The sequence below is a fragment of the Arvicanthis niloticus genome, chromosome 5 (assembly GCF_011762505.2).
Source record: "Arvicanthis niloticus isolate mArvNil1 chromosome 5, mArvNil1.pat.X, whole genome shotgun sequence".
Lineage (NCBI taxonomy): Eukaryota > Metazoa > Chordata > Mammalia > Rodentia > Muridae > Arvicanthis > Arvicanthis niloticus.
The window spans coordinates 38831383-38975561 of NC_047662.1; the positions used below are offsets into that span (position 1 = coordinate 38831383).

The following is a 144179-nucleotide window of genomic DNA, read 5'->3' on the forward strand; positions in this document are numbered from 1 at the left end:
GGAATTAACTAAAATCTAAGCTGCTGAGTATACCTGTGAAGGATTTTTTCTGGATTGGATCATTTGAGCATTTGAGGTGGGAAGACCCACTCTAAATCTGGGCTACATATTCTGTTGATTTTAAGATTTGTTTTTTCAAACACTACTTTTGACATAGGTTCTTAAATGCTTTACCCTCTATTCTAGCCCACAACCCACCAGAAGTAGTGGAAAAGAAAGGTTATTAGGAAATGGGGGAAGTGGACCTGTTTAGAAATCATTCTTTGGAGTATTGTCAGGAAATCAGCAGTTCAACTCACAGGAAACAGCAGCAGCAGCTCGATTCACTCACAGTTCATGAACATACCAGCAGTCCAGTGGTGTTGAGATAGCAAACACAAATCAGCAGTGGTAGCATGACATAGCAGAAACAGTCAGGCCTCCACCAAATTGGCATGAGTCAGCAGGAGCAACCAAGACCAGGAGGGAGGCCAGAAGTTCTCTGTGTGCCTCTCTCAGAGAAGATGCAAGAGTAATGAAGCATTGCAAAGCTAGCTATGCAAGGCTCCGTCACTGTCCATTGAGTCCTATTTATGTTCCCCAAAACTCCACAGAAGTCTGTATCAGCTGATATCATTCTGCCAATTGGTTCAAGTCCTTGGAAGGGGCAAGAAGGAGCAGGAACCTCACGAGAAGTTCTTTGGCAAATTTCTCTCTATGACATTACCATAAGAGGAGCTCAGTAAGGCAATGTAAGGCAAACCAATACATGTGTGTTCTCAGAATCCTTCACATGTGTCCTTGTATATGCTTGTTTTAGCAAAACATCCTTTTACTTGTATCTGCTTCAGCAAAACATTCCTTCATGTGTCTGCTTCAGCAGAACATCATTTGGCATAACTGACTTTCACCTTCAATCTCACTGGCAAGTTCACTCCTTCATTGCTATTAGACTTCTTTGTAATCCCAATATATCTATTGAATACTAACTGAGACATCTAGCCTTTTTCCAAACAACTATTGGATTCTTGGATTTTCCATTAGGAGATAGCCATTGCTGGACTACTCAAACCAGAGCTTGTAAGCCACTCAGATAGATAGATAGATAGATAGATAGATAGATAGATATAGATATAATATGTATAATAAATCCCACAATACATATGAATATATATTCACATATATAACAATAAATCACATTTTCATATATATGCACATATATACATATATACATACATATATGTCTTCCCTCTTACAAATCAGAACCTACATGCATTAGGGTTAACAAGCACAATGGTGACAAATTCAGGGGAAACCCTGAGCCTGCTCCTCTCCAGAGGCCATAGTACTGCTATTATGACAGGTGGAATCTCAGACTGTAGTTTCCCTTTCCCAAAGCATCTACACAAGTGAAGCATAAGTACCTAACATGTTAGAATAAGCCCACAAATATTTTACTTTTTACTATTTACTGATTATCATTTACTATTTTACTATTTACTGATACTTCTATGAAAAACTGAAGGTGATATTTATTCATACCCTGGTTCATAAGTAGATAAAAATCAGGTTCAGCAAAGTTGTAAGTGGTTTCCCTACTATTACTGAGGAATTTTTTTCCTTGATGAATTTGTAAGCCTCAAAGGGTATGTGAAGTAGAAACTTAAGGGTTCTTTCAAAAGTCAGTTATATGGTGTTTTGCTGGGGCAAACACATGAGGGAACATTTAGCTGAAATGGACACAGGTGAAAGACTAAGGCAGACTCTTGAAGGAATGTTTAGCTGAAGCAGACACAGGAGAAAGGATGATCTGCTAAAGCAAGTATGTGAAAAAACACGTGATGAAGGATTGTTTGCTAAAAACATGCATGTACTGATCCATCTTACATTACATACTTGAGCTGCATTTCTCAGGACTCCCTAGAAAGAAAAGCACCAAAATATCTTCTGGTGGTGTGCTGCAGTTTCTTGCTGCTTTCTCAGACTTAGACTGATTGGCAGAGTGATGTCAGCTGAAGCAAGACCCATGGAAGGCATGTAACGTTTGAAGACTATAAAAAGAACTTGGCAGACAGTGCCTGAAGCTGTGCTAGGCTTATTTTTAGAGTCAGCTGTGCAATGCTTGTGAGCCTTGAGACTTGCTGACCTTCACTTCCCTAAGAAAGCCATTCCTCCTGGAGTTTCTCCTGTTCCCTCCTGTTGACTCTAGCTGAGGCTGAGGCCTGGCTCTCTCTGCTAGGTGGTGCCACCACTGCTGATTGCTGTTTGCTATTCCTACTCTACAGAACGAGACTGCGGGTATATCCCTGAATTTTTTGCAAATGAATTGAGCTAACCTGTGAATGGAACTGCCAATTTCCAAACAACACAGATGGGAGTTGCTCCAAAGAACCTTTCTAAACAGGTCCACCTCTCTACCCTCACTACCATATCCTTTCTTTCCTACTACCTGTGGTGACTGATGGACTAAAAGGGAGGTTAAAGCATTTAAGAATAATCATTCCGTCATTAAAAATAATGTTTGAGGTTTCTGTCAACATCCAGAGCAGATCCTGTGCCACAACGTTCCATACACAAATACCACTGGGAGAGAGCCGGTCTCTCAGGAGAGACCTGACAAGCCTGTAAGCACAGGTAAGACCTCTGCTCAGAGGGACCCACATGGAGCCTTCAGGACACAGGAACTGAGGAACAGCCTGGAACAGGATCCTTCCAGTTTCTTTCTGCATCCAGAGCTGATCCTGTGCCACAGAGCTCCACACCAATACCATCCAGAGAGAGCAGGTCTTCCAGGAGTGCCAAGACACCTGTGAGCACAGGTAAGACTACTACTACTGCTCAAAGTCCTGGTCCAGGAGGGACCTGCCCAGAGCCATCAGGACACAGGAACCAAAGAATGGCCAGGGAAAGGATCCTTCCGGTTTCCATCTGCACCCCAGAGCCTGGGCCACAACTCTCCATACCCAAAATCCTCCCAGAGAAAACTGGTCTCCCGGAAGTACTGACACACAGGCTAGCAGAAAAGATAAGCCACGGTCAGATACAGTAAGACCAGCTAACGCCAAAGGTAACCAGGTGGTGAGAGGCAAGGGCAAGAACATGAGCAACAGAAACCAAGGCTACTTGGCATCATTAAAACCCAGTTCTCCCACCACAGTGAGCCCAGGATACCCCAACACACCAGAAAAAGGAAGACTATGTTTTAAAATCACATATCATGATGATGATAGAGGACTTTAAGAAGGGCATAAATAACTCCCTTTAAAAAAAAATACAGAACACAGGTAGATAGCTAGAAGCCCTTAAAGAGGAAACAAAACTCCCATAAAGAATTACAGGAAAACACAAACAGGTGAAGAAATTGGACAAAAACATCCAGGATCTAAAAGTAGAAATAGAAACAATAAAAAAAAATCACAAAGGGAGACAACCCTAGAGATAGAAAACCTAGGAAAGAGATCAGGAGTCATAGACACAACCATCACAAACAGAATACAAGAGATAGAAGAGAGAATCTGAGGTATAGAAGATACCATAAAAAATATTGACACAACTGTCAAAGAAAATGCAAAATGCAAAAAGCTAACCCAAAACATCCAGAAAATCCAGGACACGATGAGAAGACCAAACCTAAGGAATAATAGGTATAGAAGAGAGTGAAGATTCTCAACTTAAAGGGCCAGTAAATATCTTCAACCAAGTTATAGAAGAAAATTTCCCTAACCTAAAGAAAGAGATGCCCATAAACATACAAGAGGCCTAGAGAGCTCCAAATAGATTGGACCAGGAAAAAAATTTCCCCCATCACTTAATAGTCAAAACACCAAATACACAAAACAATGAAAGAATATTAAAAGCAGTAAGGGAAAAAGGTCAAGTAACATATAAAGGCAGATCTATCAGAATTACAACAGACTTCTCACCAGAGACTATGAAAGCTAGAAGATCCTAGGCAGATGTTATACAGACCCAGGAAAACACAAAATGCCAGCCCAGGCTACTATACCCAGCAAAACTCTCAATTACCATAGATGGAGAAACCAAGATATTCCATGAAAAAAAGAAACAAATTTACTTTCCACAAATCCAGCCATACAAATGATAATAGATGGAAAATGCCAACACAAGGAGGAAAACTATAACATAGCAAAAGCAAGAAAGTCATCTTCTTCCAACAAACCCAAAAGAAGATAGACACAGGAACATAAAAATAACATAAAAAATAACAGGAAGCAATAATCACTATTCCTTAGTATCTCTTAACATCAATGGACTCAATTCCTCAATAAAAAGACATAGAATAACAGACTGGATACATAAATAGGACCCAGCATTTTGCTGCATACAGGAAATGCACCTCAGTGTCAAAGACAGACACTACCTCAGAGTAAAGGGCTGGAAAACAATTTTCCAAGCAAATGGTCCCAAGAAACAAGCTGGAGTAGCCATTGTAATAGCAAATAAAGTCAACTTCCAACCAAAAGTTATCAGAAAGGATAAAGAAGAATGCTTCATACTCATCAAAGGAAACATATAACAAGAAGAACTTTCAATTCTGGACATCTGTGCTCCAAATGCAAGGGCACCCACAGTCATAAAAGAAACTTTACTAAAGCTCAAAGCACACATTGTACCTCAAACAATAATAGTAGGAGACTTCAACACCCCACTCTCATCAATGGACAGATCCTGGAAACACAAACTAAACAGAGACACTTTGAAATTAACAGAAGTTACAGACCAAATGGATTTAACAGATATTTATAGAACATTTGATCCTAAAACAAAAGAATTTGCATTCTTCTCAGTACCTCATGGTACCTTCTCTAAAATTGAGCATATAATTGGTCACAAAACAGGCCTTGAACAGGTACAAGAAGATTGAAATAATACCATGCATTCTATCAGATTACCTCGGACTAAGGCTGGTCTTCAATAACAACAAAAACAACAGAAAGCCCACATACACACGGAAGCTGAACAATGCCCTACTCAATGATAACTTAGTCAAGGAAAAAATAAAGAAAGAAATTTAAGACTTTTTAGAAGTTAATGAAAATGAAGACACAACATATAAAACCTTATGGGACACAATGAAAGCAGTGCTAAGAGGAAAACATAGCTCTGAGTGCCTCCACAAAGAACCTGGAGAGAGCATACACTAGCAGTTTAGCAGCACACCTGAAAGCTCTAGAACAAAAAGAAGCAAATATACCCAAGAGGTGTAAACAGAAATAATCAAATTCAGGACTGAAATCAACCAAGTAGAAACAAAAGGAACTATACAAAGAATCAACAAAACCAACAGGTGGTTCTTTGAGAAAATCAACAAGATAGATAAACCCTTAGCCAGGCTAACCAGAGTGCACAGAGACAGTATCCAAATTAACAAAATCAGAAATGAAAAGGGAGATATAACAACAAAAACTGAAAAAAATAAAAAAATTACCAGATCCTACTACAAAAAACCTGTACTCAGCAAAACTGGAAAATCTGAATGAAATGGACAATTTTCTAGACAGATACCAAATACCAAAGTTAAATCAGGATCAGATAAATCATTTAAACAGTTCCATAACCCCTAAAGAAATAGCAGCCATCATTGAAAGTCTCAAAAAAAAAAAAAAAAAAAAAAAAAAAAAAAAAAAAAAAAAAAAAAAAAACCAGGACCAGATAGTTTTAGTGCAGAATTCTAGCAGAATTCAAAGAAAACCTAATACCAATACTCTTCAAACTATTCCACAAAATAGAAACAGAAGGAACCCCACACAATTCAGTCTATGAAGTCACAGTTACACTGTGTATTCTCCCTCAGAGATGGAACAGTTTCTGTCTAATCAGGAACTTGTCACAATTTCCTTTCTTAGAGGACTTCATAAGAGATTTTTTTTCTTCTATTATGTTTGATGTTCCAAATAGATTTTTAAAAATGGTTGAGTACATATTACTTTTAGCTTCAGAAAATATCATGTATATTTAAGAGGCATTTAGCTATTATAAATATTTTGATGACTTAAAAAATAAAATATTAGATAAATAGAAAACAAGAAAGACAGGAAAAAATAAAAAACATTTAGAGGGCTCCTGGTTGTGTATTCAGTGACTTTGTTACTGCATGCCCAAAGCCCTGGATTTAAAATGGAAAACAAAAAAGAAGACACTTATTTTCTTTATTCTGTCCTTTCATTCATAGAAGTTTGTGGTAAGTTTATTTCAATAAAGAGTAATATGAAATTACAAAAAACTACAAAAAATAGGTTTTGAAAAAAATTAAAGTTACACAGGTTATCTATTTTCAGTTCCTTAAACCTGTGTTCTATGATACTGTCTTTCATAAAAGGCTTTTCTATTTTTTCTGAAAAATATCAAAGCCATGAAACCCAAACTTTTATAAATTCATATACCAAGAGAAATGTAGCAGTGCTCAACTGTGTGGTTACTCAGCTGAAGAGGAAGCCCGAGTGAGTGTCCCAGGAAATACCCATGTCCTTTATCAGTGATGTTCTCTGTGAACTCTCAGGTCAGTTAAAATATGTCTCTGGTGACATTCCTTATAGACCTTTCTTCTTCCTCAGTTGACGGCATGATCCCCTCTGAGCATTTAGATGTTAGAAATTTGCCCTAGATTTTAACATATTCCTATGAACTCACTTCCATTTAAATCCACTGAAGTTCTTCCTGAAGAGATACTGGCTCTACTATTTGAAGCACAGGAAGGAGAACAAGTCGAAGTTAAAGTTTAAGTTTTGCCATTTAGTGTCTGGACTTATGCTGATGCGTCACAGAAGTCTGATCCTTAATTTATAATCTGTAAGGTTGTGATTACATGTCTCCTTTAACATATAGGTATATAAGAATGTCAGATTATGTATACAAATGCCAAGAACAGAGACCCTCAATATAAATTGAATATTCTTGGTTTCAGAACTTTACATTGTATTCCATGATGTATAAGAAGTATTTAAAAGAATAAAAGAAATAAGCACACACTTCTTTCTTCACCAGACAGCTTCAAATGGACCAAATGAGAATGGGGAAGAAAGAGGGGTGAAGGAGGAAAAATAGAAAGGGACATTTAAAACTAAGAGCAGTTTGAGAGCAATTATGGAAACTTAAAACGGTAGAAACTTCCAGAAATATATACATATATGAAGGCAATCTAAATGAAATTGCCAAAGTAGTGGAGAAAATGGAGCCCCAACTGGACTTCTCTTGTCATCAAATGAAGCTTCCAATACTGAGATTGAGGCTACATCTAATTGAATCATCAGCCATAGGGGTTTCATGCAGACATTCAAACAACCTAGGTTATTGCCAAGGATACTGGTTTCTGTCCGTAAACGAACAGTAAGGCTCTATTGTTGAGGACAATACCTACACAACTCATTGAACACAGAGAAGTTGAGCTATTTGCCTATCTAGAGCCGTTACCTCTACAGACTAGTGTTCATAGTTGTAAAAGGTATTTTGTATGCTACCAGAGGAGAAATGTAAATATTAACCCAGCTATAAACCTTTTTATATGCAATGGTAATAATACCTAATGCAATACTGGCACGAAGCTTGTGGGAGTAACTAACCAATATCTTATTTGACTTAAGGCTCACTCCATGAGATGGAGCCCACCGTGGTGCTGCTTTGGTGGCCAAGAACTTGACATTAGACAGGCCAGGGACCTAGGGGGGAATTAAATACTACTGTTCCGTTAAATGAACATAGCAATAAATGACTCCTAATGGCAGTTTGATATATTCATAGATCATCATCGGTGCCTTGTTCAACCAACATCAGAGAAGCTTCCTCCTCTAGTAGACAGAAACCAATATAGAGACCCACAGACAGACATTATGCAGAAAGTGAGAGAGCTTGGAACACTCAGCCCTAAATGGGATGTCTCTATCAAATTCTGATCTGCCAGGGCCCATTAAACTCTGCAGAAAAGCCAGCATGTAGGAGCAAGAGGATATGGAGGACATAAAGCAAGCAAAACATCTAGATATAACAATGCTAGTGCAAATATAAACTCTCAGGACCTTCACACATCTGTGCCTTCTTCTGATTTCTTCTTCAATATCTTAAAAGTTGTTATCATACAAGTCTTTCACTTGCTTGGTTATAGTTACACAAAGACATTTTACATTATTTGAGGCTATTGTGAATGATGTTATTTTTAAAAGTTTTGTTTTTTCATTCTGCTTGTCATTTTTATGTAGAAGAATACTAATTTTTGTGAGTATCAGCTGTAGGAGTTTACTGGTAGAATTTTTAGGTCACTTGTGTATATAATCATATTATTTGAAAATAAAAGATACTTTGACTTCTTATTTTCAAATTTGTGTTGCCTTGATCTCTTCTAGTTATCTTTCAGTTGAAATAGACTTGAAGTATTACTAGTATGGAGAAAGTGTACAACCTTGTCTTGTTCCTAATTGCTTTGAGTTTCTGTCTATTTAAGCTTATATTGGCTATGGGCTTGCTGCACACTGTCTTTGTTACGTTTAGGTATGTCCCTTGTATACTTAATCTCTCCAGGACTTTTGTCATGAAGGGGTGTTGGATATTTGTGTGAGACCATTTCTCCATCTAAATCATGTTTTTCAGTTTGTTTATATGGTAAATTACATGTATTAATTTACATAAGTTGAACCATCCCTGTATCTCTGGGATGAAGCTTATTTGATCATGATGAATAATATCTTTGATGAGTTCTTGGATTTAGTTTGCAAGTATTTTATTGAGAATCTTTACATCTATGTTCATAAGGGAATTTGGATTGTTATTCTCTGTTGGGTCTTTATTTGCTTTGAGTATCAGGGTAATTGTGGCTTCATAAAATGAAGTGGACAATGTTTTTTTGCTTCTATTTATAGAATAATTTGAAAATATTAGCATTAACTCTTCTTTGAAAGTCTGATGAAAAAACATCTGTACTTGGCACTGATTTTTTATTGATAGACTTTTAATTGCTGTTTCTATTTTACTAGGAGTTATAGTTCTATTTAAATTGTTTATATTGTGATCTGTGATAAGTTGTATGTGTTGAGAAAATTATTTCTTTAATGTTTTTCAATTTAGTAGCATGAGGGTTTTTAAAGTATACCCTTATGATTCTCTGAATTTATTTCATTGTCAGTTGTTGTGCCCTCCAACCCCCTTTCACCTCTAATTTTGTTTATTTGGATCTTCTCTCTGCCTTTTAGTTTATTTGGAATAAGGTATATCAATCTTCTTAATTTTCTCAAAGAACCAACTCCTTGTTTCATTCATTATTTGCTTGTATTTCATTAATTTCAGCACTGTGTTTATTTCTGTTCATTTATTGCTGTCTACTCCTTTTAGATGTGATTTCTTCTACAAATTTCAGTTTTGATATTAAGTTGCTAATATGAGATCTCTCCTTTTTTTAAATGTAGGCACTTAGTGCTATAAACTTGCATTTAATAACTACCTCCACTGTGTCCCATAAGCTTGGGTATCCTGTGTATTCATTTTCATTGAATTCTAGAAAGTCTTTAATTACCTTCTTGAGCAATTTTCATTCAATAGTGATTTGTTCAGTCTGCATGAACAGCACGTAAGCTTTCTGTTTCTGTTATTAATATCCAGCTTTAATTTGTGGTGGTCAGAAAGGATGCAAGGTGTTATCTAAAGTTTTTGTATCTGTTGAGCCTTGTTTTTGTGTCTGAGTATGTGGTCACTTTTGTAGAAAGTTGCATTATCGGCTGAAAAGAAGGCATGTTCTTTTGTGTTCTGGTGAAATGTTTTAAAAATATGCTAAATCCATTTGAGTTATAATGTATACTAACACCAGCATTTTTCTGCTTATTTTTGCCTGAATGGCCTGTCTATTGGTGAGAGTGAGGCATGTAAGTCTCCTATTATCAGTGTGTGAGGATCAATATATGAATTTTAACTATAATAATACTTCTTTTATGAGCATGAGTGGCTTTCTGTTTGGTGTATAGATGTTAAGAATTACAATGCCCTCTTGGTGTGTTTTTTTTCTTTAATTCATATGCAATATTCTTCCCTACCCTGATAAGTTTTGTTTTGAAGTCTATCACATATTAAAATGGCTGCACCAGTTTGCCTCTTAGGTCCATTTCATTGGAATATATTTTTCCATTCTTTTACCCTGAGGTGATGTCTACCCTTGATATGATGATGTGTCACTTGTATGCAGTAGAAAGATGGATCATGTGTTCACATTTATTTTGTTCATCTGTATCATTTAATAGAAGAATTGAAACCATTGATGTTGGGAGATCATCAATATGCAGTATTTGTTGGTTACTAGTTTATTATTGCTGGTCTGGGATTATTCACTTTGTTTTCTTGGGTGTCTCTAACCTCTCTAGGTTTGAGTTTTCCTTCTAGCACTTTCTGTAGGGCTAGATTTGTAGATAGACATTATTTAAATTTTGTTTTATCATAGAATATCTTATTTTCTCGATCTATTGTGATTGATAGTTTTGCTGGGATGACATCTTTGGTCTCTGTGAGTCTGTATAACATCTATCTGGCCTTTCTATATTTTTAGAGTCTCCATTGAAAAGTCAAGTGTTATTCTAACAGTTCTGGACTTTTCCCTCTTGCATCTTTTAATAATCTTTCTCAGTTCTGTGTGTTTAGTGTTTGACTATTATGTGCCAATAGTTCTTTATTTTCTGGAAGAGTTATAGAAGAAAATATTTTCTGTGCCCTTGACCATTCTTTTCCTTCCTCTATTTCTATTATTCTTAGATTTGGTCTTTTCATGGTGCCCCAGATTTCCTGAATGTTTTGTGTTACAGTATTTTTAGATTTAATGTTTTCTTTAACAAGGGTGTCCATTTCTTCTATTGTGTTTTCAATGCCTAAAATTCTTTCATCTCCTGTGTTTTGTTGGTGAGGCTATTCTCTGAGATTCCTGTTCGAGCATCCAAATTTTTCATTCCAGATTTCCCTCAGTCTAAGTTTTCGTTATTGATTCTATTTCTACTCTCAAGTCTTGAACTGTTTTATGCATTTTCTTCCACTGTTTGTGTTTCATAGATTTCTTGAAGTGATTTATTCATATTCTCTTTAAGGACGTCTAGCATATTCATAAAGGATATTTTAAGGTCTTTTATGCCTCAGCTATGTTGGAACTCTCCCAGCCTACTGTAGTAGGGTGTCTGTGCTCTAGTGGAGACATTGTCCTGACTGTTTTGATTCTGTTTTCATGCTGGATCTAAGCATCTGGGTTTGAGAAAGTTCTAGGTTCTGCTATCTGATCTTTGCCTTTGTTGAGTGGTTATTTTGCTCCTTTATTTCTGTTGCCTTCTCTCATTCTTAGGAGACCACGGTAGCTGTGTGTTGCCTGCTAGGGAATTCTTCTGGGAATCTGAAAGGTGTGACCACTAGAGGTTCCAGGTAAAATGTGTTTCTAGGCATTGGGAGCTGATCCTTAAGGATAAGGATGAGGAAGGAGCTAAGGATATTCATAGGATTCAAAGCAGGATGCTCCACCAGGATCTGCTCAGTTCCCTGGGAATGGGGACAGAGAGTGGGGAGGAACCACAACAGGTAGTCTGCTACAGAGCTGAGATTGAGACTTGGGGGTTGGATTTGGAGGAGAGGAGGAAAATGAAAATTTGAAGCTTGCCTACATGGCTACTTGCTTCTTTTGCAGAGTTGACTGCTGGACTCCCAGGGAATATTTGCCAGAGTTGGGTCTTCATTTGGAGTGCCTGGTTTGCTCCCTCCCCCATATGGTCCAGAAAATTTCCTTTCCTCCCTCTCCCTCCAATCCCAACTACTCAGAAAGCCTCTGAGCAGAAAAGGTGCAAAATAGACAAGTCCTGCATTCTTGACATTCCTTACAGATGTCCCAACCCCCTCACCTGAAGCCAGAAGCAACCCAAGAGTTCCCCCTCCCCACAGTCTAGAAAAGGCTCCCAAGTCATAATCTTCCTGCGGATTTTTTTCATTTTCATCTCCTGAGACTGATGAACTCAGGCAGGAGCCCATTCCCAAATAAACCTGTCTTTTTTTAGACTCTTAATTTGGCCAAATTGGCTTATTTATTTGTCAGAGAAAACCTATCATCAGTGGCTGGAATGGGGGGGGGGGGTTGGGAACAAGGTTAGAGGAGAAGATATTCCTGATCTACTAGAGAATGGGGCACAGAGAGGGAGGTTGCAGCAGGTGATCTGCTATAAAGTAGTTGAAACTGGGGGATTGGATTTGGAGAAGTAGAGGGTAAAGATACACAGTTACCCATTTCTCTGATCTGAGTGGCCAGTGAGTTCCAAGAGAATGTCTGCTGAGTTGAGAACTGGGACAAGAGGAAGAGTTGGGGAAAGTTTTGAGGTAAAGATCTGTGTGATCCACTAGAGATGGGGGTCAGGAGGTGTTGGGAGCCGACTTTTAGCAGAAAGCAGCTATCAGCTTTGCAGCCATCTTGAGCCATATACCCTGACATGAGACTTGTTTTTCAACAGCCTACAACAGCTGAAGCACACTCTGATATCCAACATATTTTGTTTTGCTGTTTACTGCCCCCAGCTGCAAGGCGCACGTGGTAGCCATGCCTGCAAGGCATGCAGTTCACGTGCTATCCACGTGCTATCCATGCCATACATGCCTGTAAGGTGCATGTGATATTCACGCCTATAAGGTTTACGTCATATCAACACCTACAAGGTACGTGACAAAAGCATATAAATACCCCAGAGTTCCCTTCAATAAACGAGACTTGAGACTTGATCAGAACCTCTGTCTTATCTCCATTCTTCGAGTCTCTTCCCCTTTATTCCCACTCTCTCTCTCTCACTAGACCCTGACCTGAAGACTGGAGTAGCAGCTTGGGCCGGGAAACAGTGGCCGCCAAGCGTGGAGTGAAGAGGGCCACAACAAGGAGGAGGGACATCTGCGGCAGGTGATCTGTTACAGAAATGGGGTTGAAACTGAGGAAATGGATTTGAGGAAAGAAGAAATAAAGGTGAGCTTTTAGACTGCTTACTTCCATGGTTAGAGTGGCCTGAATTCCCAGTGAATCAAAATTATCTATTTTCAATAAAAGGGGGAAAATGAACTGTATTGTAAGTAAACAAACGATAAACTATCACTCTGGGGAAGGAAGTTATTTTCAGTTTCATTCCAGGAACTAAAAAATTTACATTTTATGAAAGTATAAGACTCTGGCATGCCTTAACTTACTCTAGGATTCCCCTCCTGCCCCTCTCCTCCCCCAGTGAACAGTGCAGAGCTGGGGATCGATGTAAAAGCAGGAGGAATTTTATTTTTCCAGCATGCTGGGGTCATCCTGCATTCAAAAGGAGAGGTGACAGCTCGTTTGGTGAAATTTTATACAATTTCCAGGGGGCAAAATAGAGAAACAGCAACTAGGTACAATATGAATGGTAGAACAGTGTGACTTTTAAACTTTGTCTTTAGAGAATGAGATGGAAAGGACTTCCTATGTCTGTAGGTGGCCAATGGTTGGTTCATCCTGCAGAATGTGTCCATGTGCTCTGGGACTTCCCCACCCACAGGTGGCTGATGGTTGGTCCTCCCACCCTGTGGTCTGAGGAATGTTTTGTTTTTGCTTGTTTGTTTTTTGGTTTTTCAAGACAGGGTTTCTCTGTGTAGCTCTGGCTGTCCTGGAACTCACTCTGTAGACCAGGCTGGCCTCGAACTCAGAAATCCGCCTACCTCTGCTTCCCAAGTGCTGGGATTAAAGGCGTGCACCACCACTGCCTGGCCTGAGGAATGTTAATTAGCCTATTAGTTCCAGAGGGACAGGGTGCCTGAGTGTTTTATGACCTTTCTCTTCCAGGAGGAGAGGGGCCTGGTGGGATTTTCTAAAGGTCCTGAACTGACCTCTTCTCCCCCCCCCCCCCCACCTTTTCTTTGTGCATGCTTCAATCCTGAATCTATTGTGGATAGTTGTGCAGCTCATATCCTTGGTACTCTGTACTTAGCTCTTAATATCTTTGTCTCAGGACCATCAACTGTACTGTACCCATTCGATATTTAATAAAAACAACTAAGCAGATCAAAATGCAGGGGCCAAAAGTCAGAGGCAGGAACAAAATTATCAGGGGTTCTAACAATGTAGAAATCAAGGTAGTAAACCAAGGGGAGTTGTTAAATCAAGATTCAAACCATCCTTGAGCTTGTTCCCTCTCTCTTTTTCTCTTGGCTAGTCCCTCTCATACCTTTGCCATTGAATCCTTAACTATCCTCCCTCAACCCCTTGAATGGTCTCCAGTATGTACTTCCCAGTGTTCCACACCCTTAGGTAGAACAGAAAAGTAGTTGCTCCACACACACTGATGGGTCTGCTGCCAACTTCTCCCATCTTGGGGGCACACATATATAGGGGTCTCTTGCAAGACACTCCTCAACTTCAGGTGTCTGAACCCTAAGCCCCACCCTCCAAGGCCACTTCTGGGACATGGTTTAGATTCAAAAATCCCTCGTTCCCTACATTAGGGTAATCCATGCCCCTGCAGCTCTAGGGTGGTGATATCCCAGGAGTCAAGGCCTGCTGTTAATTTATAGAGATCAAAGACAAGGTCTGGCCACCAGGCACAAGGGAGGTATTCCACTGTAGTGGACCAAGCCACATACCCAGTGGCTGAGAATACTTGCCAAGTCACTTTGGTAGGGTTTTGGGGGGTGCTGAGACTCAGTGCAGGAAGGAAGATACACCATAGCCATCTAATGGTTTCTCTGGCCTTACAGAAGGGCAGGTGATCTTGAGCTTGAGGGAGTTGCTCAGTTGTCTGGCTGCTCTCAAGTTGGCATCAGGTGCAGGTGCGGGTTTGATGTGAGTTATGTGAACCCAGGAAGCTATTCCATTGACTTTAACAGAGGTCAGGGTGGTCAACAACACCAGGAATGGCCCTTTCCACTTTCCTTATTCGCGTGGAACCTCTGGGGTACCTGCGTTATACAGGGCACTAAGTGTAGACCACAGTTTCTGGTTGCTGATCTGGAAAACTTGCAATCAAGCCTGGAAAGTCACTTCTGGGCAAGGCCAAGAGCCAGGGTCAAGGGAGTGGGGGGTCCTGCACAGGAGGGGGTGTTCTGGGCTCAGAACAGAGCCAGGGCAAGGGGCACCACCCAGTCAACACCCGTTTCCTAGAGCAATTTAGTTAAGGTCTCTTTTAGGGTTCTGTTCATTCTCTCTATCTGCCTTGAACTCTGAAGACAGTATGCACAATAGAGCTTCCAATTAGTCCCCAATATCTCCGCTAATCCCTGATTTACCTTAGAAACAAAAGCAAGACCGTTATCTGATCCAATTACCTTGGACACTGAAATCCTTGGGAAGCTTATTGATTATCTTCTTGGCTACCACAGTAGCTGTTTCCTGCTGGGTGGGGAAAGCCCCAACCCATATATCTACAAATACTAGAAGGTATTTGTAACTATATTTTCCTGGCTTAACTTCTGTAAAAATCGGCCTCCCAATATACTCTAAGCTGTTCTTCCCTAGGTCTTTTGCCCTGTTTACTCTTGGCTGCATAAACATTCATTTGCTGGCATACTTTATACTGTTCTACTATCTCTCTGGCCCAAAACCTGAGATCCATTATAAATACCTTAGATCCCTGACTGCTTGGATGAGCTTATCCCCTAAAAGAGTCCATCTGTGCATTTGGCTTAGTAAGTCTTTTGCTTGTTTTCTTGGGAGTATAGTTCTCCCTTCTTGTGTGCACCATTGTCCTTTCTTCTCTAGGTAATAGTTGGTAGGGTAGCTGGCAATCTGAGTCCTTTCTTCTTCCGTGTGTTTTAAGTGAAGCCATCCCTTAATCCAGTCCCATTCCCCAGTGGGTGTCTCTTGCAGGCCCATAATTGGGATAGGCTCCTGCATAGCCACTTCTTGAGCCACTTGATCTGCCTGTTTATTGCCTCAGGCCACTGATTCTCTTCCCTTCTGGTGTCCTGGGAAATTAATAGTACTTACAGTTTCTGGCTTCATCAGGACATACAAGAGATCCAAGATTTCCTGTGATGTGAGCAGTCCTCTCTCTTAGTATATAGCCCTGTGAACCTGGGCTGTGGCAAAGGCATATCTGCTATCTATGTAGTTAATTTTCTTGCCAGCCCCAAGCTCCAAGGCCACTTTCTATGCCAATGTGTGAGGGGGAGGGGAGGTTGAGATTCAGCCCAGATGACATTCATGCAGTTCATCACAGCAGCACCCACTCATTTCTGGCCAGCATAAATAAAACTGCTACCATTTGTAAAGCAGGTAGCCTCGACTCCCAGCAGGGGTCAGTCAAAAAGGTCTTTTCTCCACCTTTTGGGCCAGCAGCCTGTCAAGTGGGAAGTGTATCTGGGCCCCTACCCCAGCCAGTGGGGCAGTGAACTGGCATCAGAGAATCTGGAAGAGAGAACTGGGGGACAAGGGCATGTAAGAAGTGGACAGCAAGTCTGGAAGTCTGATCAAGCTGTCGAATTTTTATTTTTCCCACACGGGGTTATATACACATAGAAGCAGGATGTGAGGAGGGGGATGATGTAGGGTCTTCTTTGTTTCTGTGGAGTGCAGATGTTCTCAGGAACAGGATATTGGTTGGGTGAAGAGTTTACAGAAGAAGCAGGGTGGAACAAGTCACTATGTACCTGTCCATAAGATCTACTGGTTATTTGTTCTTATCTAAGTTAGTACTTTCCCACCAAAGGCTACATGTCTACAAGATCTATGATTATTTGTTCTTAGTGCTTTCCCACAGAGGCCAAGACTTTGTAAGGAGTTAATGATTAAGCAGGTTCACTCCCAACAGGCCCCCATCTTGGAGATTAAGTCTCACTCCAACAGAGGGTAGGGACAGTCTGGGATGACCATAAATGAATGGGATACCCATCCCATCCCTAGGTCCACTGTTCTTTGGGTAGTCCATGAATACATTTTGGTGCCAGTGGCTCCTTGGACCCAAGATCTTTTCTTGGAAACAGAGCCATCATCTTGGAGGAGGACTGAGGGACTGAGTGTTGAGCCCCTGTGTACACCAAGAATTATGTGGGTTTCCCCTCCACTTTCAAGGTTACCCTGGGCTTAGGGAGGGGGTCTGAACCCTGTCCACCCCAATCACTGTCTTCACCCAGGGCTAACACCTTCGCTGTTTGGGGGTGTTTTATCCAAGGCCTGGGATTTCCCATCCCCAGCTTCTGTTTGTTAGGACACTCTAGGGCCCAGCAGCCCCTCTCCTTGCAATGTGTGCACTGGTCCTTTTCAAGGAGTTTTCTGTCTCTCTTTGATTGGAATCTCCCTTCTCTGCTTTCCCTAACTACTGTAGCCAGGATTCTCTGTAAATTCCTTTCTTGTCACCTTTCTTTTTCTCATCTCCCTTTTATCTTCTTCCTTTCTCTTTCTCTGCTCTTTCTCTTTCTCCCTGTGATGGTAGACTTTCTTAGCAATGTACACTGAATCCTTTAATGACTTATCCTGTAGTCCCTCTAGCCTCTGAAGCTTTTTCCTGATATCTACTCACCTGGCCTATAAAGGCCATAGTGTGTACTGACAGAATGCCTCCATGAGCTACTCTAGAAAGGCTGTGGGCGACTCATCTGATCCCTACTTAACCTCACATGCCTTAATCAAAATTGTTGGGGCCTCGTGTGGCCCCCTTGAGATTTGCCAGTGGAGTCTAGCAGTAGACTTTAGGGGCCCCTTACCTTCTGCTATATCAAAGTCCCAATTAGATCTAGTCAGAGGAAACCCACTGTTGATGACAGCCTGGTCAATTGATGGTGCCCCCGTGTCTTAGGGGACATTCTTTTTGGCTTCTTGCATTATCCTTTCTGCTCCTTGTTCCTGAAGAGCACTCTCATGACTTGTTAGATATCATCACAGGTGGGCTGATGAATAATAAAACAGTCTCAAAGAGATTAATGAATCAGCCTCTTGGGGTTATCTGAAAGGGGGTGTTAGGCCATCCAGTAGTACAAGTCGACCAAAGAGAAGGGCCAATATTGCATAGCCTGATAGCCTTCAGCGGGTGGGAGAGGTGGTATCAGAGGAGGTGGCTCTCAGACTTCAGGTCCCCATGGCTGGACTGGGAAGTTGGGGGGTCTTCTCCTGCTCCTCCCTATGGTAAAGTGGGGTACAATGGCCTTGAAGCCATATGGGCTGAGAACCCCAGTGATGGTGCTGAGTAGGGGTATACAGAGGAGGGGGGTCTTGGAAGATTGACTTCTCAAATCCAGATTCCTCCTCCCATGTTTCCTTTTTCCTGATGACCAGAACCTACTAAGGGGGTCTTGAGGAAGAAAGTTTTTTATCTGAGGGGGTTGGGGGGGGTCCTCCACTAGATTCTTCCAGATAATAATATAGGGCATTTGGTCTGGGTACCTGAGGGATCCTGGTCTAAAGATTCTTTTCTCTAGAGCTTTGATCACCTGTAAGTCGAAGGTTCCTACCGGTGGCCACTATACTTCAAAGGTGGGTCATTCAGAGAAGCAGAGAGTAACTAACTTGTCTTTCTTTACTACTACTGACAAGTTTTCTCTAGTGGTTAACTAGGATGTTTAACAGGTAGATTCAGTCTGTCCAATGTCCAAAAATCATGGTCAGTCTAAGTCCAAGAACACAGAATGAGATACTAACAAACACAGAGAAAAACAATCAGCACACAGACAGCTTGACCCTGCCATGGGTGGGCATCCAGGTTCAAGAACACAGAGAAAGACAATCAACACATAGTTCACTCCTTTCATGGGCCCAGTTACAGTTAGTCCATTCCATGGACACAGAACAGAGTTGCTTGGCCAACTCCAGCTTCAACTAGACAAACCAGGTGCCCCTGCCAATATGGCAGCAGCTAGATAAACCAAGTTATAGCAAGACTTGGCTCCTGCCATTACTGTCTTGCCATTTCCAAAACGAGCAGAGTCCTCTTGACACTCTCTGGGGAGCTTGAAGCATCCTTTAGGCTCCCACTCTGAGCCCCACCCCACCCCCACCCCCCATGCTTGCAAGCAAACTGAAAATTCAAACAGACTTACAGACTCAGACTTGGACAAACAGCAAGACAAACAAGAACTGTGGTACCTGCTCAAGACCTGCGATTCACCACTCCAGTGTGTCCCCACAGGGGTTCTGATTCCCTGCTCTAAAGCACCAGATGTAAGACTCTGACAAGTCTTAACTTAGACCTGAGACCCCCCACCCCACCCTGAGAGAACAATGTGGAGCTGGGGATCGATGCAAAAGCAAGAGTAATTTTATTGTTCCAGCATGCTGGGGTCATCCTGCATCCAAAAGGAGAGGCAACCCCAGGCAGCTCATTCAGTGAACCTTTATTCAGTTTCTAGGGGACAAAATAGAGAAACAGCAACTAGGCACAATATGATAACAGAATAGTGTGACTTTTAAACTGATTGGTCTTTAGGGAATGAAGTGGCAAGGACTTCCCTTATCTGTAGGTGGCTAATGGTTAGTCCATCCTGTGGAATGTGCCCATGCGCTCTGGGTCTCCCCCACCCACAGGTGGACGATGGTCAAGTCCCCACCCCCATCCGCGTGGTCTGAGTAATGTTAATTAGCCTCTCCCTTCTGGGGGGAAGGGGTGCCTAAAGTGTTCTATGACCTTTCTCTTCCAGGAGGGGAGGGGTCTGATGGAATTTTCCAAAGGTCCTGAACTGACCTCATCAGAAGGGAGTTAAATTCCATTGGGATATAAAGTCCTTCAAACAATCCCAAGCCCCTGTTCCTTGGTCTGCTGCCTACCACTGGACTTACTTTACCATCCCTTGCAACAAAGGTTTAGCGGTTGGTCTTCCTTAAATGAGCTCTGAGAATCTTGGTTTGCCAAGAAATGAGCAGAAAAGTAAAAACTCAAGGCATACTAGGAAACTTCAATAAAAGAATGGAAGCTTATCCTTCTGAAAACAACAAAACAGTAGAAAAATCTTTCTGAAAAAGAGGAACTATTGGTTTCTTGTTTGGTAATATGGTCTTCAACCAAGATTTTTCCCTTCATCTTGTCTATTTCTCTCTTGGAATAGAACTATACAAGCATAGATGTACTTTATGATAGCTTTTGTCAGGATTTCTCATCTCAAATTCAGATGGAATTAGGCTTTGCAGAGCTATTATTGGCCCTTCATATATTTTTGTCTTTTATGTAGTCATTTTACTGAAGGGGTAAAAGGCCTAACAAAATTGACCAGTTAGGAAGAGATGAGTTCATAATTCAGTTTGTATATATTAAGATATGACCAGTTTGTAGAATTGGGAATACAGAGATGAAGAAAATTGCCAATGAGAGAAGAGTCCATAAAGAATATGTAAATCACAGGTCAATTCTTAGATATATTACCATTTTACGTTTTCTGTCCCACATTAATATGTAGACTAAGTTTCTTAATCTCACAGATTCTAACCTACTACACTGAGGCTCATGTTTAGCACTTTTATTGAAGTAATCTATTAATATAGCGACATGTACTTTATTATTCTTGTTAAATGAAATCAGTTAACATAAAATTATATGTATTTTAGATGTATAGGCATATACCACAAATGATCATATAAATCGTTAAATAATGAACTATCTCTATGTTATTACCATATGTGTGTTGAGCTTTATAATTTCTTAGCAAATATTCAATAACAGATTATCATCACCAGGCTGTGTATTAATGTCCAAAATGTACTCACTTGTATGGCTGAAACATTGTACCCTTTGATCTCTTAATAGAGATCAAATAGGTTAATATAGGTGGGTAATCCCACCTCTTCTAGCCTATGTCAATCACTCTCCTACTTTCTCCTCTTGAGTTTAATTATTTTGGATGCCCATATGTGAGATCATACAGCATTTTTCTCTCTTATTTCTCATCATCTATGACGTCAGAAATGGCAAGGCTTCTTGTTAAAGGTTAAATACTATAAAATACATCCAGTTTTATACAAATAAATGTATTTGTTATGTTTTATATATGTATTTCTATATTGGATATATAATACATATTGAAATAATATAAAGAATTATAATTTAAAGAATATATTACTTCACATATTAATAAGTGTAAAACATATATTAAACATATATTGCATATATACTAATATGTAGAATATATTAAAATAACATTAATATATGTATTAATGCATTAAGATATGTATTTCATCTATTGACACATATGGTAGTGACCTCATCCCTTTGCTATCATAATATAGTGAAGGATATAGGAAGCAGAACTCATTGTGTCGCTGATTTATTCTGCATATATATAAAACCCAAGTGGTGACTATTAGATTATAAGATAGTTTAGATGTTTTGTGCTTTTAGATGATTCATATTTTTCATTGTGCTGACTTTTCATCTTTATTTTTGCTCTTATTGCTTGTGTGTTGAGTGCATCAATCTGTTGCAAAGCAGCTCAATTTCAAGGAACTTTATATTTTCTTCTGAAACTCTTAGTTTTGAATTGATTTCTGTACATAGAATAGGATATAATATTATTTTGTATCTGAATTTAATACAGCTTGCCAAATTCTAATTTTCAAAGAGCTGATTCTCCATTTTCAATTCTTGACATCTTTGCTGAAGGCTAACCAATTCTGTGTGGTTTACTTTTGAGCTCTCCACTCTGTTCTTTTTGTCAGTGTTTGATTTTGTGCCAATGCATGGTGTTATAACTTTCAAATGTAATTCAAATCTGAAAGTCTAAGTACTTCCAGCTTTCTTCTTTCTTTCTATTTCTCAAATAGCTAGTTGCTTTGGGTATTTGAAGATATTAATGGTTCCATATGATAACTGTATTTAGACATTGCCATTAGAGTTCTGAGAAAACCTGTTTTGACTATGGAGGTTGCTTAGGGTGGTACAATTATTTAACAATGTAAATTCCCCCAACCCTTGAATTTATATCTTTGGATCCCCGTCTTTAAATTGATCAGTTTCATAATTTTCTTGTAATTTTTCATCTCTTTAATATCTGCATGTTTATTCTCATTACAAATATAAGTGGTATTACTTCTTTAAAATTTCCTGTTTAGGTCACTGTCATATCTAAAATGACACCTTGAACTTAATAGTACCATCTAAAACTTTGTGAATAGATCTTTATTTCCTATCTTACGTTGAGGATCCTTAAATTGAAGATCCCATCACCTCAACGTAATTTTACATTTCACTCTAACATTGAGCACCTTTAAGTTTTACTAGGACTTTCAGGAGTATGCTGATCCTAACAGAGGAGAGCAGCCATTTTGCCTCAATCCAGATCTTATTGAAAATGTTTTCAGCGTTCTCCCCCGGATTGCATCATAATTACACTTTGCATCCAAGACAGCTCCAAAAGGGCTAAGCATTTTAACATATTGTTTCCCAGAGTTCAATTCTTGAGTAGTGGGAACAAGAATTCAGATCTAATATGATGTGTGAGATCCTTAAAGGGGCTGTGGGACACTTATCTCTTCCTCTGTCTTTCTCACATAGACAGGAGGTTAATCAGCTTTGCTCTGCCACATGCTGCCTCACACAGTATGCTGTCTCATCATAGGCCCAGAAACAAGGATCTCCCATAGGCTGGAACCTTTAAAAATGAACCTTTGCTGTTCTAAAGTTGTTGCCTATATATTTTGTTATAGAAATGGGAGACAAGGTTTATCATGGACACAAGTCCCTTGTATCTAAATTTTATTATGAAAAGCTGCTGAAGTTTGACAAATACTTTACATCTATTGAGTGATCACTTTTGCATTTCATTCTGATTCTGTGATCCATCATAGTGGCTGATTTTTTTTCATACTGAACTATCATTATATCCAAAGGATGGATGGATATATATATATGTATATATGTATATACATATATATATATATCAAACACACTATATATATATATATATATATATATATCAATCACTTGGTTGCAATGTGTGATTCTTTTAATGTCTCCATGCACAAAGCCATGAGAGTTTGCCACAGGCATAACAAGGTTAGAAAACTGGGATAGTGGTGGACATTCTCCAACTGCAGGCACACATGCAGATAGTGAGAGTTGTTTTCCTTAAAAACCTAGTTATGTTATATGAATATTTGTTTTAATTCCACATGTGAGATATGGAGCTGCTTCAGTTTGTCCACAGCTGTTAACTGTGATTGTCTTGTGCTCTAGGAGGAACATGATTTTTGCAAGCTGCAGATAGTTTCTGGGGACTCTGAAGAGAGTATAAATGGGAGAGTACTGGCTCTCACTGTTGCTGATTGATGCTGTTCCAGTTTCTCAAGTGGTCATGAACAAAGAAACAAGAAGAAATTGGATACCCTGGTGATTAAGATTGGACTTGCCCCAAGGAACCCAAGATCCCTAATCAGCAGGAAGTAATCTAAAGAGGTCTATGACTCATTTTACCTCTAACCTTTCTCTCCTACCTAGTGTTGTTGGGTGATTGATTGGAAAGAATTAGGGCAGAAAAAGGGTTGGAAAGGTGGTAGATATAAAAACTCAATAAAATATCTTTTTTTAAAAAGGACATGACCAGAGTAATTCTAGTGAGAGATACAGGGGCCAAGGCACCTGGGGTCCGTAATGGTTAATACCAAAACCACAGGAACTCACAGCAATTGGGAGAAATTTCAAGGGTTTCTCTGGAAAAGACTAATAGAGTCCTCTAAAGAGGAGGTAGGTGATTGTATAACATGGTGGCACTGATGTCCATATGACAGCAGTTCAAATCCTAAGGATATAACTAACAAAAATATATGAAACCACATACCTACAGAAACATATACATATTCAAAATACATCAAAAGTGGAAAAACTTAGCTGTCAATCAACAAAAGGGACAAATAAAAATCAGGCCATTACAGATCTGGCAAATGGATGTTACTCACATCCCATCCTTTGGCAAATTACAATATTTGCATGTCTCTATTGATACCTGTTCTGGAGTTATGTTCACCTCTCCATTGACCGGAGAAAAGGCGGCCCATGTTATTCAACATTGCCTCGAGGCTTGGAGTGCCTGGGGAAAGCCTAAAATCCTTAAAACTGACAATGCACCAGCCTACACTTCTCAAAAATTTCAACAATTTTGTCACCATATGGAGGTGACACACCTGACGGGTCTTCCTTACAACCCTCAGGGACAGGGCATCATTGAGCGTGCTCATCGTACCCTTAAAACTTATTTGATAAAACAAAAAGAAGTTGAGGAAGCTCTGCCCACGGTGCCAAGAGCTACTGTTTCTCTGGCACTTTTTACCCTCAACTTTTTGAATTTGGACAGTCAGGGCAATACAGCGGCTGATCGCCATTGCCTGGAACCAACTAGGCCAAAAGAAATGATAAAATGGAAAGATGTTTTGACTGGTCAATGGAAAGGCCTGGATCCTATTTTAATAAGATCCAGGGGAGCGGTTTGTGTTTTTCCACAGGAAGAAGACAACCCATTCTGGCTGCCAGAACGACTGACGCGGCGACTCGCAGTTCCTGAAAATGACCCCCCCCCCCCCCGAAGGATTCATCTACAGACGCTCTCAGTTCTCATTTGGACTCTCCTAAATCGGGTTCCTAGGAAGTGGACTAGGGAGCTGGACCAGATGCAGTAGCAATTGCAGATCCGGATTTCGAGCCTTGATGGAACACGAGTGGACCCTGTTACCCCTGGCGATTTTACTTCTTGGCCTACCTCCGCCTTTTCCTTCTTTCTTTCTTTTCTTTCTTTCTTTCTTTCTTTCTTTCTTTTCTTTCTTTCTTTCTTTCTTTCTTTCTTTCTTTCTTTCTTTCTTTCTTTCTTAAAGGTGGGAATAGGCCTGCTTGGTGCAGCCCTATGTTGTGGATTAGTGTTCATGATGGTTGGTCTGTAAGCTCAGAGCCCAACAAAAACATGACAAGGTCGCTATCGCCCAAGTACTCGTAGCCTTGGAGCAAGCATCTCCCCCTGAAATTTGGCTATCTAGGCCAAGAAAGTAGCTGATGACTGAGACCCTCAGTCGATGCACCCCAAGGGTTCAGCCCATTGCACTGGGTCGATGAGAGGTCTAAGTCCAGCCAGCCCTTGCCTGAATAACTGGTACCTGAATATTTAGAGGTGTTTGCGAGTGGGTACTTGACAGGGAATGTTCCACGAGTGTGGATAGATTTCCCAAAAGTATGCCTGATTGCACAAAGGTTTGATGCCAAGAAACCTCCCCTGGTGGCACCCCAGGGTAGAGGCTCCCTTTCCCCGTCAAAAGGCATCAAGATGGGTATGGGAAGTAAACCCATTACAATATCTCATTTTGCACAGGGGATCAGGCCTCTGCTTTCCCTCACTGAGTTGGTGCCGCGCTTGATAGGCAATAGGCTGTTCCATCTTATATATATAGATAGGGGGAGATGTTGGGAGCCGCAGTGATTCGCCATTCCAAGATGGCGCGGGCATCCTGTCCTCCCACTAGTAAACAATTGACTGCGCAGTTGTAAAAGGCAGAAAGCGCGCCAAAGTCATTGCCCATCCCGGGGCGTAATATGGGGTGATGGGTGAACAGCCAATCAGAAGTGAACACGCCACTCTACAATATATATAGCAGTGCCTTTCCCGGGCTTTGGGCCTTTTCTGCTTCTGCTGTTACAAGAAGTAAAGCCTCGTCTGTAGTGATACCCGATTACTGCCTTCGTGTCCTTTTTTGCGGGCGAAGGGGACACAAAAGAGGTGCGCACAACAATCAAACTTTTTTTTTCATGTTTAAGACAAAGTATCACTGTGTAGGCCTGGATGGCCTGACACTCACAATATAGACCAGGCTGTCATTGAACTTACAGCCATCCTCCTGCTTCTGTCTACTAAGTACAGGGGTTATAAGTATGTGTCACCATGCTTGGCCAAAGAGTAATTTTAAATGAATTAGATTTTAGCTTTTTTCCCCTAAAGTACAATACATCAATTTCCACCCAGATTATGGATTGTATAGGTGCATGTTTGTGTATGTTTGTTCATGTGTGTCAAGGTCAGAGGTCACCATTCATTAAGTATTTTCTATAGTTACTATCCAACCTATCTTTTGAGCCACAGTGTTTCACTGAACCTATAGCTTACTGATTCAGCTGTATTACCTGGCCAATGAGCTTGAGGGGTCTTCCCTCCCCAGCACTGGGATTACAGAGGACCACTGCTGCACCCAGCTTTTGCATCATGTCAGGGATCTGAACTCTGTCCTCATGCTCGCATGGCAAGCACTCTACCAACTGATCTCTCCAGTCCCCCAACTTGGATTTTAAAAAGATCATTATTCATGTTAACCTTTAGAAGCATGTGCAAATCATAATATAACCTATGACAGGGAACTCAGTGCTCACACACTGCAACATTTTGTTAGCCTATGTCCAAACACATCTGAGAATGGCATTTGGAAATGTGGTACAGAACAGTGGAGTAAGGAGTGGTGGCTACAATAACAAATGTTCTTAGGTTAGAAAATGCTGAGTTAACTCACTCAATGTTTAAGGAACATCAACTGAGCATTCGAATTTCTGCTAGAGCACACCATGGCCACTAAGGCTTCTAACGTCTAAGGCTCCCTGTAAATGTGGGAACCTATTCCAAGGGTGAGTTTACAAGTGTTATTCCCACATCTGCAGCACCCTCTATTTCCAATGGCTGTGTGTGTGTGTGTGTGTGTGTGTGTGTGTGTGTGTGTAGCAAGCAGACATGAGCAATAAAATAGATCTATGTTCCTCTACCCATTTCATAGAATTTTGGTTCTCACCCACAGGACATGGTTTGGGAGTTACTCCATATTCTTCCTACAGCAGCTAGGGAAACTAAGAACAGAATTCAAGAGACTCAGCTAGGAAAGGGCAGAGGTGGGGTGGAAGCCTAGATGCATGTGCTTGCCCATGATACTCTTTTTGATATAGTACAGATTGCCAAACTGAGATGCCTTGACATGTTTAAGAGGTATATTATGACATAACATAAAGGTATGTCATACTTTAATCTCAGGTTTAAACAAAGTGTGAGTCCAAGTTTTTATTTTCTTTTTAAATAAAAAAAAAAAAAGTTGAATTAACAAGTGGTAGCGTCAAGGAGAAAAGACTGCCTCATAGTCAGCTCCAGTGGAGCCCTTCTTCTCTCATTCCCACCTTACCTCCCTTCACTCTGGTTCAATGCTAATCCCTTTATTTGCACTTTCAAAGTACTACTGGCTTCATGGGAACAGGTAGGGAAAGAAACCTGCATTTTATCAATCTATCACTAGGTTTATGAGTGTTTACTAAAAGACACCTGATGAGTTATTTTCATCCCTTCAGGTTCCTTTTAAAGTGTGGATGCTAGTTTCCTGGGTTATGTGATACCTATGAAAATACCAGAGGTAAAGTTACAATATAATTCTTTTATTTCCAATTATTTATTTTTAGTTTCTACATGCTTACTAACACAGGCTGCTTCATTTATTCTGTTTGCATCAAAGTGTATTTTCCTAGAAGAAAATATTGCAAATAATTCAACACTAAAATATTAGCTGCATTTGGGGTCCATTCATGGTCTCTCTTAGGGAATGAATCTAGCTGTTAGTCATTCAGGTAACTCAGTGGGTCTTCTACAGGAGGGAGTGCATATGTGAGCTTCACAAAGAAAGCTAGCTTTAGGATCTAAAAAATACAATAGCCTCTTCTAAGGGGAAAAAGTAAATAATATTTGTTAGAACAGGTTTAAACTCTTAAAATTTGTTTCTGCAGAGAACATCTTTTTGCTCATTACTGAGAACAGGAAGCTGATATTAATTAAATATTACCCAGATAAGATAACCAGCCAAGAAGGTGGAAAATTAAAAGGGAATAAAAATGAAAGAACATTCTAAAAAGAACCTATTCTTTTTTGTTTGTCAATGGTGATAGGAACACATGTGGCAGGATAGCCTTGTCATAAATTGGAAGTTGTGACTATTTTGTAGAGTTTTGACATTGGAAACAGCACATTCTTCTGTAATAAAGGCTTGACTGTGATAATTTACCACTTGAAGAAATATGCTGGGTTCAAGTCTGTTATTCAGTGAACATCTGTTTTAAAGAAAGGCATACAAATACAGATCACATCAAACGCTTTCATTGAGAAGTTGACATGGACGCTTATACAGTTTATGGTAGATGGTCTCAGAAGCTTTCCTGTGTATGAGAAACAGAACTACAGGCTTTTTTGTATAAGTTCCTGTACATCTTGTCCATGCTGTTCTCAAAGACGGGTCGGTGGGATTTCCCTTTATAAGAGGCTGCTCTGTTGGACCAGCATTCGCCATCATCCAAATGGAAGGAGCCACGCGGCCGTTGGAAGGAGCTGAGAAAAGATTGTTTTTGAAAAAGGTTAAAATGGTGAAATGAAGTTAGAGACACTACTATGAGCTCAAACATTTACTGAGTATTTATGGCTATGGGATACTCTGTTGGGGCTGTGAGAAACAAAACACATTGAGGCTTTGCTTTTCAAGATTGGCTTTCTATAAGGGAAAGCTAAACTGTTAATATCAAACTATATAGAATAAAATAAAAAATCTGTGTTAAGAGATAAAAGCAAGGTAAAAATAACACAGAACCCAGTCGTAGCAGCACACATTTTAATCCCAGAACTTGGAAGATAGAGGCAGGCAGGTTTCTAAATTCAAGACCAGCCTGATCTATATGGAGAAACCTTGTAGTAAAAACAAAAATGAAAACAGCACAGATAAAGTAGCATGGTCAGTATAAGGACAGGACTTCTAAAGCCAGAATTCTCTGTATGCTCAGAAACCTTCAGGTATTAACTTTTTAATTTCTTCCCCCTTAATTATGTTTTTACATAATTGTTTGTACAATTCAAGAGAATACATATAAAATACATGGTACAGTATTTACTTGGAACAAAGAAGTGATATGATGCATTGAGTTATATATACTATAATACTTTCTATATGCCCAGCAATCTCACAATACCATAACAACATAGTAAGATTCAGGGTATCAATAAACCCATCTCAGCTGACTAAGAAACTCACTAATGGCTAGCATGCATACATAAGGTACTATGCAGGATGCTGGGGGAGAAGACACCAAGGCCTCACCCAGCACTGGACACTGAATTCTACAATACCAACCTGCATGCTAAGATGTACTCACTGGTACAAAGGGGCATGATGGTTATAGAGGCAACTCACTGCTTTCTGATTAGATGTGAGGTCCCCTTCCATGGGACTAATTTCACGCCTGGTACTGAAAATCTAGTAAAAGTTCTTAACCATGAAGGCCACAGGCCATAGGGGACCCTACCGTTACTGTCTTGCTATCTAGTTGCATTGTCAAACTGCCTTCCAAATGTTGTTCTAAGCAAAACAAAGTTCCTTTTGCAGTGCATACTGGTTAATGCAGAGTGATAACTGGTCAAAGTACTGAGTATAAGTAACTTTGAGTGCTTAGCTGTGCATGGCAATTATATCAGGCAACCCCATCCCCAACTCCACCATTCAAGGCACAGTGAATATCACAGGTGTCAAAGCAGGAAGAATATAAGAGTTGGAGCCCAGGGAGGAGAGCTGATTTGGGGACAGGATATGGCTGTTACCTCAACTCTAAGTAACTATGATTACCTAACAAAAAGGTTCATATATATTATATAATTTTTATTGCAGGTGGGGGAAAGGGAACGGGAGGGAAAAGAATGATGGTAGATTTGTCCAAAACACATTATATATAGAGAGATATAGATATAGATATAGATATAGATATAGATATAGAGATAGAGATAGAGATAGAGATAGAGATATATAGATATATGAATAAAATTCTCAAAAATTTAAAACAAAAACAATAGTCCTAATTGTGAAATATAGCTCTGATCAAAATGAGTCTTGATATGAAGTCTATGAAGAGGTGCAATCACAAAATCACGATCCTAAACATAATATTGTTTACTTTGAGGCAATCTCTAATTGTGAACTGAATTAATTTTTAAAAACATTTTGGTGCAAAATTCAGCTAGAAAGAAATTAATTATATTTCATGGAGCACAGTCCCTAAGGAATTTCACGATGAAAAACTCAGACAGTATTCCATGGTATAGCAGCAATGATGAATGCAACTACCCATGATTCATAGTTTTTTTAATTCTGCATCTTATAACCATTGGCATAGAACTTTCGCAATAAAAATTTCTAGTATAATCTTTCAAAAATATTTCTAATATCCCTGAAAATTTAAAAGAGCAGATTTTTCTACTTTTTTTGAAAAGATTTACTTGTCTAAAATTATAAAAAATCTTTTTTAGTTTATGATAAATGTATCATAAAATATATGAATTTGGTTGTCAGTCAAATAAATCCTAAACAGGAGGAACTGAATCATCACAAGTTGGGTATTTGAGTGTTCGTGTGTGTGTGTGTATACATGTATGCAAATGGATGAACATGTATGTATAGAGGCAGAAGTCAATGTGTGGAATCTTTCTCAATTATTTTCTACTTTATTTTTGGAGAAAAGATCTGTCACTGAATCTGGAGTTCATCAGTTCAGCCACACTGCCAAGTCAACAAGCCCTAGGGATCATCTGCCTCTGCCTCCACCTCTACAGTGCTGGGATAGCAAACACAAGTGTACAGCTGCTTCTGTCTTCTGCCCTCAACATGGGTACCAAGGAGTGAAAACACAGGTCCTCATGCCTGCACTGCACACATTTTACCATGCTGTCTCCCCACCCCTTAAATTTATTTGTATTGGAAAGCTTCGGTAGTGAAAAGATAGAACTGGGCTGGAGAGATGGCTCAACAGTTAAGAGTGAATACTGCTCTTGCAGGAGCCAAGCTTAGTTCTCAGAACCAATGTTGGGTGCCTCACAGCCACCTGAAACTACAGCTCCAGAGAGATCCCATGTTTCCAAACTCCAAAGGCATCTGCACTCACTTACACATATCCACATACAGACATATATACTTTTAATTAAGAAAATAAAATTTAAATCTAGAAATAGGAGAAATGGGTCATTTTTATGCTAGCTATGAAAAATCTCCACACAGAGAAGCAAGTCCATACCTATATTCAGGGTCACTGTCATAGGCAGAGTCTCTATATAAAAGACTTCTTTTCAGTTCCAGTTCGTCTTCTTTCTCTGGGTCTCTCTCATCCTGAAAAGTTACAAGATGTCTATTAATTTTCTCATTACTTCCAACATAGTAGTAATGAATCTGTGGTAAATGTGTCTCTCCTGCCTCTCTATAAGAGACTGAATCAAGTGTTTGGACATCTGAGGAAAGAAACAAACTCTGAAGAATGTATTAGCTTCCAACAACATTTTAAGATTATAATAAAATAACATTTCTCCTTTTTCCTTCCTCCACATTCTCCCACGTACATATACTTGTTCTCTTTCAAAACCACGGCCTCTTTTTGATTAATAATTGTTACATGCATGTATGTATATGCACACATAATCCTAAACATAACCTGTTCAATCTGTATAGTTGTTGATATACATGTTTCAAAAGGGCACATTATGATTTGGTTAGTGCTAGTTAGCAAAGACTGGGCATTCAGTAAATACTTTATGAACATAGAATAAATGGTAGTGGATGTAACAAGATATGTAAATTAATAAAGCAATATATATTTTATATAAACTTTTACCTTCTGAGACATAAAAACTACTACTTGAGAAAACTACACATATGCAAACATGCATCCATGACTTGCAAAAGAAATGATTTACTGATAATAAACCAAAATAATAAACCAGAAAAGGAAAAACTGAAATGTGAGTTAATTGGAATAAACATATATAGCCAAAGTTCACATTCTTAACTCAAGGATGTAGAAAACAAGGTCATCGGAGCTAGTTTTGCAAGCTGCACTGTCGCAGTAAATTCACATGTGTGTTTCCTATACTTTCTTAGTGAGTATTGGTCTAACCTTAGCCATCACCTGTCACTCCTTGGTCAATATGAACAACAGTAAAGAAAGCAGTTAATAGAAACCCACAGGGAACAGCACTGATAGAAGAGGGGCCTATCCACTTCAGGTAAGAAAACACACTGTCTAAAAACTAGTGGGCGTGGGAGAGAAACAAAAACAAACAAACAAACAAAAAAACCCAATGAATAATAAACAAGCAAGTTAAAACATTTTGGAAAATCTACATATAATGTTGGTTGTCAAGAGTTTTAGGTCTTGCCATTATGACCCTTTAACATTTTTGTCTACTATTAAAATAGTTAAGTTAGTACCTAAATGATAAATATTTAATCATTTATATTCAAGCTTTCCATTGGGTCTTTTTCTTAACTGCCATGAATATAGAATAAATGTTAGAAATACAGACAGGAGAAGAAATAAGTGGGAGGGCTGTTCTGAGTGGAGTAAGCACACCTCACTAACACCACTGATGCAGAGCACCGCCCATCGGGATCAAGGATGGCATGATGGGGAATTCTGGCCCAAGAAACAAAACAGAGTGTATTACTGATCAGAATGCAAATAGAAATAATCATTTCATGTATATATGCACATCCAGAGGTTTATTTTACTGTTTATATTTAAAGTAAGGTAGCAATGGCATTCTCAGGTGGTGATGTACTCTCTGGCCCACCATCACATCTGCAGGACAACATGAAACATCGCCATGGAAATAACTTCTTAGCATGAGATGTAAAGAGCTAAGCCTTCTGTTCTTCAGAGTCAAGTATCCCCTGGGTCCATAGTTCTCTCAAATGGTCAAATGTCAATTTACCACCTCCCACAAACAGGAAAGAAAGGCCTAATGATTGTAATTTAAAGTGGGGGCTAATGCCATAAGTGAGAGATGTACTGGGATTGATCAGGACCCTAAGGATAAACTGGAATTAATCAAAACTCTAGAGCCTGAAACCAAGTCCTTTTTGGATCATAAGTATTAGCTCTTAATGCTACCTGCCTAAAAGAGAAAACAAAACCCCTTCTTCATGAAGAAAATCAAAAGCGTTTTAAACATATCCAGAACTAAAAATAAACAGGACACCTAGGGCCAAGATATCATTACTCCTAAAAAAAAGTACAACCCCCCCCCACAAAGATGCAAATACAAACACATCCTAAATACTAATTTATAGAAGACAGGCATTTTAAATTATTATTTGTGATTAATATAATCAAGAAAATAGATGGGATGTTGAAAATGACAAGCATTTTTAAGAATTTCAAATATGAAATCCAGGAAGATGAATAAAAGGATTTAGAATTAAAAACATAGTTACTGAAATAATCAACTTAGCAGGGAAGGGAACAGCACACTGGAATTAGCAAAAGTCAGAATTACGTTTCAAAATAAATAGCTATAATAAAAGCAAGCAGAATGAGAAATACAAAAAGTCCAGAGCTCAAGATGGCTCAGCTTGACCAAGGTTCAGTTCCCAGGATGCACAGGTGGCTCACATATGTCTGAAACTCCAGTTCCTGGGAGTCTGACACCCCATTCTGGCCACAGCAGGCACCAGGCACACAGTGGTACACAAACAGATATGAAGGCAAAATACTAAAATAACACTAAAACTTTAAAAAAAATATTAAGAAGCCTATAAGACAGAATCAAATGATCTAAAAATATAGTTCAACATCCAAAAAGTAAGAAGTGATGGTGTTAATTTACAAGGCTGCGTGAAGAACTAATGGGTTAGAATCCTAAATGAGCCCTGGCCAAGCATGCTGAGCTGGCTTAGTGCCTAATCTCAGCTTTTACAAGACGAATAAGAAATCAAGAATTCAGAATCAAAAGGCATACTCCTAATCCAAAATTCAAAATGCTTCAAGATTCAAATTATTTGAGTGTCAGCAAAGACTTCACAAACAGAAACTTCCACACTGTCCTCATAAAATGGGTCAAATCAAAATAGGGGTCAAGATTTTAAAAGTACTTAAATTCTTTTATACAATAATCTTTAGATGTTAGGTATATTAGGTGTTTGTGAAACATAAATGAGGTTCATGTAAAGTTCTTCTCATTCCCAAGATCCCTCCTTCCCTCCTCTCCTCTCCTCTGCTTTTTCTCATTTCTCCATATATAAAGATGTGTGTATACATATGAATGTACATTATATACAAATATATATATATATATACTCTGTATTTAACACATGAATATCCAAATATCTTGTCCCTCAACAACTCCTTTTTAGTTATATTTCAATCTAGTGTGTGCACATCAAAACACTGTATGTAACAGTACATAAGCATTAGGGTCAAATTACAAATACAGTAGACTTACTGGGGTATCCTTTGTAAAAGGTCAGTTATTAATTCTCCTATTGTGCCCATAAATGGCATATAAATGAACGAACATAGCTAGATCTTAATAATTTGCTTAGGGAGCATATCTTGCTGCATCTATGAACATTGAAAAGAAGTGTAGACATGCATAGTATACACACAATGATCAGCTAAAGAAACTAGACATAAAATCATAATTTTGAATGTTCTAAAAGCCATATCAAACTAACCTAGATACTGTCATATATTAGAATATTTTGGTGTTTGGTGGAAAGGGCCCTAAGGTACTACCCAGGGTAACTGGGGGTACCAATAATGTTGCAACTAATCTGGATGCTGTTTTACACATTGTACATTTTGTTAATATTCATTCCATCGCACAAAGGAGTAAAATACATACTAAGGAGGTAAAAAATTTAAGCTACCCAATAGCAGTGCCAAAAATCCATGGAAAACACATACAATGACAAGACAATCTGTTAGCACAGCACCTTAATTAACAAAAGAGGCTAGTGCAGACACATGTGAAGGAGCAGGCAGGGGAAAACAACGTGGCATTCACCTGATTACTTCAAACATCTCAGAAGCTCAGCGCATCAGCTTCTGGGCAGCCACCAAAAGCAGATGTTTGCAACTCCTCCAGCAGTGAGCACAGAGAGTCACAGGAAATTCCACAGGAGCTAAAGCCACCTGGGATCTATTAACTCTCAAAACGAACAGGCAAAATTTCCTTTCTTCATAAAACCACACAGTAAAATAACACCTGGGAACAAAATCCAAATTAAACAGAGAAATAGGAGAAAAGAAAACTAAAAATTCTATGTAAATGGGAAGAGAAAGAAAACCAAGATATCCCAGAAACTATGCTGTGTATTTTGGGAGAAAAAAATGATTAAAAAAATTACAGGCCTCACATTTTACAAATTACATTAAGTTATATTTTGTTTCTGAAACTTCAGAAAAGTATTGATAAAAATATAAGTGGTAGAGTGGCTACCTAGTATGCATGAGGTACAAAAAGGTTAGAAAAAATAATTTCATAAAGAAAGACCATGAGTTGTTAAGAGAGGAAAAGACAGCAAACAAAAAACTAGACATCCTTCCAATCCGAGGTCGGCATTGCAGCTGCACTGCATCTTCATCATGGCCTTCTGGCCTCTCAGCAGGGGCACTGACCCTGCCAAGAGTGTCAAGGCCCAGATCCCTTCTTGCTTTCAAAACCTGTAGCATGTGGGAGACTCTTACAAATTATGTGCCAAGTTCAACTGTCAGTTTGAGATGCAGCCTAAATCCCCTCTGGACCACAAGTTCTGTGTGCTGAATTCTGGGGGAAACTTCCTAGAAATTTCACATTGGTGGTGCTGTTCCCTTATTAATTAGTCACAGCTGATTACTTTTTAGCCCAAGCTAAGTAGCATCAATTGTCCCGGTGGAACAAAGATTTTTAGTTCTTCAGATTCATGGTCAAAAACATCACATGAACAGCCCAAAAGATTCTCTCTTAAAGATCACAAACCAAGCCTCCAGTTCCCTCTGCATTATCTTCCACATAATCTAACAGCTGACTATGCTTGTGGCACTGACTGGATTTTTGAGTCTAACTCGTCAAAATCCTCTACCTTCCTCCCACAAAACATTCTACGGCAAAAGCACCACACGAGCACCATCCATTACAGCAAAATCCCGTTCTCAGTTTGTTACAGTTTGCTTCTCTTCTGCTATGATAAAATGCTGACTGCAAACAACTTGGGGAAGAAAGAGTTTATTTGGTGTCCATGTTACAGTCTATCATTGACGGAAGCCAAAAAGCTCACATGCCCACATTAGGCTGGGCCTTCTTACATCAGACATCAAGAAAATGCCTCACAGACATGTCCAGGCCAAACTGATGGAGGCAATATCTCTGCTGAGATTCTCCCTTCCCGGATAACTCTAGGTTTTGTGTTAAGTTGGCAAAAACTACGTAGCATATGTGAAAATGACCCAACATATATGTCACAAAGTTCCCAAAAAATAATTGAAAGGGCAGGAAGCAGAAAAAATTACAAAGAATTATAAACATGTTCACAAAAATTTAAAATATATAATAAAACCATAGAACAAGCCTCAATAAGAAACAGCACAATATAAGATCACAAAGTTTGAGAATGCTTTCTTGGCTCATGTTATCAGCCAGCACCAGTCCCTCTTGGGCAATATCAAGGCTGATGGGAAAATATCATAACAGTAAGATGTAAAGCTGAAAGAGATTGTAACAAATTCTTGGCTGGGTTTGAACCATAAAGCCCTGTCACTGTCACCAGATACTGCTTTGGTTTTGTCATTTATTCTGGTAAAACCAGCTTCATTTGTAGAGGGTTACTCTTGGACTCCTGATGCACAGAAATCACATGTATAAAAGTTCCATATTGTATGCTAAAAAGAAACAGTACAATGTCTTTGAGTATGATGAATAAGCTTCAAACACACACTCTCCCCCCTCTCTCTTCCTACCCCCTGAACACCTGAAATAAAGAAATTTACAAAGAGGTCAAAATATCTTCAGTGAATTCAATAGAAATTCTTTGTGGAGACAATCATGTATTTTAAAAGTAGCCTAGGAATTGTATATGCACCTAAATTAATGACATAAAAGCTACAGATAAAATACCAAAACTCACAAACACTGCCCAATGAGTCCATCTATAGCAATCTGTTAAAACACGTTAGGCAAATAAAATCACTGGAGAAGACACCAAAATAAAAATCAACTGTGAACCAAATATATACACTCAGCACCCTAAGTGAAGATTATAAAGGGGAGTGTCTAAGGATCTTGTAGATCATACTCTGAAAAATATAGACTATCAAAAGTGTGGGCAAGTGGAGCACGGAAAAATGTGGAAAGCATGTGTAAGAAAACGAATTATTCTCAACAATTTGATCTTTGGTGATAGCTTGGTATTTTGCCCTGAGAACATTTTAATAACAAAATTATGAGGACTTAGGTGTCACACCACAGTTCCAACCATCTGTTGTGCCCTTGAGAAATGAGTAAGGAAATGGCTCAGATGAGCTTTTTGGGTCAATGCTAAAAGACTTGAGAGACAACCTGACGAGGTTCCTACCTTGGCCAGAGGTGCACTCATTTGAACATTAATAGAATCAATAGTTGAAAGACAAAAAATATCTCATCAACAAGTCACACACAGAAAGAAAACTTAGTAGTCAGGTCTGGAGGTGTTAATAGGCAAAATCTGGTCTGTTGGAAGTGTGGGAGAAGGCAAAGGTTGGTTAGTTGTGGGAAGTAGCTCACACAAAATGACTTGTCAGTAATAAGTTGTATTAGGAAGAGAGGCCAACCCTGGACACACGATCACTCCTTGAGATGAGAGAGCTTTAAAAGAGACAGGAAACCATTTTAGAGACAATGTGATGTCTTAAAAGGGAAAGAGGAGGCCCGGCAGTTAAAAAACACCTGCTGCTCTTCTAGAGGACTCAGGTTTGATCCCCACCTCCTACACAGTGGCTCCTAACTGTCTCTAACTCCAGGTCCAGTGGATCCAATGCCCACTTCTGGCATCCAAGAGTACCAGGCATGTGCACAGACTTACATCTAGGCAAAACATCAATAAGCACAAACAAAATAAAACAAAACAAAGACCAAAAACCTGGAAATAGCATCATTAAGAGGAACAATTTTAAGTAAAAAAGATATATGCTGTGGACATAAAGACAGAAGTCCCAGAGAAGTGCCTTTAGTTAATCCCCACCCCCCAAAACCTCAAGTATCTTTTTATATCCATTCACAAAGTGATTGGGATATTCTAATCATGTGATTTAGTCTCGGGTAGCCCATAAGAAGGGCAACAGAGGAGCCAGGTACTAGGTATGAGTGGGTAAGCAGACGGAAGAACTAAAATATGCTAGATTTTCTTATGTATCTAACTCAGAGAGGTAGGGGTGGGGCTTTAGAAAAACTGTTCATGCATTGTCTTCACACTGTGTGATCTGGTCTGCTAGTGATCATCATCTTAAAGGGACAAGCCCATGGTCTAACACTGTGATAACTAGAAAAGCAAATGAAGTGCCATTGAAAATAAACAAAGTACCTCAGCAAACATGTTATGATGCCACTGAAAAGTCCAGAGTGCTTTTGGGAGTCAGGTACAAACAGTGCCCTGTTTTTAAGAGACTTAAATCTATGTTGATAGTAGAAGAGAAAGAGAAAATAAAAATGAATTTGGGCTTTCCCACACAAGGCATTCTGTACCTTGGTAGCTATGTGTGTCACAATGGAGTCCCTTCTGTGAGTCTTCAAAAACAACCAGAGAAAGGCATTTTTCCCCACATTGGGCTGGCTCAAAAGACACTCTCTTAGTGACACATGCATCATCCTCCCCAAACAATGAAGTGTTCTGTGTGCTAAAAGCTTTAAAAAGCCAAATTCTACATCTTTAGATAACTTTGTAAAATGGTATTTCAGTCTGCATTGTGCATGAGTTCAGCTATGAAATCCGACCTTCCCCTTGGCATCTGCACCTCCCAGCTCTCTGTGCCTTTTGTTTTCACATTTCTGTGTTTGGAAGGTTTGTTGCTGTTGTTGCTGTTGTTGTTGTTGTTTTCTTCAGGAACCATTTCTCCCTCCTCTACAGGCCTTTTTAGGCATCAGCTCCTGCTTTGAAGACTCAGGTTTAAGCAGAAAACCCTGTGAATCTTCTGCTGACTTGCCTTTTACTTTAGCTTTTTATCTCATTTAAAATTTTATTTTATCTTGTATGTAAGAGTATGTATGTATGCTATGAATGCCTGGTGCCCTTGGAGGTCAAATGAGAGTGTTGGATTCCCCCGGAGTTACAGACAGTTGTGAGACGTGATGTGGGTGCCAGGACCCGAACCCAGGTCATCTCTAAGGTCAACAAGTGCTCTTAGCCACTGAGCCACCTCTCTAGCCCCAGGTTTATCTCTTTTAGCATCTACTTCAGGCTGTATCGGGGAGAGGGCGAGGGTGCTGGATGAGAGTGCAGAGGTAATGGCAGTGTTCGGTCCACCTGGGGATCATCCTACTTCCCAATGCTTGGACTCTAGAGGGCCTGGGAGTTTACGAAGCACTATAAGCCCAGTTAGGAGTTACATGATTTTAAAGAACAAGATTTATTTATTAAATGCTTACTATATAGTTATCCTTCTAAGCTTGCTAATATACACTCGTAACACCTATGAGAAAATTATACAAATATATTTGACAAAAGTCTGTTCCAAACCCTGCATAAAATGTCACTTAGTTTTGTATCTGTCATAAAGTGGCAATTCAAAAAATTCTAACTAAACAGATTTTACTTTCAAACTATCAAATCCAAACTACAATATTTCCTGGCAAATCACACACACTTTTTGACTGATTCTTCTCCTCCATCACACTACTTTGGTAAGCCTCATTCCAAACTCTTATTCTTGTCCTAAACCAACTTCCCACTCACTATTACAAAGTTAATTTTCGCCGGGCAGTGGTGGTGCACGCCTTTAATCTCAGCACTTGGGAGGCAGAGGCAGGTGGATTTCTGAGTTCCAGGCCAGCCTGGTCTACAGAGTGAGTCCAGGACAGCCAGGACTACACAGAGAAACCCTGTCTCGAAAAAACCAAACCAAACCAAACCAAACCAAACCAAACCAAACCAAAAAACAAACAAACAAACAAACAAACAAACAAAAAACAAAAACAAAGTTAATTTCCTTATATAAAAAAAGTGCTGATACAGCAAGTATGTCAGCAGCCATATCTGGTGTGTTCACACTGGCTTATTTTTGAATATGTACACACCTATGGCTCTTACATGCTTAAGCTTGACCACATCTCTGGGCTTATGTGTATCAGGATGTACTTAGTATTTATCACTGTAGAATGGAGTGGTTAAGGTCAAGGATGTTACCTGGACTCGAATCCTGGTTAAAGGCATCTGTAGTGGCTGTGAAACCTTATAAAACCTTATACGTCACTTAGCCTTTCTCAATGTCATTTCTTCATCTTTGAAATACTACTTTTTTCATAATAATACTTAATTTACAAGATTATTATAAGGAAAAAATAGACTAATATGTACACAGGCCTAACCTCTAATAAATGTTACTGTTCCTATATGCCAGTTTCACATGTTCTCTGAGAGTACGTCATGCTTATGCTTTGTATTCATACACTTAATTGCATGCCGTAGCACACTGTTTTCTTTTTTACTGTTTCATATTCATTCAGTGGTTTATTAAAAACACTGTATATGCTCCTTACAGGGAGAAAATTTGATTTTATTAAAGCCTCTAAGCTTTGCACAGTGCTGGGAAGAGCACACAGCTACTCAGGGAGAGGATGTTATATGAATGAACACAGGCAGGAAATGTTGGGTAATTATTACTTTGTGCCCAGTTTGCTGCTGGACTGTACTGAAATCAGTGCCTAGCATGAGCAGCAGCATCTTATATCCCAGAAAGTCAAACCAGAAGCAAATACAAAACTAAGTTAATTTTAAAAAGTAGAGAAAAAGTCTCCTATTTCTGAACAGGACAGAGTAGAGTGATTACACTAATTCTTCTGCTATTTAAAAGCATCAAAAGGCCGCTCAAGTAACTATAATTGCAGTGATAAGACTCTCCAGAAAAGATAACCCCAAAGAGATGAGCTTATGGACCACCTGGCTTTCTTCTTGGACCATCTGTGGATTTTGAGCACAGAACAAATGCCAAGACTCTATGCCTTGTTTGATAGGTCCACTGCTGGAGGACAGAGAAATCAGCAGGGGTTTGGTAATCCCCTCTGCTAGGCAGACAAAATTAAAGACCTAAGAATCAAGTTCCAGTGAGACTCCATAGGTGCACAGCTAAGCCTTACTGCCCCTTCCAGTGTGAGCACTGGAAACTGCAGAGTGAGAGGAGGCACTAAAGCAGAAGTCCTGCCCAAGTAGAAGAAAGTGTGTTCCATTCTGAGCCAACAAAAACTACACACAGGGCTGTAAGGGGAAGGAAACCTGGAATCGCAGCAACTTCTGTTAAAACTGAGAGGGCTAAAATGAAAATCAATGTTTTACCTTTTAAATTTTGGAAGATAATTGTAATTTTAAAAGTTGCAAAGACAGTACAGAGCAATACACAGAAATACCCCCCTTTCACTGAGAGTCTCTTAACGTGAACATCTGACAAAACCAGGGTACACTAAGCAAAACTGACTCTCCTCAGTACAATACCTTCACATTAGCTGCTAGCTGTATTTGGATCTCTGGTCTTCTCAACAATACCCTTCTGCTGTTAGAGAACAGAATACCATGTAGCATCAATCATCCTCAATCTTCTCTAATCTGTGACCAATAACTTGGTAATTTGGATGAGTGTATATTTTATAGTTTTGCTTGTGAGCCTAGCCTTTAACTGCTGAGCCATCTCTCTAGCCCAGTGCTTGCATGTTTTAAAGACACCCTTTCAGCTCAGACTTGTCCTATGTTTTCTCATTAGACTAAGACAACATCGCAGAGAAGAACCCTTCACATCACATGACACTGAAGAGAACATGATAATCACTTGTGATGTGAACTTTGGCTAGTCCTAACTCTTCCTCTTAACCCCACATTGGAAATATTTTCACCCAGAGTACGGCTTTCCATTCTTTTACCAGTGCCTTTCATGAGGAAAACATATACATTTTATAAGATCCAATTTAATTTGTTTTTGTCTAGTATGGGTTGTGGCATTTCAAAAAAATTCCTCATCAAATTTAAATTGTTCATGTTTTCTTCTGTGCTTCCCTTAAAAATTCTTGTAATACATAAGATTGCTTGTTCTGTTGTGAATTATGGACCAAAAGAATTTTTTTTGTCATTGTTGTTGCTGGGTTTTTTGGTTTGCTTTCATACAGAACCATTTGTTCACAAGACAATAATACAAAGTGTTAGCTGTGTAGACAGTTGAGTCAATGGAGTGTCTGCCTTCAAAGCCAGAGGATCCGATTTTAACCCCTTAGCACCAATCTACGTAATGCCAGGAATGGTAGTACATGTGTAATCTCAACACTGGGGAGAAGAGACAAAAGCTCCCAGGGACTCTGGTTAACTGACTGCACCTCCCTTGCTCACCAGCTATGGCATTTATGTAGGTCAGTCTGTGCAGTCTCTAGTCCATTCTACTCACTTAATAGGTCTGTAGCTTAGAGAATGCTAAACTGTCCTCAACTGTTATGGCTGGTTGGAGAGCTTTCCAGCTTTGTTCCTGTCAGAGTACAGTGGATACTATCCAGAGGCAGTGGATAGTTGTTGGGAAAGGGAGAATCATTGTTTTCTGAAGATGTAGCCACTGGTAGGTTTCCTATGCTCCAGTGCACAGTACACAGATATGTGAACTTAGTGGGGGCGTTTGTTATTATTTTTAGGAGTAGAAATGAGGATAGAGGGAGTTGTATTGGAAACATGTGGGAGGAGTTAGAGGGGGAAATAAGAGATATAGACATGATCACATTTCATTGTATACATGTAGGAGATTCTTAAAAGATATTTTATTTTTTCATTATATTATTTATTTATTGCATTATGTGTGTCTATACATCTGTGTGTACATGTGTGCATGAATACACATGTGATGGAAGTCAAAGAACAACTCTTAGCAGTTTCTTCCCCTCAGCTACATGAGTTCCCAGGGATCGAACTCTGGTTGTCGGGTTTGGCAGCAAGCACCTTTACTTGCTGAGCCATTTCATTAATCCTTCTCATTTTAGAAGTTCCTTTGCTTTCTATGTGACTTTTAGAATCTGTTCTCCAATCTTTGGGTTTTAAAAGTAAGCTGGGGTTTTGATTAAAACAACATCAAAAAGTAGCTGGAGACATGGCTCCACAGGTAAAAGCACTTGCTTCTCCCACAGGGAAGCCTAGTTCAGTTCCCAACACCCAAACTATGGCTTACAACTATCTGTAGCTCTAGCTCCAGGGTATTCAGTGTCTGTTTCTGCTATCCATGGGCACCAGGCATATGCATGACATAAATACATACATTCAGGTGAAATATTCTTACATATAAAATAAAAATATTTTCTAAAAAGGATAACATCAAATGATCTGGGTATACAGCTCACTGGTGGAGTATCTGCTAACATGCACAGGACTCTGGTTTTCATTCTCAGCACTGAGAAGAAGCTAAATCATGACATCATGGGATCTAGAGATCACTGAAGTTTCAAATACTAAATCCTCTGTTGGCCTGACACACTGTTCCTTTTACTAGTCCTCTTTTCATCTGTTTACCCCTTCATACCATGCCCAGCCCATATATATTTTGCTAAGATTATATCTAAGCACTTCAGTTCGATACTGCTGGAACTACTATGGATTCCAATGTAAAAAAATCTTAATTTCTCACTGGTGATATATAAATGAGAATATATGAGCCTAAAGCAGAGAATTGTTATTTTAGGAATGACAAATATATATATATATATATATATATATATATATATATATATATATAAATATATATATATATATTATATATATTATATTTAATATATATATTAAATATATTTGTCATTCCTAAAATAACAATTTATATTATATGGAAATAAAATATGTGATAGTATTATATTATATGGAAATAAAATATGTGATAGTAAACATACAAAAACTTCAGTGTTTTCCTGCCTCAATACTATTAGAAAGGCTATCAGAGAAATAATTTGCAATGTATATATGTTGGAGCAATGGCCCAAGTAATAACAATAGTTTTTAAAATAGAATAGTTAAAATAGTAAAAAGAAAAACAAGTTATAAATTTTAATTTAAACCATTAGAATGCTAAATTTTTCTTTGTGTAAAAGAAGACTAGTATGACTTGAAAGATACAAATTATGACAAGTAATTGTTTTAAATTAATGAATGAAATTTAAAAACCTAATACAAAAAATATACTGTTATGACTCCAAGTTACCATGAACGTAACTGCATTTACTTTATCTCAAAAAATGTTATATATAGCTCTTACATAAAATAAATCTGACCTGCTCTTTTTTCTTTTGTGTATTTATTGACACATAAATCAGCCAGACAACTGACTTCAAAAGAGGCCCTCCACACATCCTCTACCTCATGCCTACCTATAGAACCAAACGCACCTTCACCGAATGCACTAAACAAAGAGCTCACATATTATGAGATCCTAGAAATGATTATTATGAAGTAACTATTTAGTGACTTTTTAAGAAATTATGACTAAAAATTCTTATAGTTTTTTGACCAATGATAAATATCTAATGTTGAAACATGAAACAACAACAAAACCCTAGAACCTCAAAAGAGCTCAGTGAAGGCACTCGCTTCCAGGCTGGATGACCTGATTTTGATCCCCAAAAAACACGTGGTACAATGAAAGAGCTGATAAACTGATCCCAGCAACATTATTCACTGACCTCCACATGTGTCATAGGACATATGTACATGTACACACACACACACACACACACACACACTATATATATATATATATATATATATATATATATATATATATATATATATAAATATAAACAAAATACTTTATATGATTCTGGCCAAGTAACCTATGTTGCTCATAGGAAATCTGGGGACTCCTTCAGAGAATGCATTTTTCTTCTCTGTAATTAAGAATTACAATCTGTAAGCACCTCAGCTGGTTTGGAAAGCTTATTAAAATGTCTTCAATAAAGAGAAAATTTTAGAAACTAACACATAAATGTCTTGCATGAGCTTGATGTGATTTCAAGACATCTTTTACCCGGTCATGGATCTCATCGCAATTTGGAGGTGAACACCAATCAGAGTGGAATCTGCAGGCACAGAAAATATGAAAGAAAGAATAACTGTTAAAGACAGGAGAGAAACAAAAATTTCCTCCAACTTTATGAGCTTAAAATAATGCAATTTTTCCTTTGGCCAAATATTCCAACACTTATTCTCAGCTACACTATTAATTTTCTACAATGTCTCAAAATAGTCTTAATAATTAATTTTGACATGTATCTGGGAACATATCCCTACATATCTGATCACTTTAAGACTTTTGGCACATCACGCTTTAGCACTTATTTTTAAATAAACATGTAAATTTTCATATCAGAACAATAATTCTATGTACAATGTCTTTAAAATTAACATTTATTCTCTAACACTTTAATATACTTTGAAACTATGTGGAAGAAACAGGAAGCTACATTCAACACATAAGCTTTATAATATAAGCAATATCTTATATATAAGAGATGAAAATACTACTTAAAATCTATTCACATTCCTTTGGAATATGAATAAAATGGTTCCTTAACAAAGGTAATGTCACCTCTCTATCCACTATGAGAATCGTATTTTTAAAGGCGAAATATTAAAATATAGATGAGAAAAGTATGACTTTAATTAGAGTCTGCATATTGGGATTTAAAATGTCAGAGAAGAAATAAAGCATCTATTTCTTTTCATTGTGCTTTTCTTTAATTCAAAATTGACATTCATATAATTAAGGTATTTTATTTTATTCAGGTCATCATAAAAATTTCCAGACTCCTTAACTATAGCCTATATTCAAGGTAATATTGATAATTCCCCTATAAAGAAATGGGAAGTATGTTAATATATTACTTAAATTTGGCCCTTTTCATTCTCAGCTTGTTCTAACACAATTAGAATATTACATTATTACAAAAAGTACAAATCATTAAATAAGTGAATGGTTTACAGGATCTACATTAAAGGAATAAATAAACAATCAATTTAATAATCCCAAACAGAAACTGTCACATAGATATAAGGAAGATTAAGTACACCAATGCAAGTGGACTGGCAAAATAATAGTTTCAGTACATGAAGCCCATTGTATAAATATGAGATGCAATTGTGCAACTCCAGGGCCTCCCCAAAGACACTATAAATAGGTCCACTAGTCTGTGCTATGGTATAAGAAATGCTTCCTTCAGAAGCTTTAATATGATTCACAAAAGAAAAATCTTAAGCGTGATTTAAAAGGGTACCAATTCCTTTTTAATTAGGTATGCTAATACTCAAACCTTATTTTAGTAACAATGTAAAGTGTAAAACAAATCTGGAGTTATATTAATATTTATACTTAAAAATATGCTTCTGAAATACTTATACTCAAAATTGAAACCATTTTATGGCATGGGAATTTCTGAATGTAGTTTTTTAAATGGGTGAAAAGAAAACAGCACATTCACTAAAATAAGAATTCATTGGCTAAAACTAATAAAGCTTTTTTAACCTGTTTATTAAAATATATGATCAAAGGGTTACCATCTTATTTCACTTGTAGAGAAAATATAATTTTAATGAATACTATACATAAAAACTTCTGCAACTGTGTCTCTGACATACAACTGCTAGAAAAAATTCCAATTTTTCTGGGATATATAATATACATTTACATCAATTTATACTGTTTCATGACTTCAATGGATTCTGTAAACAACTGCAAATATATTACTAGTGACCTAGGAACATCAAACCCAAGACAACTATCTATTTAAAGAAGGCTACTGAAACCTGAAAAGAATAAAATGTTTTTTCCCCTGATATTATGAGTTGAACACTAGAAGAATGTCCTTCTTTGTTAAATGCATTGAAATAGAGCTGTTACATGTTGGTGGGGAAAAAACTATTATGCTTGCCACAAACAATACATTAATAAAATTTTAATTCATCTTGGTGAGTTCAAATTCATTTACCATTTATTTTAAATGTGTCTTACTTTCATCTAATCATCCAATCAAAAGTAAAACAGGCAACACTGAATATTAAAGACACTCACTCTATTTTAGCAAAAAGCTTAAGCACATTTACTCATCAGAAAATAAGTGTCCTAACCCTCCTGAGGTAGGGGATCAGCACAAGTCGGTCTACATAACAATTTTCAGGTCAGCTGGGTTACTGAGTGAAATCAGGTCTCATAAAACTTGAGGCAAGGTGAAAGAGAGAGAATGCAAATAGTAATATTTACTCTGAAATTATTTCTCCCACTGAAATATAACTGAAAAGTTAACTCTAACTATAATCCATAAATAATTCACAGACATTCAAAATTGTATATACAGATAAAATAGATCCTGTGCTATTGTAGTATACGTAGAATTGGAGAATTGTAAGTACATTTTAAAAGACAAAAGGCCACAAAACAATATTTACAAATATTTACAATATAAGTAAAAGCATTCTTCAAAACATATACACATGAAAAGTATAAGAACAGTAACATATAAGTCATATGAAAGACTTAATAGATACATTAATAAATATGTTAATATATATAATATATGTTAAGATATGTTAAGATATATGTTCACTGTATCTGAACATCTAAGCAAATGTAGAAATCAAGAAAAGCTCCCTGATAGTAAGATTCAAATCATCAGACTTCTTCAGAAACCAACCTCCTTTCAAGAGTTTCTAATAAACTTCTAAAGTGAGGAAGTGTGTGCATGTGTATGCATGTGTGTGCACAAACCACATGAGAGCACTCCTTTATCCCAATACCAATCACTAGGCATGATTCTGTTGGGGGCTGACTTTTAGCAGAAAGCAGCTATCAGCTTTGCAGCCCTTTTGAGCCATATACCCTGACATGAGACTTGGATTACAATAGCCTACAACAGCTGAGCACACTCCAATAATCTTGGTTTAGATACCTTGGGTGTGTGAGATTAAAGATGTGTGAGATTAAAGGTGTGTGACTTAAGAGTGACCTAGAGATCAGATTCAGAGATAAGACCTAAGGGCATGATTATAGGTGTGACCAAAAGGCATGGCTTAGAAGTGAGACATATAAAAGGCAGAGGCAGACAGAGAGAGAGAATCAGACAGAGACAGAGAAGCAGACACTTCAGAGAGTACAACTTGGAACTAGGAATTAGGTTAGAGAGAACAACTTGGAGTTAGTTATTAGACATTAGGCACTTGGCACTTGGAAGAAGAAACTTGGAACTTGGAGGCACTAGGGACTAGGAACTAGGGACTAGGAACTTAGGACTTGGGACTTGGAGAGAGGAAGAGAGACTGAAGAATAAACAGGATTGAAACACACTCTGTCTGGACTCCATTCTTCAAGTCTGTCTTCACTCTTTCTCTTGCTGAACCCCGACCCATGGACCGTGGGGCTAGTGCGGCTCCCAACATTTTTTGGCGCCCAAACAGGGACTCGAGCTTGGGCCTCAACATGATTCTAATGAACTAGAAACGGCATCAATCAAAATTCTGTATCTCACTCTACAACTGGTCAAAATGCAGAAAGTAATGGCAAGGTGTCCAGCTCTAATTGGTACATGCACAACATAACCTTACAATTAAGGCTCAGGGAATATGACAGAAGAGGGAGTGGAAAAAAAATCTTACTAGTCAGAGGACCAGTATGCCTACTGCAAGGTAGTGTCTTGTAGCTAATATGGTTGCAAAATCAAGATCTATATAATGACAGTACCAGGTGACATGCTATATGAATGAGAAAAATTTCCCAAGGCCTCAACCCTACATGAAGAGCTACAGGAAGTCAGTGGCCACTGACAGAAGAATAACTTCTCCAGGGAAGAGACCCCTATAGGTTATATAATAAGTGGTTATCCCAAGCACATGTTCATATGAGCAACACTAAATGCATTTAGTAGGCACACATATATACATGCGTGTGTAACAATAATGATTATAGAAGAGGTCATCAATTTAAGAGGAACATTGGGGGAGTTGTTGATGTTTAGTCCTTTGCTATGTATTGCAATGCTAAATACTGATCCCAAGGCCTGGTTGCCCCTAGTGATAAGAGAATCCTCAAATAGACCCAAGTGATGCTATGTAACCTTGCCCCCCAAGTTATCCCTGACTAATGAATAAAGATGCCTACAGCCTATAGCTGGACAGAAGAAGATAGGCAGAGTTTGAGTTCCCAGGCTTGAGGTCTAAGGATGGGACCACAAGGGGGAGGGGGGAAGAAAGTGGAAGAGAAGGAGGACAATGGAAAGGGGGAAAGATGCTATGGGTTGGGAGAATCATGAAAACATGGCTGTGAGGGTTGGCCAATTGGAGTTAAGAGCAGCTCAAATAGAATATGCCTAGTTATAACTCAGGGTTATTGATGGGGAAATAGAAACTAATAGCCAAGAGGGTAGATACCTGCCCAGCTTTATTGTTGATTAAGGCTTATTATAAATATACAAGTTGTGTGTCTCTTATTTGGGAACTGAATGATCAAAGGTGGAGTAGAAACCCCAATTTAAGATGAAATATTTACTAAAACAGAGACTCAAAGGGAGGGAGGATAGAGGAATGATGTAAATATAGCATTCAAGCATGAAATTCTCAAAAAAAAATTTAAATTAAATTAAAACTATTCTGTATGTTCGTATCAAGTGGCTAGAATCACATACATACTCACATTATCCTCTTTTCCCTTCCCCCTCCCCCAGTCGAAATGCTTATAAAGCTAATGGGGAAACAGATAAACTTATCATTTCAGAGCAGGATTTTTAATATAGCAGCCATAATCTTGTTCAAAGTAGATGTTTTCAGCAGAACTATTAATAGAGTTTCTATGGCCGAGTAAATATTTGTTAATGAATTCACTTAATATGTTTTAAGAATTGAGTGGCTACTGTTTTATGCCATATATAAACATGGGATATGAGAGTCAAGGTGTTAAAATTGTATCTCTTGTGTTTCAAATTTATGTTAAAAAATAGCCTAGATTTTTTAAATGAGACAAAAGCACAGTTTTATGTCAAAAATACCCACAGTTTTATGTGGGTATTTTCCCATGCCCACATATAACAATCCTGATTTGGGACACAGACATTCTTAGTGAGAGAGCTAACCTCTTTCCATGATTTAGGTTCTTCTCGGTTGCTGGCAGGAGGTAAATGAGAAGCCAGATACCACACAATAAAGTGTGTTTTACCCTTGGGACTAATCAGAAAATTCAGTGTAGACTATTTGTATACTTAAAGGCAAACCAATTATAATAAATCACCAGGGGTTTCTACTAAAACAACCTATCACACACTCAGATTTTCACCTTCAATACATTACATTAACTAATTAGAAATAAAGAGCCAGATCTGGCTAACAAGTTTGTGGCAAGTGAATTGTGCTAGGGAGAAATACTAACACAATATATAACATATTTGAAACAATTTAAGTCTCAAAATCAAAATTTCATTTTATAAATAATTGCTCCATATGAATATGCTGTTTTCTGTTTCTAGTGCTGAATATTCAAAAAATGACAGGTGTAGCCCAGGATGGGTTTGAACACGTGGTCTTTCTGCTCAAAATGAAAAGATGAGGAAAAACAGAAACTACACTTACCTTTCCCTGAGAGAGGCTCTATTTAGCACAGGGCTTGCACAATGCTTTGGTGTTGTTGAAGGTGCTGAATGGACTAGTAAGGTCCTTGCAGAATGCTGAGGCTTGCTACATGTCCTTGGGCTCAAATATTCCTCACACCTTTCAAAGGGATCCTCGAAGTCTCTCCCATGTGGTGACCTGATAACCTGTTTAAAAAATATGCATCTATGTATATACATACATGCATGTATACACACACACACATATATATATACTTACTATATAATTTTTAATTATTTATTTAATTATAATTTTAATTATTTCTTTTATTTTTTGGAAATGGTAATTATATCAACCTTCAAACACTTTCCTGCCTCCAAATGTTCCTATATACCCCCTGCTTTGCTATCTTTCAAATCTATGATGTCATTTTCATTAATTGTTGTTACATGTATATTTCTAAATACATAAAAACAACTTGCTCAGTCTGTTGACCACTGGCTAATCAACTGATGTGCTCTTCCTGAGTGAAACTATTTCTCCTACTCTGAGCATTATTTAGTTGCCTGCAGTTCTTTGTGTATGGCTGAGGCCACCTGAACTTCCCTCCATCCACTTAAGCATACCTATTGCTCTTATTCAGGTCAGGTTTAGATAGTCATAACATGATAAAATTTCATTAACTCAAAACACTTTTGAGTAGGGGTGGAACAAGTATATAGATTAGTGTATATAAAATAAAGACCACATATGAATGAACCACACATTGCTTAGTTTGGCTATTGTGGTACTTGTACTCTAGTAGAATTCCAATAAGTAGTTTTAAGAAATAAACATAGAACATGATGCGTACATAAAATATGAAGCATTCCAAGGAGTATTAAGGTTCACCAAAGAAAGTAAAACAAGAAAAGAGATCAGAAATGCTAGTGTGGAATGAAAGCTGATGAAAAGGAATTGTTTTTAAAGGAGCAGTCAGCAGGTGCCTCACAGTAAGGAGGCCATCATACTAAGGATCTGAAGATACAATAGCCACATTAAGGAACTGCCCAAGTAACCATTAACAGCCTGATGGATAAGTAGAGATAATGTGGTACATATACACAATAAAAGCTTCTTTCAGAAATAAGAACACAAAATTACATCATTTGAAGAAAAGGATGCAACTAAAGTTTGTCATGTAGAGTTCAACAAATATAATGATGAGTAACACATAAAGGGAAAAATATATAACTTGGTGAAATAAGAAAACCCAGAACACTTGCATCTATATGGCTTAACTATGTGAAGAAGTAAGGCCCACCTGCATTTCACATGACTTCCCCTGAGAAGGGTACCCTTCTGAAAACAATACTGATTCTTCTCTTTGTGTGAACAAGCAATTCCCGTCTCAGAACAGAAGAATACTTTCTTCACTGCTCCACTATTATGACTTGATAAGCCTCTAGCCTCTGTGTTTATTAACCCTAATCTTTTATATACAAATGTTAATTAGATTCTCATACTAAAAGCCCCCCTATTAAAATGTTCATGATTCCAAACTCTATAAATATCATCTCTTAAACTTTCACTTTCAGAGACACTACTGTCAAGATGGAGCACCCTTTCTGCATTATGCCCTAAAAAGTTTCCCTTAAAATCAACAGAGCATATAGATTGGGGGAGACATCTAGGAATTGGCTGTTGACAGCTCTGAGCCCACTAAAGTATATAGATGCAAAGATCCTAGGCACTGATAAAAACCCTCACTGGGTAAATAGCATCTTCCTCTAAGATCCTCTCAGCTTCCTTTCTCAGGGGTCTCTCTAGCTGCCATGGCAACATAGCTCTTGTAGTGGGTTTGTTAAACCAAGTCCAAAGCTAAGTTCACTGTCTTCCAGGACTGCAAAACCCTCTTAGTGATATTTTCATGTGTTCATCAGACTTGAAAACTAGTAATGCATTTCTAACGGTTCTACACTAGAACTGCCTGGTATTTTGTATGACTTTATAGGAGTAAGTTTCATGTACATGAACAACTGTAAATTGCTAAATTCATCTTTGAGCTGCCTAGGGAATGAGAGCTTTAGCTGTTCTCATTGCAACAGCACCCTAGGTTACTTCTCTGATTGTTGTGTTTTGATTTGCTTTTTGGAATTTGCTGTTGTTTGCCTGCTTGCTTTCTTCACAGGTGAACTGCCTCCTGGAGAGCTCACCTTTGACTTTTAGAATCATAGATTCAAGTTCTAAATTTGAGATAATTGAATTTCCAACATAGTCAGCCAGCATTGACAGACTTTCATAGGCTTTTTTCTCAGTTTGTCATATGCTCCTTCCAAGCCATATTTAAACTTTTCATATGTAATAAGGCTTTTACATAAACTATTTAACAATAATAAGCAATTATCTGCTCTTTTTAAATAACAAAGTTTCACCAATGATTCATTAGAACCACAGACCAAGGTCCTCAAGATGCCATCCAATTCTTGATCATGCTAAATCTTTTGGATTTTAGCTCGTAACAGTCTAATTCTTACACGCTGTGGAAAGGTTCATGTGATAAAAGTTTAATCCTCAGAAAGAATTCATCAGAAGTTGATAGAAGCATTAAGTGTAGAGCCTACTAGAAGGTCTTAGGAGATGGTAGGATCCAGTGTACATTTCTCATGCACTCTGGCTCCTGATGGAAGTAGGTTAGCTCTGCCACATGCTTCCACCATGATATGGTACCTTGCCAAAGCAATGCAGCCAATGAACTGTGATCTAGAGCCTGGAACTCTGTGAGTCAGAATGTTTTTATAAGAAATTATCTCAAGTATCTGCTATGATAATCAAAGCTGTGGCTGGAGGGTTGGTTCAAGAGGTTACAGCATTGCTCTCGTATAGGATCTAACTTTGGTTCCCAGCACCCACGTGGGGGTTTACAAATACCCTTACCTCCAATTCTATAGTATCTGATGCCCTCTTTTGACCTTTATGAGCATAAAGTATGCAAATGGTACACATGCAAGCAAAACACATACCAAATAAAATAAGACCTAAAAAAAAGTTTAAACTAATGGGAAGGTGATGAACATAATGTCAAAGCATCATGTATATCATTCCTGGCATTTCTTACAGCCCAAATACACTGGATGCTATAAACATCCACATTACCATGGAATACCAACAAGAATGGAGATGATTTCTAGTTGTGTAACATTTGTATTTCCAGCATGATAGTTTCAGTCATGAAATCCTTGTCAAGGAACAGGAAAGAAGTTCAAATCTAGAATACCATAGAAACCACTAGACATCACCACAAATTCACAAAGGTGCCTGTGAAGTCAAAGATTAAGAAGAGCCACAAATGGGTTAATGCATAGGATGAAACAGAAGTTGAAAAGCACCTTCTATTTGTTAAATGATTAAATTTTAAATCTCTACTATATTTAGCTTCTGAAGTTAAGAGTCTTATTTGTATAACAAATAGCATTACCCTGAGCAATTTAGAAGTTGATATTTTAATATACTATCCTTAACATAAAGCTAAATATTCATTTATGCATTCCTTGGGAGCAGGCAGCAAGGGAACAGACATTTGGGGATAGAAAAGTTAAGATTCATATAAAACGGCAGCAAAAATTTTTAATAAAATTCTTGCCTAAAATAGGTTGGAAAATAGACCACATAACTTCCAAGCTTATGTCTCTAAGGAAACAGCAGGGAAGAAACATGAGTTGCACTGGCTCTTATCTGCATTTAGCAGCAGCTCTCAAGAAGTAATGAGCTCATATGAAATTAATTTGTGTCCATCAACAGATGAAAACTGGGAAAATGTGGTAAATATAGTGGAATATTATGTGGCCTTAAAAAGTAAGGAAGTCCTGCTATTTGCAATAAAATGCATGATTCCAGAAGTTGTTTTGATAAATAAGCCAGACATAGAAAAGCAAATGACTATGACCTCACTTACCTGTAGAATCTGAAAAACTCTTCATAGAAGGAGAGTGTAAAGCAGAGTCTGTCAAGCGCACAGTGGGGAGGCCTTTGGTATACAGGACAGAGTTTCAGGTAGAAAAGATAAAGGGAATGCAGAGATATATTGTGCAACATGGGGACTACAGTTAAATGTAGAGACTTAATATGTGAAAAGTACTAAGACTTTAAATGTTCTCATCAAGAAGCTATGTAAGAGGGCTAGAAAGATGGCTCAGCAGTTGAGAGTACTGATTGCTCTTCCAGAAGTCCTGAGTTCAATTCCCAGCAACCACATGGTAGCTCACAAACATTTGTAATGGGATCTGATGCCCTCTTTGGGTGTGTCTGAAGAGAGCAACAGTGTACTCACATACATAAAATAAATAAATCAATACAAAAAAAGAAGCTATGTAAGATAACAGATGTTAGGTAGATCTAATCACATGTGTACATAGATATATATGCATGCTCTAATATAAATGTGTATATATGTAAAACAAATTCTGTATGAAAATATAAAATTTTGCCATTTACACATTAGAATACCTGAGGAGTTGTAAGGGAGAAAGTGATGCTCTTAGGACAGAACTGTTTTGAGAACAAAAATTAAGAGATACAGAGTCAGAAAAAGTTTAAAAAACACAAATGGTATAAGGTTAAGATGCAAAAATGATATGAGCATTAAAACAAAAACATTAAGGCTTTTCCAGTAAACAGAGGGACTAAAAGAAAGGTAAGGTTAAGAGGTTGCTCTACAGGAAAATACTTTCTGAGCAGAATACTATTAACACTAGCACTAAGAAGAGCTAATAAATGCAAACTAATAAAAATGGAAAGCAAAGAACACTGTCATTTGGAAAAAGTAGCTACACAATAGTAAAGGAGGATTTTTACCAACTGCACATCTGATAGAGGGCTAATACTGAAAATATATAAAGAATGAAAAAGAAAAACTGGACATCAAAAAAACTGATTTAAAAATGAGGAATAGACCTAAACGGAGAATTCTCAAAAGAGGGAACACAAATGGCTAAGCAGCACTTAAAGAAAGGCTCAACATCCTTAGTCATTGGAAATGCAGATCAAACCTACTTTGAGATTTCACTTTATACTAGGCAGAATGGCCAAGATCAATAAAACAGTTACAGCTCATGCTGGACACGATGTCTAGTAAGGGTAACGCTCACCCACTGCTGCTGGGAGGGTAAGCCTGTGCAGCCACTCTGAAAATCAGTGTGACACTTCCTCAGGAAGATGAGAATCGATCAACCTCAAGATCCAGCTATACCTCTCTTGGGCATGTACCCAAAGAACACTTTCATCCTACCACAGAGAAACTTGCCCAACCATGTTCATTGCTGCTCTACTGATAATAGCCAGAAACTGGAAATAGCCTAGGTGTCTATCAATAAATGAATGGATAAAGAAAACACAGTACATTTACACAATGAAAGATTACTCAGTCATTAAAACAAAAAAATCATAATATTTGCAGGTAAATGGGTGGAACTTGGTAAAAATAACCCTATATGAGGTGACAGAGAAATAAAATTATGGCATATATTCACTTATATGTGGTGGATATTAGTGTTAAGTGTTTGCTTTAATAAGCAAACTACAAGCTATATAACTATAGAGTATATGTAGAGGTAAAGAACTGGGGATGGGGGAACAACAGATCCTAAAAAAGGGAAATAAAATAGATCAGTAGTTCTCAGCCTTCCTAGACCTGTGACTCTTTAATATGATTTTTCATATTGTGGTGACCCCAACCATAAAATTACTTTGTTGCTATATCATAACTTTAATTTTGCTACTCGTAAAAATTATAATGTAACATTCTGATATGCAGGATATCTGATTTGCGACCTATAAAATGGTCATGACCCACAGATTGAAAACCACTGGAACAAATAATTATAGATGGCCAGGGGTTGAGGCCTGGAAATAGAGGATCAATGAGTAACAGGAAGGAAGGAATGAGGAAGAAAATATGGGCAAGGACCACTAAAACTAAGAGCCATTTGAAGGGTCATATGGAAACAATACAGCAATAGTAAAATATAGACATACTCGAAGGTGATCTAAATGGAATCACCAAACAGGGGAGACAGAGTCCCAAAATGAGACTTTTTTCATAACCAAATGAAGCTTCCAGTATTGGGAATGGGTTATATCTAAATGAGTTCTTGGCCAAAGGGGTCCTATGGAAACCCTCAAACAATCCAAGTCATTGCCAAGGTTATTGGTTACTCTCCACAGACTGAGAGTAAAGCTGTATTACTGAAAACAACACTCAAAAACACAGAGAAGTCAAGTTATTGCCTACCTAGAACCTTCAGTGCCATGGACCTATGTTCATAGTACTCATTATGTTACCAGAGAAGAACAGTAAAGACCAAATTAGCCACAAACCCTTCAGTCTACAAAGGTAACCTGTATACTCTCACAAAGCTTGTGAGAGCTCCCAACCAATATCTAACGTCTTAAGGCACACTCTATGAGATGGATCTCATATCTAGCACTGCTTGGGTGGCTAAGTACCTGAGACTAGGTAGGTCAAGGACTAGGGGAAACCCAAATACTACTGTTCTGCCAAAGGAACTTAGCAATAAGATAATTCTAATGCTATTCTGCTACACTCTTAGATCAGTGCCTTGCTCAACCCTCCATCAGAAAAGCTTCCTCTTGAGGTAGATAGGAACAGATAGGAACAGAATCCCCTCCCCTCATGGCTCAGGGAACTCTGCAGAAAGGGAGCATAAGGAAGTGTAGGCACAAGAAGTGATAGAGGACACCAAGGAATCAGGTCTTCTAGATTCAACAAAGCTGGTGCACACATGAAGTCACAGAGCCTGAGGCAGCATACACTGGGCCTGAGTCTTTACCAGATGGGGTTTTAAAATGAAGAAGTGGACACATGACCCCATCCCTAACCCTAAAGCTATCTCTTAATGATAGCCACTTACAAATGGAAGGTTAGTTTTCTCCAAGAGAGTCTTACTGGGAAACAGAACACTCGTAAGGGTAGGTCCATGACTAGCAGTAGATGACCAACATAAAACAAACTCAATAGTATCTTTGGAGATTCTTTCTCTCATAATGTGGAATCATGACAGCTTTCTTTTATTTTCTTCCTTTTTTAAAAAATTGGGATGCTACTCAATTTCAGTAAGTTTGCTTCCTATTTATTTAGAGACATAACTCTTTAGTTTTGAAATTCTTATAGAATTCATTTCCCCTAAATACTTGTAAAGTAATGATAAGGAGGAGAGGCAGCATTCATTTGAATCTGATAGTTAAAGGAATAGAAATGACATGGTGGAGTGTTTGGTGTGTGTGTGTGTGTGTGTGTGTGTGTGTGTGTGTGTGTGTGTGTGTGCATGTTTTGAAACTTGGCAGAATCAACTAAAACAATTTAATTATAAGACATTTAACACACACTTTAGGGAAAAACAATACATTGCACTACCACTAGTTTCAAAAAAACTCATTCTTATGGCCATCTGTCTATCTCCCCTGTCTCTCTCCATACCTAACCCCGAACCCTCCCATTCATCTCTTCATCCCCTCTCCCACCAAGATCCCTCCCTTTGGGGTGGGGGACATCCTGAGGACATACCAGAGACCTGAAATAGGGGAGACTCCCAAGATTCATTGGAGGTGACCTTAGCTGAGACTCACAGCAGTGGGGATATGGAACCTGAAGGTCATTTCCTGTAGCCAGACAGGAACCTCCAGTAGAGCAATAGGGACACCAACCTACCCACAAAACTTTTAACCCAGAATTTATCCTGTCTACAAGAAATGCAGAGACAGGGGATGGAGCAGAGACTGAGGTAATGACCAAGCAATAACCAGCCCAACTAGAGACCTATCTCATGGGCAAGCTCAAAACCCTGACACTATTAATGATACTGTTATGCTTGCAGACAGAAGCCTAGCATGGCTGTCCTCTGAGAGATTTCATCCAGTAGCTGAGTGGACCAGATGCAGAGACCCACCGCATTGAATGGATGAGCAGGGATTGAGGGCCCTGAAGGTGATAGGAACTCTATAGGAGGACAAACAGAGTCAATTAATCTGGACTCTTGGTGGCTCTTAGACTGAACCACCAACCAAAGAGCATACACACAGGCCGAACCTAGCTCCCTCCCCCTATATGTAGCAGATGTGCAGCTTGGTATTCATGTGGGTCCTGAACAGTGGGAGAGGGAGTGATCCCTATCCCTAAAGTTGTTGCCCGTCTGTAAAATACAGAAGAGCTGGGCTTCCTTGTCTGGCCTCAGTGGAAGAGGATGCCTCGAGCTCCACAGAGACTTGATGCACCAGGGAAGGGGATACCCAGGGGGACTTCCACTTACTCAGAGAAAAAGGGGAGAGGGGAGGAACTTTGGGAGGGGGAACCAGGAAGGGAAGACAGTGATCGAGATGTAAAGTAAATAAATAATTTTACATTTAAAGAAAAAATAAAATCACAGTATATGGTTTTAAAGAAACAAATAATTGTATAATATACTTCTATGATATAGTATGTCATAAAATAATGTAAAAAAGATCACTGGGGTTTGTGTAGATGTAAAACTCTAGGTTCTGACAATCTGCTTTTCACCTGTTTAATATTCTGAGTGTCTTGAAAGCCATGTGTGATATGAAATAAATCTTCATTGTTTCAAATCATCTACCCTTTGCAGAGCATCTGTCAGTTCAGCTCAGCATCCATCAAACCACTTTCCCTATGTAGTTGTAACACTAGCACTGTAAATACTCAAAATGTCCTTTGAAGATGTCTTCTCCAATGAGAACCAATATATATATAAGACCCAACTATACATAAGAAGAAAGAAGACACTGGTTAAGGATGGAGTAAACAGTAGAACAAAAATGAAACTAAAAGAATGAGTATTTATTTTTAAAAAGATGATTATTAAGCATCCACATTAAGGAGAATTGAATTTTGTTCAAAAGATCAAATCAAGACTGAAAATTTAAAAACTGTCAAGGAGGAGGCAGAGGCTATACCAGGTGTGCAACAGCCTCAGGATAAGAAGGATGAGGTCATCCCTCAGCACAACCATCATTCAAATCCATCACTAATTTATCTTTTCTCAATGAACATTGCACTCCAACATATCCTCATGTTGCTTTCCTTTTGAAGACTTACTCATCTCTCCCTATATGTCTCCAGAGGCTTCAAAAAAAAAAAAAAAGTGCCCTTTTCTATAAACTCTCAAGCTTCAAAGTTCTTTTCCTGTTGAAATCCTTTATTTTTCTACTACCTGAGTATTTACCAACTAGCTACTATTTGTCTATAAAAAATAATTTTTTATTCTTTCCATAGTCAATGTGACAGATGCAGTTCCATAAAAATCTCCATCCTGGATAAATTATCTTTGAATTTACTCCCCACTCACTGTCTCCAAGGGAAGCTCTAAAAGTAATGACTCTAGAGGAGGGTAGAAGATTAAAGCTGTTTTGAGGTGCAGTTCTTAGTAGAACACACTGGGAAACGTGTCTTCACATCTCTCTCTAAATAAACTAGTCAACAACAATCTACTCACATAATCGGCATTATACATATATATACACATATATTGTACATATATTATATATCAGTATACTAGATAATAGCAATTCTTAAGAAGCAAAATCAGTAAAATGATTGATATCCTAATACTTATTGATTAGGAAGATTATACACAAAGATGAAAATATATAATTATAAACTGTGTAGCATTAATTAAAGGAAGTGAACAAAGAAAGTCTGCTTTAGAATAAGAAATCCTCACTATTCCATGTAAGATATTAGACACAATGCTATTTCTCATGTGTATGCAGGTATGTATGTGTAGATGTTATATACATATATAATATATATATGTATGTGTGTACATATATACAATTTATTACATAAATGCATTAAACACATCCATTACACAGGCAAATACATGTATATGTGTTTGTACATATATTATATTACATATATACATTAAATACACACACTCATATTACACAAGCCAATGTTTTTGTGCACATGCACACGTGCATATGTGGGTCTCTCTCCTCCCAATCTCCCTAACACACACACACACACACACACACACACACACACACACTTTCAACAACTAGTCCAAATAGATAATGAAACCCACAGCATATCTGTAGGAAGACATTCAGAGAAGGCCTATTGCACCTCCTTGGCACAGATACCAAAACCAAGACATTCCATGCTATGAAAATTATTGCTTTCATGTTATTTTATAAAATGAAAATGATCATTTCTGTCAGGATTTGTATAGCAGAAATATACTTATGCTGTCTAAAAACCAGGGAAGTTGTCATAATTGGTTTAACACACCTTGTAGTCCTTGGATCTGCAGCAGCCAAGATGAGGATGATCTGCAAAAGGTACAGAACAAAGAATCAATAAGTCAACATTAGAAAGGCAAAAAATTAGCTTCATTAGAGGAGAAAGTTATTATTATGCAGGGGCACAGAATAATTCTTTTTGGTAAACCAATGAGTCTGCAAAAAAAAAAAAAAGTGCGATTTCAGTCACTAAATCAGTTTACCATGATATGTTCCTTATATCACAGCATAGCATACTGAACAAGCAGATTTTGGTGGTGAACAGCTATCACTGAATACTTCAGGCTCCAAGACTGACTCTATAGTCCCAATCCTTCTCCTTACACTTTTAGGTCAATATTACAAATTTGACTAATGTCCATCTCTTATAACATTGTCTAAAAGTTGTATATTACTGAAATTGCCAATGACTAAAGCAGGATTAAAAGCAAAAGGGGAACTAATTCCAACATCAAATTCTAATTCAAGCAAGCCTGGGTTCAATTTCTAATTCTGTCACTTTAGATATATTTTTCCAATCAAACTACATACTCCATCTCTGATTCAGTCCTCATTTCAAAAGCATGAAAACAATGCTTATCTATGTCACAATCAAAATCCAGAGTTACATTACATAACCTGTGAAAAATGTCCGTATAGTAGTTACCAAATAGTAGCTTTGAAAGCAAATCCTAAATCTCTCCTCAAATAATGATATTATAGAGTAAATGGATATTACTTAAATAATTCACAAAACTTGATTCAAGCTGGAAGTATTATAATCTGTTAGATTATTAGATTTTCAGTAAGCAAGCCAGAGTCCTAATTTGTTATTCTCCATTACATATTCTAATCAAAAGTTTCTATATTTTATTCTCTCAACTTTACCCAGAAAAACAATATCTATAGGTATCAAGACACAAGATAGTTTATATTCAATACATTCTCTGTCTTCTTTTACAGCACAAGATGTTTGTTTCCTTGATGTCTTGAGCCATGCTAGATGTTAGTGAAAATATTAATGTATTTAATACATTAAATATATTAGGTTAATGTCTCAACTTACTATCAACAGAAATCAAATTCTTTCAACTACTCTTTAAAATTAAAAAAAAGTCTAAGTCTAACTCCTCTACAAGAAAATACACATATGACCACAAACAGCAGAAAAAAATCAAAGTCTAACAAGGTCATGGTTTAATACACACACACACACACACACACACACAGAGAGAGAGAGAGAGAGAGAGAGAGAGAGAAGCTAGGTTTAAAGACTAATATGATAATTCTCTGACAACTAGTATATACCAACAGTTTCCATATTAGCACACTGGTATGCCCTCTGCTTTTCACAAAACCATTTATAAAGTCAGCATAATTTGACAGCCTTATTATTTTCTTTTATTTTTTACAAATTAAGCTTATACTCTGATGTTCAGTTTCCCAATGTTCACATTTAATCATTCTCACCAACAACTAAAAACCAACTAAGCTCTAAATGAGGAGACAAAGAAGATAAAAATCATAACCTATGGACATGAAGAACTCAGAATCTATTTTAGTTACCTTGTACAATGTTTAACACCAGAAGCATAAAAGAGCAGGCTAGACATAGGAAAGGTACAGGCAATTAATGATATAAAATGTATCAGAGGGTAATTCCTCAAGGTTGAAGACAGTATAAAAGCTTTGTAAACCTGGAGAAACTTGAGTGGGGCATAATAAATGAGATTCCATTTAGGAAAAGTTTGAAGAAATAGAAAAGAACTAACTCAGATACTATTTGTGACCTTGAACTACTTCAAACATATGGTTTCTTTATCTATAAACTAGAAATAAGTCTCAACTTTTATAAGGTTTCTATGATAATTAATGAAATCTAAGTAGTCAGAATAGCTGCTAGCAGAAAAGATTCTGAAATTTTAGTTATTGCTTCTTATTCAATAGTGGCATGAAACATGTTAAAAACTAAATATCTGTACCTCCTCCTGAAAGATTCCTATGATGAAGCCCTCATTCCCAGTGTAATAATTTTCTGGGAGGTGATCTCATTTAGATGAGGTCATGACAGTGGGCCTCAAGACATAATCATTGTTCTTGGAGAAGAGATGCCAGGGACCTTGTTCTTAGTCATTCTTTCTTGCTCTGTCTTTCCTCTCCCTCTTCCCTAAACAAAGTCAAGGGAGTACTCAGTAACATGGTAGAAGACAAACTATCTTCCCAGCATATTGGTCGTGGCTTTCTGAAGCTCCATAAATGCAGAATATGTCACAGTCATTTGCTTATTAAATGAACCATTCTACAACATTTTGTGCAGCATCATGGGCAGCCTAGTATAATGAATATAGTCAGAAGATTTTTTTTATTAATAAAAAATATGGAATATAAAGGTATATTTAGATATTAAAACCTAACACTAAATTGTGGATTTCTTCACCAACTGGATATGACAGACAACTGAAAGAGTCAAATGCTAAATTGTAACTAACAATCAGAAACCATTTCCTTCTATGCCAGCTGCTATAAGAAAACCAGGCCCATTGAATCTCACAGAATCATTCACAGTGGGATGCCTGTAATAAATCCACCTCAACACCTTTCCTCTTGCCCTAGCTAAACCTTACCCACAGATTCGTATGATTCATTTCCTATGGACCAACTGTGACCTCAAGCAAGGATTTAAGGAGTTTTACTCTAAATTTAAGTATTTCTGTATAAACTCATTCTTTTTGTCAAAGTAATTCTCAAGCTCCAGTCTTACAATTATAGTTGAGTTTCCTATGTGTCAATCTCTATTTGGGCAACTTCCATATGCTCAGTTACAAAGGACACTACAACCTTCCTTTGTCATGACGCCACAGAAATGTACCTTGTTCTGTAAGTTGTTTACTTACTACAGAAATTCCCTGAAGTGACACTGTATCTGCTTGAATATTCAAAGAGCCTGTGCTATGTCCTCCTTTACCATCTCTCACCCATGATCCCTTATCTAATGCCCACTCAGGACATTAAGTTTGGCCTCTGCTGTTCTGTGAATCTTCATCAAACAAAGAGAAATGTGGTTGCCATAACTCACTTTCTCCAACCACATGCAAAGCTAGGATATATGGGTTTAAGAAACAAAACTAGAGTTTGATATCTCTCTGACATGAACCAACAGGCCATTTATTCCCCAGTGACAGGGTCCTGAGAGGACAAGGAGATTGGGAAATAAGGAGAAAGATCAAGTTTGGGATCATGGGGTCTTGCACAATCTGTCTCATGCCAAACAAGCTTATTAAAAACTATAGCATCTTATATACTATTACATGAGAGAAATGTGACAGCAGAAACTATCATTAAATGGGACTAAGTCATAGAGAGGCTAATCAAACAATGTTGCATAAACGGAACACAAGATATCTCAAGAACACTACAGACTAAGCACACAATGGGCTTTGGGCTGATAACCATAACAACTGGGGTAGGAAGAGTTGGGTTCTCAGAATCTGAAACCACAGATTCCCCAAGACCCTGGCTACAGGCCATTAGCAATTCTGCCAAACATATTTCTGGTTTTAAAGAAGGAGCTCTGTGTTTGTGTGTGTGTGTGTGTGTGTGTGTGTGTGTGTGTGTGTGTGTGTTTCAAACCCATAAATGAATTATTTCATTATGAGTTTCTTAAAAATCTACTCTATGAATTAACACATTACAGTAAGAAATATGGTTCATAGTCAAATTAGTGTAGAATATGTTGAGTAGAACATAATCAAGTTATTTTTACTGAAAAGTAGTATAGTGTTCAATAGGATAAGATTAGTTAATATTCACTTTTAATCTCAAAGAATAAAACACTTTTAACAGCACAAATCTTACTCTATCTAGGAAGTACATATATAACTCTCCAACAAGTTGTAAAAGTTTTATCATGATATCCAATAATGCAGCAAAAAATATATTTTCATTAATCAGTGCCATGTAAGACTTGACATTAGCACAGGCAGCTAGAGTAGGAAAAATATAGCTTCCCCTTACCACTGTGCATCCTGACCCATCCATCTCGTTCACAGTCTCTGCCAGGTGATCCAAAAAAATTGTCAGTCCTGGGACTTGGGGGATCAACCTAGAGGAAAAAGGATTTGCAGTGTGAATGAGCACTTCAACCTTCCCTTCCCGTTCTCAATCTTACTGCACTGCTAAGCAACTAGAAACCATCTGTCCCACAGCAGGTGAATGCCACAGTGCTTCTGTGGTCCAAGGCTGGAGTTTAATCGCTTATGTACAATGCATTTTTAACAAAGCTAAAATTAAATGCCTCCAAAAAAAAAAAAACCCAAAAAAACCAAATTTGCAGTCAAGAATATACTATCCTGTTTCATTGTTTTTTTCTACAACATTACACAAAAATAAAAACATCCTATGGTGACCTCCTCTGCCTTCCTCACAAAGAGTCCACCAATTTCCTACCTGTCTCAGCAAACACTGAAACAGTGCCTTTCTTTGTTGAGCACTTTGTAGTTGACCTTATTTGTCAACTACATTTTCTAACTAACAATAAGTATGTCACAGTGAGGTAGCAAATCAAAAAAAATGAGCTACTAACAAAACTAAAACCTTCTGTGAATTAAAGAACAATAAAATGAGTAAAAAGTTAGCTTGGGATAATGAAAATGTAGGTCACATGTGTGTAGTAAGAATTTTGACTTCCTTAAAAACCCAGTTATATAGAATATGTTTTTGTTTTAATACCAGGTGTTGGATATACGGTTCCTTCAGATTGTCCACAGCTGCTAACTGCTAATTATGATTGTCTTTTCCTCTACAAGGGGTATAATTTTTGACAGCTGCAAATAGTTTATGTCTGGAATTTTGTTAACACTAGAGAGGGTATAAATTTGATAGCCTTAAGAGGGCCTAGGGTGGCTGCTGTTCCTCCTCCTGCTGCTTCCTGCTGATGCTTTTGCTGTTGCTGGATTGCTGGGTTACTTTGCTGGAGATATCCTGATGATGGAGATTGGACTGGTCCCAAGGAACCCAAGCCCCCTAATCAGCAGGAAGTAATCTAAAGAGCACTATGTCCCCCTTTCTCCTCCCTTCTCTCCCCTATCTAGTGTTGGGGGATTGGAAGGGATTGGTGTGGAATAAGGGTTGGAAGGGTTGTAGGTAATAGAACCCAATAAAATAGCCCAAAAAGCACTCCAACACTCATGTCTCTGATAAGAAATTATTACCTAAATCATATGAAGAATTCCAACTATAGCAATAAAGAAAAGATTGTAAAATGAGCAGAAGACTTGGGTAGATATTCTAAAAGATATTCAACAATGCATGAAAAGATGATTAACATCATCATTCTCTAGAGAAATGCTAACCAACCGGCAATGAGATGCCACTCATGCTAAGAGGACTGAAGAGAAAATGAAGCAGGCTTGGACTAATGCTTGCCTGTATCCACGAGGCCTTTGCTTCCTTACCATCACAGAAATGGGGGGGGGGGGGGCAAACAGAAAAGAGAAGGTGCTTGTGAGAAGGTGGGAACTGCACCCCCCCCCTTACACAGCTGTTGGGAATGCACATTGTACAGGCACTCGGAGGAACACTTTGGCAAGCCTTCAGGTTAAATTTACAATTGTGATATGACTTAACAGGTCTATTCCTGGGTCTTTACCCAAAAGCACTGAAAACAAGAATTTATTCAAATACTTGTACACACATGGTTCATTAAAGCATTGTTTATAGTAGCCCAAAGGCCCGCCTACTCATACCCATCAATCAAGGGCTGAGTTCAAAGACTGGGGATCCAAAGCTTTCCCAAAGGACTTACTCTCAGAGGACATCTGCTTCCACTATTATTCTTTAAAAGGCTAGAATGGGATCCTTTTTATAGGAAACTTTGTTTTCTCCTTTAAAACCCTACTTTAGCATTTTAGTATCGGTGTCAATTGCATGTTCAACTGTAGAGTTATAACACTGCCCACTGTGTAAGGTGAGAGGGAATGGGGACTCAGAAGAGCTGATATAGCATTCATACTGGAGCTCCATCTGTCAGCATTAAAGGCATAAAGGAGGAACAAAACGCATATTCATTGGTTTTATGTTAGTTTCTATTTCTAGCTGCTGGCTAAGAGTTCAAGAAAGAAAATTATTTATATGAGCTACTTATTGGAATCCGTTTCAGCACAATATTTTAGTGGCGGAGTAGATTTGATAAGTTTCAGATGGAAATGCTCATGAGCACATACATGTCTAATCACAAATGGAGGCTTATCTGTTTCCTTTTTGAATTCATAGGGTCCCAGATTTAAATGGGCCAGCCGCCGCCGGGTGTCTTCGGAGAGCTCACACATTCGTCTCTTTGTGTAGGGAGATGGAGAATGTGACTTTGAAGAGATTGTAGGCTGTTCGTAGTTCTTGGTGTTTATGCAGTATTTACTCCTCTCGGGTGACTTGGACTTTTTCTTCTGTGATCTTGATGTTCTGCATTGCAGTCTGCCGTGGGATTTTTCAACTGGAGCTGAATGGTAAGTAAATTTATCCTAAAGATAAAAAATAAATAATCATGTGGGCAGAAGGTACTTTTTAAAACTCTGCAGATGGAAAAAAAAAATCTTTTAAGAGTAACTCAAAGTATACAAAAGCTACCAAAATCAACTGGATCTATCATTATCTGTGCTGACCCAGAAAAAAAAAATCAAATCCATATTCTCCTAGTTAAAAAAAGCTTATTGTATCAAACTTCTTTCTAAAGTCTAACATGGGCTTAATGTAAATTAAAGGCTAATGCTTAATCACTTGTAAAATTCCAAGAAATACATTTATTTTCAAAATAACTCAAAAGTTTATTTTTCAGCAAGCTAAGAATACAAATAATGTTTATTGTTTATATTTATATATCTAAGTAATAGGCTATAAGGTTTTAAAAAACTAATTTAATTTTTAAAAAGCCCATGGTGAGTATGGTGTGGTCACACATGTCTGAGCCTGGCTAAGATGCTGAGGCAGTACGCTCCTGGGCAACAAAGGAACCTAGTCTAAAAATAAACTTGTCTAGCTAGTTGTAAAATCATGAAGAAAACTACTAAAAATAAGCCTTATTCATTCTTCTGTTATCATGCATAACATATGTACAACACAACAATCAAAAGTACTTAATAGCTATTTCATTGAAGTGTTTTACTTGAATTACATACAATATAGTGCAGCATCAGGTCCATGACATAACTTGACAATCAATAACAGATAAAAAAATCAATCTTTTTCTGGGTCTTTATTTTTTATAAAAGTAAATATGCATAAAACAAAGATTATAAACCTTAATAACTAATACTTGTATTTTCTTATAAATATGGTAGCTGTCTGAAATTTTTTAAATTTAAAATAAATCTGTGCCAGGCTCAGCAACATATAACTACATATCTAGTTAGAAGGCTGAGGCAAGATGGCTTCTGGTACCTCAGAGTTTTAAGTCAAGATGGGCAAAATAAATGAGGTCCTGTCTAAATAAAATATGATATAAATAAAAATGAATCTGATAGCTCCAGCTTTGCTGCTATTCAGGTGATCATTCATTCTGCTACACTCTGCCTTACAAATGCCTACAATTTAGATTGGAAATAAATCATATATTTCTTCAGACACTCTCTAAAGTCATGATTTTTAGCTAGGAAAACATAAACAGCTAAAGATCTTTATCTTCTTGACTTCTGTCCCTTAGAAAACTACCAGTCCAAGTTTCTTCTCTACTTTCTCAATCCCTTCCCTATGTACAAGTACTAAGTGAGAAAAATATATATGAGAATCAAAATAAGAGCCAGTTGTTCCAAGTCAGAAATACAACACACAATAAAAAATTAGAATGTTTCTATTGAGAAGTCTCTGAGTTCTATACAGGCCAGTACATCAGGTCATTTTCTCCTCTGCTTCTTGATGTGCTCCAGGGCTCCAGGACCTTCTCCCACGTTGGTCAGTGGCTCCACTGGGATGGCAGGCCTCTTCTCCCAGTCAGCCACCTCTATGACATCACAGTGACTCTCATAGTGAGACACTCTAGAACCACAAAGGTTTTTTAAGGCTCCCTAAAACATTCATGCAGCACTTCAAACACCTAGAATTTGGCTCAGTGTTAATCAGATGTTAACCACATCTTGAATTTCTCCTCTGTACAGTTCTACTGCATCTGTTGTCTTTCACAAAAATTTCTTTTCCTCAACTTATTTCTTCTACGGAGTGTCTGTTATTAACCCCATGTCGTATCAGTCTCTGGCCTTCTATCTCCTTGTTCTTTATACACTGTTGGCTTCCAGGCACAGCTAAATTCCTAAAGCCATGCTTGAGTTGTTTTGTACATACCTATCTCTGATTATACCCAATCTCAAGATAACATCTTTCTTCAGTAAATTTTTTGACTTATATACATTTTCTTAATGAAGTTGCAAACATCATGGCACCCACTGCCAACTAATAGTGTCCAAACATGCCCATGCCTTAATGCCCCTAGTTTTGACAACTAAAACTTGAGATACTGGCTGTGTATACTCTTACCAAAATGACTTCCATAATTTCCTTTCCTATATCTACACCCATGGTAGTTTTCTTCCCCAGAACTATACAAGGCTTGACTATGAAAACTGTCTTTGATCAATAAATCACTATGTCATAAAGCCAAGTATTAAAAAGGACTGCCAACTCTTCCGAGATATTTCCTACAGCAGGTGAAAGCGATGACCAGGCTGCTAGATGAAGAGCCTTCTGCTCAGCATGTGGCTGAGATCAAGCTCAGTGATGAAGGGGAATGTTCCCACTCCAAATACAACTTCTGCCAAATGCTAAGTTTGAGCTAAACACCCCAAATCAGTCAGGCCTAGCCAGCCAATTGTTTGGCCTTGGACGAGGTAACTCCATTTAACCTGTTAATTTCAGTCACGTAGGACAGGTAGAGGGCGTGATTAACAAGTCTCTACCTCCAGAGATTTAAATATTAATGAATTATCAAAAGGCCAGGGGCGTAGCTAATTAAGTTATTCCCTCCCCTTTCTCCCTTCCCTATAAGACTGGTCTCCCCTGGCCTTTGGCGGGGGAAGCACACAACACCTGCATCCATTCACCATGTCATGAACAATAAAAGCTTTGGAAAACCGGGCTCCACGTGTCCATGGTCTCTCCGCCTGATTCCCAGCTTTTGGAACCCTGGAACCTTGTTGATGCAGCCGCCGGCCCGCCCACCGACAGCTGCATGAATGTGGGATCTTCCGCTGGCAGCTCGGGAAGCCCTGGTGCCGGACCGCCCTGAGACTCTGTCGCCGGACTCCCTCCCTTCCCCCCCGCCTGCGAAATTTCTGGCCCACAGCCAATCTGGACTGAAAAAATCATTCTGTAACCCCCAGACTGAGAAGTGCTTGCTACTTTAAACCACTGAGTTAACAAAGACTGTTTTACAACAAAACTTGAGGGATAAAGTGCTTACCAGCATACTAAAAGTCTGTCAATGTGTCAATATCTGCCTAACAGTAAATTCTAATTTAAAACAGGTAAAAGAATTAGAAAAGTATTTTTCTCCTAGAAATTCACATCAACATACTTAATATCTTGAATCCAGTAATTGCTGACAAACACAAACTGTAAGTTTGAAAATAGTACTTTTCTCCTTTCCCTCCCTCTTCCAGCCTTCTTTCCTTTCCTCCTCTATTTCCTTTCTCTCCCCTCTCCCCTCCCAAGTCCTCTCTTCCCCCATCTCCACCATCCTTGGCTTTGACAGGGAACTAAACCCTGGAACTCAAACATGGTAGGATAAACGGACTACTGAATCGTATTAAGCTGTATCTATAGACCTAAAACATAGTTTTAAATACTGTCTGATATAAAAACCTACTCTCTTATATCTTTGTTTAATAAAGATCAAATAACAATTAAAACAAGTAAAAAGAAAAGAACAGTATTTTTTCCAGAAAATGTTAGTACATTAGTACTTAAAGAGCAATGACCCTAACTGATAGGAAGGCCTTACATTAGACAGGCTCTCCTGCTGAGACATACACTTGGAATATCTAGGCCTTTCTGCATGAATACTTTATGTCACATAAGAATTAAAAAATAAAACTATTTTTTCTATTCATTCATGTTCATGAGGTATACTTCAGTTCAGCAAGAAAAACTGAACCCTAGGCAAAGCCTTTTTAACAATTTACAAATTCATATAGTGAGTATCTCAGAAACAAGTCAGTCATGTTTCCCATACACTGTAAGCACAGCTGGTCAGACTTCCAGCATCTTTGTCCAAATGACAAAAGCTACAGACTGACTATGGAATCCTGACAAATAAACTCTTCCTCCAATACTCTGGGAACTCACTGTACCTGTCTTAGCCAAGGTCACAGTTATCTTCAGAAAATTAACTTTAAGACTGTAATAGAGCAAATTACTATTCCACTCTGTCCACAACTGGCCCAGTTCTGCCCCAAGTGAATCCTCTAAGGTTTGTATGTGGCCAGTCCTTCATCACAGCTAGCTCACTACTACATGATTGTTAGCACTGAAGCGATGACCATGGGCAAGGTCACTTGTCCATCAGAAGACTACCCCATGGCCCAGTAACAATTAGAATATGAAGAATAACAGGTGCCAAAGCTTATTGAAGGAAATCATCAAAAGCAGGAGTTGTTCACGCTAGAACGACCAAGCTTGCTTTGATCTGACAGGACCAGTATTGTCACTCCATTGAACAACAGTCCTCTAAGGAATCAGATACATTCAAGAAGTCACATTCAATAAGCATCAAGTCCCCAGTCTGAAACCTCAGTCACATTTGCTTAAAGCTGTCCTTTGCCCTCTGTGCAGTCACCTGTAACATCTGCAAAATGTATGGAAATCTCCAACCAAGTTTTTTTCTGGCAATTCCTAATCTCAAAATCCTTTACCTGTATTAAAAAGTCTACGAAGTAAGTAAATACCCAAACACACATAGCATGGTGCCCTCTGCCACAGAGCTGAGCCCTGGCCTTCTCCTGTGCCCTCTGCCTCAGGGTTGAGCATGGTCTTCTCCTGTTTACTAAGATGCAATCAAGCTGCTGAGTACTTTGTTAACTGCTTTACTCAAACCAAGGATTGAGGGGGGGAGGTGAAAAGAGATATAGCCAAAACAAAGGGGCTAACTCCTGCCAGACAACATCAACATGAATCAAATGAAGCAGTTAATCATTTTAACCTGAGTGCGGCACTTCCTTGAGCTTATCAAACATTCGGTGATCACTGAAGTTGTAGAAAATTCCAGCTTTGGAGCAATTCCCTGTGAGATTAGAAAATGGTATTATTACATACTGCCATGAAATAGATATAGTTAGTGATGAGAACATGATCTAAAATAACAGATACTTGTCAAGACTGAGCATTTATTAGTTTGATCTGTTTATTATTGTAAAGAACATAATAATGATAAATGTTACTATGCTAATGATTTTGTTAGGAATAATTATATTACATTTATGGGATAATTAAAAAATTGTTTTTATTTGCATTTGTATCTCTTTCAAAGTGTTTGAAGATCTTAAGTTATGATATATTAGTCACAGGTGTAAATATATTTAATTGATTTCAACTCTCTTCATATTTACAATTTAAGGCATTTAACTATATAATCAAGAAATGGTTTATTTAGCTGTTCCATAAATTCTACATACATCAAAATAACCATTGTCTATCATAAATACATAATATTTAACTGTTCATTAATTTTTAATTTTATTATATTTTACTGCATTTTGATTAAAATAGAATTCTATTACTTTTCCCTTCTGTTTCATTTCTCCAGCTCCTTCTATACCTCCTGACTATTAAGTTTTTAATGGAATAATTTGGATGAGTCCCAGTTGTGCAATCTTCAGACAGAGGAGGTCTCTGAAGTTTTTCAATAGCCTTTTTCCTATAATATAATTTATATACAGATGTAGATATTACTGTATATTCTATTTCTATCAACCTTTCAATAATTAGATTAAACACTTTGATATAAGTGGAGAAAAGAAGATAGTTCAAAGAAACAGTTACAAAGCACCTGAAGAAACATCTGGACATCCATGTTATACATACTCCCAAGTGTTAGCCAAGTCAGATATCCCTAGATTAGCTTCTCCCCAAGACAGCAGAAGTCAGACACTGACCAACTCCTCTCCAAACCTGCCTATGATCAACTAAGTTTAGAATTTAAAATACATCCATTACAAAGGGTAAATCTGAGTTGCCTAAGAATCAGTATCAATTATCTACTACTATATATATTTCTTTAAAACTTATTAAGTGTGGTTCATATTCAAAAACTCAGAACTAGACTTTTCAATTAAGATGAAATGTGTGTGTGTGTATTTCATTTCTATAAATTTCATTCCTTTTACACAGAAAATATACTCATGCTCCCAAATTGAAAAGGGCAGCAAGAAGTCATAACCTTTTCTACAACCTTACAAACTCAGTTTAAAATCCAGTGTTGGCATGTAAAGTGAATCCTCAAATAGGTAAGGTGCTTTGGTTATGGGTCAGTATAATTCCTAGAATATAGGTCTTCACAATCAGAAGACCTATGAACTTCTATCTATATGACAAATACCCACTGTACACATGTGCAGCAAGAAATGGGCAGTCACTGTGGACATTCCTGTTCAAAGGGGGCAAAATGAAGATAAGAACCACTGGTGCCTAAAGTATTAAAATCCAGGCAAGGGAATAATGATTTCTAGAAATACAGAACTAATTCCAAGAAGTACTATCACCACCAAGCCTGTGGCCTCCTACTTTAAGCTTCTCTAAGTATTGATCATCACATGTGAGTTCCCAAGAGTTAAGCCAGTATTTTTACCAGCTCTTTGAAGTCTAGCATGTAATAGGACTATTCATATACATAGAGAGATTAGCCTTAGGGAACTAATTCACACCATTCAGAGATGAGAATTCAGAAATTCAAAGGGCAAATTAGTAAGATGGAAACCAAGGAATAAGTTGACACACTATTTTGAGCATGAAAGTCTATAGAGTAGGCTATTCTTCCTTCCTCAGAATGCCTTAGTGTTTGCTGCTGCACTCCAACTTGAGATGAAGGCCACTTGCATTGTCAAGTAGTAATCTTTACAGTAATCTAATTACTTGAATCAATCATTTATGAGTCTTCATCACATCATCCAACTCCTTTACAGTAACATCCAGATTGCTGCATAGGCACTAGAGCCTAGGCAAACTGACAAAATGCAATCACACCATCTCAAATGTGAGTTTCTCCATGAAGTCTTTTGCAAGAACTAATTCACTCCTGAGTTCAATCAAGAAGCATCTGTGAAATACTACTTCATAAGATACTGAGTATGATTATAGTTCAAAGATGAGAGTGCTGTGGAGCTCAAGTCTATGGAGGAAATACCCACAACCACTACCAGTTAAAACACGATCACCTCCATGTTAAATCAATCCAGCCATGAACCCAAGCTATCTACAGGTCACTGTGCTCTGTCCAAGCTTACCAAGAAATCTGTAAGAGTGCCATGATTTAATTCCAAATAAATGAATCCTTGTCACAGTAGTTGGACTTACAAATGGTAACTCAGAATGACAAGAATTCTAAAAACAAGTCACTGTTGCTTGCCAGAATTATAAACCACTGACTAGAGCACTTTTACTTATATGTAAATACAATTATTGATAAGGTCAGATTTATACCTTAATTTTGATGTTCAGTTTACATTCTGTGCCAAGTCGTCTGTATTCTACAGTTGTTGATAGAAGCCACCTTGGATTCCCCACTTTGCTGACTTTCCATAATAGGTGAGAAAATAAATCCATAGCTATGGCTAGTTTCTCAGGGCTTCTTTTCATCTCCCACTGTCTCCCTTGTATATAACTTTTGAAGTGAGAAAAAGAGAGGGAGAGAGAGCTTCTCTCAGCTCCCTGGATCCCTGTCAACCTCCTAGAAGGTGTGTTGTTGACCCTAGTCAGAAGGGCCCTGAACCTCGCACGATGTGAGGTTTCTCCATCTGCTATCAACAGCATCCACCATAGTTAGCTGACAGACCAAAGCATTCACCCCACTTCTCAACCCTTGCTGCCAAAGCTACTGCTCTTTGTGCCCAGTCTCAGCTAGTAAAGATACAGTTGTCACTGAGCAGAAGGAGATGGGAGCATCCCAGCAAAGGAGCCCCGAATTCCTATTATATTACCCAAAACTTGAGCCAATTTTCAAGCATAAAACTGCCATGTGCTTGCTGAATTGGTTAGTCAGCATTCACTGTCCAGTATTGACTATGATAACTTTGTTCAGCTTCACATTTGCTTAATATACACAGAAGACTTGTCAAACTCCTCATGCAGCTGTTACCAGAAGTCCTGGTTTGTATATATCGTTACCTCAGTAATCAAACACCTTCCAAATATATGCAAAAGGAACTTGTTAAGTGATAAAAGGGAAATTCTTGTGAACCATACATGGTTGACTTTCTATTGCTGTCTTTGTATGACAGCACAACTTAAATTACCTTAAAGAGAACATAAACTTAAAACATGATTTATTTTCCTTTGTGGGCTTCCACATGACTCTCAAAATACTCTTTGAAGCATAAAAGCTGACTAATGACATAAAAAATATTCCAGAGAGAAAGAGTTTCCATAGATTATTACAGAGCAAACTGAACTTGCTGTCTCTGTGAACACAGCTCATCATAAACCCAGCCATAGAGGAAAATATGTAATTCACTGTACTGGCTTATATACCACACACTTAATATTATTTTAAGATTCCACAAAATTAGTTTTAAAACTACTTGCCCAAATAACTGCAAGCTCAACAACTTTTCCTTCTCTGCTTCTAAAACAAAGTGGGCATTTCTGAATATATCAAGCAAATTTTCACAAAGATTTTTAAATCCAAGGAGTTACAGGAGAGGATGGGAGAGCCTTGTGTGGCAGCAATATGGATCTAATGATGTTGATGTGTCACACAATTATTGTCACTTTGAAAGAAAGAGGCTCTTATGCAGCATTTAAACTTAGGTGTACAATCTATGAACACTTTATAAGTTATCTAGTGAAGATTTATCCGAGCTGGATGTTTCAGTTATTTCTATTTATCACTATTAACACTACAAGAAAATATCTCAGTCTGAGAGTGTGGCTTAGTGGTCAGTGATGTCTTACACTTGGAAGACCGTGGATCTTCTCTCTGGCACCAGAGGTAAAAACAATGAAAGAGGGCTCTTGGTATCCCAGTAAGAATATACTTAAGACACATATCTAGAAGATAAAGTGCTAGAAAATTTTTGTTCTTTGTTAAATAATTTTGTTTTGATTTTTTGCAGCTTATATGCACACAGCAAGCATACAAAAGTACTCAACTTGTAAATAATATTAATATTTTCCAATAAGTCATCTTTGTCCCCAAAACTATTTTTTAAATTTTGGTTTCCCTAAATGTTAAGAGTGGTTAGTGTTCAACTGTACATTGAACCTTCCCTAAACAAAAACAGAAAAGTGACAGAGACACAAGGGGGTGTGTACATTGTTTGCAGTGGAACTGATGGGGGAGGGGCTAAAATGGGAGGAGCAAAGAGAGGAGAGAGGAGAGGAAGGAGAGAAGCAAGAGAGAAGATGGCTGGGGAAGTCCGAGTGTCTTTAGCAGTCTCAGGTAGTTATTCATATTTAGGTTAGTTAATTGGGTTTACAATTCTAATTGTGTGGGCATCTTGTTAATTGAGCATTTACAAATATATGTACCAACTGGATAGCCATTAAGTATTAAGAGTCTTCATTTTACCGGGGTACTGTGAGATGGCGGGTATTATCTGGGCTTAGTCTAGCATTGTGGACAGCGTGGTGGATTGGCTGATCTAGCCACCACGATGGCGTCTTGTGAGTGCCAGAGCCGGTGCTTCTGGCCACCTGAGCCGCAATCTGAGCTGAGCAGCAGCCGGAGCATGCTACCACTCTTGGCCTCAGGCCTTGTCTAGTCAGGATCATGGTGGCTGCTTAAGAATAAGCCAGATCAGTGCCTCCATTTTAAATATTACCCTCAGGGGGCAGGGGCAGGGTGGGGGGAGGTGAGGATAGACAATGCAGAGGAGAAAAGAGGTGCATTTATCAGCCAACATGAGCTGTGATAGATTTGATAAGTGCCTTAAGTTTTGCTAAATTACTTTCATTAAGGATGCTTAAAATAAGATGATTACATAAAACAAGTTTGAAACCAAGTTAAATCTGAGTTAGTTTTACACATACAAAGTACAGAGGCCTGTATTCTAGTTCTCACCCACGAGCCTGCATTAATAACTTACTTGAAAAATTGGTGTTACTTACTCTTAGGCCAGATATCCTCCTCATGGTAACCTGGCGGTTTGAATCATGGTGTCCAGAAATTTGGTTTGGACCCGGGAACATGAAATCTCGTGTATTTTCATCATAGGTAGACAGTGTTTCTCCCACTATAAGAAAGATATCCTATGATTCAAATTATAACAAAACATTCTATTTAGAAAAAAATTCATCAAGTATAATATATAAATAATGCCTGATGCCTTATTGTATGCCTGCTTGAAGTCAATGTTTATCTTCTATAAAAGGAAAATTAAAATAAGGATGCATTAAGTACTTTAATACATGTTTTAGTTTTCAGAAATACACTATACATTACTAATGATCTGCCTCACACCTTTGGAGAATAGGCATATTCATGAATACTCAGCAAGAACCTAGAAACTCTTAGAAAAGGAAGTTCTTTAAAAATTTAAAGTTGCATTAAATTTACATATCCAAAGCTGATTGCCATCTTTAGCATCTTCCCTGTCTTCTGTCTCTTGTCTGCTATCATGGAGTATAAAATTGAACATTAAAAATGAGACATTTTATAGAGTTTGTGGCTAGTAACTTATGTATGTGTGTAGTACTGAAAATTCTGGGATTAATTATATTTAATAAAAATTATGTATCTGCTCCATAAAATGATTTTACTAAGGTTTCTGATAACCCTAGAAAGCAGTATCAGCAGTAAAACTAGTCTTTACATTTTAATAGACAACCTCTCTCCTCAGTAACTAGTGTTCACCTTGGGCTACCGCCATCTTCATTCCCAGTAATAGTCAACACACAAAAACAAAACCCCTGTTTAATTAACAAAAATATGTAATTTTATTTTTAGAATCTCAAATATTGAAAATTCAATTTACATTACTGTCACAAATTATAAAGATGTTATCTTCTACTTTCAATTATTTTAACTCATTTAATTTCAGAGCAATGCAAATTAGCATTTATATCAACCTTTCTGTATGTACTCTTTTGTCATATACATAGTGAATCAATTATATATAAAATAATCATTGCTGTTAATTTGGTAAGAAGAGGGGAGCAGAGATATTTAGAAGTTTTTCACTGGGATGAGTTGCCATTAAGAGTCATCTTATCAATAAATAATACAATACCTGGTGGAACTAGCTGTATCAACTCAAACACTGCTGTATCATCTGAAAGTTAGAAGAAAAATTTCCTTAAGTTGAAATGTCAGTAAGAATAAGTTGCTGTAAGCTGCTTCATTACAAAGACACAATTATTTCCTTCCTTTCTTTAACTTCTGCTATTGTCCATGAATGGAAGTCTCATTTCAAGCTACCATCCATGTATTCCATCTATGAAGAAATTTTCAACTCTCCATTTATATCATAACTTGAGGCTACAATGAGAAAAATATATATGGCCTTGTAACTTTAAGTTTTTAATCTATTTTTAATGATGGTTTTTAACCTCCCTTTTAGTTCACCATCCACCAGAGGCAGTGGAAAAGAAAGGATACGAAGAAGTAGACCTGTTTTGAAAGGTTCTTTTGAACAACTCTCATCTATATTGTCTAGAAATTGACAATTCAGTTTACAGGTTAGTAGTGACAGCTCGATCCACTCATAAACACTTAACAGATATACCAACAGTCTAGTTTGACAGAGTTGGGATAACAAACAAAAATCAGTAGCAGTGACACTACCTAGCAGAGACAGCCAGGCCTCAGCCTCGACACGAGTCAGTAGAAGGTACCCGGAGGGACGCCAAGAGAAGTTCTCAGCTGTGTCTCTCTCTAGAGAAACAAAGATCAACAAAGATGTGAGACCCACAAGCGTTGCACAGCCAGCTCTATAAACAAGGCAAGCTCCACCTCCATCACTGTCCATTGATTCCTTTTTATACTCTCTCCAACTATCACGTCTTCCATGAGTCTTGCCTCAGCACATACATCTGTTTCAGCTGACATCACTTTGCCAATCAGCCTGCGTCCACAAAAGTGACAAGAAACTATAATCAAAAGTTTTTGGTGCATTTCTCTCTATGGAGTCCAACAACTATAGCTCAACAACACAATATAAGGCAGAACAATACATGTATGTTGTTAGCAAAGAATCCTTCATTACAGGGCCTTCACAAGTCTGTCTTAGTCTATTACCTGTGTCCACTTTAGGAAAACACCCCTTAACATGTCTGTCCCAACAAAACACCTTCCAACACAACTGACTCTCCAAAGAACCCTTAAGTTTTCACTTCATGGTCCCTTTTTTATACCCTTCTTTTTCATTAGCCAAAATATCCCCATCAAGATGGATCTAGTGTGTACAAGCATTTGCTGCCATGCCTGAGGACATGAGTTTGATTCCCTGGACCCACATATGGAATCAGGAAACCAACTGCCCAACATATGCCTCTGACCTCCACATGTGCCCTAATGTACGAACAAGTGCCCCCCCCCATACAATAAATAAATATTAAAAATTAAAAGCCAAAATAATTCCTGCATAGACATGTTTATCTTTTAGTAGACTATACATGTTGATATAAATATTATATCTATGTTTTCATCTGAGTGATAATGACAGTTACATATATTATAAAACATGTTAAACTTTTACTATATTTGAAATAGTTTGTGATAACTTTACCAAAGTAAGAAAAATAAGTGAATGATCTCTTGTGGGAAATATTTAAAAAGAACGTCAAGTTCCTGTGCTATGCCCAGCTACTCTGAGCCCCAGGGGTCTTGCCAGCCTGTTCTTATCTTGTGGAGACTCTCTGTGACTCAGAGCTCCAAAATCTCTCCACTCAGCTCATTAAGTTCCCACTGGCTGGTTGCTACCACACCAGCCTCATACTTCAATACCCCACGGCCTTTGTGGGGCACATCTGGCAAACCCATGCTTTGCCTTTCTCTCAGTAGAACAAGAAGGAAAACTCCACACAAACTTAGTTAAGAAACAATGGTAACTCAATCTATGGGTGCAACAAGTAGAATCCTAATCTTGTATCTATATTAAATCTAAATCCTCTGGTGGTGAATTCTGGCAGATCCGCCATAGAAACCCTGAGACACTAGTAGCTACATCTTGTCCTCACACTATTCCTGTCCAATAAGGCCCCTCTCCTGCTTCCTCTCTTCCCCTATACAACTGGGAAGTCCCGCCTACTTGCTCAGTGATTGGCTCTTTTATTCATTAGGGGATGGTTCATAAGAAGTCACCTGAGTACATGACCCATTCCTTGTCTGGAGCCCCTCCCAGGAGAGCGAAATTAGCATCAAAATACAAGCAACCCCAGAGCTATCTACAACAATGACCTCTGTCCTCTGAGACCTCATTAAAGGGCATAGCTGCTTCCTTCCTTTAACTTCTACCATCTGGCCCTGGACTTTTTTTAGTAGAGAGATGTTTAATGAGTGCTTCTATTTCTTTAGGGGTTATGCGACTGCTTAGATGGTTTATCTGCTCCTTGTTTAACTTTGGTACCAGATATCTATCTAGAAAATTGTCCATTTCATCCAGATTTTCCAATTTTGTTGAGTATAGTAGGATCTGACAATTTTTTTAATTTCCTCTGTTTCTGTTGTTATGTCTCCCTTTTCAGTTCTGATTTTACTAATTTGAGTACTGTCTCTGTGCCCTTTGGTTAGTCTGGCTAAAGGTTTGTCTATCTTTGTTGATTTTCTCAAAGAACCAGCTCCTGGCTTTGTTGATATTTTGTATAGTTCTTTCTGTTTCAACTTGCTTGATTTCAGCCCTGAGTTTGATTATTTCCTGCTGTACTCCTCTTGGGTATATTAGCTTCTTCTTGTTCTAACGCTTTCAGGTGTGCTGTCAAGTTGTTAGTGTATGCTCTTTCCATTTTCTTTTTGTGGGCACTTAGAGCTATGAGTTTTCCTCTAGGGTACAGAAGATTATTTCAATCTTTTTGTATCTGTTGAGGCCTGTTTTGTGACCAATTATATGGTCTATTTTGGAGAAGGTACCATGAGGTGCTGAGAAGAAGGTATATTCTTTTGTTTTAGGATGAAATGTTCTATAGATGTCAGGTAAGTCCAATTGGTTCATAACTTCTGTTAGTTTCATTGTGTCTCGGTTTAATTTCTGTTTCCATGATCTGTCCATTGCTGAGAGTGAGGTGTTGAATTCTCCCACTATTATTGTGTGAAGTGGAATGTATGCTTTAAGCTTTAGTAAAGTTTCTTTTATATATGTGGGTGCCCTTGCATTTGGGGCATAGATGTTCAGAATTGCGATACATTTTTCCTTTGATGAATATGAAGTGTCCTTCTTTATCTTTTTTGATTACTTTTGGTTGAAAACGATTTTATTTGATATTAGAATCTCTACTCTCGCTTGTTTCTTGGGGCCATTTGCTTGGAAGATTGTTTTCCAACCTTTTACTCTGAGGTAGTGTCTGTCTTTTTCACAAAAATGCGTTTCCTGTATGCAGCAAAATGTTGGGTCCTGTTTATGCATCCAGTCTGATAGTCTATGTCTTTTTATTGGAGAATTGAGTCCATTGATATTAAGAGATATTAAGGAAAAATGAATGTTGTTTCCTGTTATTTTTGTTATTGTCAGTAGAGTTATGTTTGTATAACTACCTTCTTTTAGGGTTGTTGGAAGATTACTTTCTTGCTTTTTCTAGGTTGTAGTTTCCCTCCTTATGTTGGAGTTTTCCACCAATTATCCTTGGAAGTGCTGGATTTGTGGTAAGATATTGTGTAAATTTGGTTTTGTCATGGAATATTTTGGTTTCTCCATCAATATTGATTGAGAGTTTTGCTGGGTATAGTAGTCTGGGCTGGAATTTGTGTTCTCTTGGGGTCTGTATGATATCAGTCCAGGATCTTCTGGCTTTTATAGTCTCTGGTGAGAAGTCTGGTGTAATTCTTATAAGTCTGCCTTTATATGTTACTTTACCTTTTTCCCTTACTGCTTTTAGTATCTTTTCTTTGTTTTGTACATTTGATGTTTGATTATTATGTGGCGGGAAGTATTTCTTTTCTGGTCTAAACTATTTGGAGTTCTGTAGGCTTCTTGTATATTTATGGACATCTCTTTCTTTAGGTTAGGGAAGTTTTCCTCCATAATTTTGTTGAAGATATTTACTGGTCCTTTAAGTTGGGAGTCTTCCCCCTCATCTATACCTATTATCCTTAGGTTTGGCCTTCTCCTTGTGTCTTGGATTTCCTGTATATTTTGGGTTAGGAGCTTTTTGTATTTTGTATTTTCTTGACAGTTGTGTCAATGTTTTCCATGGTATCTTCTGCACATGAGATTCTCTCTTCTATCTCTTGTATTCTGTTGGTGATACTTGTGTCTATGACTCCTGATCTTTTTTTTAGGTTTTCTAACTCCAGGGTAGTCTCCCTTTGTGATTTCTTTATTGTTTCTACTTCCATTTTAAGATCTTGGATGGTTTTGTTTAATTCCTTCACCTGTTTGGTTGTGTTTTCTTTCAATTCATTAAAGAATTTTTGTGTTTCTCTTTAAGGGCTTCTATCTGTCTACCAGTGTTCTCCTTAAATTCTTTGAGAGTGTTATTTATGTCCTTCTTAAAGTCCTCTATCATCATCATGAGAAGTGATTTTAATTCTGAATCCTGCTTTTCCGGTGTGATGGAGTGTTCAGGGCTTGCTATGATGGGGGAACTGGGTTCTGATGATGTCATGTAACTTTGGATTCTGTTGCTTACGTTCTTGCGCATGGCATGCCTTTCGCCATCTGGTTAACTCTAGTGCTGCCTGTACTAGCTGTCTCTGACTGAAGCCTGCCTTTCCAGTTATCTTGCTTGTGTCTGATCTCCTCGGGGTCCAGATGTCTCTGTGATCTTCTCCAGCTGCTCTGAATATAGTGGTACCTCTAGGATGCCTCAGGATATCGTGCCTCCAAGGTAGCAGACCAGCTAGGTGTCTGCTGTTCTGTGTGCAGTGTCTCCTCTAGGATGTCTCAGGATAAGGTGCCCACTGCTCCGAGTGCAGTGTCTCCTCTAGGATGTCTCAAAATAAGGTGTCCACTGCTCCAAGTGCAGTGGTTCCTCTAGGATGTCTCAGTATATGTTGTCTGTCGCTCTGAGTTCAGTTGTTCCTCTGCCACTCTGGGTTCAGTGGTACCTCTGCCGCTCTAGGTTCAGTGGACCCTGTGCTATTAGAATTTATAGTCTGGGATCTAATGTGTTTGGAAGGATTTATTCCAGCCTAAGACTCAGAGATGAGCAACCCCTCTAATACACCTAAATAAGGTGACCCCATAGGAGGACAAAGCAAGTGAATGAGAGGAATCACAACAGAGCAGAAAAACATAAGCAGAGGCCTCTATGGCAGCTTCAGAGGGAGGAGTTTTGAATTTTGCCTTGGGATCCTCACCGTGAATGTTGGAGAAAAGTTCTCTGTAACTTCCAGGGGGAAAAAACATTTGGAAGTATGCCAGAGCAGTCTACTCTTTGTAACAAGGCCTTCTCTCTGGAAAGATTGCCTTTCCTCAGGTTCTATCTTCCAGATTCTTTAAAAGGAGCCTAATCAACCTGGTGTGAGGGAAGTCCCAATTCTGGCCAACTCCAGGCTTCTAGCAGGAACCGGTGGGACACTCAAGCACAACACCACCTCTTAAGTGCATGGGAGAGATACCAAACTATCCAACCATCCTTTCCCAGGGACAGATAAGGCCTGAAAACACTGGCAGAGTTCGCCAGCAGGGACACGGGCTCATCAAAGAGAAGCTACACTTATAGAAGACAGAAGGCCTTCTCAAAAATACAACTGAAATGAGTGCTGTTGTGAGCTGATTGGTATCTGGCACATGGCTAGAAAAAAAAAATCTCAAAGGTTTCAGGATATGACAATAACAACTTTCAAATAATCAAAGAGAACAAGACAAAGCGAAGAACAATATCTAAGAATTGTGGGACAACTATAACAAATGTAATGTATAATAATAGGAACACACCAGAAGAGGAAGAAATAGAAGAAACCTTAAAAGGATGGAAGGGCCAGGACAGGATGGATTACTAGAATCACCAACACTTTAGTGAGGCAAATAGAAACATAAAGACTATTTTGCAGAAGACAACTACTAGAGGATATGCAAAAGGAGGCAGTGAGAATATTACAAGCTCACAAATTTCATGAATGACATTAATATAAATGCCTAAGAAGCTCAATGAAATAGAAGAAAAAGTCTTTGAAGCAGCATGAGAAAAGCAACTAAGCATTTTGAAAGCATCTTTTAAATATCCTTGCAGCAGAAGGAGTTACTACGAAGTCTGAGGGCCAGGTGGCCAGATACTAATACTTACAAAATGCTAAAAGAAATGCTCACGTAAGGATGTCATATCCAGTTTTTAAAAAATGTCTTTCAAAACCATTAGAGAAATTAACATATCACAGGCATACACAGTCATGAATATAAAAAGAGATCTGTAGAGAGGAAGGGAGCACATTGGCCTGAGTGGTATGAAGATGGGAGAGTGTGGGAGTGAGAGTCACTGATCTACATTGGGTACAAGTGTGAAACTGTCAAAGAATACATTAAGAAAAATGTCCCCAGACAAACAAAAGCTAAGGGATTTTGTTACCATTAAATATGCCATGCAAGAAACACTTACAAGCATCTATGCTAACCTCAAACAAAATACTTTAAATGAAAAAATTTAAGACAAAGCAGGACATACAAGAATTAAAGGTTTGCAACAAGGAAAAGGAAGTTATTAACATTTACACACCCAATGGCAGACCATTAAATTATATAAAACAAAAAACATTAGTAGAAGTTGGAAATCAGCAAAGTAATTGAAGACTAAATGAACTACTCTTAATAGTTGATAAAACAATGAAACTAAAGATAAAAATTCTTAGAACTAAACCACAATAAACCTGAGATTTAACAGACATATATAAAACACTCTACAGGCTATGCGTGATGGCACACTCCTAATATCTCAGCACTCAGAGGGCTGAGCTGGAAAGTTATAAGTTCAATAACAGGTTGGGTTCCAAACTAGCCTAGGCTATAGAGTAGATAGAGTCTCAACAAAAACAATAAAAAGCAGAAGAAAAGAGCAAGCTGTCAAATAGCCATGTAAGACTCTACAACAGCACATATGTTCTTCTCAAAGGCACACAGGACATTTTCCTGGATAGATCATATATTAGGGTACAAATTAAACATCAGTAAATTTAGAAGGACAGCTGCAGTTAACAAAAGTTACACTGGAAAATACCATCCTTGGACAATCAATTAGTTAAAAAAGAACTCATAAGGGAAGGTTGAAAATACATTGAGATGAATGAAAAAAATACAGTATATCAAAACTTATAAGACTCAGAGTAAACAATACTATAGTACAAATTTCTAACTTATGAATGTGTAAATTAAAAATTAAAAGTGATCTCAAATGAACAGCTTTAAAGCCTAAGAAACCATAAAATAAGGAATAAGTTAAACTCAAACCTAGAGCAAAAATAAAGTCAAATATTAGAACAAATATAAAGTAACAGAAAAATAATAGAAACATGAATAGAATCAAAAGCAGTTTTTCTAAATAATAACAATTTTCAGACATTTTCATATTAAAAAGTAAGTGTTATTACTGGTTTTATATATGAGCACTTGTTAAAAACTGTATTACCTAGATGGAATTGACAAATCTTAAAAACAGATAAATAAAAACTATTCTTTGAAAGCAGGAAATCTGTTTCTGACTAATAATAAGACTTCACAGCGGTCAGAAATCCCCCAAGATATAAATTGTTAGACCTAATTTTCACAAGGGAATACTGAATTAATACCTATCTTTGTCAAATTTGTTAGAATAAGTCGAAGGGGAGGTGATATTTTGTAACTCATTACATAAGGAATGTATTTCCTTAAAACCAGAGTCAAATGAACAAGATAGCTATAGAAAAAAAAAAAAATCCTGTTAAAACTCCAAATACTAGCAAGCTGAATTCAGTAACATTTTAGAAGTATTATACACAGTGAATGATGTGGTATGAATGAGAAATGTCCTCCCTAGGTTCGTGCATTTGAATACTTGGTCCTCTTTGGGAAAGGCTGTGGAACCTGTAGGAGATGGGTTCTTGCTGGAGGAAGTATATCACTGGGAATAGGCTTCAGTGATGTATAACCTGAACTCACTTCCTGTTCTACCTCTCTGCTCCCTGACAGTCAGCCTAGCCTCAAGCTCCTACTGAAAGCTTTCATTGCCATGGTGGACTGTGTCCCCTTGTAGACCCATAAGACAAAACAAACCTTTGTCTCATAATTTGCTTTTTGTCAGGGTATTCTTCTATCATAGCAACAGGAGAATGACTGATACAATAAGAAAATGAGATGTATCACTTGAATACAAGGATAGTTCAATATATGAAACATGACTGATACAACATACTTCATGAAGAAAATAAGAAAATGTGATCATCTCACTTGAAACAGAAATCATAATAAAATTTAACAAACTTTCATAAGGAAAACTGAAAGTACTAGGAATACAGGTAAACTAACTCACCATAATAAAAGGCACTAATGGAAAACCAGTAATAAATATTGCTCAATGGTGAACTGCATGCTCCTCTTCTAAACAAACAAAGCAAGAACAATGTAAGGATGTTCATTACATCTATTCAACTAGAAGTACTAGCTAGAGCAAGGCAGCAAGAAAAATATACAAAAGGCTTCAACTTGCAAAATAAAATCAGCTGTGCTCACATAGCATGAGCCTTAGACTAAATCTAAGCCTCAAAACTTTAAAAATCATAAAAGAAAAGAGCTTCGTGACTTTGTGTCTGGGATGATTTCTTGGATAAGATTCCAAAGAAACAGTAATAACAAAAGCTAGTAACTATAAAATTTTCTGTATGCCTAAATATAACAACAACAGGAAAGGCAATGCTAGCAAATTAAATCTTTTAAGGGAGCTTACTCTCCAGGATAAATAGAAATCATCTTTAATTTAAAAATTAAAGGCAAACTACCCAATTAAAACATCACCAAGAGGTTAAAGAGCTAGCTCAATGGTTACAAGCCCTGGCTACTCTTCCTGAGAATCTTGGTTGATACCCAGCACCCAAACAGCAACTTAGCTCTCAGTAGTTCAAGTCCCAAGTGATCCAATCTCTATTTGGCCTCCATAGGTACTACATACATGTAGTTCACAGACATAGGCACACGCAAAACTCACACAGACAAAAAATAATAACTTTAAATGGTCATAAGATTTAAATAAACACTGTTCCAGAAGAGATATATGTGTCATTGATACATACATAAAAAGTTTTACCTCATCACTAGCAATTAGGAAAATTTAAATCAAAACTAACATGCTCTCACACCCATTAGGACACTTGTGCAGTAGGTGAGGATATAAAATAGTATACCTGCTATGGAAACACTGATTCCTCCAAAAATGCTAAAGCAATATACAAAGAACAACTGAGAGTACTAAGTTCATAGCAACATTATTCACAATATTAAAATGCTAGAAACAAACCAAGTGCCCATCAACAAAGAAACAGGTAGATGTTTTATAAACACATAATAGAATATCACTCATCCTTAGAAAGAGACTTCTGAGGTTCTATTTCATGATCCTTGAAGTTATTCCATGTAAGTCAGTCCCCAAAAAAGAACCAATACCAATTTCCTTTTGATAAAAGACTTTTTTTCATGATCAGAAAAAAAAAAGTAGAATAAGTATAGAAGGGAAATAAAGTTATTGTTTAATGCTACAGTTTTGAAAGATAAATTAGGGAATTAGAGAAATGCATGGTAGTGATTTTCACACAAAATTATAAATGCATTGAATACCACCAAACTGTACACTTGGAATGATTAAGGTGGTAAATTTTATGTTATGTATATTTTACTACATTTAAAAATACTTTGGGGAGAAAGACATTAAATTATTAAAGGAAAGTTTTATATAGAACTGATCAGCTGGAGGCCCAACAGCAAGTTAATGTAAACATATCTCCTGGAACATACAGGACAATTAATCTGATTTTACTGCATCCTTTTATTGCATAACTAAGAACTATAATCCTACTTCCTCTCTAAAAATTCTCATTTACACATGTATTGTTGTGTGAGTTACAAATTAAATATATTACAATACTGGAGAAACTCTAGTCACATGCAGCAAATTAAAAACCTGCAGTAACTACACCAAGCAGAAGTGTCGAAATTTTTAAAATGTACTTGTGGACTTCAAATATAGTGGACTTAAAAAAAATTTAAGCCTGAGTCCCACAGGCCTCCTGGGATAATTTGGGACACTCCCATTCACAGACTGAAGGATTTATTCCCAGCCCTTAAATACTGACCTAAAATCACTTTCAAGTTCCCAGACACCAGATAAGTGTTAGTTCCCACAAACTGAAAAGTATCAGCTCTAATGAACATGCTACTTTTCTCTACAGGCAACAGAACTCAGTGAGTTCTAGTAATCCACTGAAATATAAATATAAATTATGCCTTCTCTTCATCCAGTGTTAAGAGAGACTGACATTGAAACAGATCATCTATTTTAAGCTCTCAAACACAAAATATTCTCCTAAAGGATCATAGCACACAAATATGTCAACAGGATAGTTCCAGAAGTTATAAAGTAGTGAAAAAGAGAAATTTTGTATTTATATTATGTTTAATACCTTAAGTATCAAATATCTAGTATGTTTTGAATATAGTTATATTCACTAGTTATAGAGTGAATAAAAGAGAAAAAATTACTGCTGTTGTATTAAAAAATTTAAAAAAAAACTATATATTAGTGCTAGAGAGAAACAGTCCATTGTTTTTTGTTTCTACAGTAGTATCCTTTTTACATTTTTTGTTTTGGCATTAATATCAACAAATTTGTGTTAGCTTCCCATTACTGTAACAAAATAACTGAGACAATTGAGGTAATTAAATGAAAAAAAATAAAGAGAAAGGCTTTCTTTGGGTTCCTAATTCTGGAGTTTCCAGCCCAAGGTCAGCAGTTTTGTTAGCTTGGACAACTGGAAAAGAAAGTGTATCATGGCAGAACAAAAACAATGGCCTCAGGCGCTGAGAAGCAAAAGAACAAGGAAAGAGACCAAGTTCCTACAACTCCTTTCAAGACCATACCACTAGTGACCTAAGGACTTCCTGTAGGACCCTCCTTTTAAACATTGCATGCCTGTTGATGGTGCTACACTGGAAATCAAGCCTTTAACACAGACCTAGAGAGGCACTTGATGTATGGCATTAAGGGTACAAACCATTTCCATGACCTTTCATTCTTAATATATTCCAGTGTAGAGGAATTTGCCTTAAAGGTGTCCTAGTTAGGGTTGTGATAAAACATCATGACCTAAGCAGCTAGGGGAGGAAAGTGTTTATGTGGCTTACTCTTCAATGGTACTGTTCATCATCAAAGGAAGTCAGCATGAGAACTCAAACACAGCAGGAACCCAATGGCAGGAGCTGATGCACAGGGGTGCTCCTTTCTGGCTTGCCCATCCTGCTTTCTTGCTTATTCAGTCGGCTTTCTCATAAAACTTAGGACTGCCAACACAAGAATGGCATCTCTCTCAATGGGCTGGGCCCTCCCAGTCACTAATTAAGAAAATGCTGTACAGGCTTGGCTACAGACTTTTCACAATTGAGATTCCCATCTCTGAAGTGACCCTAGCTTGCGTTAACATCAACCCAGCCAGCACAAAAGATCACAGAGCAAAGACTTCAGTACTGAAAAATGTTGGGAGCCTCTTCTATAGGCTGGGAAAGACATGTCTGATTCTAATGACAAATTCAAGCTGTGACCAGAAACGAGTGAGGAAGCAATTTTCATGCAGTACAATTGTCATAGTCATGTGTCTGTGTAGCTGTGTGCTTGTGCCTGCATGCCCATGGGCCTGTGGTGTGTGTGTGTGTGTGCGTGTGCGTGTGTGTGTGTGTGTGTGTGTGTGTCTTTGTGTGTGTGTCTGTGTGTGTGTGTCTTTGTGTGTGTGTTGTGTGTGTATGTATAAACAGAAATAAATGTGTACACTTCAGAAAGAAGAGTAGACAGTTATGAAAGAATTTTAAAACAAGTTGATGCCTAAATTAGTTCCACTTTCAGCTCTGTAAAACTGTCAAACTAACACTGATTCACATCACATGCAAAAAAAACCACAGAAATAGCCAAAATAAGTCAAAAGACTTATACAGCCTGGCTTCAAAGTTTCTGTAAGGCTAGAGTGAGGGAGTAATACTCAAGGAACGTAGCAGGAACCCATCCGAACTTAAGGACAAATATGTAGATGAATGGAACAGACTAGAGAGTTCAAAGGACTCTTCATATCCATGATCAACTGGCTTTTAAGTAAGGGTCAATAATCAGTTTGGTGTAGGAAAGGATAATCTCCTAACCAGTGAGGCAACTGGATATTCAACATAGAAAGAAAAGGGGAGCGGGTACACTCTGACTCCATCATACCATAGCTCAAAACTCAGAATGTATCATGGCTCTAAAAGTCAGGACTTAAAACTATATAATTTCAAGAGGTTAGGGAAAAAGTTTGTGTGATGCTAGGTTGACCAAAATTTCATAATCACAATACCAAAAGCATAAAAACAAAAGAAAAAACTGACACAATAGACTTACTACATTCTTCAAAAGATATAATTATGACAGTGAAAAAAATCACAGACTTTCTAGATTTAAAGACTATTCACTTAATATAGGGAATATTTGGACATTTGGAATTTGAAATATTAAAAATTAAAACCTATATAATTTAATTTGAAAACAATTCAAAAACAAGAAAAATATTTGAATAAGTATTTTATAAGAAAAATATGAATGGCTAATAAGCATATAAAATGATGTTAAAAAATCAATAGTATTTAAGTGCAAATTTGGAATACAATTGGATATGTCTATACAACTTATGTCCCAAAATGCTAACAATATTGAGGGTTGGGAACAATATGGAAAAGCGAACCTTCATGAGCTTGAGGGCATGTAAACTGGTGTGATAACTTTTAATATATGTTGACTACATATTCAAATTTTAAACATATACTTAGCCTAAAATTGAACAGATACTCATAGATTTGTTATTTATTTACAATAGCCAAACAGTACAAATGTTCATTATAACAGAATACAGGTTGTCAATAAAAAGGAATAAATAACTTGTATGTGGAAAAATATGAATACGCCTCAAAAACATTATTCTAAATTAAGAGGCTAGAAGAGAAAGAAAGACAAAAAAGAGAGCACAAATCTATAGAGAAATAGACAAGTGGTTACTGGAAAGTGGGGGCAGACATAGGGGTTGACTGTAAATATACCTCAGGAATTGTTTGAGGGTGACAAAAATATACTAAATCAAATAGTGGTGATGTCTCACATTTGCATAAATACTCTGAAAATTGCTGAACTGCAGTTACAAGGGATGAAATTTATAATGTGTGAGTTTTGCTGAAGCTATTTAACAAGAAAAAACAGGAGACATTGCCCTGCCTCTACTATAGGGACTGTATCTCAAAATTGCTGATAAGAAAATATTACAGGAGTCCCAGAGTATGTGTGCTTCTCCTGTTTTTTCTTTTTGTTTTTATTTTGTTTGTTGTTGTTGTTGCTGCTGGTGGTGGTGGTAATGGTTGTTTGCTTTGCTTTGCTTTGCTTTGCTTTGCTTTGCTTTGCTTTGCTTTGCTTTGCTTTGCTTTGGTTTTTGGAGGCTAGGTACCTACTTAAATGCTTAGAGTTCGGTGGGTGAGAAGGTGGGGAAGTGCTGGAAGGAGTTGGAGAGGAAACTATGATCAGAATATATTGGATAGAAAAAATGTTTTCAATTAAAAAAGAAAAAGAAAAAAGTTACAGGCTCTGGAGAGATGGTTCACCAGGCAAAGTACTTTTCACACAAGCTAAAGACCAGTTAACCCAGAACCCAGAAAAATGCCTGTGGGAATGGTGGTGTCCACCTATAATCCCAGCATGCAAGCAGCATATACATGAAATCCCCAGAGCAAGCTGGCTAGCAGATCAGCCTAAAGGGCAAGTTCTAGGTTCAATATAGTGAGGGACCCTGTCTCAAAATATAAGGTGGAGAGTGGTCTAAGAGATCACCACATATCTACTTTTAGCCTATATTCATTCATTCACTCACTCATTCATTCATATTCTCTCTCTCTCTCTCTCTCTCTCTCTCTCTCTCTCTCTCTCTCTCTCTCTCTCTCTGGCTCTCTCTGTTGGGAGTCGACTCCCAACAGAGCAAAAAGCAGGGGCTATCATCTTTGCAGCCATCTCAAGCCATATACCCTGACAAGAAACTTGTTTTCAACCGTCTACAACAGCTGAGCACACACTGATAAATATCTTGTTTATCCTACATATCTTGTTTTGCTGTTTAGTGCCCCTTCCCAGCTGCAAGGCACGTGGCAAAGCATATAAATACCCAGACTTCCCTTCAATAAAGGGATCAGAACCTCTGTATTGTCTCCATTCTTCGCGTCTCTTCCCCTTCATCCCCACTCTCTCTCTTGCTAGACCCTGACCTGCGGACCGGAGCAGCAGCTCGGGTGGGACACAGTAGCCCCCAAGCCAAGCAGTGTGGGCCTCAACATCTCTCCAATTAATAAATAGAAAAGAATGACATATTATAACAATAACTATTTGGTAACCCCTAGTGAAAAAGATGGTCCTCGGTGGATGCTAAAGCTAGTAGATCAAAAGCTGATCAGAGAGTTATAATGGAGGTTTCAGGATGATGGTTGCCTAGACCCAAAATGACCAATCTCTACATTGCTAAGGACAAGATATTCATGTCACCTGGCATGATACAATAAGCACAAATACTATCAAAAACTACAAAAACTCTCAAGGACTCTTGTTGAATAACAAAACTGAGTGAAATAAGCCTGAATCTAAACTCCTCCAGTTCTAATTAGCAGCTTATATAAAATGAGCAATAAATAAGCCAAACAGAGCTTTGGTAAGGACACAAGTAGCCAATATAAGAGACAGAACATTCCGAAGGATCTAGTTTTCTCATTCCCAACATTAAAAAGGAACAGAAAAATGTGGAACCCCATTACAGATAAAAAGAAAGTGAAGAAATAAACGGCCACATGATGTCATCACTAAATGTCATCATTGAAGCCTGAGAAGATGCCCATTTTAAGAAACTAATTTTAAAAAGACATTTGGAAGACAGATGAGATGAGGAAGTAGGAACCAGGACTAAACAAATAAAGACTTTAGTGAAAAGCACAGTGGCTATAGAGCTATGTACCTGTAGCACCGTGACACAATGCATAAAACATGCATTTATGCATTTAGACTGCAGCTATACTGCAAGTGGCCAACAGGAACATGGGATATGATTAATGAAACCTCAAAACTTACTGGCCCCAGGTGATAGGCACCGGGCAGGCATCTCTTCATTAGGAATTCTCTCCACTCAGTGGATTTTTTCATTTTCTATATGACATCATTAGGGAACAAAGAAGACTGTACAACAAGAAGGAATACCAAAAGAAAAGAGTTTGTGGATGAAGACTGCTGTGAAAGCCATCCAAGAAACAGCACACAAAGCCAAACTCTATGCCTTAAGAACAGAGAAAAACGAAGTACAGAGATATGAACAATAAAATACCATTGCTTGACAATATGAGAGAGGGTAACTGAGAAAGGGGTGTTGGAAAGCAGAATACCATTTTATGAGTAGAGGCTCAAAAAAAAAAAAAAACTGAATCAGGGAAATCAGGACACTTTTCAAATAACAATCATCAGTAACTAGTAATCTGATACCCTAAAATTTCTAACCAAAGAGTGGGGGAAAACATTAATTTTCTCTCAATGGAAAAAGTTGTAAATGAGAGAAATGGTCATCCTCAATGCTTCTAATATATGGTTTCCCAGATAATGAACAAGATGTTCAGGAAATATTAAATGCACAGGCCTAGAGGCAACAATCATCACTGAGCTTGTCTATCACACTGGAAAATATAATGTCAAGCCCTAGAACAGAAATGAAATAACAGGATACTGGCCCCTGGTGCATTCTCCGAATAAGTCACTAAACCACAGTTCCCATGAAAACAAGCAGGGAGGCTTGTTCCCACCCTCTCCTACCCTAAGACTTAAGCCTGGTGCCATTTTCCATGTGTCTAAGTTGCTAGAGTGCCCATGGGGTGGGGACTAAGGGGGAACAGGAGACATGGGAGCACTGCCCAACACCAGCACCACTGACCTTTGAAATGCAAACATCAGTCTGTAATTTCAGACTATTCTACTTTTTTTACATTTTTAAAAATTTTATTTTTAACTTACTTTACATCCCACTCACTGCCCCCCTCATGGTCCTCCCCTTCCCCAATCCTTCTCTATACTCCCTCCCCTTCTCTGAGCAAGTGCCCCCCTCCCAGGTATTCCCCCAACCTTTCTACTTTTAAACATAAATATCAGCCTTCCTTTTCACAACCAGGGCCTAAATGGGCTTCGCCCAAGTCTACACCTACCACTGCTGTAGCTTTTTCCATCTGAGCCCTGTATAGAATATACTGTCAACCTGAGCCTTGAAGAATAATTGACACCTGCTAAAGTAAAGGCACTGATTTTTTCCAGCCAGGCTACCTTGAGCTTCTGTGAATCTCTTGACATCCCTGACTCTTATACTGAACAGTTTTGTTTGCAAGACAAAGTTCCACCTATCAAGAAGACCCTCCATCAGAACACTCCAAGCCACCTTGACCAAAAAACATCTAAGTAGTTCTTTATTTTCCATAGACCAAAACAGAAAAAAGAAGAGGTTTCAGTTCATCCACAGCAAAAAGATAGATGCTTTACCGTTTCAGGAGGACTTTGAAATTCTGGAAATTATCAAAATGTCTCAGTTCAACAAGTTTTAAATCCTACTAGATCTTTTAAACTTTTATTTAACCCCAAATCAAATTATAATAAGGATGATAGTTCTAAAATGTTTTCAGTAGTAATTAAAATTAAAAACTCACACTCAAGCTGTGCAACCACATCTCCAGGGTCTACTGCTTCCGGGAACACCTGCAGTAAGAGGGTGAGAGGGCAGGTGAGGGCACAGCAGGGGCAGTGTGGGAAGAGGAAGCCAGAGCAGAGAGAAGACAGTTTTCCCAATCCGTTCCCAAAATGTCTTTCCTTGCCCAACCAAAGAAAATCTTGGTTTGTTTGAGAAGTTTCATTTGGTTTTAGAGAGAAAGATTCATTATGTAGCACAAGGCTGGTCTTGAACTCTCAACCTTTCTGTCAAAGCCCCTCAAATCCTGGGATTGCAGGAATAATCACCATGCCAATCCTCCAAACAAACTGAGAAGTGCCAGTTTCTCTCAGTTTCCCATGATTTCACAATTACATCTCTAACAGGATCTGCCTCGTCTCCAACATCACCCACTTGGGCTCTTACCTGTGCTCCTCGGGATGATCCTGTGAACCTTGGTATTCCAACACAGCAAGCTAACTCCTTACAGGAAGCCTTTGTCTTTATTAACTCTCTACTTAGAATTCTCTCCCCCTAGACCCCCAAACAACTATTAGTCTCATTCAAGCTTGGTTTAAATATTATTGCCTTTTTAGCAATTTAAAAAAATGTCTCCCCTCCCCTATTTTCTCACCCTTTCTTCATTGTATTTATGAATTTATTAAGCTACAAGAAAAAATAGTTTTGCCTTATCATATATCAGTACCTATATCAGTCCATAGAATAGAGAAGAAAGTAGGCCATTTTATTTGTGAAGAAAAGAAAAAAGACAAGGGAAAAGGAGGGAGGAAAGGGGAAATGAGGTAGAGAGGAAGGGAAGAAGGGAGGGAGGGACAAAGGGAGGGGAGACTACCCTATAAGGACAAGGTAAGTCTGGCAGGAAGAATATGATTGGTAATAATTACCAATACCAGTCCTTTTAAGAATAATAAAGAAAGAGGCTTGGTGAAACAGAAAAGCACAAGATATTCCTAAGTAAAACTCAGCATACACTTACCTATTTGTGCCTTATTTTGTACAGAAGCTGTTATTCACCAGTCAAGATGCCATTCTTTGCATGAATAGCAGCACTAAGATGTTTTGGAAACAGGCAATTGACTCAATGCTTAATGTAAGGAATATTTTCAAAAGTCTAAATTTGTTACAACTTTCCTTTTGAATTAAACCAAAGCACATACTCAGCAATAATAGTTTATGCTGCAGAAATTTATTCAAAAGCAGAATCCCTCTGATTTTTGTTGGTAAATACTTGATCTGATTTTTAAACTCACCTTTTCAAACACCATTCTGGCATTGAAGACCAGGGGAAAAGTGGCTGGGACACATTGTGTCTTTTTGTATTGGCCAAACACACAGATACTAAGATAGATGTCCTCCTTATCTTTCAGCACCACTCCTGGACAAGTTACCTGAAAGCAATTAGATAAGTGTCCATAATGCATTATAATTCACTGAGCTATCCCACCAATGTGCTGGCAAACAGCCACCGCTCACCAGAATGGCCCACGGAGTTCAGTGAGATGCCATTATATTCCCTTCCTCCTTCGAAACCTATCATCTTCTATTTGGTTATTTGTGCAACATTTAAAACTCTATATACTGGTTTAGGGGACATGCCTGAATAATTTAATAATTTTAAACAGTCTTTAGCTCTCATTTTCTGCTGAATGCTGACATAAACTTATACAACACCATTTAATCACAAAGGACTAGCATTCGGCAGAAATAAAGCATTATACTCAAGAACAGAAAAAAACCTGCAAAAAGCATGGATCTCTTATTCCCCATCACCCTGAAAAATAAAATAGTTCAAAAGTGATAGGATAAAGTTTCAAAGCCAGAAAATTAATTTTATAGCCTAATCAAGTGTATTTTAAATATTAAATAACATTCACTTATCCTCATTGCTTTGGTTATTTTATTGTGGTGACACCATGAATAAAGCAACTTATAGAACAAAGTATTTATTAGGAGCTTAGAGTTTCAGAGGGTTGGAGTCCATGGTGTAGTATGGCAGCAGGCAGGCAGGCATGGCACTGGAGCAATCGCTGACCTTACATCTTGATCCACAAACACAAGGCAGAAAAAGCTAACTGAGAATGGTTTGTGTTGGGGAACCTTGCTGTTAAGGTGGCAGTCCCCTATGACCTGATGGTTTTCTGAGCTCAACAAAAAATGGGGAATTCTTTCTTAGCAGGGCTTCCCTGTCTCTGCCTCTGTCTGGAGAGTGTCTTTGTCAGGAGTGTCCCTGAGCACAGGTGGTTGGCCTTGTCTGAAAAGTGACCTTATATAGGGCAACTCAGCATGTATGTCCCACCCTGGCTTCCCACCTGCAGGATAATTAGGTACTGTACTAAAACCAATCAGCCCTTCCTACCCACTTGATGCCATGATCAATTAGCCCTTTCCAACCGTACCCCTAAAAATGCCCATATATACTCTATCTCTAAAACAATAAAGTAGACTTGTCTTGCTGCAGCAGTCTCAGAAGGTTGTTCTGTCCATGTCCATACTTACAGCCTCTGCTTCTCTTCTCCCCTCAGGCTGGTGGCCAACAGCCTCCAGGAAGAAAGGGAAGCCCACAGTATAGGCTTTTGAAATTTGAAAGCCCAGCCCTCTGCTCCAACAAGGTTACACAGCTCCTAATTCTTCCTAAATGTTTCCACTAACTTGAGCCCAAGTACTCAAATATATGTACGAGCATGTGGGGACCATTCTCACTCAAATCACCACACTCGTTATGATGGACGATGTAGGAAAAATATTGAGTTTCTAAGCAGCACACACCAGTCTCTTCAACCCCTGACACATTCCAGTATCATTTTTCAGCCATATTATTAAGAGGATATTAAAGACTCTAATATTACATAACACCCCACCCCCTAACAGTATACTCAGAATATAAGGAGCCAGTTTTAGTAATCCTAATACTCAAAGCACTGAGGCAAGAAGATTACAAATTCAAGGATATCCTGGGCTATATAATAAGACCCTCTCTCAAGAAAGAATATTTTTACTTTTTTCCAAATATATACATCAATTTCTTATCCCACATTCTTCCATTGCCTACGTAATAAAAATTTGATAGAAAATAAGAAACAGAAATTCTGCTCCTTACTCTCCTGTTCCATCTCATGTGCATTTACTTCTGCTACCACCAAGCCATATGTAACTGTCTTCTCCTACTCAAAGCATCTTAACTCACCAGTTATGATAATTCAATTTCATTTAAACATTTGGTGCTATCTTAATAGTAAACACATATGATTTAAATTCTAACAACCCTGTATAATTTTCTTACAGTGAGACTATTATCTGTGTTTATCTAAGAAAGTGAAATGGATGTCTCATTTCTTTAAACTAGTTATAAATTAACTGAGGACAGAGATTTTTGTTTTCTCATCATTTATACCAAAAATGTGAGCTTTCAGAATTAAAAACTTTATAAATTATTTAGTATAGCAACAGATATTTATATATGAAAACATCAAAGTCCCAAGAAAGTTAAGGTAATTACAAATAATGTCACAAGTAAACAATTGATAAAATTCAGTCAGTATATTCACAGCCCTTGGGACAGTGTCTGACAGTTCATCAATGTAGTCATCATGAGTTATATATCCCACTCACTGTCCCCCTCCCGGTCACCCCTTCCCACAATCCTTCCTCCATCCCCCTCCCTTTCTCCTCTGAGCAAGTGAGGGCCCTCCTGATATCTCCCCATACAAGTGATATCTGGCACATCAAGTCTCGGCACGGCTAGGCCTATTCTCTCCCACTGAGGCCAGACAAGGCAGCCCAGCTAGTAGAACATATCTACATACAGGTAAAAGCTTTTGAGATATAGCCCCTGCTCCAGTTGTTCAGGACCCACATGAAGACCAAACTGCACATCTGCTACATGTATGTGGGGGAGGCCTAGGTCCAGGCTGTGTATGTTCTTTAGTAGGTAGTTCTAGGCTTTGGGGAGAGGTCTGTAAGGACTGTAGAAGAATTTAGAGATACAAGCTGGAGCATCTCTGGAACACTGTGAGCAAAGCTTATCAGGCCATTCTAGGAAGAGTTCAGAAGATCAGAATGCTGATTGAAAATCCTAGTATTTGATGGTGTGGACTATGTAGGTGTGTATTTGTAAATGTTAAAGATTAAAGAGAAGCCTCAGGCTACTCACACTAATAGGAAAGATGCCTGAGGGTAAGACACTTCACCTTGAAATTCCAGGGTATAAAACTGAAACTCACTTAAAAGACTTTTTATTTGGAAGGATAATACCTCTGTATGTGATTCTTGCTCAAAACAGTGCTGTTAGGACAGATGTTAGTAGTAAGACAGACTGACCTGCAGCCTCCCTACCTCAGAGAGGACATAAAGAACAACATGTAGCAGTAGTGGTATACAACGTTACCCTGTGAGCATAGCAGACACCATGTTCATCAGAATAGCTATGAATACTTCAAGAGAACCTCAATATCAGGCTTGCTAACTGTTAAGTTCCTTCATAGAAGGAAGGGGTGAGGTAGGTCACTGGATCTCAGCTAGAATTCTATATGTTCAAGCCTATACCTCTTAGCCAACTGCAAGTAATTCTGTTCTAATTGTGTGTGGCTTTGTGGTCTTGGGAAGTGCTGGAGTATATAAACTGTGGGGAGTTTGCTGAAGGAGGACCAGGTATATAACTATGGAAACATGTCATCCACGAGGGGGTGAAACTTTCTGGTGGTGAGGCTGCTTTGGGGTCACCTACCCAGTAAACTCAATGGTTTCCCAAGTTGGACTACGGTGGAGTCATGTTTTGGTTTTGTCATTGGAGCCTTGTAAGAAAGAGAGAGGTGTTTGAGTCTCCCAAGAGGAAGATTGCCAGCAACAGGTAATTACTCCAGTAAAGATAGTGAGGAAAGGTCACTTGAATCAAGATGTGAAAATAATGTGTGATGGTCCCTCCAGATGGACAAGTTCAGGGCTCCCAAAGCAGGATTCTAAGTCCAATAGGCAGTAGTGATGTCTAGATGGGTCAGCTAAAATCAACTTCATAGTCATCCTCACAGGAAGCATGTTCAAAGTGCTATTACCTTCTCTCTTAGAGAATTTTTTTACTTTAGTAGTAACTTAAATTCATACTTCCTTTATTCAAAATAGAGTGAATTCTGGGTAAAATGTGCTAGGGGTGGGTGGAGGTACACCCATTTCCTGGAAATCCCACCTTCTGGGAACGTACATTGGAGAGAATAACAAAAGAAAAATGTAAGCCCCAGTCTGCTGGGTCAGGACCATTGCTGCTTGTCTAGCCCTTGCTCCTTTTCTAAAAAGCAATTCTTGTATCTTTGCTTGCTCTAATTAAACTCTTCTTGATTGTTTGGTCTACTATCATGTCACATTAGAATTACACTTTTTCAGGAGTACAAGAATGGAAAAAATCATGTCAGAAAATCAGAGGAAACTGGAGATCTGCCCCCACAACACTGTCACATAAATAAGGACACACAGAACTCAGTCACTGCAACCATGTTCCCAAAGGGTCCAGCTGTATCTAGAGCTGGCAGCAATTCTGTTATCATCCACACTGCATTAGCTTTGCAGCTAGACATTCAGACTGCAAGAATAAGGATGTCACTGGAGGTTTGTGCTGGGTTTAAAAGCAAAGCCTGTGAGGTAAAACAACGCATAGCAGGGTTTGATTCCCTGAGCTTTGAGCTAGCATGATCATTGGAGGTGAAGTCTAAGAGACTAAAGATGCCAAAACCATGGAATAACTGCTGAAGGAAGATACAGGCATTGAAGAGAGATAGCCCAAGAAAGAAGCAGTGTGTGTTGTCAGTGGTAAGACCACAGAATAGAAGTAACCCAGCCCACAGGAGCATAACTGGTGTTAGCAATGCCCCAGAGCTGGACATGGAGCCTGGGTTTCAATGTCAGCCCTGCTTGGTTCTGGTCTTTCTTTGATGCCACTGTCTTACTATCCTACATTTCCTACTTTGGAAAATGGGAATGTCTGCTTGGTAACTTTATGTATGAGCAATGTGTAATATGCTTTTGATTTTGAATAACCTCCTACATATATATATATATATATATATATATATATATATATATATATATTGCATCCTAGTGAGCTTCAGCTGTCAACTTGATGCAGCCCCAAGTGTCTGAGGAAGTCCCAATTGTGGGACTGCCTCCATCTGCCTGGCTTATAAGACTATATCTGTGGGGATTTCCTTGATTGCTAATTGATGGCAAGCCTATCCCACTGTGGGTGGGACCTAGACAAGTAGAACAGAACTATAAAAGAAAGCTAACTGAGAACTCAGAGATAGTTAGGCAGGAAACAGCATTCCTCCATGATCCCTACCTGCATGTCCCTGCCCGATTTTCCTCAAAGATGGACTTTGACCTGGAAGTTTAATATGAAATAAACCCTTTACCTCTCCAGATTCCTTTTGGTCATGTAGTCTATGATAGCCACAAAAAGGCAAACTACAATAGAAATGTGTACCAGCGGTGAAGTTTCAGAAGGAAGTTTTAGAGTTTGTCAAAAATTCTATCAATGTGATTCTAATTATATATTTGAATTAAGAATCTAGAAGTAAACTCTCTATGCTTTAGTGAAACAATAAATACTAGTCACCTGAGGATGAAAAATTAGGATGATTAATAAAATGTCAACATCATTGAGATTGAAATCTGCAAAGTCAGAGACAGATGTGTCGATGAGACAAGCTGAATGCACTGTGAATGGCAGACAGTGATCCCTTTAGTACCCAGCAGATCATGATTGAGTTCCAAACCTCAAGACCTAAACATTGAGCCATTTACACTATAGTTTTTGCTCTGTTTTTACTGAAACTGACATGGTTCTTCTCTCACAGGCTTTTTTTGTTTGTTTTCTTATTCTCCTTTCTTTCTCTTTCTTTCTTTCTTTCTTTCTTTCTTTCAACTTTACAAAATCGCAGTTAGAATAACATGGACTCTTAAATCATTAGAAATTTCTTAAGACAATGGGACTTTAAAATTGTACCGTATTCCATATTATATAGTAATGTGAGATTTTAGGGAAGACAAAAAAAGGAAGTTACGGTTTGAGGTGACATACTGGTATGGCAAGTTGACAAGGAATAGAATCTCTTGAGACAGCCCTAAGTTATTTGAGATAGTCCCAGTTAGAGGACTGCCTCAATCAGATTGGCCTGTGGGAAACTACTAATTGATTTGGAAGGACTCAGCCCACCGAAGGTGGTGTTATCTGAGGCAGGTGGGCCTGGACTGTATAAGAAAGGTAGTAGAGCAAGCCAAGAGTGGACCACAAGCAGCATTTCTCAGTGGTTCCTGCCTTCTGGTTCCTGACTCACTCAAGTGAGTTCCAACCTCACTTCCTTCTAAGATGGACTTCGATCTGGAAGTGTAAGATGAAATAAATTGTTTCCTCCCCTAGTTGTTTTTGATAATTTTTTTTTATCACAACAACAGAAAACCACACTAGAACACCTTGAGTGTGAACGATGTTAAGACTATGGTGACACTTAAATTTTGACTGGGCATATTTTTCATTATGAGACCATATGACCTTTCAGTGGAATGTCATGCTTTAGATCTAGACTATCCTCTACAGCTTCCTGTTTTCAGCACTTCATTTCCTGTTGAGCACTTGTGATGTTTTGGAAGATGTTCTAGAACCTCAGATTTAGGACCATGGAACAAGCCATTGAAGGAGACTCACAGCTCAAGCTCCCATCTAGCTGCCCATTTCTGGTCTGCTACAATGTGAGAAATCTTGTTCCCACTGACACGAGCATTGCCATGTGTTTCTTGCCTGTCACAATGAAGTGAAACTATGAGCCAAAATAATCTTTTCTTGATTAAGGTGTTCCTGCCAGGTATTTTGGTCACAGCAACACAAAAGTAACCAGACAGACTCCTTTACAATCCATCTGTTCTAGGGGCCAAACAGAATTCTCACAAGGATCTTGTATATTCTCCAAGCCTACTGAGTTCCCATAAATTTTTAAAACTGTTTCCCTGAACTTATCTATTATCCCTTTCCCTATGGTAAAATGAGGTAAATAAATTTCTGAATTATGTTAATCTATAAGCTCTCACACTCCTTTTATACATTCCTCCCTTATATATTAAGAACACTGTATGACTTACAAGGCATTATCCGTATTTAGTCCTTCTGCATCCCCTAATATTTAGCCTATCTTGGTCTCACTTCTTTGTTGTCCTGTACCCACATGTATAGTTGGTCACATATGCATATATAACTAGCTATATTCTGATTAAAGAGAACATGTGGTTTATTTGTGTCTGAGATTGTGTAAATGCAACTAATGGACATAAATTATGAAAGAGGTTATAAAGCTAATTATTTTTCTAGCTCTAATTCTGCCACACCTTTTTTTTGTGTGTTTTGGTGATTAATAATAGCATAAAAAATAACATACATTTGATACTAAAACTATGGAATTTATTATAAAGCTTCACAGCTTCCATTTTGAAGGCAATTCTTACTGTATATAAGTTCATTATTTGTATAGATTTCAGGAGTAGTAAATTTTGGTGTATAATTTTTTATTTGCAAGTTTTTTAATGATAGAGTTTATAAAAAGCTACTACCATCTAGTTATATAAATCATATAAATTTATATAAAAGACATTTAGAATCAAAAACATAATTGACCATAAAAAGATAGTAAAAATATATAGTAATCAAGCTATAACCAAAATAGAGCCATACTGACTACACTAATAAACAAATACGCAAAGAAACAAAAATTGTTACTAGAGACAAAGACAGTTAATTAGTTAAAATTCAAACCACAATGTAATTGTCTGTTCTGATTATTAGGATAGTTAAAATAAAATATGGACAATGACAAACTGTAACTTTAATAGGCTACCAATACACATAAAAATCATAAAGCTACTACAAAATATCATTGAACATTCCTCAGAAGGACCAAACAAGCAAATCATAAAGTCCAGCAATCAGACTCATTGATTCTCATACTCACTGCAAGCTTGATCCCACATAAAAATGTATACATCAGGGCTGGAGAGATGGCTCAGTGTTAAGAACTCATTGACTGCTCTTCCAGAGGTCCTGAGTTCAATTCCCAGCAACCACATGGTGGCTCACAACCATCTGTAATGGGATCTGATGCCCTCTTCTGGTGTGCATGAAGACAGCTACAGTGTGCTCATATAAATAAAATAAATAAATCTTATAAATCTTAAAAACAAAAACAAAAAAAACAAGCCATTATAATATGTTTAAAAATGTATACATCATTATAGAAGTATTACTTGTAATATACAAACACTAGATACAATTCAAGTATTCTTCAACCAATAAATGTATAAGCAAATGTAGTATCCACACAACAGATTATTACTTGTACCTAAAAGACATGTTTTAGTGCTAAATATTAGGAATTTTCCTTCAGTTCATTTTCTACGTACCAGGAAGCCCTGCACGAAATGTAAGCCTCACTCCTCTAAAAGCTCTCAGGAAACTAGGAAATGAAGGAATTTCCTTACTGATAAAAAAATTATCCAAGAGGAACCCTAAATCTAAGAGCAAGCAGCCCCTGTTATCAGCAAAAAGTTGACAAGATCCACTGTAAATACTACAAAGTTCTCTCTCGGTCCCAGCCAGTGCAATGGAACAAAACACAAACAACAACAAAATAAACAAACAAACAAAAGGCATTTTATATGAAAGAAAAAACAAAGTTTAAAGAAATGAAATGCTATATTAAGGACAACATTAATTATGAATTTGCTCAATTACAAATAAACCTTGAATTAATAAATAAGTTGAATGAAGTCAAAGGATATAAGGCCATTATATCCAAACCACCAAATCAATTTCTAAGAACACACACTTAAGAGGGTTTTTAGTATCTTTTTTTTTTTTTTTTTTTTTTTTTTTGGTGTTTTGAGACAGGGTTTCTCTGTGTAGGCCTGGCTGTCCTGGAACTCACTTTGTAGACCAGGCTGGCCTCAAACTCAGAAATCCGCCTGCCTCTGCCTCCCAAGTGCTGGGATTAAAGGCGGGAGCCACCACTGCCCAACTTTAATATCATTTATAATAGCATCAAAAACCAAACTACCTGTGATACTCAATCTTCTTTGTTAACTTGACTGAATTTAGAATCATCTAGAGGTTGTTGAACAGGTAACTTTCTAGAGAAGATTGATTGCTAAGAAGAGAAGATCACACTGACAATAGACAATACCGTTCCTCTGTGCTGTAGGCAAAGACATAATAAAAGATTGAAAAGTGACAGGCAGCCTGGGGCCGATGTTCTCCTTGGACTTCATCAAAGCTATGAAGAAGCACCTCCATGTCATACTTCTGCCACTTTGGTATTCTACAGGACAAGTCTAGAAGCATGGTGCTGAATAACCATGGACTATATATCCTTTGAACCTAGGAGCCCAAATAAAAATTTCTCCTTTTAAGTTGTTTCCAGTTTCTGTCAGATATTTGGTCACAGTGATGCAAAGCTAACTAATATAGGCAAGCATATGGATCTAGAGAAGTACAGCCATGTTTATAATTAAGTCTGACTTTGTAGACTGAGGTCTATTCAAGTAACCTGGAGGTTTGGAGAAATAGGCTAGATAAAACTTTATATGCTTAAGCAGAGCTTAACAGGTAATTCTGCAAGGAGTTCAGAAGATGGGAACATGGTGCAGGACAGTAAAGACACACAGAACTCATAAGGCTTTCGGAGAGGAACAAAGATTTGACTGGGAATTGGACTGGAAGTCATCTGTGTTATAGTCATCCAGAGAAATTGTCAATATTTTGTCCCTGTCTTAAGACTTTTGTTGGGGGATAGGGGATCAAGTACAAAGTTGACAGATTAATTTGGCAAAGAAAATCTCGGGCACCAAGTACTCAAGCTAAGGCATGGTTATGCTGGTTGCCCTATGCTAGATTTACTATTAGAACTGGAAGCAAAATCAAAGCACAAGGGTTTGGGAAGTTCGCAGACTGGCCAGAAAAGGAACAAGTTTAAAGTTTTGGACACGTGAGAGAAGCTCATGTTCTTCTCCTTGATCAGAGTGTGGCATATGGAGTGTTGTTAGGTGAGAATTCACTGAACTGAGCAACTATTTTCCACACACCTGGTGAAGCCTGGCCAACTCCTGAGATGTCCTCCAAACACCTCTCCCATACGTTTAAGTGCATTGTTTCTTTTCAATGCCACTTCCCTTCTTTTCTGAAACTATTTCATTTCTAGGTGTTTTAGAGAATTATATCAAATGTGCAACTGTCTTCTCACTCCAATCCCAGCTCATGGAAGACAGCAGCAGTAAAATCTCTGTGAGCTCACAGCCAACCTGGTCTAGATAGTGAGTTCAGGTCCACAAGAGCTAACCTGTGAGTTCATGGCTAGCCTGGTCTACCTAGTGAGTTCAGGTTGCAAGAGCTACATAGTGAAACCCTGTTTCAAAAAATAATACCAGCATGTATGTGTGTACATGTAAGTATGCATGTGTGGTTGCATATATGTTAGAAAAAGAGTAGGAAGGTGTGGATAACACACAGAGACATATAAATTATATGTATTTGGAAATTAAACATGTAAATAGAATATAAACTATTAGAAAACAAAACAAAAATTACAAACTATTTGAAGCCAAATAATTTTAAAATGGTACTGTCAATATTTTTGAAAAGGTAGGCAAGTCTCACTTGAGAACAAGTCAAGTGCCTTAGGCAGATATTATAATTGAGAAAATACTGAGAACTGCAGAGGAGTGTGAAAGACTTAGGTGGTTAGCCCAAAGAAGGGATGCAGGTATTTTCTTCGGGAGATAAATACTGAAAACTGCACTCTTATATGAAATGTTCCTTTCTTAGGCTGGGAGCAGGTGGATGACCTTCATTATCAAAGTTCTGTATGTCTAAACTGTTTCAAACAGTGTTTTAAAGAATAAAAATAACTGTGTGTAACTCAAAAACCTAAAACTCTCAAGGAAAACTACAAATGATACTAAATTTAAAATTGCCCAGTCCAAGCCAGCAAAGAAAAGTGAAAGCAATATATACTAAACTAAAAATGATCTATCAAAGGAGAAAGAATTCAATGTCAAAAAATATATCCTGAGCTGGAGGGGTGGGGTCAGTGGTTAGAGCACTTACTGCTCTTGCAGAGAAACTACACTTCTGTCACCAGTAAAACTTAGAATCATACCTTAAACTCATTAAGTCTAGATAGATATCCCTGCCACTAAAAATGACATTACAAAGAAGGTTCTAGGCAATAACATAAAGATAAGGGAAAAAGTAAACAAAGGATCAACCAGACATAAACAAGACTGTCATAATTTGCAAATAAAATTATCTTCTATATAAAAACCAGAGTAGCCATTGGAACCAATGAGATATCAGCAATGCTGCTGAATTCAAAATTCAAATCCTGTAAGTTTTACAAAGAGGCATACAGGGTGTCACAGCAGCATTACTTGTGGGAACTCTCATTGGAAACAGTACAGATGTTCCTCAGCCACAGGAAGGATAAATCAAAAGCAGTAGTTCTCATAAGGGAGCCAAAAGCACAACTGCCTCACAGGATTACAAAGTGGCCTTTTACACTAAGTTAGACATGAAGCGTTCATAATGTACAGACAGTGCAAAAGTCCCATCTAGGCTGTGGTATAAGGGGAGGGGAAGGCATGGGAGGGGAGCGTACTGGCCCAGCAGCTGGGGTAGTAACCACCACCATCACTGCTGGTGACTACATGCTTGGGTTTGCACACTTTCTGAAGCTATGCTATAGTTTAGTAAACTGATTTTAAAATCAACACTAAGTGATAAATATGTGAAACTCTTATTCATCACCTTAAACTTTAAATCTGCAACACTCTTTACCAGCAAGAAAATAATTTACAAAACTACAAAAACTAGTATTACTGAAGGGAAATGAGAAACAAATAAGCTTCTCCTAAGAGATCATTGAAAAGTACATTCTCTGTCACCAACAGATGTTTTGTATTCAAAATATGTTTAACAAGGAAAAATAATAAACCTTTATATTCACTCCTTGGGACAGGCCAGTCATAGAAAAGTAAACTGTTAGATCAGAGACTCCAGTTACACAGACAGCTATAGTCTGAAACATATCTAGAGCCACCAGATTGGTATTAGATCTACTTTAGGTTGTTGGCCTCCAGAACTGTGAATTTTAAGGTGTACTTGTTTCACAGCAGTCCTTGGAAACTAATATGAATGACATAAGACTTAAAGTTCCTGGCCCAGCAGTGGTGGCACACGCCTTTAATCCCAGCACTTGGGAGGCAGAGGCAGGCAGATTTCTGAGTTCGAGGCCAGCCTGGTCTACAGAGTGAATTCCAGGACAGCCAGGGCTACACAGAGAAACCTTGTCTTGAAAAACCAAAAAAGAAAAAAAAAAAAAAAAAAAAAAAAAAAAAAAGGACTTAAAATTCCTGTTCTAATCCACTCGCTGGTGTGTACTTCCAGGACCTCCCTTCTAAAACATCCAAAAGCACTGAGATAACAGCTCAAGCAGAGCACGTCCCTAGGATGCCCATGATTGTTAAATATAACAATAATACCATCAATAAATAATAATAAATAGCAGCTAAATAAACAAAACTAAACATTCCAAAAATTGCTTCTTAAAGCATGCATTTTACAGCTGACCTATACCTGTAACAAATAAACCAAGTATCCTAGCAAAAGAGAAAAAGAAATAAATCACATAACAAAAGCATTTCTACATATTAATGCCTGGTCAAAGCTAAGCTGGAAGGTAGTTTGTACCTGTATTCAGAATCTGTGGGTATTTGTTACCTTGACTCACAAGCAGAGGGAGAAAAATAGGACCAAAGGAAGCAAGGAGGCCTGAACTACATGTGGGAAATGTAATTTATTTAACGAGGCAAACCTAAAATGCATACACTGTTAATTGGGGGAGGTCATGGTATCTATCATTTATATTTTTTTCTGTTGTTAAATGAGGGGAATCATATTGTCCCCTACTTACATTTTTTCTATTAGTGTCGAATATTTTGTAATGAAAAGTTTCTAATGTTAACATGACAGTTACCATGATTGGGTAAGGATTACGAGTATGAAGTGTCTAGATGGGTGGAGCCTGGAAAGACCCGCACTGCTTGCTCTACACTGTCATTGGCTTCAGTTAGGGAATGAGGTGACGTAAATATAGAGATGAAAAGTCAGAATTACATAAAATTTACCAAAACTAGCAGTAAAAAAAGTTCTCCACTTTCCATAATCATCTGGATATTTAAACTCTGCATTTTTTTCCTTCTTATTAAAAAATGTGAACATTGAATAAAAAGCACAAAATTGAAACTGCAAAAGTACCCCTTTTCCAGTCAAAGATAAATGTCCAATAATAAAAATGTAAAAACCTTAGAGGATATAAGTCTTCAGGTGGTCTTTTAAAACGTGTGACTTGGCATATCATAGCATTCCTGAAATAAGTTCTTGAGAAAGTCACATTTTTCTCCTAGCAATATATTTTCTCACAAGTCATGTAGCTTTGTTGAACAACACAAAATGCTGTGTGAGGTAGTCCAACCTTTCCTGCCTTCTGTGTTTTGCTCTAGTCTTAACCACAGTATTACATGTCACTCCTCCCAGGTCACCCCTAATACCAGGCTGCAGCAAACAATAGACATGAGCAGAAGAGAGGGGGGAGGGAGGTTGATAAGAATGTCTCTTCATAGCATTACCCATGACAATTGCAAACAGGACACAATAAATAACCAGTAAGAGGGCAGGTCAACTCAGAATGCTCATACATATCAAGGGAAGCAATAAAACAGAGTAAGAGACAACTAATGGAATAGAAAAATATGTATAAACCATATATTTAATAAAGGGTTAATATCAATATATATATATATATATATATATATATATATATATATGGAATAAAAGAACTCAGCAGCAAATAAAAAAATCCCTAATTTTAAAATGGGGCAAAGGAAAGTGCAAATAAGGACATACTACCTCACATGTGTCAGAATAGAAAAGAGATTTTTTTATGGACCAGAATATGAATAAATAGGAGTCCTTCAATGCTGATGGTGGGAATGTAAAAACACTGCCATTATAAAAACAGCATGAAGAATCCTCAAATAACTAAAAATCTAACTACCATGCATCTCTATTCTCAGATAAATACCCCAAAGGAATAAAATTTGAATATGGAAGACAAATTTGCACACCCATATTCACTGCAGCATTATTCCCAGTCAACAAGACAGGTAATCTACCTAAGTGTCCATCACTGGATAAACATTGTTTTTAAATTCAACCAATTTGAGACATGATTAAAATGAAGGAAAAGTAGTCTTTGCAAAATATGCATGAATCTGCAGGGAATTATACTAACTGTAATAAACCAGGCATAGAAAGACTATGTGATCTTACTTGCAAATAAAATCTTTTAAAAAGTCAACTCACAGAAACACAAAGCACAATGCTGGCTGTCAGGGATCTGGGAGTGATGGAGGGGAACATAGACATATTGGTTAACTGCCAGGAATTGGGGGGGCGGGGGGGGGGGGCGAAAGCGAATACAGAGATATTGGTTAAGCCAGGCGGTGGTGGCACACGCCTTTAATCCCAGCACTTGGGAGGCAGAGGCAGGCGGATTTCTGAGTTTGAGGCCAGCCTGGTCTACAAAGTGAGTTCCAGGACAGCCGGGACTACACAGAGAAACCCTATCTCAAAAAAAAAAAAAAAAAAAAAAAAACCAGAGATATTGGTTAAAAGGAACCAAGTTTCAGACAAGGTAAGTAAGTTCTGGGGATATAGCACACAGCATGGTAATTATAGTTAGTAAATATGTATCGTAAACTTGAAACTTCATAACAAAAAAATCTTAAATGTTCTCATTACAAAATATGTACGGTCATAGATGTGTTAAACTGCTCAATCTAGTCACGTCATAGAGTATACATATACCAAAACATAATTGTTATGGCTTCCATAAGAAATTTCCCTCACTTGCTCATGTGTCTGAACACTTGGTTTCCATTTGGTGATGTTTTTAGAGACAAGCTTTGGTTAACAGATGTAGGTCATTAGGTGCAGGTTATAGTCTGATGCTGCTTCTGATCCTCTTGTCTGCTTCTTGATCTGCTAAGATGTGAAATGCCCTCAAGGAAAGTTCCTGTATCACGGGCAAAGCCACCTCTACTTCCCTGCCTTACTCACCAGGGTGAACTTATATATCCCTGATACTGTGAGCAAAAACAAACCTTTTGGAGTGGTTTGAAAGAATAACAGTCCTTATAACCTCATGTGTTTAAATATTTGGTCTCCAATTGTGGCAATGCCTAGGAGTGGATGGGTGGTGGAACCTTGGGATGAAACCTTGCCAGAAGATGTACATCACTGGGGCAGACATCAAGGGGTTTACAGGCTCATCCCATTTCCTCTTCTCTCTCTGCTTCATGTGATGAAAGTAGATAAAAATGTGATGGGCCATTTTCCTGTTCCTCCCACCATGCTATGCTTGACTGCAGCCATGCCTTGGCCACCATGATAGACTCCATCCCTGTCAAGCCATAACCTAATATAAACTCTGTGACCCTTACATTGTTTTTGAGCATGGTATTTTATCACAGCATCACAAAAGCACTTAATACACTTCTCTTTAAATTGCTTCTGTCAGGTTATAGCAAAAAGATATGGAAATACAACCACTTCATACACTGTGAACATATGTGTTTTTATTTGCCATTTTAGAATGTTGTCTCATATATATATATATATATATATATATATATATATTTATATATACATATATATATGAATATTGCTCCATGATTTAGAGAAACAACCCACTAAAACATGCAACATTATTGAATCACAAAGTCATGATCAGGAAAAGACACCTGCCATAAAATATTACAGTATCTCTCCAATATGAAGTTCCAGTACTGACAAAATAATCTCGAGTTGAGAAATCAGAACATCAGTTTCTTTCCAATGAGGGACATGGGAGAACTTCATAGAGTGATTGATATACATTTCTAAATATTGATCTGGGTAATGATGACATGAATGTGTGAACTTACCAAAATCTACTGGGAGAAAAAAATAATAGAAATGAAGAATTTTCTATAATAAAATGAACTATAAGACTAACAATCAAGTAGTAAATTTTGGATCTCGGCTTGAAAAGTTAACTATAAAAATCTTGTGATAACTTGGAAAACGTAAATATGTGCACAATATTAAAATATTACCATTAATTACCCCAATGTTAATCATGGAATTGTGATTATGTACAATACTCTCATGGAGTATGCATGTTGAAATATTTAGGAGTATCATGGTGTCAGAAATTTACTTTCAAAATTTTAATACAATGTATTTTGCAGATACACATGTACATATACACAGACAAATCAAATTAATGTACACAGGTCATAAGCAAGAGTTGGTCATTAAAGTATTCTTCCAATTACTCTATATGATTGCAATTTCAAATTTACACAGCCAGGGAGAAAGCAAGACAGTACTCTTCACAGATGCAGAGTGAACTCCAGGATATATTAAATAAAGTGTCATTTATTTTTTGCAATATACTGCCAAATGTGCAAGAAAACAAATATGTATGTTATGTTTAAGAGTGTGTATCTGTTTATGTGATGACAGTGGTTACCTAGAGCCGTGAATAAGTGTGTGTGTGTTTGTTTATATCCCGACAATGGCAATGGTTACCTATAGTTATGAGTAAAGGCAGAAAACTGGTTTAACATAGAGCTGCTCATATTACAGTTTTGACCTTTATATAATGTAAATGTATAAAACGTTTAAACATAAAATTACAAGTGAAAAGATATTTAAAATATTTGTGGTCCTACGACTTCTCTCTTCAACTAAAGCCAAATTAATCTTGTTTAACTCATGTGGTTATCAGTGGTCCTTTTTGCTCCTTCTGAACATAAGAAGCATTTAAAAGGCTCTTGCTGGTTAGAAAATATAGCACAAAGAATAGTTTAAGGGATGAAATGGAATGTCTTGGGAGATTTGAGGAACTATAAAATATTGTAATTCAAATGTTTGCAAAAGTAGGAATATTTGCACCAGGATACTTCGGCAATACAGCTACCCATTTTCTTCAGTAAACTGTATACTAAAAAAGCCGAATAGTGAAATAAAAAGTCTCTGACTCCCTCGGGCTACAATCCTAACAAAGTACTTCCTCTTAGCAAAGGATTGACAACTAGGGCAGCCAGCCTGCTAGGCAACTACAGTCTGTCAAGCTTCTAAACCATTGGTTACAAAGAGAGGAAGCAGCAGCCAATAACAAAGTTACAGACTGGAGCGAGTTGCTTTACTCACTGCTCTGAGTTTAGCATATTTAGAAATCATTATGCATTATTCTGATAAACTAATCTTACTTTGCAAAAAACAGTCCCAGAAAGTCAACTTAAGATGCAAACACAGACAGCTAGGGACAGTATAGTTTCTGAATAAAAATCCCTGAGTCTTGAACTGAAGTTTGAGTTCCTGAACCTTGCTAGCTCTCCATCCCTGCAGCACTCTCCCCAGACCCAAGCTTCTCCTTAAGACTGAACAAAAGACCTAAAAGAATTTTGTGTCTTCTATGCAGGTTTAAGTTTAGTGTGGCTGCAGCCTTGAGGAAGGGAATGGAAGGCCAGAGAGAAGTGAGTGCTGCAAGTGTGGGCTAAGTGCTGAGAAAAGCTTAGTGTGGAGGCCAACAGGAAAAACAATGCCAGGAGGCCCCTTGGGGCAGGCCCAGAAAATGACAAGGAACTGTCATCCCTACTTTTGCTGTGATGTTAACAAGTAGGCTGAGTCTTAATGAGAGCACTTCAAGGAAAAAGGTGTGAAAAACAGTGGAATAAGAAATTGAAGAGGTTCTCCTAGAATGCTGAGTTCTCCTCTAACGGGAGAAGAGGGGTCTCTTGGGAATGACATTGAAAGACTTCCAAAATCTCAGGAGACTCTGTAATTATCAAAGGAGTGGGGGCTTCTCAACACCTGGAAAGACCTCAGCCCCTCACTGGAGTGGCAGGTGGGGCTCCCCACCTCAGTTAGATTTACTGAAGGAGGCTGGACAGGGTCCCCTTCCAAGAATGTTGAGAGTAACTGAGGAGCAGCTGTCCAGAAGAGCTGACCAGGTCTTTCTTGGGAGAATTGGAAGGATGCAGAGTCAGGAGTGTTTGGGTACTGGAGGGAAGAGCTGAAGTGGCTTCTGAGGAGTTGGGTTTGTTCTGAGAAGAGAAACTAAGAAAACTTTGTGCAATGACGTCACAAGCAAATTGTTTTTGGAGTTAGGGACTCCACCATGACTGAAAAGGCTTTCCTACTTTAACTGGAAGCTTGGGAAGGATCTGAAAGCCAGAAGCGACTTGGCGGAAATGCCACACACACCCAGACTGAAGCAAGGGTTCAGGAGTCCCTCACCAGAAGAGGAGTAAAGGGAACTACTGCCCGGGGAGCGGAACTCCGAAGTGGTGTGGAAGAGATCCGAAAGCACTCTAACTGGAAGTTGGGGTGAGGGCCCCGCGAGGCTGGGGTGGGAAGACACTGGAGATTTCTAAGGGTCCCAGGGCCGGGGTCGGGCGGCGGACTTGGAGACTGAGGCGGGACAGGGCGGGTACTCACAGAGCGGATCTCCAGCGCCAGGGCGCATTGCAGCGCCTTCACCTTCGGCATCCGCGCAGGGTGGGACGGCGGGGAGGGACCCCGGCCTCCGGCCCGACTACGGCGGGAAGACGCGGGGCGGGACGGGAACGGGGAGGAGATGAGGTGGCGGCGGAGGTGGCAGCTGTGGCCCCCAGGCCGGGGCCCGCGGTCCAGCCTGGGTCCCGCCCGAACAGCAGCTGAGCTCGGGGCGCGGACTCGTTGTCATGGCAGCCTGGAGGGGCGGGGCCGGAAGAGCCACACCGAGGCGGGACACGCCAAAGCAAGAAGCAGAGGGCGGGGACCAGATTGTGGTGGGCGGGGCTTCAGCGGGTGGGGCGGGGCGGCTCTTCTGTGATGTCAAGCTGTGAGTGCAAATCCTTGAAAGGGAACAGCTGTGTTATGGCCTTCAACCCAGAGCTGGGAACCCTGGTTTCCAAAGTGGTGATGGCACCATGAAAAGCGACATCGACCTGTGGCTTCAGTTTTCCAAACTATTCTATAATTGATAATCTTCCTCGAGTTTGAATCTTATGATACAGTTTACAAAAGCAATATAAGAAATAGGGAATTATCGCCTAAGACAAAGGCAAAAATAGGGCCGAAACCCGGGATCTCTCAAGTAAAATCCCAGATGCCATCTTGGTTTGTGATTCTCTGTTAGTGTGCTCTTATTTCCTTTCAGGATTTCCTGTCTAGTTCACCACTATGCAAATCTCAATGCCTGTTGCCCAGACTGAAGTCTCAATAACAGACTCACAGAAAAGAGGAGCCTAGCTATAGATCTTCAAAGACAAAAAGAACCTAAAAGATTGTCTAGTTAAAGTCACTTTAACACATTAACTATAGAGCACATTCTAACAATGGAGGGAAAAGTACCTGTGATTTTATCACCCAATTGAGAAGCAGGATGTTATTGAGCATATATATATATATATATATATATATATATATATATATATATATATATATCCTGAGCACTGCCTTACCAACTTTTCCCTGGTAGTAAACCCTGCAATGACCTCCATTACTGTAAGTCTTGTTTGCATTTCCAAACTACGTTACTGTTCAATTTGTCTTGTTTTATGCTAAATAGATTTAATACTTATATATTCTTCTGTGATTTGCTTATCTCCTTATGTTATGGGAGCTATCCAATACTAATGTCAAGTATTTGAAGTTTCTTACATTGTTAGACAATATTACAATACAGAAATGTACACTGACGTATAAATGTACGTTCTTTATCCTATGTGCTTTTGATGAGCACTTGTTCAGGTTTTAGCTCTCATTAACATTACTGTTTCAAACGTTCTGAAATATGTTAGCCCTTGAGAGGTGGTTCAGCAGTTGAAAGCACTTGCCCTTCCAGAGGACTGGAGTGCCACTTCCAGTACCAATTTGGGCAGCTTACAACTACCTGTAACTCCAGCTACAGGAGATTTGGTGTGACTTCTGGTATCCTGATGCACTTATGTGTATACATACATGGACACACGGAGATAAATAACTTTTAAACCTTTAGAACATGTCTATTCATATGTGTGTGTTGAGTTGGAAAGGGCCCTGTGCAGGCTTTGCGCATATGGGATCTCTAGTGCAATAAACATCTTCCAAAGCTGCACCAATTCCTGCGTCATTGAGAAAACTATGGCTGCTTTTATTTTCACTTCTCCCACCGAGGATGTTTGCATTTTTAAGCTTTGTATTTCTGGACTTGATTAGGCTTTAGTTTTGTGTCTCCGATTACTGCTGAGCTTGAATAACTTTGCATGGTTTCATTAGCAATTCACTCTCTGGAACCAGCCTGGTAGCTACAACAATCATTTTGATTCAACTGTTTCTCTCTTTATTTTTCTTTTAATTTTGTATGTTCAAATGATTGTTTTGTCTATTCTCTGTGTTGCAAATATATGTCCTTCTTTGTGTTTGATCTCTAATTTCTCATGTGCATGTTGAGAGAATATCTTGTGTATTGTATGGATGTATCACCTCTCACTTTAAAAGCCTATGGCTTATGACTTAGGCAGGAAATAGAAGGTGGAACATCCAGGAGGCAGAAAGGATTCTGGGATAGAGCAGGTGCCGGAAGATTTGCCTGAGAAGACATGATGAAATGGACACATGTACTTGAGCATAGGTAACCAGCCTCATAGCAGAATGTAGGTTAAAATAATTGGGTTATTTTAGTTATGACCTAGTCAGAGAAGAGTCTAGCTATATGGCCAAGGTGTTTGTAAATATATTTTGAGTCTAAGTCTTATTATTGGGAGCATGGGCTTGGGAGGAAGAAGACAGCCTCAACTTTACATGTGCAGATATGTGTATGTGTGTGTAATGAGCAGAAAAGTGATTAAGTATTGAAGTGTAAACAAATCATTCTCTGACATTTGAAGGTCACAGCCCCACATTCCTCCCAACATTGCATTACTGAGCTCCCTTGGTTGCCCCAACATGGACAATACCATCTTGCTTTTGATTTTGTCAGGTTACTAGAGATCAGTCTTAGCACATGGTTTTATGAGTACAAGAATTTCTTCTATCTTTAGTGTAAATTGCTCATGTACTCAATTTTTAAAATGGAGTCACTTTTTTCTCATAGTAATCCTGTGTATCTGAAAAATTAATAAATTCCATTTGGGGCATTGCAAATATCTCTTTGTCATAGAATTATAAGTGCTACCCAGATTTCTTAATTAATGGTAAAAAAGAAACACCTAAATTCATTATTATCAAGCTAGCAGTCATTTTTGTCTTATATCTGTGACTCTTAGTTAATGTTTGATTGCTGTGATAAAACTCCATAACCAAGGCAGTGTATAGAAGACAGTGTTTAATTGAGGCTTATGGTTTCAGAGGCTTAAAGCCTATGATGGTGACACAAAGGCATGGCAACAGGAATAGGTGAGAGCTTACATTTTGATCCTCAAGTCAGAGAGAGAGACAGACAGACAGACAGACAGACAGAAACAGACAGAAAAGAAATGGCACAAATCTTTTTTTATTATTGAATATTATCTTTGTTTACATTTCAAATGTTATCCCCTTTCCAGCCCCCTCCCCTGTAACCCCCTATCCCATCCCCTCTCCCCTGCTTCTATGAGGGTGTTCCTCCACCCTCTCACCCACCCACCCACTCCTGCCTCACTTCCCTGGCATTCTTCTACACTGGAGCATTGAGCCTTCACAGGACCAAAAGCCTCTCCTCCCATTGATGCCCGAGAAGGCCCATCTTCTGCTACATATGCAGCTGCAGCCATGGGTCCCTCCATGTGTACTCCTTGGTTGGTGGTTTAGTCCCTGGGAGCTCTGGGGGGTTCAGATTGGTTGATATTGTTGTTCTTCCATGGAGTTGCAAATCACTTCAGCTCCTTCAGTCCTTCTTCTAACTCCTCCATTGGTGACTCCTTGCTCAGTACAATGGTTGGCTAAGATCATCCACCTCTGTATTTTTCAGGCTCTGGCAGAGCCTCTCAGGTGACAGCTATATCAGGCTCCTCTCAACATATACTTCTTGGCATCTACATTAGTGTCTGGGTTTGGTGGCTATATATGGGATGGATCCTCAGGTGGGGTAGTCTCTGAATGGCCTTTCCCTCAGCCACTGCTCCACACTTTGTCTCCGTATTTGCACCCATGAGTATTTTGTTCCCCTTTCTAAGAAGAACTGAAGCACCCACACTTTGGTCTTTCTTCTTCTTGAGCTTCATGTGGTCTGTGAGTTGTATCTTGGGTGTTCTAAGCATCTGGGCTAATATCTACTTATCAGTGAATGCATACCATATGTGTTCTTTTGTGATTGGGTTACATCACTCAGTTCCATTCATTTACCTAAGAATTGCATGAAGTCATTGTTTTTAATAGCTGTGTAGTACTCCATTGTATAAACGAATCACATTTTCTATATCCATTTCTCTGTTGGATTCTTTCCAGCTTCTGGCTATTATAAATAAGGCCACTATGAACATAATAGAACATGTGTCCTTGTTATGTGTTGGAGCATCTTCTGAGCATAAATCTTTTAAAACTCCAAAGCCTACCATCAGAACACACCTCCTCCAGAACAAGACCATGCCTTCTAATTTTTCCCAGACAGTTCCACTAACTGGTGACCAAGTATACAAACATATGAGCCTGTGGGGGTTTCTTTCAAACCATCACAGTTGATGTTTGAGATTCTCACAGTTTAAGAAAACAACAGTCATAGGGTTTTGTTTTGTTTAATGTAATGTGTTTTTCCCACAAACATTATAGTTTTACTTTCACATTTTGATACTGAATAAATCAAGACTTTTTTTTTTATGTGTGATATTAAAATAAGCCATGATCCAGTTTCTTCCCTGACCAGAATAAATTACATTACTTGACAGGGTCTACTAAATGTTCAGTGCCCCCTCATGCTTGATGGAACTACCTTGTCATATATTAGCTACTCATGTTTGAATTTCAAGTTTCATATTCTGCTGCAGTTTCACACTGGTTATTCTTTAAAGCATCATACTCTGGTTTATATTGTGGTGGGTTCATTTTTTTAAATTAAATATATTATTTATTCAATTTTAAACTAAAAGTATTATTTATTCACAAGGTTTAAACAATATTTATTAACATATGTTGTTGGTTGTTCTACTTTATTTTATTTATTTATTTATTTACTTATTTTTTGGTTTTTCGAGACAGGGTTTCTCTGTGTAGTCCTAGCTGTCCTGGAACTCACTCTGTAGACCAGGCTGGCCTCGAACTCAGAAATCCACCTGCCTCTGCCTCCCAACTGCTGGTATTAAAGGCATGTGCCACCACTGCCCAGCGGTTGTTCTATTTTCTAATGTATTTTTATTCTTTGAGAAATTCACACACGTATGCAATGATATCTAATCATATACATCCCAACTTCTCCCCTGAAATTCCTTCCATATCTTCCTCAGTACCCCCCTCCTAACTAACTTTGTTTTTATTTGTTTGCTTTGATAACTCATGAATCCCAATAAGTACCTTATATGTATGGATATGGGGAGAAACCTTGGATCATAGCAACCCTACCAATGGCCACTTTGATACTATCTTTTCCAGCAGCTATGAGCAGCTAATGACTCACTAGGAAGACATGTGACCCTGGAAATCATCAGCTCATAACAAGGGAATTTTGTCTGATTAAGACTTTTGTAGCTACCCAAAGTTGTTGGGAGCTAATGAATGTGGCAGCCAGGTCTTGTCCTGAAGACGGCCATTCACAGCACTCTTCCCTAACATCGGGCCCTTTCAGGTTTTTTTTTTTTTTTTTTTTGCTTTCTCTTCCACAGCGTTCCCTGATTCTTGGAGGACGTATCTGTAATGAAGATGTCCCATTTAAGACTGAACATTCCACTTTTTCTGAGCATGTCGACCATGCATATGTTTCTGCATTGACTGTAGCCCACTGCAAAAAAGAAGCACCTCTGAACAAGGTTATGAGCAGCCCAGGTCCTGTCAGATTCAATCTATAACCTGGGTCTACAGTGTTACTGCTCTGGCTTCCTGTTGTCCGGCTTTGATTTAGCTATCTGAGAATTTCATTATATCTTTTTACTGGAGACTAATTGAATTGAGTTCCTTAGATAGTACAGTTGGAATTTTGATTGTAACAAATTAAGCTTTCTTTCTCCTTCAGGGATTTAACATATTTGTAATGATACTAGTACTTGCCAAAGACCAGCTTTGACACCAAAGGGTAAACTGAGGCAGGCAACCATTGAGGGTCAGTGCTGATGGCAACTGACAGGTGTTGATGCTGATAGCACTGACAAGGGCTGCTGCTGATGGCAGCCAGTGATTAGAGAGAAGAAAATGGAGTAAATTCAAACACACAGAGAGGGAGAGAGAGACACACACAGAGAGAAAGAGAGGAAGAGAGAGGAGAGAGAGAGAATGGTTGAAGCAAAGACAGGCTCCAGCAACTTCACACATACAAATATATACATATATGCATATATACAGACAGACAAACATATACACATTCACATAATAAATGGCTGGAGCAAAGCTCCAACAAGCAGGCCTCAAGCATTTTATACATATGTATACATACATATATACATATAACTGGTAGATGGAGCAAGCTCCAACACACTCCCAGATGAGCGTTACATACATACATACATACATACATACATACATACATACAGATTTGAATAAAAAAAGTTCTAACACACTCTCACACAAACTTTACACATATACATACATACACACATGTATACATATATACATACATACTTGGAGGGAGGAAGGAACGAAGTTCCAAAATACTCTTACATAAACTTTACACATATACATACATTTGCATGGTTGGTGGGTGAAAGGAACACTGTTCCAACAACTTTATTCTTTTTCCCTTGGCTTATACATCCCAGCAAACTCTTTCAAGCAATATAAAGTTACAATGTGATTACATCTTAGCTTTCTTTTAGTAAATGATTATGAAAAAACGGCATCTTCCCAATACCTGTACAAGAAATAACATTACATAGTATAGGTAAAGAAAACAAATTATTGGCGAGGATGCAGAGAAAAAGGAACACTCCTCCATTGTTGGTGGGATTGCAAGCTGGTACAACCACTCTGGAAATCAGTCTGGCAGTTCCTCCAAAAACTGGGCATAGCATTGCCTGAGGATCCAGCTATACCACTCCTGGGCATATACCCAGAAGATGCTCCAACATATAATAAGGACATATGCTCCACTATGTTCATAGAAGCCTTATTTATAATAGCCAGAAGCTGGAAAGAATCAAGATGTCCCTCAACAGAGGAATGGATACAAAAAATGTGGTACATCTATACAATGGAGTATTACTCAGCTATTAAAAATAATGAATTTGAGAAATTTTTAGGTAAATGGATGGATCTAGAAATTATCATCCTGAGTGAGTTAACCCAATCACAAAAGAACACACATGGTATTTACTCACTGTTAAGCTGATGTTAGCCCAAAAGCTTGGAATAGCGAAGACTCAACCCGCAGACCACATGAAGCTCATGAAGAAGGAAGACCAAGAGGGGATGCCTCAGCTCTACTTAGAATGAGTAACAAAAATACTCAAGAGAGCAAATATAGAAACAAAACATGGGACAGAAACTGAAGGAGGGGCCATCAGGAGACCATTCCACCTGGGTATTCATCCCATGTACAGTCACCTAAGCTAGACACTGATATGGATGGCTGGAAGTGCATGCTGTCAAGAATATGATATAGCTGTCTACTTAGAGGTCTACCAAAGACTAACACATTCAGAGGACGATGCTCACAGCTAACCACTGATATGATCAGTGGTTTCCCAATGGAGAATTTAGAGAGAAGACTGAAAGAGCAGAAAGGGTTTGTGACCCCAGGAGGAAAGCAACAATACCAACCAACCAGAGCCCCCCAGGCTCTAAACCACCAGCCTGGGAGCACATAGGGAGGGACCCATGACTGCAGCAGTATATGTAGGGGAGGATGGCCTTGTCCCGCATAGGTGGGAGAGGAGTTTCTTGGTCCCATGAAAAATGAACACAGAGTGGCGGGGGGGATGTGAGGGTGGAGAGCGGATAGTGGGGGGGCGGTAGGTTCTGGCACTGCCTCATAGAAGCATGAGGAGGGGGGATGGGATAGGAGGTTTCTGGGTGGTGGGAGAAAGTGGGGTAAGGGGATAAAATCTGAAAGGTAAATATAATACCCAATTAAAAAAAGAGGGAGATGAAAAAAGGGGGGAAAAAAGAAAAAAAGAGAAAGTAAAAAAAGAAAAATAGGAGATTTAATAACACAAAGGGAAGGATTTAGAAATTTAGGAGGCAGTTTATGTTAATGGAAACAGCATCACAGAAACTGGAAAATCACACCCTCATAGAAGCACAAGGAGGGGGTGGGATAAGGGGATAAAATTTAAAATGTAAATATTACAACCAATTTTAAAAAGAGGAAAAAAAAAGAAAAGTTTTTAGAACCAACATCTTTAAAAAAATGTCAGCCCTCTAGAAAAAAATTTTTTTCTTGATACTAAAATTTGTTCTGAAAATTGTATATTGCAGAATACACACCCTTGGTGTATCTACTCATCAAGCATACTGAGCAGACCTGCCCAAACCTCCGATGTCCTGGAATTCCATCTGGATGAAGTGAAGACACAGTGTCAGAGGCTTATCAATTTACTCTTCCCCCCACCCCTCGTCTAATATCTCAATGCCCATAATCAGCTTGAAGAAGTTAAAGAAGAGTCAGCACCCCTATTCCCTGGGCTTGGGGACTAAGGTGGTTAATATTGGTCTGTCTTTGTAGGGAAAAATAATGGTTTTGTTGGAACAGGGAGGATTAGCTAGGACTTATTGCATAGCCATAACCTATTGGTAGAAATCTGTATAATTAATATCAAGATGAAATTATAATTTCTTAAATGGTACAAAATTTACTTTGATTTCAAATTTAAGGTTTTCATTGGTATGAGCTTCTTACTGATATAAAAGTGAGATGAATATAGATAATCTCATGGGCATTGTGCCTGTATAACACACTTAGGAATACAAGGCTTAGACCCAGTCCTTCTTTAACTTTTTTTTTTTAACTTATTTGAAATGGTTAGCCTGTGAGTTAAGGGACTATAGCAAATTCATGGCTTTGAGTTTATTGTTAGGGTGTTTTCCATATTTTATTTTGAAATAGCTGAGAGGAGTTAACAGACAACAGTCCAGGTTACCTTACATGGATAGTTGGTTTTCAAAACGTCAGAAGTCCATAGAATTGATTGTTACAAATATTTCTATATTAATGTTCATTTTGATTAGAGACCTGTCTGCTCCTGACAGCTTCCTGTTGCGGATTCTAAGAAGAAATTGAGCATCCTTGGAGTTACTCCAGTTGTGCGGTGACAGCCACTAGGCAAGAATTGCCTCTTTCCATCTACAGACAAACTACTGTCCAGAAAAGCACACACTTGCAGAATAGTCTACTGATTATATCTGCCTAGACAGAGTAATCAGCCCTTAATAATCCTGCATCACTAAGGTCTATCAGATTATTCTGGGCCAGAAGGCTGAAGATTTGATGCTCCAACATTCGGTAGTATAGGGGCTTTCCAGGTGTTCAGTGGTCTGTATAAATTGGCTAAGTTTTAGAAGCTATGCTTAGTGCTTCCCATAATTTCAGTTAACTCAGTCATTCTGGATTTCTGACGGGGTTGAAGACCTATAGTCTCATAGCCAATCCTGGCTATTTACTTTGAGAGAAAGGATCTGAGTGGATGGTTTTCAGCTGACATTCATTCTAAAGCCAAGAAAAAAGCCAGGTTCAAAACTAAGTGTTTTAGTTAGGAGAGATGACAGAGGTTCTGGTTAGTCAACAAAATGATGGACTGGGTATTAGGACTATCTCGTACCTCACTGGTACAATTAGGAATAATTATGCTCTAATTGCATTTTGAGAGAGAAAAATTTATTTTAACAGGAAGGGTGAAGCTAAGTGATGAGAGAGAGAAAGAGAGAGAAGGGGGGGCATGGAGGCAGATGTTCACATGTCTCCACCAGTCAAAGATAGTTTATATATCTAGGTTGGGTATTGGGTTACACTTCTGATTGAGCATTACCAAACTTATAAAGCCTTTAATTAACATTTTAAAAATGTATATAAGCAAAAAGGAAAAAGGGGCATGGGATGGGATAGGGGTTTTCTAGGGAGGGGAAATGGGGAAAGGGGATGGCATCTGAAATGTAAATAAAATATTAAAAGAAAAGAAAAATAGAAAAATAGATGAAACAATACTGCTGGGAAAGAACCTATTGTCTCCAATACAGAAATCAAGCAAATCCATAATGAAACAACATGAACAAAAGAAATACCAATAATCCAATAAATTATATCAAACAATAAAATCATAAAAATAGAAAAAAAAGAAAACAAATTATTCCCAAAAACCCATATACATTCAAAACTAAGCAACTTGTTATAGATTAACAAAATGTAAGCAAACAAGGTAGTTTTCTCAGCCAGTTTCTCTTACAGGCAGGCAGCAATTTGCAGTTACAAAGAAAGGATCAATTGTTTTATTATTTATCTTTAAAAGTAATCTTATAAGAATCCTAAAAGATTCACAAATTTAAGTTTTTATTTAAAAATCAGTCATATCTACTTTAAATCCTCAGAATGCATATCTACTCACCAGAAATTCTTATTAAATCATATCAGGAAGCTGAGGACAAAACTGAGTACAAGAAATCAATTATCATCAGTCTAGCATGTCTCAGTGAGAGACATGTCAGCCAGTGCTGCCATTGTTCTTGTTCCCTGGCTATAAAAGGTCCCTAGCTTAAAAAGAGTGTGCCTTTCTGAACTTCAAATTGTTCCCTAAGATTTTCTATATCAGAGGCAGTAGTAAAATCATCTTAGCCTAGCTTCATAAACAATTTTATTTTTCCAAATGCTTTCTAAGGGCAGTGGTCATTGCTGATAATCTGTGTCTCCAAGTTCTTTCCCAGGTTGGTGATTGAATCATTAATCGGCTTCAGCAGCAATGCCTGAGAAAGATCAAGCACAGTTACTATGAGTCCTGATGATAGTGCCCAGTGGGGGGCTAGAAGTTCCCTTACAGTTTTCATATAATCTTAGATTAAGAGGGATGCAAGGCAACAAGCAGAGCAAAATTCCATAACAGCATGAAGTCCTCAGGACATGTGGTCCTCAGGGTCCGGCTGAGGCACAGCCATTGTGACTGTGCTAACCAGTGGACTGCATTTCATGAGTTCTAAAGCCGTCTGTCGTTCCTCCTGAACGGCAAACACATCCAAGAACATGTGATGTAGCTCCCTTAGCTAGACCATGCTATGTGTCCTTACCAGAAGCTTCAGGTTTTCTTCGCAGAAATTTTTATAGCATTTCTAAATTTTATAGCATTTCTAGGCATTGAACTAGATATTTTCCTGTATAATAATGAAGACAAAAATCTTAATTTTTCTTTTTATTTACTAGTCTGTTACCATATATATAAAGAAATGTTATCTTCACAGCTTCACCTGCTAATCTGTGGAAATCTTACTGCTAAGTAGCTTCTGTTTGTCCAATTGTTGATATTGGTGTTATTACTCTACTGACTTTTTTATTGCTGTCATAACAAGTTACCACAAACTCAATGGTTTCCAACATCTCAGATTCATTCTCTTACAGTTTAGTAAATTGGAAGTCAGACACAGGTTTTACTGGCCTAAACTCAAAGAGAGGCCATCAAGCCTCGCTTCGTTTCTAAAAACTCTGGCAAAATATCTATTTCCTTACCATTTTCAGTTCCCAGAGGCCTCCATCATTCCCTCCTACCATCTTCAAGCAGTTGCAAGTCAAATATTTCTCATTTGTACTCACTCTTCACTTCCCTCTCTCACGTACACAGATGTGGTTTTGCCTTCTGCCTTACTGCTGGGGTGTAGGAACTCTGTCAGGCAGCACTAGACTGCATTTACCCTTCTCCGCCTCAGATGCTGAGCTAGAGGGAAGCACCTATAGATAGACCGCTCAGGGGGTGGGAAAATGCAGCCTCGGATGTGGGAGGCTGAAGCTAGGGTTCCCTGACTCCCAGGCATCTAATCACTGCTGGAAATCATGCAGAGGAGTCAAGAAGGGAGGATTGGTGATCTATAGGCCAGCGATGAGGATCCCAGGCTGGAGGCTCCCAAACTCCTGGACATTCATATGTCACTGGGCCACAAGGACTTTGGAACGGTTGGGTCCGGCAGGCTGAGAAGCAAGGTGGGGGCGGGGGGCGGTGCTCCTGAGTAGCTCATCAGTGATTATCCTTAGCTTAGAGGTGATTGGGAGTGTGGAGGGGCCTTCTTTGGGAGACTTAGATGGTGGGTTCTGAAGATGAAGGCTTCCTCCATGTTCCTCATGGCAGTTCTTGATGAGAGAGACAGTCCTTGGTTCCAAACTGCTTATTGATTGTTCATCGTGGAAAATGGGTACATACCACCTCCTCAGGGTGGACTAGAGATTAAATACCTTTTGCAGGAAGGAATGTCCTGGAAGGAAACTTATTGGCTAACTCTCAAGACCTCTAGATACCTTCAGGGCTTCCAGCACACTCAACCTTATCAAGTTTCCTGGCCCTTCTATGGCCCCACACACAAACCTTTGTTATATTGGATCTAGGCAAGCAAGATAATCTCTATATCAATCTGTAACTCAGATTTTTGCTTGTCCATGTAAAATGACATCTTTATAGAGTCCTGGTATGTTGGTTAGATTTTTGCCAATTTGACATAAGCTAGAGTCACCTGGGACCTGAATTGAGAAAGTCCCTCTATCAGATTGGCCTATAGCAAGTCCATTTTCTTTATTAAGGATTGATATGGGAGGAACCAGCCCAGTGTGGGCAGTACCATCCATAGGGAGATGATTCTTGGTAGTATAAGAAAATAGGCTGAGCAAGCCATAAGGAGTAAGCCAATAAACTGTTCTTTCATGATGTCTCCCTCAGTTCCTGTCTTGAGTTTCTGCCTTAGCATCTCATTACAATAGATTGTAAACCAGATAAACTACAAGTTGCTTTTGGTTATAACATTTTACCAAAACACTAGAAAGCAAACTAGAACACCATGTTTAGAACATGATATTGTTCTGCTAATACAAACACCAAAAAGAACAGTGACTGAATTGCAGTGATACACATCAATTGTTGTATTGTAATTTCAGATTGAAAATGTGACTCAAAGCAGGGAAAAGCATGGGTCAGCTCTGGATGACTTTAAGAACTACTCTGTTTCAAAGATTCACAAATAAAAGAACAAATTAGTCCTGAATGTTTTGTTTGAAGTTGTCTCACTTAAGGTTTTACTGTGAACAGACACCACGACCAAGACAACTCATAAGGACAACATTTAATTGGGGCTGGCTTACAGGCTCAGAGGTTCAGTCTAATATCATCAAGGCAGGAACATGGTATAGGAGTAGCTGAGAGTTCTACATCTTCATCTGAAGAGTGCTGGCGGAACACTGACTTCCAGGAAACTAGGACTAGGGTATTAAAGCCCACACCCACAGTAACACACCTACTCCAACAAGGCCACACCTCCAAAGAGTGCCACTCCCTGGGCCAAGCATATTTGATGATTGAAGATAGCCACAGAAGAGCTGGCGTTTCTTACATTGTTGTTTTGTTTGTTTGTTTGTATTTCTACTTTTGTTTGTTTTATATTAAAATATACAAAAGTAAACAGATATGGCTAAGAAGATTGCTGAGTCAGGAAAGTGATGACCTGAGTTTGGATCCCCAGCATGCCCTCACAAAGCCATCTGTGGTAGTGTATTCCTATACTTCCAGTGCTGAGGGAAGAGACAGGTGGCCATCTTGTTGGCCAGCCAGCCTGGCCTTCGTGGCAAGCTCCAGATTTAGTGAGAGATCTTGTCTCCAAAACCAAGGTGGAGAGAGATAGGATAAGACATGAGATTATTGGCAGAATATAGCCAATAAAATACATATATCTGTATGTAATATATACACATGTGTACAGTATAACGTAAAAAAGAGAACAAAAAAGGCTAAATATTAGGGGGTACATACTAAATACAGGTGATGGATCTGAGTTCTGAAAGAGGATATAAAGGCAATTGTTTCTCTAGCTATAATTATATTAGTTTTTTTCATTTTTAATGGTAGATAAGTATGTAAAATATGTTCAATAATGAAAGTATAAAAATCCATTGTGAAGCTCTACAGATTCAGAATGCCTATTCAAACTGTATAAAAGTTTTTTGTTATGTATAAAGTATAGGTCTGGTCAGTTTTGATTGTGATGTTTATTTTATTTGCAATTCTTTATAAAAATAAAGTTTAAGAAATAAAGATTAATTTCTGGTGGGTAAAGCCCATGAATGGATACACACATGAACATGTACACCCTCATAGACACACGCACACACACAAATAGATGCTGAGTCAGTTCAAAAACCCTTTATATACTGATTATTGACATGATCATATAATCAGTTATAGCCATTTATGAAGTAAATTGGATTAGTAGATTTTATACCTATCTGATTAAATAAGGATGCAACCATGTGCAACCCACAGCTCCCAGAGACAAGAATTCTTTCATCTTTCTTTAACTTTTCCACCTTATATTCTATAGAACATATTTTCTCTTAAATTCTCAAACATGTCAGGCATGGCAGTCCACACTGTTCATCCTAGAACCCAGGAAGCAGAAACACAGGCAGATGGATCTCTGTGAGTTCTAGGACAGACTAGTGTAAGTAGCAAGTTACAGGCCAGTCAGGGCTATAAAGTGAACCCATTTCTAAAAAGTAAAATAAAATAAAATAAAAACCTTTATTTCTCAAGCATAATTACAGTATATGCAGCTTTGAAGTCGTGTGTGTGTGTGTGTGTGTGTGTGTGTGTGTGTGTGTGTGTGTGGTATGCTGCATAAATGTGTGTTGGTGCTCAGCTGTCCAGGTGTATGTGGAGTGCTACTGATTATCCACCTTGTTTTATGACACAAGGTCTCTCGCTGAATCTGGAGCCCTCTGTTCGGCTATGCTGCCTGCCTAGTGAGCCCCTAGGATCCGCCTGACTCTTCAGTCTGTACAGAAGTTGTACAACCACATCCAGCCTTTCCTTGGGTGCTGAGGATTTGAACTCATGTTCTCACGTTTGTGTGTTAAGGTGCATATGGTGTTCAGTGGGCAATTATGTAGAGTTCTTTAGCTTCCTCTTTCTAGCTTTAAATGGGTCTCAGAGGTCGAACTTGGGTCATCAGGCTTGCACAGTATGTGCTTTTACCTGATCAGCCATCTCACCGGCTCCTGAGTATTTTAATAAGACAGCTCAACACTGAACTCTGCTTTCTTCGAAGTGTTGATTCTTATGTTAGCAGGCAGTTTCATTACTAGCTGCATATTTTAAAGCCAAGTAGATATAATGGGATACTTTGCTGATGAAGAGCCTATGGTGCTTCTAAAGCCCCCACTAACTGGTAGGATTTAACTTTGTTTCTTAGTCATGTTCCCCTCTGTGTTTGTCAGGTTTATTTACAGGCTTTGCTGAGATGAGTCTACTGGAGACCAGACTTTGATGGGACATGGTTTCCATTGCTGAAGCCAGCTTTCTTGGCTTACCAGCAGAATGCCAATAGTAGTAACCACAAGGTCTCCATAGATGGCCTTGGCCAACTTAGCTTTCTTGTAATGCTTGGGCAGAAGAGAAATTCTGGACAAAGGAAAACTAGTCTCGTAATCTAGGCCATATCTTTTTTCCTCCTAGAACACCGGCTCTTGGGGAGGCCAGTGACTCCAGCAGAATAACCCAACACTCCAGCTGAGTACTCTGTGGGGTACTGGAGCTGGAGCTTATAGTGAGGTGCATATAGGCAAAACCCCATCCTCTCTGCTGCAGCTTTCCTGGGTTCTGGAGGACAAGCTTGACACCAATGATAGATTTTTGCTTATGCTTTCTGCCCATCCACTAGTAGTAAGCTTGCTTTGCCTGGTGTCTTCTATGAATGATCTGTCTCATTGGACTGTAAAGGTTAGGTTTATATAAACCTAAGAACGTCTACATGGAAAGTTCAAAGTCCCATTGTAGCCTAGCACAACTGATTCTAAGCATTCCTACGCTGTCTCAAGCCTGTAGCAGCTGCAACCTGGGGCCCCAAGGGCTACCACTCCATGTAAACGAAACGTATTCCTCTTCCTTGAACTAAAGATTACAATTCCCCAAACTACTAACCTAATGTTTCCTCCTCAGCTCTATGGGGTCTCAGTGTAGACCTTGGATACCGGCTCTATACACACCACAGCTCGAAAAGTATTTTCACAGACCCTGAGACTCACACTGGGATCAGACTTTTGCTGCCTGTCATCTAGTGTTCAAGACCAATGGCTCGGTGTATTTCTTCTAAGTTTATGTTTATTTAAAGCAGGAGAGCTAATCTGACCCCAGTTATTCGAGTCTGAGAAGTGATAAAATACCAGAACCATTCTCATTTCATGTTTACAATTTTTCCCCTGGGTACATGTTAGTAGGCAACTTTTAAAAATTAAATGAGTGGCATGTTTCAAAAGGAAGTTTTAAACCAGTGTTTAAGTTAGATCTGTCTTGGTAACACATGCTATGGAACACACTAAGAATCCACACTGTTAAACATCTCTAAATGGTTAGGCTTAGATTTTTAACCCTTTACTAACCTCTTTTTGTAATTGAGCACCTAGTTTTGGAGATTAAAGAAGTCTATAAAAGGTTTCATTTAAGTTGAACCACATAATAAAAGAAATCAAATTATTTCTAAAATTCACAAATGTCCCTCCTACTTAGCATGATGGTGCAGGTCTTTAATACTAGCATTCAGGAGAGAAAGTCAAGAGGATCTTGAGTTCAAAGTCACACTTGGCTACATAGTGAAGCCCTGACAAACTGTGGGAAGCGGCTCCGCTCTTGCCATTACAAGGTGGCACTTGGCATAGGCATTGCTTGAGAGAAATTGCTTGAGACAACTCCATGTATGGAGTTGTATGCACTAAGAGGTGTGGTTACCCGATCACCCTACCTCGCATCATTGAGAATGGCCAATCACCAGTGACTTCTCGGCAACTGCTGATAGGATCAAGGCAATGCTTATAAGGGGCTGCGGGAGCAGGGGAGAAGGAGAAGAAAGGGAGAAGAAGCTTGCTGTACAGGGATAGCTGAATAAACTGCTTGAAGAAGAACACAGTTGCCATTGCCTTATTCCACTGGTAGGACATGGGTAGCGACAAGTGGTGACGAAACCCGGGATCCACCGAAACCTCTCAGGACATGTTCAGAACTTCTTGCAGCTTCAGGACAGTCGACTGGGTAAGTTCCCAGGTAAGTGGGACAAGTTAGGTTCTCGGGTAGGAGACAAGATAGGTTCCCGGTATTGGGACGAGTTGAAAGTGACAGTTGAAAGTGAAAGTAGGTTCCTGGTCAATGGGACAAGTCAGGCTCTTGGAGGAGACGATAAAGTGCAAAAGTGAAACTAGCCGATAAAGTTCCAGGTTTTCAGACAAGTTTCTTATAAGGTGGGAACTTCACAGAGTCACCCAATTTTTGTCGCCCTAAGAGAGCTGTTAAAGGCAAAGGGGCTGGGGATAAAGTCCTCTACATTAGAAAAATTTTTACAAGAAATTGATAAAGTGGCCCCATGGTTTGCTGTTTCAGGTCACTTGACACTTAGAAGCTGGGATAAGCTTGGGAGAGATCTTGATCTTGTATGGGAGCAAGGAGAGTTAAAAGGTGGTGTCCGCCCCTTGTGGAAGTTGGTGCATAGCTGCATCCAGGATAAAGAAGGAAGATGTCAGAAGGAACTTAAAAAAGTATCCGAAGCATTAGAGCAATTAAAAGAGGAGAGATCGGCAAAGTCAGAGGAATCAGAAGAAACAGATGAAGAGGGAGAGGATACTGATACTGAGGAAAAGCTAGAAAAATTAGTAAGAAGGCTGGAGAAGGCAGAACTTAATGTGGAACCTTCTGCCCCAGGGCTGCCAAATTTGCCGTGGCCACCACCCTATGTCCCGGAAATAGCTACGTCAATCGGACGGAGTTTCTGTCCAGAGGCCTGGAGAGAAGCTAGGGCTCAACAGTGCTTCCCCGTATTTCAGGAAGGAGGGGGAAATAGAGTACATGAGCCCTTGGAATTTAAAATAATTCAATGGCTTGCAGAGGGGGTCCGTGCTTATGGCACTAGTGCAGCTTTTGTCATAGCACAATTAGAATCTCTTCATTGATTTTGCATGACCCCAAGTGATTGGATGAGCCTAGCCAAGGCCTGCTTAACTCCTGGCCAATATTTAGATTGGAAAGCCTATTTCATAGAATATTCAGCTGAATATGTGGCTCAAAATCAGGCAGCCTGACAGTAACAATGGGATCAGGACATGCTTTTAGGACAAGGTAGATGGACCATCTTGAATATCAGAGAGAAAAGGGGTTTTGAAAAGCAGTTGTTCTCTCTCTGGGTTATGTCAGCAAAAAAGAATGAAAAGGTTGTTTCAGAGCTCTCCTAGGAACAAGAGAAAATTCAGGAGATGTCTTGAGTTTCTCTCTTCCACAGGAGAAATCCTTAGTTCTGCTTTCTTTGTTTATTGTCTTGTCCTTGGTGCACCAATGTCCACGTGTGTCAATTGTTGTTTGAATGATTGGTTGTCTATGTTTTATGGTGTTCTATGTTTCAGGTTCAAAAGAAAAGATCGTTAAACTGCTTCATCCAGCCTTTGATCTAGTTTACCTTGGTTTGAAAGGCAGTCTTAAAATGTACAGCAGAGGTTGATAAGTTACCCTACACCTGTAGCTAAGAGTCGAGCTGAGCTGGAAAAACCTTTCCAGGAACTGATTGTCAGCATAAGCTGCTTTTAAAAGGCCCAGCAGCTTTTTGGCTTCTATGATAAAGAAGAGTTGTCTTTCTTAGAAAAATCTCAGTGACAAGGTGCCTTTCTCTTGAAATTACAGCTAGAAAGACAAGAAAATTTTGTTTGGTCTAAATATGAAAATTTGTAGGGAAATAGGAGGACCTTTATCTAATGCAGGGCTAGCCGCTGCTGTGATGCAAATGACTCGCGGTACAGGTGCAGCAAATAATAATGTGTGCTTTAAGTGCGGGCAACCAGGACACCTGAAGCGTCAATGCCCACAGCTGCAGGGTAATCAGGATCAAAGAAGCTGAACTCCAGATTTATACCCGAAGTGCAAAAAGGGAAATCATTTGGAGGCACCATCAGCTATGACCCTGTTTAGGACACTCGGGGATTTTGGTATCACTGTCGGCCATCGTGACACCTATTACAGTGTCAGCTACTGCTGCTACTGCAGCAGGCCAATGCAGCTACGGCCCTGGATACACAGAGGCAGATTAATTCTCAATTGAGAGCCAGCATTATGCTGGTGAATCAAAGAGTGGATCTAGTCCAGGAGCAAGTAGACGTGCTCATAGAATTAGCTCAGTTGGGCTGTCAGTGGAAGTATACAGGTCTTTGTGTGGCATCTGTAAGATATGAAAATGCAAGTCAAGCAGCTCATTTGTCTAGAAATTTGTCTCAGTATTTTATAGGAAATTGGGTGGAAGATTTCGATGGCTTGATGCAGAAGCTGCGGCTAGCCATAGTGCATGTGAATTCCAACCGTGTTGACCTGTCTGTTGCTGAGGGCCTGGCCTCCTGGATCCAATCTGCAATGAACCACCTAAAAGAATGGGCGGGAATTGCAGCCCTTAGTATTTTGCCTTGTTCTTGTCAGTTGCCTAGCACTGTGGTCCATTCTGATGATGCATATGCAACAGCGCAACGCTAATGCCATGATTGTTCAAGCATTTACTGCTCTTGAAGGAGGCCAGTCCCAGAAAATCTGACTAAGCTATTTGAAGAGCTCTGAGTTGTAACATGCAGCAGGATGTAGGACGTAGCACCACAGAGGGCGCTGTACGCCCTTGGACATATGTCTGACTGCATACAGGTTTTGCCATAGTTCCTGTCCCCTGGAAAACAGCATCAGGTTGGGTCACCCATGGTAACCATACTGTAGACGGCAAGTAGTGAAAATGGGGTTGATAATCTCCCTTCAAATACAGGGGGTCAGACCTCTATGTCCTTCTGCTTGCATAAAACAAAAAAGGGGGAGCCGTGGGAAGCGGCTCTGCTCTCACCATTACAAGGTGGCGCTTGGCATAGGCATTGCTTGAGAGAAAAGACAACTCCATATATGGAGTTGTATGCACTGAGAGGTGTGGTTATCCGATCACCCTACCTTGAATCATTGAGAATGGCCAATCTCCACTGACTTCGTGGCAGTTGCTGATAGGATCAAGGCAATGCTTATAAGGGGCTTCGGGAGCTGGGGAGGAAAAAGAGAGAGAATGAGAGAGAGAAGCTCGCTGTACAGGGATAGCTGAATAAACTGCTTGAAGAAGAACAGGGTTGCCGTTGCCTTATTCAACTGGTCAGACGTGGGTATCGACAACAAACTAAATAAAAATTTTAAAAGATTAATCCCCTGCTCTGTTCATGGTGATGCTTGGCCCAAGAATCCAGAATTCACATTGTGTTTGTGATGGCTACTTGACACAGTCTGGAATCTCCTGGGGAGAGTCTCAACGAGTGATTTGTCTGCGTCATTTTGGCCTGTTGGCATATCTGTAGTCAATTGACTTGATCATGTTAGCTGCTGTGGGTAGACCTAGCCTAAAAGTGGGCAGCACCATCCCTTAGGACATGGATCCTGAGTTCTAGTGAGAGTAAAAGAGAGCTGAGCTGCCATCATGTGTACATTCATTTCCCCTGCTCTTGGTTAAGGACGTGATTAGCTGCTTAAAGTTTGTGCCGTCTTGACTTCAATGATTGGCAATGATGGAAAGGAACCCAGATTTTTGAGCCACAATAAACCCTTTCTCTAAGTTGTTTGTTGAGGATGTTTTCTCATGGCAACACAAGTAAAACTAGAACAGTTTTTAAGAAGAGAGGTGTGGGGTGGCTCTCTGGAGACTTGGTTTTCTACCCATGCTGAGATATTCTATTGACTCTAAGTCTACTCTAGTTGGATCACTTCACTCCTTAGGCCTCACTTTCCTCGCCTGTGAAATGGGTACCATAACAATTCCTACCTCATAGGGTTTATGTAAGGTTAAATCAAGCACTAAACACTAAAAGAACTTTCCTATTAATGGACGTGTGAGTTAAATGCTTTATTGTGTTTGTACAGGGGTTTTACGTACATTTTAGTCTTTTAAAAATATCCATAGGGAAAAATCTTCAGGTGATTCAAAATAGTCCAATTGTCTCACTTTTCAGGTCAGAGGAAGAGAAAATACACTTAGAGATCAAGTTAACTTGGCCTGGATCTTGTCCCAAGATTATAAATACCTACTGGGTAGCAGTAGCAACTTAGCTTTCCTTTTGTTTTGTTTGTATTGAAAAAATTTGCATGCAAAATGAGTCAGCAGACATTGGAGTGGAGGAGTCTTTGGTTCCCATGGACCAAATTTCTTAAATTTCAGCTCTTAAATTCAACCTAACATGGGACTGTCACTACCTTTGCCACCTGCTAGCCCTATGACCTGGCCTAACCCTCCTTGATTATGTGCAATCCACCTCACATGCTACAAAATGAAAAGTACCACCCTTCCAACCCCCACCCTATGACAACAGAAAACAGACAGACAGCAGCTTCTGGACAGGAAACAGGTGAATCCTCTCCTTTCTATTCTCAGATCAGCACCACCCAGGTCAGATGTCTTCTGAAGGCCACCAGGTTCAGTTTGAATTTATGTTAGCCTTCAGCCAAGGACTGGAGCATTCCGGCCTCAGCTCAGAGCTGGCTTTGTATGTCACTCTTGTCCCTCTGCTGTGACTGACTCCAGGTCTCAGCACTTTCTTTTGCCAGTGCAAAAGGTCCTAAAGTCAGGTGCTAGTCCCTAAACCCTTTTGGGAAAAGATTCAGTGTGAGAGGCAGTACTTTTAGTAGTGATATCTCTAGAAGATTTAGTGCAGGCAACACTAAAATAGAGATGGCAGAGCTTCAGAACTTCCCCTTTTTCCCTGCATGAAACTTTCTAGGAAGCAAGTCCAGTGGAAAGTGTGAATCCTAATCTCAGTACCTCATTTAAGGAACACTTGGAGAGAACTTTTCCTTTTATGCCATCTAGTTTGCATTTATTTGAAATGAGAATGATAACTCAGAATAGCCAGACAATCGGGGCATTTTTTAAACACCTCTGTTGATAACTGACAGTCATTCGCATTCAGTGTCCACAAGGGAACTAAGCTCTAGCAAAAATTGTCTTCATTAGTAACAATATTGACAGGCGTCATCTCTATTCAATGGTGTTGTGTATCAGGTGTTGTACAAGGCACATTAGGAACATGATGACATGTCACACATGACTCAGGAAGGGTTCAGTATTCCCATTTAACAAAAAAGGAAGCAAAGTTCAAATAAATCAGCTTGCATGAGAACAATGACAGTAGCAGGCAGAGCAATGATTTAAAGTTACAACTATCTTAGTTCAAAGGCAGTCCTCATTTTGCTATAGAACGATGATTCAGTATTGTGTATTTTAGTATTATCAGTAACAAATATGTCAATTAGATGAGGCAAAATACACCAAATACTCATGATGACTGCAGTCATTATTGTATTATTTTCACAGAACAGATGTACAAATAATTTTGTTATTTTGTACTTGAATAGAATTCTATTGTGAAAAAAAAAGCATGTTCCTGTCATCTAAGCTGATAATTCTATGCACCTTAAAGTAAAACCATTTCTAATCATTAATGCTTTTCTTACTTTTATCAATAAGAACATTATGAAAACCTTTACGAAAATAATTTTTCAAGTCTCTGATAAAGTTTGTGATTAAAAGATAAAACAAAGCTTGGGAAAATGGGTAAGTTAGTGAAGTGCTTGCCACTTAAACTTGAGGGCCTAAGTTTGGTCCCTAGTACTCACATAGTGTAGTGGCATACCTGTAACCCCAGTGCTGATGATACCAAAACAGAAGGACTCCAAGGAGTTTGCTGGCCAGCCAACTAGCCTAATCAGTGAGCTGACGATTCAGTGAGAGGCCCTGTCTCAAAAACCAAGGTGGAAAGTGAAGAGGCAGCAATGTTGATCTCTGACCTCATACACATGCACACATGCACACATGCACACATGCACACATGCACACATGCACACATGCACACATGCACATGAACAACCCTATGAATATGAACATGTACAGACACATACAAACACACTGAATCAGAAATCACTGACTGTGTTGTAAGAATTTTCTTGTGTAGAGCAGTATGAATTGTACCCTTTGGGAAAAATGCATTTGAGCTTAAAATGTATTCTACTATTGCGTGTAATAATAGATATCCAGAAGAATGCTTTGCATTATTAACTTTGTCTCCCTAAGTAAGATGCTAGCTCAGTCAATAAGCATTAGATTGTCATTCCTCCACTGAGCTCTAGAAAGGTATAAGCCAGTGAAGGATCATGTCCACGTCTCTATATAACAACCTCAAGGTAAACAGATATGAGTAATGGGCCAGAGTGGGATAGGTAGGAGTGGAAGAAGATAAAATGTCAAATCCTGGTTACAAGCCACTTTTTGGAAGTTGGCAGGATTTCTGACCTAGCAAAGGGCCTCATGAGGCCCAGTCCTACTTTCTCCGTTACAGAGCAGACAGAAAACCGGTCAACACAGTTCTTTAAGAGCTGGCCTACATTTTAATCACTGGAACCAATCAGTGTGATTTCTTCTTGTCTTCATGAGATGAGACTAGGATTTTGACATATACTATGCATAGCCCTGTTGAGGCACCAGGTGAAGACAGCCATCTACACGGTAATGAAAAAGGTTTGTTCTAGATGCTTCCTTGGCTGTGAAAAAACACTGACAAAAATTGATTTGGGAGAAAAGGGTTTATTTGATTTATTGGTTACAGTCTATAATCACAGAATGTTGGGGAAGGAGCTGGGGTCAGGAACTGAAGCGGAAGCTTAGATTCTATTACATAAAAGAACACTACTTGTCCCCCATGGCTAGCTTGGCCTCTTTTTTTTTTTTCTTTCCTTTCTTTTCCTTTCCTTTTTTCTTTTCTTTTCATTCTCTTCTTTTCTTTTCATTCTTCTCTCATATATTACATCCTGACTGCATTTTCCCCTTCCTCCCCTCCCCCAGTCTCTCCCTCCCACCTCCCCTTTTCTCCAGATGCACACCTCCTTTGTACCTCCCTCAGAGAAAAGGAGGAGGCCTTCCAGGGGCATTAACCTAATATATCAACCTGTTTTCTTAAACAGCCAAGACTACCCGTCCATGAATGGCACCTCCCACAGTGGTCAGGGAATATCAACATCAATCATTTAATCAAGAAAACACCCGACATGGACTCATGCTCAGGGCAATCTATTGAAGGCATTTTCTCAGTTGACCTTCCCTCTTCCCACATGACTCTAGCTTGGGTCAAACTGACAAAAACAAACAAACAAACAACAATAAAAAACCTGTCCACTAGTCAGCAGAGACACTTTGTCAATTGACACACAAATACACTACTATTAATTCATAACCTTTTCTTTCTTGTGTTTCCTCAACATATCATGTCAATATCACAATAAAAGTATATAAATTTAAAAGTTTCAAATACTTTAAAAGTTCAAACTCTTTAAACAATCCAATATCTCTTTTAAATGCAAACTCTCTCAATAGCTCCTGTTTAAAAAAAAAAAAAGTTATAAATTTCTTACTCATGAGAGGTTAACCAAGGAAGATACAGCCATAATTAAATCAAAATAAAACTGAATCCCAATAGTATAATTAGCTCAGTGTTCATCATCTGAGACTTTCTCATGATCTTCTAGCTACAAAAAACTTGGAAAGCTTTGCTTCTGGCGTGCACAGCTTGTTTAGTAAGATAAGGCTGGCTCCACTCCATACCTGCTGCTGTTCTTGGTGGTCATCTCACAGTCCTTGTGTGGGGTAGTGGACTGTGAAAGGAAGCCTGGGAAAGTCTAGCTAGGGCTTGAAGCTCCTGGGGACCCTGAAGGGACAGTAGGAGCTTTACCTGCTCCCAGCACCAGGCTCTTGTCACAGCCCCCATAGAGAGAATCATGGCCATCAGTCTCCATCAGTCACGTAGGGCCAGCGCCTCCAAGCCCCTCCTCATATTGATAAGGCATCTCAGGCCAAGCCAATAGGAAGCACCTACTGTCAGATCCAACTCATCCCAAAATTGTATATAAAGATCCTACCCAGAAGGAATAAAAGTGTGTGAAAATTACTCCATCGTTTGAGAGCATCTGAGAGCATCTGCCATAAGATCTGTAGCACTGCCTGGGAAGAGAATGCTCTCTTGAAGCTTTTGCCACCAGAAGCTCCCCTGCATTTCACTCACCAGCCAGCTCAGCTCAGTGCAGCCAGTGCAGCTTCTCAGAGCAGCAGCTCATGCCCTTTTACCTTCACTTAAACCCTCCCACCATGCTGGGCCAAAGGTCTCCGAGGACAGCCTCCAATAGACAGGCTGACATCCTTGCATCGCCAGTGTTCTGGAGCTACTGAAACCAAGGCTGCACTTTCATTAGTAGCCTCTCCAGGAACCTCTTCAAGGACTCCAACCTTGCCTCATAAGGCCAAGCTTCTGAGTCTCCCCATGCCTCCAAACCCTGGGGCCTCTACTACAATTTAGATTTTACCAATGGCCTCCCCGGCTTCTCATAGTGCTTCATTTGATCTCCACAACAGCTTTAATCCTGGAGCTCTCCTGTCACTAAATCAGTAATATGGGAGAGTCTTACACATTACCAAGTTCAGCTGACAGTTTGAGATGCAACCATGATCCCCTCTGGACCACAGCTTCTGTGTGCTGAGCCAAAAGAAAAACTTCCAGAAAATTTCAACTCAATGATGCTGGCTTCTTATTAATCACAGATGAATTTTCAACTCTAGCTAATCCCAATAGATAGTATCAGTAAAGCAAAGGTTTTACTTCAGAGGTGCTGGTCCACTGTTAATTAAAGCTGAATCTTCAGGCCCAGCAGGCCAGAAACCAGAAATTCTCGGTTCAAAAAACATCATGCAAACAGCCTAATAATGGAGTCTTTACTTCACTCTGAAACCTGACAAGCCAAGTCTCAATGGCCAGGAGACTCTCAGTATTCTTATCTTCAAAGCTTTCACAGATCACCCCACTAATCTATAAGCACTCAAGGGTCTTTCCAACCCTAAGTTCCAAAGGCCTTCCACAATCCTCCTAAAAACAACACATGTCTGTCACAGCAATACTCCACAAATCTGGTACAATTTTCTGTATTAGTTTGCTCTCAATTGCTGTGATAAATACCATGGCCAAAGAACCTTGGGAATGAAAGGATTTATTTTGACTTACAGATTACAGTCCATCACAAACAGAAGTCAAAGCAAAAACTCAGGAACCTGGAGACAGGAGCTGATACAGAGGCCATGAAGGGGTGCTGTTAACTGGCTTGTTCCCCATGGCTTGTCCAGCCTACTTCCTCACATAACCCAGGACCACATGTCCTGCGGTGACTCCTTCCGTAGTGAACTGAGACCTCACCCATCAACAATGCATCAAGAGAGTACTCCACAGACTTGCACATAGGCAAATCTGATGGAGACATTCTTACTGAAGTTCCCTCTTCCTAGATGACTCTGGCCTGTATCAAGTTAACAAAATACTAACTAGCATCAGTCCTCAGAAGAAAACATTTTGACCCTTTGATCCCAGACTTCTGTTAAGCCACTCAGTCTATGGTACTTTGGATGACAGTTCTGGAAACCTAGTACAATATTAACTCTATAAAAAGTCCACTGAGTATTTTCATCATAAAATAACTCATCCTCTCAACTATGAATTGTAAAAGTAACTTTTATTCTCCTGTACTAATTGTCATCTCTAAAGGCTTACTGTCTCTGTGTGTTAACCTCGGCATAGTCATGGAAGTTTCTAGACTCCATACAATCTTATCTAGGGTTAGAATGTTTTCAGCCTCTGAGACTTATTGCTGAATAAACCCATCCCTTCCTAGTTCTTTCTGATCTTTGGCTGGTCAATTTACTGGTTCAAAACTCCTTTCCATGCTAACTGGTTCAAACTGGCTTCTCTCAAGGCCTCTGATTGAATTGCTCTGCTTGGCCTCAAACTAACTTTGGCAATATGCTTTAATCTTCTTGCTCCTTCTTATTCTCCGGCTTGTTCTGTCTTCACCTGTGACTAGCTTGTTGTCTCTCTACAACCTCTCTCTATAAAACTCTTCCCTCTCCTCCCTCTCCCTCTCCCTCTCCCTCTCCCTCTCCCTCTCCCTCTCCCTCTCCCTCTCCCTCTCCCTCTCCCTCTCCTCCCTCTCCCTCTCCCTCTCCCTCTCCCTCTCCCTCCCTCTCCCTCTCCCTCTCCCTCTCCTCCCTCTCCCTCTCCCTCTCCCTCTCCCTCTCCCTCTCCCTCTCCCTCCCTCTCCCTCTCCCTCTCCCTCTCCTCCCTCTCCCTCTCCCTCTCCTCCCTCTCCCTCTCCCTCTCCCTCTCCCTCTCCCTCTCCCTCTCCCTCTCCCTCTCCCTCTCCCTCTCCCTCTCCCTCTCCCTCTCCCTCTCCCTCTCCCTCTCCCTCTCCCTCTCCCTCTCCCTCTCCCCCTCCCCTCCCCCTCTCCCTCTCCCCCTCCCCTCCCCCTCTTCATCCCCCTCCCCCTCCTCTCCCCCTCTCCCTCTCCCTCTACCTCTCCCTGTCCCTCTCCCTCTCCCTCCCCCTCCCCATCTTCCTCCCCTCCCCCTCCCCCTCCCCCTCCCTCTCCCTCTCCCTCTCCCTCTCCCTCTCCCTCTCCCTCTCCCTCTCCCCCTCCCCTCTCTCTCCCCCTCCCCCCCCTTAGGTAACCTCTTTCCTCTCTGTTCTTGTGAGAGGTTGGCATATCCTATTTTGTCAGATCTATCTCTGATTCATCAAAATTTGCCACTCAGTTTCAAACATAGGTGCTTTCTTCTATAAACTGATGTTACCTTCACTGTTCAGCTTTAAAGGTGTGTACTAAGGGCATTTCTGTATTTCAGCAAGAGAGATTAAAGGTATGTACTAAGGTTGAGCCACACCACAAATAAAAACAGGTTTTCCTAGTAAACAACACAATCTCTGGGTTCACAGTGTAATCAAATATCCTGCCACAATAAACATTATTATGAGCTATACCTCTCATGATACCAAAGGGATTTTTAAAAAATTATAATGCCATGAAGCATAAAAATATACCAAAAACTCAAGTGAAATGCTCTTACTTACAAGTAGAAAATTCAATTACCTACTGCTTACAAAATAAAGATTCAATTTTCTCATAAGTAAGCCCACAGTTAGTTGGTAGCTGTTTGCTGCAGAATCTTATTATGTTTTGAAATTCAGGCTTTTTCCATCTTTCCATTTTATGAGCTGTAGCACTGTTTTATTATTAAGGTAGTTCTTTGACAATTTTATATATGTATATACTTCATTCTGGTGACTCATGTCGACCACACCCCCTATTGATCCCCTCTCCCCCTATCTGTCCCTTTTCCCAATTTGTGATTTCTGGTTTTATTTTTCTTCCAGTTTAATTTAACCAGAGATACTTGCCTGGCCATTGAATTGAGATTATCCACTGGAGCCTGCTGGGGTTACCAGTCTATCCACAGATGAAGACAATGGCTCCCTCTTTCCCTGAATCAAACATTAGGAGACAGTTTATCAGCGAGGGGAGGGCCCCCTGAGTCTCTCTTCCATCCAAACTTTGTTTGCTATTGACAGGTCATTTCTTATGAAGACACAGTGCAGCCATATGTGATTGTTAAATGTAGAACATGTTTTAAAGAACTGCTTATTCATTTGGAGTTCAGTTTTGGTTTTTATTTATTTTCTTCAGGAATGGCATTATGCTGGTTACCTTTAGGCTATGTATCTATATTTGTACCCAGAAAAAGAAGAAAATCATGTCTATGTGCTGCAAACCTCTACAGTTCACCCATCATCCTGTGTGTTTAGAGGAAGCTAAAGAGACAATATTTCAGAAATAAGAAAAGGGTAACTATGGCTGACTCAGTGGCTTTCAATCCTAACAGAAATAAATATCTATAAAAAATATGTATAGATAGATGCCTAGGCTTCATACTCAAAATTTCCATGTGTGTGTGGTATATTAATTCTTTAAGTAATTTCACTGAAATGCAATTTGTGGATAGGTTGAGAACCACTGAAATATACAAAGTTTGGTCACCTAGAACAAAATTGAGATTCAAGTAGAAAGCAAAACAGGAAAAGTAATGTGTAGTTAAGGGCAGACACAACTAGAAGTCATTAGCTCAGGACAGTATGAGCTAGATGTGTTAGGGAATATTAAAATCCAAGGTTAACATGGCTGATCAATCCCTTTCTTATCTGTTTCTTTCATGCTCCGTTTTTCTTCTTCATCTCCTTTCTTTTTCATCTTTCTCTCCCTATCTAACCCCCATCTCTCTCCCACTCCCTGTTTCTACCATTTGTCTCCCTCCTCAGTTTTGCACATTTTCAGAATCAGATCATGAACAAGACTAAAAATATTGTCTTGGAGCTGGGAAGACGGCTTAGTGGATAAATGCAGCTGCTACACAAACATGAGAATCTGAGTTCAGATCCCAGCATCCACTTTTTAAAAAGCTGCACACTTGTAATTCCTGTGTTATGGGGACAAAGACAGAAGAATTGCTGAGGTTTGTTGATCAGGCAGAGTAACTGAACAAATGTTGAATTCTAGGTTCAATGAGAAACCCTGACTCAGGGGAATACGGCAGAGAATAGTAGACCAGAACACTCAATACCTTCTCTGGCCTCTGTGTTCACATACATACTGTCACATACATGTGCATACATCACTCCCAACCTACACACATAAGTATTATTTATCAAACCAAAACTTATTACTACCCCATTAGCTGAATGCTCCCAGTAACAACTTATTACCCACTGCATTGCTTCTGTGTAAGGCAGTGCATGAAGCCTGGGTACCAGCTATGTCTTGTTTTGACTTGATAAAGAAAGAAGTAC

General features: G+C 38.7%; 1 protein-coding gene across 5 annotated transcripts; it reads right to left on the bottom strand.

Moving 5' to 3' along the window:
* Positions 1 to 27266: 27266 nt before the first annotated feature.
* Spata6 (spermatogenesis associated 6) lies at positions 27267 to 114871 on the bottom strand. Of its 5 annotated transcripts, none has more exons than XM_034503672.1 (13): positions 114631 to 114871; positions 96251 to 96388; positions 94981 to 95029; positions 78166 to 78207; positions 77045 to 77169; positions 71925 to 72005; positions 66967 to 67260; positions 64760 to 64847; positions 60756 to 60796; positions 50480 to 50664; positions 44853 to 44952; positions 30948 to 31039; positions 27267 to 28227 (listed from the first exon to the last, which is right to left on the bottom strand). In XM_034503672.1, the coding sequence occupies exons 1-13, from the start codon at positions 114679 to 114681 to the stop codon at positions 28047 to 28049; spliced, it is 1467 nt and encodes a 488-aa protein (XP_034359563.1). In that variant the 5' UTR covers positions 114682 to 114871; the 3' UTR covers positions 27267 to 28046. The 5 variants fall into 5 exon arrangements, with proteins under 5 accessions (XP_034359563.1, XP_034359564.1, XP_076790560.1 ...); XM_034503673.2 differs by having other exon boundaries at positions 44901 to 44952; positions 114631 to 114863; XM_076934444.1 differs by lacking the exons at positions 94981 to 95029; positions 96251 to 96388; positions 114631 to 114871 and adding an exon at positions 78720 to 78809 and having other exon boundaries at positions 27939 to 28227; positions 77045 to 77185.
* Positions 114872 to 144179: the final 29308 nt, after the last annotated feature.

Coding starts and splice junctions, on each gene's coding strand:
- Spata6 (XM_034503672.1), bottom strand. CDS start 114,681: ATGCCGAAGGTGAAGGCGCTGCAATGCGCCCTGGCGCTGGAGATCCGC. Junction 96,389..114,630: donor TGGCGCTGGAGATCCGCTCT/GTGAGTACCCGC, acceptor AATTGCTTTCAG/GTAACTTGTCCAGGAGTGGT. Junction 31,040..44,852: donor CTCATGCAAGACATTTATGT/GTTAGTTTCTAA, acceptor GTAACTTTTCAG/GATGAGAGAGACCCAGAGAA.